A 144,179-nucleotide genomic window follows, 5' to 3' on the forward strand; every position below is an offset into this window, starting at 1 on the left:
TCCAAGTCATGAGTAGTGTAGTTTTTCTCATGAACTTTTAACTGTCGAGACGCATAGGCTATGACCTTTTTATTTTGCATTAACACGCACCCTAACCCTTTACGGGATGCGTCACAATATACAACAAATCCATCGTCTCCGTCGGGGAGACTTAAGATTGGCGCTTGGCACAATCTTTGTTTTAGCGTTTGAAACGCCGTTTCCTGCTCTTCACCCCATTCATATTTCCGATCCTTTTGAGTCAGGAGGGTTAAAGGTTGGGCGATGCTGGAAAAGTTCTCTATAAATCGACGATAGTATCCAGCTAAGCCTAAGAATTGGCGGATTTCTTTCGGAGATTTAGGCGCTTGCCAATTCTTAATAGCTTCAACCTTACTCGGATCAACGTGTATTCCTTGGTGGTTTATAACATGACCGAGAAATTGCACCTCTTGTAACCAGAAGTTACACTTGGAGAATTTTGCATATAACTTCTCCTGATCCAGGAGCTCTAAAACTAACTTTAAGTGTTGCTCGTGCTCCTCTTTACTCTTCGAGTATATCAAAATATCGTCAATAAATACAATGACGAACTTGTCGAGATAGGGTTTACAGACTCAGTTCATGAGATCCATGAACACCGCTGGCGCATTTGTTAGCCCAAAAGGCATAACTAAAAATTCGTAGTGGCCGTAGCGAGTCCGAAACGCGGTTTTTGGGATATCCTCCTCTTGAATTCTAACTTGGTGGTATCCCGATCTAAGATCAATTTTTGAGAAATAGCTCGCACCTTGCAGTTGGTCGAACAAATCATCGATTCGGGGAAGAGGATATCTATTTTTGATGGTTAATTTGTTCAATTCCCTGTAGTCAATGCACATTCGAAGGCTTCCGTCCTTCTTTTTCACAAATAGTACAGGTGCACCCCACGGGGAATAACTGGGACGTATAAATCCCTTATCCAACAATTCCTGCAACTGGTTGGATAGTTCTTGCATCTCGGACGGTGCAAGTCTGTAAGGGGCCTTAGCAACAGGGCCGGCTTGAGGTAATAAGTCGATTCTGAATTCGACTTGTCGGGTTGGCGGTAATCCAGGAAGTTCCTCTGGAAAAACTTGTGGAAATTCGCGTACCACGGGAATATCGTCCACCCGTTTTTCCTCAGAATCAGCGGCCGTCAGGCTCGCTAGATACGCCACACATCCCTGACGTATATATTTCAACACCTTGAGGTGGGATATAAATGGTATCATGGTGCCGGATTTTTCTCCCTGCACTAATACCTCCTCGTCATCCGACACCCGGATCTTGACGGTTTTCTTTTCACAGTTTATTTCTACCCTATTACGAGCCAACCAATCCATTCCCACTATCACGTCAAAACTACCCAATTCTACCGGTAGTAAGTCAATCAGGAAGGATTGTTCGCTTAGAATAAAAGGGCAATTCCGAACAATCCGATTAACTATCATGGTTTTACCGTTAGCGACCTCTACGGTGTAGGGTTCTATGGTTTCACCAGTAGGAAGGTTTGCTATCGAAAGGAATCTAACGGAGACAAAACTTCTATCGGCGCCTGTATCAAATAATACAGAAGCGTAATGATCAGAGACGAGGAAGGTACCTGTCACTACGCTGGGGTCCTGGCGCGCCTCGTTCGCTCCCATCACAAATGCCCGGCCTCGCGCCGGATTGGACGACGATGGCTGACCCGCGAGTTGTCTCCCGTTTCCTCCCTGATTCAGTTTCGGGCAGTTCCTTTTGAAGTGATCCGTGCTGCCGCATTCGTAGCAAGCACGGCTAGTGGTCACCATCTGGTTTCCTTGTGGGTTCTGCTGTCGGGCTGGTTGAGTTCTAAATGGTTGCGCCCTAATAGGTTGTGGTTGACGGTTCAGGTTGTTCAGATTTGTCTTACAATTTGGTGCGTAGTGTCCAACCCTGCCACACCGGTGGCACACCACCTCCTTGCACACACCACTATGGTGGTAACCACATTTCCCGCATTTAGGAAACGTTCCCCTCTGCGGTTCTTGCCTTCCGCCCGAACTAGTCATGGCATAGCTCTGGGCAGCGGGCCTAGCTCGTTTGTTTTGTTGCTTCTCTCGGATCCTATTGTCATACGTACCTCGCTTTCCCCCAGCCGACTCTCCCGTCGCCTTTATCGATCCGCTCCTCAAGAAATCATACGTGACAATACCAGCCTGTGTCACTGCACCCTCATACGTCTGGTGCCCTCCCGCGTTAACTATGCTCCTCACTACTGGAGTAAGTCCCCAAATATAACGTTCCACCCTTTTTGACTCTGGGGTGACCAACCACGGCACTAATCGTGACAGTTCATTAAACCGGTTGGTATATCCCAAGTGGTCCGCCCCATGCATCTCTAGGTTCCACAACTCATGTTCCAGTTTCTGCAATTCATTCTTTGGGCAGAAATGTTTCAAAACAAGATCCTTAAGCTCTGCCCAGGTCATGCGGTTTGTCGCCGCCTGACCTCGAGTCTGTACTATGGTGTTCCACCATGTCAAGGCATGGTCTGTGAACGTACAGGTGGCGTACTTAACGACACAATCCTCGGGACAGTTGCTGATATTTACCACTGATTCTATTTTCTCTAACCATTTCACTAACCCATTCGGTCCTTCCGACCCGTTAAATTCTAAAGGCTTGCATAACATGAAATCCTTGATTGAACAACCCCTGGATGGTCCAGTGCGGTTGGTCTCTACAGTAGGGATAGGGCCATTACTGTCGGTAGCGACCACCGTAGGCGGTGCGTCAGTACTCGGCATAGTGTTATCGGTAGGTGGAGGATTAGCATTATGTTCCCCGCCATTATTTATGGGCGTTTGATTGCTCGGAGGGGTTGGATTAGACGAATTATTAATGCTGGCGGCGATGCGCGATACTATATCCGGTATCGCCGCCTCCAACTGTTGAGCAATCAAACGGCTCACATCTACTTCCGATACTTTCGTTGATCGTTTCGGTGCCATTCTACACAATCATCAAAGAAATATATATAATCAATACCATCTCAAAATATAAAACACAATACATACTTCATTCATTAGTAAACATTGATTCATATTACACAAACATCAATTTACATACTTCCAGTCAACATTACATAACTACGTTTTAATACAAAGGGCCTATGTTGGTATCATCCTCGACATAACCCGCAATGGGTCAGTGCTTGAATGATACCCAAAAGTATCGATAATGATATGCCCTACAAGAGACCCCCTATGGGCCAGTGGTTGTACTATAACTAAACAAGATTCACTCCGTGTTAGTATCACCACTAACTACTTACACGGAGTATCAAAAAGTGGTTCAAGATTCTACCATCCAACACGTCTACACATGGTGGTAAACCAACCCCACCAATACCGCCACCAGCACCACCAATACCGCCATCATAACCCGCATTCGGGTTTCCATCTGATCGATCAACCAGTGGGAGTATGAGCACTCCCTTTTTAACTGGTTAATAGCATACTGGTGGTCCAGTATGCTGTCCCCGAGGTACGCCCGCCTCTGTACCCCCACGACCAGGGCGGCAGAGTGCTCGTTCACCTGCTCGGTGAGAACACGTAGCCAAGCCGCCAAGTCCCGCTCCTGCCTTGGCAGACCCCACACAGGTAGGGTTGCAGGCTCGGGTTGGGGGCGGGAAGACTCGCCCCGGTGGTATGTGGATCTGGGTGGGGTAACAGTGGGCGGAACATACGGGGCACTGATCCGCGCCGTGAGGCGGGGACCGTGTCTGGGGGGAATCGGGGTGGTCTGTGGTGCGGGCGGGGTAGAAGACCTGGTAACCCTAGCAGGGAAGGGTACACTAGCACTCCTAGCTGGGGTGGTCTGTCTAGAAGTACTATGACTAGCCTCCGAAGGCTCGGAGCTGGGTGCTACACTTGGGCTTCCAGAGGCCCCGGAACTAGCCTCTTCCGGGTCCTCTTCCGTCGACACACTAGGTGTTCTTGCCATTATACCTGCACACAAGTTAACAAACATATAGTCCTTTTCGTAGTGTAATTCATAATTAAATTAACACATACTGATTTATACAACTTTACCACATAATAATATTATCATATATTTACACATATGTTGCCAATTTTACCTATTTAAGTCCCCCGTGACTTCCCCTGAATTTCCTCGTGCAGACAAGTCTGTTATTATGTTCCGGACCATACTAACCCACTTGTCCATCCAAGTTCATCCCGATCTCGTCACAATATATTATTAGTTGATATTCAGATCCTATAATACTTGAGCTACTGGTTATATTTTAGGTATCTTTTTCAGACATCCTAATTCTTTATAACCAATGGCTCTGATACCAAGTTCTGTAACACCCCGTAACCGCAGCGGAAACGTACACGGGATGCAACAGACACATCTGATATCAACAGCATTGCTTATAAAGAAAATATCACTACATTAATTTATAACATATTACATTGTTGCGAGTTTCATTACTGTCTAGGTGTTACACACATATTTTACCGATAAGACATTAATAAATTCATTACAAAACAAAGAGCAGCAAGCTTCCAACAGGTAGCACAGATAGTTAAGCAAACATCAATCAATCCAACTTGGGCATACCTAGAAAACATGTAAAGAAAACGGGTCAACTACGAATAGTTGGTGAGTTTCACTAATTTAAATAAACACTGACAAATCATTTTAATAATCCTTTATTAACAATATAATCATGCTGGGAACTTTGTTACCCCAGAACATTTCCAATAACTTTCTGGGAACTATGTTACCCCAGAACAATAAATACCCCTGGGAACTATGTTACCCCAGAACAATAATAACCCCTGGGAACTATGTTACCCCAGAATAATAATAACCCCTGGGAACTATGTTACCCCAGAACAACAATAACCCCTGGGAACTATGTTACCCCAGAACAATAATACCCCTGGGAACTATGTTACCCCAGAATAATAATAACCCCTGGGAACTATGTTACCCCAGAACAATAAATACCCCTGGGAACTATGTTACCCCAGAACAACAATAACCCCTGGGAACTATGTTACCCCAGAACAATAATACCCCTGGGAACTATGTTACCCCAGAATAATAATAACCCCTGGAACTATGTTACCCCAGAACAATAAAAAAAACCCCTGGGAACTATGTTACCCCAGAACAATAATAACCCCTGGGAGCTATGTTACCCCAGAATAATAATAACCCCTGGGAACTATGTTACCCCAGAACAACAATAACCCCTGGGAACTATGTTACCCCAGAACAATAATAACCCCTGGGAACTATGTTACCCCAGAACAATAACACATTATAAACATTCTATATATTCTATGCATCAGCCCATATATATATAAATGTACAAGTATTTCCATACGATCGGTATGTACTTAAATACTTTAAATAAGACATGTTTTCCGCCCCGGGAAAATATAATTAAAACATTTCATTAAAAGGGGCTCGTGAAAACTCACCTTGTTGTGAGTTGGTGAGTAATATAAGGAACAGCTACGTGCCTGGATCTGTAATATAATATCTAGTCGTTACTATATAATTCCCATAACTTAAATACATATCAATCGGTACATCTGGGAACATTGTTAACCCAGTACTGTACTCGATTCGGGGACAATGTTAACCCCGTGACACTTCTAAGGACTCAGATTGACATTGCTTAGAGGTTGACAGTCAATTTAGTTAAGGTGATGAAATTATAGCTCGGTTTGACACCCCGTTTGGCCGTGGGGCCCATTTCCGGTATTTCGGTGCCGAAAACGGTAAAATCGGGTAAAATTACCCAAATCATCCGAATTATTTTCGGATGATTTATTTTTACTTAATTTACTTAGATTTATGAAATAGTCTATTTTTAGAGTTTTCATGTACCAGTCAGCTCGCTTATGCGAACTTTGCCGGTTTACACGTTTTAAGCTTTAAAAACTTGTTTTTATGTTCTTTTTAGCACAAATAATTACCCGATTAGTCTCGGGTCTTGAAATTTTGCACAAAACTTAATTTGACAGAAAGGAATTTTGTAAAAATTTTCCAGATTTATTTTCTTATATTTATATTTATTTATCTATTTTTAAATCTTATTAAAATACTAAATATATCAAAAATACCAAAACACTTTAGAAAAATCCCAAGTTTTTCTGGGATGATCTTTATCATCCTCATAACTTTCTGGAATTTTCCCAGATTTATTTTCCTACATTTACATTTATTTATCTATTTTTAAATCTTGTTAAAACACTAAATATATCAAAAATACCAAAACACTTTATAAAAATCCCAAATTTTTCTGGGATGATCTTTATCATCCTCATAACTTTCTGGAATTTTCCCAGATTTATTTTCCTACATTTACGTTTATTTATCTATTTTTAAATCTTGTTAAAACACTAAATATATCAAAAATACCAAAACACTTTAGAAAAATCCCAAATTTTTCTGGGATGATCTTTATCATCCTCATAACTTTCTGGAATTTTCCCAGATTTATTTTCCTACATTTACCTTTATTTATATATTTTTAAATCTTGTTAAAACACTAAATATATCAAAAATACCAAAACACTTTAGAAAAATCCCAAATTTTTCTGGGATGATCTTTATCATCCTCCTAACTCCCTGGAATTTTTCCAGAATTTAAAACTTATTTTTCAAGCCATTTTCACCCAAAACCGAGCTAGAAAGCCCTAGAACTCGTTTCACCGAAAAGCCTACTTAGACTTTTCCAAATGAGCTCAAATTTTGTGGGTGACTTTTATATGTTATAAAAAGCTTATCTTAAATTTTCCGGAATTTTTCATCATGTTTTGCTATTTTTCACTATTTTTGGCCAAAACCGAGCATTAAATTCACCAAATATTCATCTTTTATCCAAAAATTACCAAAAATTCACAGATCTCATATTTTCATGTGTAGATCATCTCTGTGAAATTTCGTGACCCGACTCTAAGCACACGTAAATCTGTCCATTTTTTCATAACACACGAAAACCGAACTATCTTGTGTTTTCTAGCTTTAGATCGCAAGGATCTCGGTTTCTAGCCTTTGCTAGCCGCTAGATACAACACTTACAAGCACAATATCACTATACCAAGCAAACTATACCAACAATCAAACCATTTCTTTCATAGTGTCGGTTTTTAAGTAAAAACAAAGGTTTTAACCGTAAAAATCCGTTCTCGACTCTTTTTACTCATTTCTTGGACCAAGATCCTTTGTATAACTTGTATACATCCCTTGATCATACGAGAACCGGTTCCATCTCGGGTTTTTACCCATATTTCACTTGGAACCTCTTGTTCTTGCAAAACAACTCAAAGTAAAGAAACCAACACCAAAGATCATGTATTATAACATGTTTATACCTTGTGTTCTTGATTAGAAGAGGTGGATTTGATGAACACTTGAAAGTGTGAAAGGATTTGAGAGAGTTTTGGGAGTGAAGTGTGGTAAAAAAAAAGAAAATGAAATCAATAATAAGGGGATAGGGCCGATCGGCCTCCCTTAAGGGGTGGGGTGGGTCCCACACATCCATTCTAAGCCACATATTCGGATTACGCAATCCGGATAATGTTGTGGATAATCTGGCTCAGTTCGTTTCTCGTTTAAACTCGTAATTCGGCTTAAAACGAGCATAAAATGGTCGTTTTTCGGGTTAAAATAAAATTTACATACAATCGACTTAAAAACTTTAAAAACTTAACCCATGACATTAAAACATCATATTATCGGTATTTGTGCATCTTTTTCGGTTTGATTGATCGTCTCTTGCTTGGTTTGGTGTTAAAGGTTTCGTTTAGCGTACCGACGTACCATTAAATCGAAATCCTTTTTCTGTGCTATAATTTACTTATCCCGAAGCATTAATACTTCGTAAATATCACTAAACATTATATACTTCGTCTATGATGAAACTCCCGATCCGTTCGGGTCTCAATAACCGATTATTGATTAATTGTAATTCCAATACGATTCACTATATAATTGAGTATGATTCATACTGTGAACCATATAAATTCGTATCAACGTGCTATAACTCATATAATCAATATTAAATAACACGTAAATAGTATATTCCGGCTACGGTATACCTGGATTTGTCGGAATCGTTACATACTAGTAATCCAAATTCAGAACATCCATCCTCAGATGAGCCAAAGATAGATGCAACTAATGTATAAACTGAAGAGGGTGATGAAACTGATGATTCTGATGAGAACAATGATGATCAAGGGAAAGGAGGTGAAGCTGTTAATGTTGAGTCCCCACATGTTGACATGACTGATGAACAGAGGGCTTACATTGAACAGAGTCTACTTAAAGCCAAACTGAAAAACCCTTTGATTGAAAAATTAAAGGCAATTGGTGTGAAATTTGAAAGCATTGCACAATTGAATGATGATGAGTTGGAGAAGAGGCTTGAAGAAGAAAATAACAAGATCAAAAGAGCCATGCAACAAAACAATAGAGATGATCAAAAGTACGGAGAATATCTGAGAAAGCATGGATACTCAAAAAAAGATCTAACACACTACACATTTGACAAGCTTCAAGAACTCTACAACAGTGAAAGAGAGAAAGTAAAAGAAAAATTTGTCAAAGAAAATGTTGAGATTGAAAAGATTGAAGCCCTGAAGAAAAAGTTTGGAGGTATGTGTGGATACCTGTTAGAGAAGGGGGTGAAGCCGGCAGTAGTTGAGAACCTATCTAAAGAGTCAGTGTTGGATCAATACAACAAACTGAAAAGAAAAGAAAAACTCAAAAGATCACAACCTGAACCCTCAACTAAGCAGTCTGAACCATTTGATGAACCTCATGCAAAGAAAAGAAGAATTCAAACTTTGAGGGAGAAACAAAAGAAGCAAGTTGAAAAAGAGAAATCAAAAGAAGTACATGCTGATGAAATACCTATCCCAGATGAATCAAACTTTAAACAAGAAGATGAACGAATAATTCCTTGGGAAAATGCAAAAATGATCAATATATTGAAGGGTATAATGTTGAATCAAAGAGGTATGGATGAAGCTTCTTTTAATGCTTTAGAAAAGGAAGATTTGAAAGAATTATTCTATATTCAAAAGGCAGCGTGGGAAAAGGCTCTAAGGGAGGGTGAAAACCCTAGAAGTTTTGTAGATGGAAAGTTTGTGCCTGCAGGATTGTCAAACAATCCTGGGTTAGAAAGGATGATGATTCTTCTCAAAGAACTAGCAAGACAGGATGCTGTTGAGTTGGCCAACCTCCCACCTGAAATGGTAACTTCAATATACATCAAAACCTTTAATTTGGGGCCTAGCAAACCAAAGAAGTCCATTCCATTCAGGCCTCCAATCTCATGAAGACATCCACAAGGTGGAAGAGGTGAATCAAGTAGATCTGCACAACAATGAACAATAAGACCACAATCTGATGTGGATCTTCCAAGAGAAATCTACTATGATTCTGTCACTGAATCTCTGAAGGTAATTATGGAAAGCAGATTACTGAGAGACATAATTGTGAGGAGTGATTTTTATGAATACACTCAAGATCAACTAGAAAGAATGGCCAGACTCAATTTATATGACTACCGAAACAGAAGTAGAATGGTTGGAAGACAAATGAATGATCTGTCAAAATTTTTAAGAGATGAAGCTGCAAAGGGATTCACATTCCTAAGTCAAAAGAGAATTTGGAAAATGATTCAACTCCACAGATCAAAGAGAAGAGAAAAATTGAGAAGAATGGACATTGCTGAAAGGAATTATGAAATGAATGTCAGAGACAGAAATCCAGTGTCAAATATGAACACATGCATAAGCCTAGAAAGAAGAATGATACGCCCTAACTACACGGTACAAAAGAATGGAATTATAGCTGAGATTGAGCATAAAGAAAATGCTGGTCATTATGTACTAAGAAACTCTGATGGAAAAATACTGGGGATAATCAAGGGAGATGATGACTAGGAATTATGGATGCATACATAATTACCAAAGTCCTCGCATGGAAATCATGATCCGAACAGTTGTGTGTCATAATATAGTACCGTAAATAGTTGAGATAACGGTACGAATGCAAAGATGATAAGGACAAGGTGGATACGCCGCTGGTACATCCTATATATAAGTTCCCTTATCGAATTTTCATTTGGAGCGTTACTTCAACTATCTAAAGTTCCGTGTTATGTATTTTTTATTTTGTTGCAATAGTAACCCTTAATTTCGGGACGAAATTCCCTAAAGTATGGGGAGTTTGTAATAACCCGGTTTTTCTTTGTTTTTTGATATTCGGATTATAACCCGGCCCATTTTAATATTCGGATTATTTTAACCAATAACGTTAAGTGTCTTTTATTAGTTAATCGTTATTTATTTAAATAAACGTATCATATATGAAAATCAGTTATATTATTATCCATCTTATTCATCTAACTTGTTTATACTTGGATCCAAACCCAACCCGAACCCGAATTGATTAATTATAAAACCCTAACTTGTTCTTAAGCCCAAATCCATCAACCAAAGTTTAATTAGGTGCTCCTAAATCCTAAATCGCGTCTTGCCGACCCTAATCCCTCATTCAATTACGTTTAGAAGGATCCAGAACTTGGGTCGTAGCTTATTACTCACCCACGGAACCCTAATATCATTTTTTATATAAACGATCTCATAAACGCAATTAAATTGGCACCAACCTTCTCCCAGTCGTCGCCAACAATAGCCCTATACTTAATTATATTAACTTTCACGTTTACTTGCTCATTCCTAAGCTCTTTTAGCACCGGCTCTGTTACATCCAATTAACCCGCTTCCAGTCATCGATCAAGGTATGTAATTGGTGGGTTTTGATCGCGAGTCTATGTAGATCAAAAGCCCTAAGGTTGTTTCGATTAATTATACTCGGATTGGATCAATTTAATTTCTTGGGTTTGTTCAAATCTGAGTTGTTTCTGTTATTGTTTATAATTATGTGAAACGAGTTTTGAATGCACACGTTGTTTAGTCCAGCAGGTTAGTCACAAGAGTTACGGGGGCAGGTCACAGGTTCGACCCCCTGCACCCTCGGGTTTTTAGATATATTTTTTATGTAATTCTTTTAAATCATTAAGTAATTATATTAATAATAATATCTACATAAAACCATTTTTATGAAAACTAACTTTATAATACTCATTTAACCCGCGTTTTCATTCGTGTATATACGTATATTAGCATATATGTATATATATAAATATATATTAACTTAAAATCTAATATTAACATATAAAAATCAAGTAAAGTATCTATATATATTGATATTTATAAGAATAAAAGTAATATTTTTCAAGATGTGTTTAGTTAAGATAACTAATCATTTTATTTTATAAATCTTTACCTTTACTTATTAATGATTATCTAGTTGTTGTAATCAATCCTAAATATTTACTTAAGCGTATCCGTTACTCTCATTTCTCTTAGTCTTTAACGATCGCGTGTGACTTTTCCCATTTTCTCGTTATCTTAATCATATTTTTTCATCTTCGAGGTGAGTACCACATTCCCCTATTTTACCGCTTTCAATGTTTTGGGGACATATGGGTAAATAATATTTCTTATACATACTTATACTTAAAACTGCAACTTTGTCTTATGTGTTAACAACTTATACCTTACTTGTTTATATGCTTATTTGCTTTGTATGCTTCCGCATTCGGAGAGGTCCAACAAAATCTCAGTCTAGTATGATCATACGCCAGTCGTTATAGCTTTGTGCTTCTCGACATCTTATTTATACTTTCTCATTTTGTTTATTTTGTTATTCTCATATGACTTGTTGCAAATACATAATTTTTATTTATACTTTGAACTGGTGTGTTGCTCACTCAACCTTGTGTTGACAAAACCATTCTATTTTCAACGCATATGCAGGTATTCGTTTGATGTGAAGTACAAGATCACTTAAAGATTTTATGCTAGAAGAAAATTAACGAGAAAATATTATTTATGACCTTTGATTGTTGATGTACTTTCGTTTTGTTTGGATATTGTATGAATATTTTTTTTTATTTGAATTTATTTAATAGATATCGAAACTTTTAATATTGCATATAGTAACCTTTGAAAAGTTGTGAGCAACCATTTCGCCCCGGAATTTCCGCCGTAGGTTGGGGTGTGACAGGGAGAAACGAGACCAAACAAGGGTTGATTCTTGATAAATATTCAATATACAAGATAGATACAAGATTTAAGATTCATAACCAAGATAACCGAGACCAAACGAACACGTAAAGGTATGTTCTTGATCTTAAAGTTTATGTTTTAATAAACGGTTAGTCTTGTAACTTAAAACTAGAATAGATCGGGTATAAATGAACCGTAAAGTAGTGAACTTGATGTTAAAATGGACTTATCGAACTTAAAGAAACGAACGGCTCATTTAAGAAACCTTAGATCTAGTTTTAAACATTTCTATCCTTAAAGATTCAAACTTTATGGTTACCCGGGTTACGTTTTGGCCGAAAATGATTAAGGAAACGTCTACAAGTTTTTACCGAACTATGGTCGGGTGTAAGGTCAGGAAACGAAATAAAAATGGTGACAAGTGGACCAAACCATAGCCAGACCACACATAAAAACCCTTCAGCTGTTCGCTTACTAATAACAAGGTCGATTACAATGTTGCCCGCTTACAAACATTAAACTCGATTACATTCATGTCCACTTACAATGATACTCACATACATTGTACTCTATTATATTGCACTATAGCCGATTACACTTGGAGTCGCATACAATGAGCATTCATTTACAATGGGAAACCCGCTTACATGGCCTATGGTCGCTTACTTGGCCAACTCGATTACAATGGATATCGCTTATATGTATACTCGCATACAACTTGTGCACCCGCTTACAGTCATATACTCGTTTGCAAGGACGGTCGCTCACATTAAAGTCGCTCACAATGAAAATCGCTTACAAAGGACTTGAACAAATTATATGACTCGCTTACCTTATAGATCCTATTAAAAAAAGGAACTCCCTTACTGTATAGACTCGATTACATTTAAATTCGCTTACAATGATGCAAATCGATTAAAATATGTTAGTTCGCTTACAAAACCCTAAGCCGCATACAATACAAGTCGATTACATTGAGCTTGATCACCCCTATCACTACTTTGGCATTCGATTACAATGATGACTCAATTACATCCCATACTCGAGCACAATAGGAACCCAATTACAATCCAAGACTCGATCACTTCATATCGCTTACATTATTATGTGAATACCATGCATAATTCAATCTCCTTGTGACTCATATGCATGTAACCCGCATGAAATGTGCATGTTAGCCTGCATGAGCTAATTCAGATCTAATGTACATAAGGAATATATGGATAATCTGTATACAATGCTAGTCGATCACCTTGAAATTCACTCACACTAGACAAGACCCAAACCCATTGCCTTGCTTGAATACACCTTAGACTCGATAAAAATCGTAGCTTTTGCTTACTTTATAATTAACCAAATACACCAAAGACTCTAATATGAGCTTAACATTCAATTACATTATATGCTTCGCATACAATGTCATAACACGATTATGTAAATGTATTTTACTGGAATATAAAGAATGAAAGATTTAACCAAGGCTAGGGTTTAAAAATGAAAAGAAAGAAAAAGAATGTTAAATTATTTAAAAGTCTTATACATTAGGGTTTGGAGTAAAATAATCTACGTATATAGTAACCTAAAACAAGGCCAATATATTACACCAGACTAAGCCATTTTGGCTGAAATACAAATTGGACGAGTTTTGATACGTGTAACTTATATACAATTAGCAGAGCTCAACTAAAGAAAGGATTAACTATTAACGGAGAAAGAAACATGATCCAGGTGAGTTTCTAGCCGCATTCCTTGCTATGTTTTCGGGGCTCTATGCATACTCGATGTGATTTGTTAATACACTTATCCTAAGTGATAAGTATAGGCCATATGTGATATATGTGAAAGGTATGACTGATTGCTTGTCGGTACGTGAACGATCTTCGGATATTGCATGTATTGAAAAGTTATAATTATGTATATGAATGTTGTGTATAATGTATGAATGATATGTATGTATGATATGAATGAATGCAAGAGATGGCTAGGTACAGAAGAAAGGGACTGAGCTCTATTAATACTCAAGGCAGAAAAGGGACTGAGCCCTAATAATACTCGAGGCGGAAAGGGACTGAGCCCTAATTACACTCAACGTAGAAAGGGACCGGACCCTAATAATATCCGAGGAAGAAAAGGGATCGGACCCTAATCATATCCGAGGCCGAATAGAATAATGTAAAGTATAGTTTAGAACAAAGTATGAAGGTAAGTATGTAAAGTATGTAGCTATGAATGTGTTGTACGTTGTATGATTAACTAGAACTCACTCAGCGTAGCTGACTTTTAGTATGCACTCAGGTGAGTAGACTGAGACAATTGGTTTGAGTGTGGGACACATGGCATAAGAATAAAAGACTGGCATCTGAAGACTCAAGACGTTTTATAACTTATGTTTTTGATTTGAAAAAACAAAATGTTTGATAAGACAAAGTTATGGATTAATATGTAATGTTTTATGAATGTCTTAATATTTCGAGAATGTTTTTATTAACTCTGATGGTTAGAACTATGTTAATGAGTAAATCCAACGACCAAATGCCAGTTCAAGAATAGCATGTGTCACTCAAGCAAGCTCAGTAAAGGTAAGGTGTATGGTTAATGAATGTTAATATTATCTTGATTGTTAAATAAGAGATATGTGAATATTAGGGATAGGATTAAATGATTTCTTGATTTGATTGACTATTTGAAAGTAGTACAAGCACAAATAGACTCGTAAAGTAACGTGATCAGCTAATCACAGCTGGCCGATGTTATTACCTGTTAGCCTTACTATCCTTGTACTAAATAGTTCCTTGAGTGAGGGATGACATTTATGTTTTCCCTTTTAGAATACGATGGCTGGAGCCGGAGAAGTTGTGAGGGTAGGAGGTCACACGGGACGTCGTGGTAGGCCACCACCTGTCCGACCACCTTCTGTAGAGACAACCTCCAACATGGGAGATGAGGGAAGCACTACTGGACGAAACCCAAGCAACAAGGAAGGGGTTCAACTGGATCCAACAATTCAGGCAGCTATTGTTCAAGCTATAGCTACTGCTGTGAAGAACTTGACTCCTGAAGGGTATGTTAGAAACCGTGAAAGAACTGCTGAAGGGGCTGGTAGAGATGGCAAGAAAAATGATGAAAGGGAGAGGGAGGCTTCGAGTGTAGTTAAGTCTGTGTAGGTTTATGATAGGAGGAGGGGCCGAGATAGGTGCAACTACAAGTCATTGAAGGGTTGTGTCCCGCCGAAGCTGACTGGTTTGGGAGATGCAATTGCTACTCTCCAATGGATAACCACTATGGACAAGGTTATCCGCATTTGCGAGTGCCGTTCCGAACAAGCTGTCGGTTATGCCACCCAATCGTTTGATGATGATGAGGCGATGTATTGGTGGGAATCAATTGAACAGAGGAAGAATCAAGAGGAGATTAAGGGTATGAAGTGGGAAGATCTGAAAGAGTTGGTGATGAAGAGGTTTTGTGCTGACGCCGAAGTTGAGAGAGCGGAGATGAAGTTTCTAAACTTGAAGGCTGGAACGATGACACATCGTGAGTATACCACGGAGTTCAACCAAATGTCTAGGTTGGTACTCGATATGGTTAACACTGAGGATAAAAGAATCAAGTGCTATGTAAGGGGAATGCCACAAAACGTCCTCATGCTAGTCAAGGCAAATAAACCTGCTACTTTTGACTCTGCTGTCGAACTCGCTGAGATGGTTTATGAGGACCGGGCTATGGATGATGTTATGGTGGGGGGAAGAGAAGAAAGATAAGAAGTGGCCGCTCATGTTACACGACCCAGTACTCAGTTATGAAACTCCTGGAACAAGAAGCAAAAGGTATGGGAGAAGAAGTCGTGCAAGACTTGTGGCAAGGCACACGGTGGTGAGTGCAGGTGGAGTAAGGGTTCAGATGTTTTTTACAAGTGTGGTAAGTGTCACGCCGGTGAGTCAAGTTCAGTACGAATGCTTGTTACAAGTGTGGGAAGGTGGGGCATTATGCTCCAGGTTGTACTGCAAAATCCGCATGTTATTAATGCGGTAAGACGGGCCACTTTGCTAGGGAATGAACTGAGGGTGAAGCTGGGGGAGGCGGAAAGAAGGATGTTGAACCATCAAGGCCATAGACAAGAGCCTACTTGCTGACTCAAGAACATGCCAAGCAGATCCCGGATGTCGTTACAGGTACGTTCCTAGTAAACGGTGTTTCCGCTTCTTTATTATTTGATTCAAGTGTGAACAAAATTTTTGTAGCCACGCCATTTAGTAAATTAGATCAGATGAAATGTTGCCGAGTGTCTGAATTTTTATAGTAGAAACTGCTAGTGACACTTCGGTTAGAATAATGAAAATGGTAAAGTACTGTAAGATTGTGTTAGAGGGACATGAGTTCCCTGTTACTTTTTATGTTATGACCTTAGGAGGGTTCGATGTGGTTTTGGTTATGGATTGGTTGTCTGAGTATAAGGCTCAGATAGTGTGTAAGAGTAGGATAATAAGGTTAAAGTCTTGGATGGTAGTGCGGTGACGGTTTATGGTGATAAGGAAAGTTCAAGGCTTAATGTCATTTCGATGATAAAAGCCGAGGGTTTGTTAAGGCGAGGGTGCGGTGCTTACCTGGCGTATGTTGTCAACGCTACGGCCAAGGCAAAAGAAATGAACGATGTTTCTATGGTGCGCGACTACCCAGAAGTATTCGCTGAGGATCTTCCGGGGTTGCCACCAGAGCGAGAGATAGAATTTCAGATAGATTTAGTACCAGGAGCCCAACCCGTCGCGTAAGTGCCCTACCGTCTAGCACCATCCGAGATGAAGGAATTGATCCAGCTGCAAGAACTCCTCGACAAGGGTTTTATTAGACCAAGTGATTCCCTATGGGGCACACCGGTGTTGTTCGTGAAGAAGAAGGATGGAAGCATGAGAATGTGCATCGACTATCGCGAGTTGAATAAGCTTACGATAAAGAATAGATACATTTGCCAAGGATTGATGATCTGTTTGACCAACTGCAAGATCAAGTTGGTTCTCACAGGTAGATCTCTGATCTGGCTATCAGCAACTGAAGGTGAAAGAGGCAGAAATCAATAAAATAGCGTTTCGGACGTGGTATGGACACTACGAGTTCCTCGTGATGTCATTCGGTCTAACGAATGCTCCCGCAGCATTTATGGACATGATGAATACGGTGTGTCGGTCGATGGTGGATAAGTCGGTAATCGTCTTCATTGATGATAAATTGATTTATTCAAAGAACGAGTCTGATCATGCTAAACATTTGAGAGAGGTATTGGAGACTCTGAAGAAAGAGAAATTGTATGCTACGTTTTCGAAATGTGCGTTCTGGTTAAGAGAAGTGCAATTTCTAGGTCACGTGATAAATCCTGAAGAGATTACCGTTGACCTAGCTAAGATTGAGGCGATAACAAATTGGAAGAATCCACAGAATCCGACTGACATACGAAGCTTTTTAGAGTTAGCTGACTACTATAGGAGATTCATCGAAGGTTTCTCCAAGATAGCCGCACCGTTGAGCGGTATGACCCGAAAGTCGGTAGTATTCAGTTGGGGAAAGTTCTAAGAAGAAGCTTTTGATGAATTAAAGAAGAGACTCACGCAAGCTCCAATCCTTGCTTTACCCGATGGTGACGAGGATTTGGTTGTTTGTACTGATGCTTCGTATCGCGGGTTAGGTTGCATGTTGATGCCACGAGGTAAAGTAATAGCTTACGCGTGTAGAGAGTTGAAATTCCATGAGAGTACTTATCCGACGCATGATTTAGAGCTAGCAGCAGTAGTGCATGATCTCAAGATATGGAGGCATTATCTGTATGGTACTAAGTGTACCATTTACACATATCATAAGAGTTTAAAGTACTTCTTCGAGTAGAAGCTATTGAACATGAGATAGAGGAGATGGTTGGAGTTGATCAAGGATTACGACTGCGACATTAAATACTATCCTGGTAAAGCTAATGTGGTTGCCGACGCACTAGGTCGCAAGAATGAGGAAGTCATTGCAACAGTGAAGTCATACCAACTGATTATGAATTCAAGTATTTTTGAAGAAATCATCAAAGTGCAGTCAGAGGTGTTAGTAGATGAAGGGTTAGTGAACAAAGAAAGAATTTACGGCCAGCAAAATGAGTTGTTGGAAAACACTCATGGTGTGAAGACTAGGTTTGACAGTATGTGGATTCAACATCATGGAGATCTTAGAGGTCGAATCTTAGATGAGGGTTAAAAGTCAAGATACTCAATTCATCCAGGAACTACAAAGATGTACCAAGATTTGAAAAGAGATTACCGGTGGCCATGAATGAAAAATGATGTGGTGGATTATGTTAGTTAGTGCTTAACTTGTATATAAGTCAAAGCCGAACATAAGAAATCTTATGCGAAAATGCAATTGCTTGAGATACCTGTTAGAACACGTTAGACCAATACACAGATCTCAGATCTGATATATATATATATATATATATATATATATATATATATATATATATATATATATATATATATATATATTAACCCTTAATAAGGATCTAGTTCATAATTACGCTTGATTGTATGTTATGCGTTATATTAATAGTATGTGTGTATATTAGTATTGAAGCTTGAGAGAGTAATTTGGCAGAGTTAAGTTTGGTTACTGTGAACTCAAGACTTAAATTAAACAGTGGCCGAACCCACTAAGATAAACTTAACGAATCACCTCCTGATTCGTTAAACATCCTTAACGAATCAGGAGGGAACTTAACTTAAGTTTAGTTTGTTAAACATCCTTAACGAACTAGATGCTAATTTAACGAATTACAATAACAACTTAATATTTATTTCATAATTAAAACGACAAATACATTAACGATAGATACCAAGACTCGAGATGCAAAACCGTGTACTAACAGACACCCCCTCGTCTAGAGCTCTTTGTATTTTACTTGAACGCTTGGTCTGCCACTCTCTGCAACTATGAAACCCGTTCTCATAACATACACGCACGACGCGTTGGAACAGCATAGCGAGATCATAGTCTTCATTACGCTCGAACAATATCTTATTCTTGTGTAGCACGTCGTTGTCGGTCTCAGTTAAATTAACAAGCCACATTGGATCGATGATCTTGATCAGCTCTGTCTTTAAACCTTTACCCAAGACAATGACGGCATCGCCTTTTCGATTATCGTAATACCAGCGGTTGTAAAATGTAGCCATGTGTTGGTTTAATGTCTTCACTGGCACACGCTTCATGGTCTTTGGCGGCTTTACTTTAAGGATCAACTTTCTCCAACCCGTACTTGGATCAATTTCATCTATACGTTTTCGGGTTGGGACTTGAGGCTTTAGAAACTTGAAACCAGAGTTTACTTCGAACAACAATTGTTGATGAAACTAATATGCTATTCGGTCACCCCCTCGGTTGATAAATGTACGACACGCGAGGGTTCGAACTTCCCAACGCGGTATAGTGAGAACATCCATTATCTTCTCATAGTATTGAATCCCTTTTTCCCATTTAACAATACATACTTTTAAATCAGAATCAAATAACCAGGAGATAATGTCACCTTGAACCTTTGACACTGTCTTGAATGAAGTCATTTGATTTTCTTTAGCACGAGCAGCAGCTTCATCCATCTGTTTCTGATCCGCATACCTATAAGCCTCAATAATTTTATGGGTTTTCTTGCTTCGATACCCAAACCACCATTCAATATCAGCATTGGTTGGGTTTTCAATCGAATTGAATCTTGTATCAACCACACTTTTACCCTTTGATAACTTATCCAAATTATCTTCAGCTACTTTAACTGTTTTTTCATTAAATACTTGAGCACCCTGATCAACATTAGTGTGTTGAAACAAATCAGGATACTCCTCATCTGTAGCATCTTCAACCTCAACCTCCTCATCTTCATAAATAAAATCCTTATTCATCTGAATGGTCGGATCATTTAAGATCTCTTCACCGTTCTCAACCTCAACATCAGGCTCAGCTTCTAACACGGTCAATTAATCATCATTTAATCCAAGCAGTAGTGAAATCTGCTCTCATGTTAGGGACTTTTCCACAAACTGCCCCTCTTCGATCTCATCCCGATTCACCACACTCCTGACCACCCCCGATCCATCAACAAAGATTACAGTGTCAGCTTCGATCATCTGAATAGGTTTAGCTGCTGTGTAATCTTGATAAATAATAATCTGCTTGTCCGAGTCACCAACTCCACAAGTACCAGCACCAGAGGATGAGCCATGAGATTTTTTAGGCTCACCTCCTGCACCAGACTTATCCGGATCTTCTTCATCATTCTTGATCTTTTTAAGTGCATCATCCTTGCATGTTAACGGCAATATGAGATCCTCCTGTGCATCATCCTTTGATTTTCATATAAATGAAGTAGACTCAGAACTATATTCATTTGTTGATCATGTGTCATAGCAAGAAACGAAGCTGGAATAGGTTGAACAGGTCCTTGAGGTCGGTTAAGCCTCAAGAAGGAAAAGTCCATTGGTTGTGGAGACAACGTAGTCGATGTAGGAGAAACCACCGAAGTAGCAGTTGTAGGTCTTGGTATAGGAGATAAAACAGTTTGAAGAATCATACCAAACCTAGGATCAGACGTAAGCGCGGTCGTTAATGTAAGCTCCAGAGTGCTAGTAGTAAGCGGCACCGCCGGGCGTTGAGACATGGATAACCGTGGAGTTTTAACTCCAAACGAATCACCAGCACCAGCCGACACACGTCGCTTAGCTGATCCCTCAGTCACCAACTCTTTACCCTTTCTCTTTTTTTGAGCTGCAATTGTAGCAGCTAAAGCCGCTTCAACCGCAGCTTGTTGTTTAAGAATAGCTGCATCTCCATCACCACCATTACCACCATCACCACCATCATCACAATCATTACCGCCATCATTTCCACCTGGTCCCTCCTCAGGCTCGGAATCCGAATCGTCATGGATCCAACGATCATTGTCAGGACATACAAATTCGGGATTCACCAAATGACCAATCAACCTTTTGGTCGGAGGAGGATCCTTCCTGTAGACTTTCATCCGCCGAATAGTATCAGCTGTCATATGCTCAAGCGGCATCACGTCATTTAGAATAGTTTTATCAATCTCCAGATTAGGAATCAAGTCTTCAATAATTAATTGGAGGAAAGGTGGATACATTAGAAACTTCTTCTTTTGAACCGTTTGAAGACATTGTTCATTAAGATGATAGAAAATCATCTCTGAAAAGTTGAACGATTTGTTGAGAATCAATGCAATGAATGCTGACTGTAACATGATTCGACATTCATCATAACCACCCTTACGACCTCCCAAACAATGGATCAATACATGTAATAAATACTTGTAGGTCGGGCATAAACCATTCTTGTTTTTCATAGTCTCTTCAATCTTTCCACCATAGAATACCCGACGAAATAGACCCTTGATCACCTTTTTATCAAACTCACATGGATGATCAACCGTATCTCCAAACCGAAGCATATGTCGGATTACATCAATATCAACCGTGATCAGAGTGTGGTTGATTGTTGCTTCAATATGATTCTCCACTTCAATGTACTTTGCCGTATTCCAAAATTGATGAACTGTACTGAAAGGAACACCAGGATTTGTTGTGATTGCATAGTGAATACACGAGCGTCGTAGGAACTCTAATAAACCTCTAAAGATGTTCTCATCAGCAAAATTTGTACCAACAAAGGCACAAATATTATGTTTCTTATCATAAGGAAGCAAAGGCATATTTTGCTATTGTTATCGTTGTTGTTGTTGTTGTTGTTGTTGATCAGCAACTGGTGGATCTTGGTCCATGTTATCAGCCATAATACTAAATAAATAACATCGAGAATCAATAAAATTCAAAAATTATATAAATATCACTTTGTAAAATTTTGAAAGTTATCAATTAAAAATAATAAAGGAATTAATTTAACATGTCATTCGTTAGAAACAGACTGATTCGTTACATTATTATAACGAGTCACCTGTTTCGCTATCAAGTAAATAAATAACGAATTGAGAATTAGCGAATTACTATGAAAAGGTAACGAACTAACCATCTAGTTCATCATAGTTAACAAATACCAATCTAATTCGTTAGAAAAGTTGATTCGCTTGTTCTAATTCGTTTGAATTGCTTAGCGAATTGGAAACGAATTAGTTCCAATTCGCTAAGCATAACGAATGGCCAAAAAATAGCTTAATCTTTGACTCAAAATAGTCAAGGTCAAAATTAACCAAGAACTCTCAAAAGTCAAGTATGCAATCGGACACCTGATACACCAATAATCATTAACACGAAGCAAGATCAAAGACCGTTATAGATCTCGGAAACCAAATCCGATTACGATGGTGTCAAAATGATGGTACTTAACATGGTATAAATCACTCAAATTAAGGTTTATATAAACCACAAAAATACGGTAAACAAAATAAACCAATTAGCCCATCAAACAGGAATCAAATGTGACAAAAATCATCACGTCATGATCTTTTATACCTTAGGAATACGAATATATAATCAAAACATGATATAACGATGATCGGAAATTTCTGAAAAATTTGGCCAGAGTAATAGTAGGGTATGGGAAGAAGAAAGTGAACATAATGGAACGAATCGTCTTCTCAGATCCCTATATAGTCTGACACAACACATCTCCCAATGTAACAAATCAGATTATTAGTTTGAATTTTGAATTAACGAAACAGGTGATTCGTTAGATTACAGTTAACACGTGTCACAACGAATTAAACATAAGATTAACGAATTAGCTTTAATTCGTGATTTAATTCGTTAAATATGCATAACGGATTGAGGGTCATTCGTTATAGGGTGGCGGAAGCGAATTAGGGTAAAGAATAAGAATGTAATTCGTTAACATAATGACCTAATTCGTTATTCATAATTAACATATTATTTTTATTTAAATTTAAAATAAATTATTTAAATAAATGAATTAAATATTTATATAGAACAATCTTAACTTAAAATAATTACCGAGGTCCCATATCTCGATAATCGAATACCTTAAAGAGTTTCACGTTTTGAAACACATAACTTAAAATGAATAATTTTAAAAATAGTAAAAGATAGTGCACGGTTTTGTTGACCGTATAAATCGAATAAGTTAAAAGTACTTTGTTTATTAAAATGAAAACTATTTATAAAAAGAAATATCCGAAAATGAAGGACATAGAATAGAAAACATTTTTTTTATTGTATGGTTTTAATAAAAACAACACATTTTTTTGGGTTTTTGTTGAGTTTGAGCAGAGAATCATATTGACTGAATTGTCCTTCCATCACAGTTTTATATTTCAGCGATATTATTACTGACGTTAAGTCGATCATTGATATTGTTGTCCACTTAAACCTTATAACAAGCCTTCAAGCATTTTTGTGATATAATTAATGGTTCAATTATCGCACAGAATATAAGAAACTATTAGCCTCTAATCCCAGTTCAAGCTTAATTTGATTCTTGCCAAATCACCCCAACTTGACTTAAACCATTATAGTGTTGATAAAAATTTTTGAAGATTTTAGAACTTTTAAGCGACGCATCAAGTTTCCTTTACTGTGAGTGAGTATGCACGAGTCCATCTGTCGGCTTACATACATTGTATCCCCTGGGGTCCGTTTCTTTATGGTATTGAGACGCGTGCAAGGGAGAAACAAATGTATAACTAACAGCGGATTTTGATCAAGTCACTAATTTAGAATGTACGAAGTACAGCAGTGATCAAGTTTAATGAATTTGGGTTTGCTCTTAAAGCGAGTGAAATATTCATACTTATGATACCCAGATGATTAAGCCTGTTAGGACTTATGTTTTAGACCGACGCATCGAATTAATTTGTGGGTGAAAATTATATTATTTGGTCTCAACCAAGGGTGGATGGCTTGAAGACCAAGTCATGCTAGACTAGTATAAATAGATGTTTTTATTCATTTTCTAGTATGAGTTTGTGTATTATGTATGTGTGAGATTTAGGGTTTTATCCCTTTGAGAGAGTCTCCGCCTCTAGGATGAGCTCTCCTGGTGGCGACTGATATTTCTTAATCGATTGTATGTATGAATGTATGTAGGTATGAGTGGTTCATCTTTATGAGAATCATTCGACTAATATTTCATACTGCCAGTTCAATCTTGTTTGTATTTTGATTACAATTGTTCATCCTATTATTGATTGTTAATCAAATCATGCTCTCTACCAATATATCTCATCCATCCAAACATTTTCAAGAGGGAATACGAGTTAGATTCGATCCTAACCCTTGATCCGAGCTCCACCGATAATACCGATTATTCACGCTTCCGCACCGGGGCTCGGTTCTTTCAATTGGTATCAGAGCTGGGTTACCGAATCGTTCAGACTAATCGCTGAACTGATTCATTTCACTCTTGAATCCACCATGGTCGTTAAACAATGAAGTTCGTTGAAATTATTTTTGGGGGTTTTGAATATATTTGATGTTTTGGAGAAAAGTATGTGGATTGATGTTTGGGTTGACGACTCGTTCAGAGATCCAACATCAATTTCATGTTTTATTTGGTCAGAACGGTCCAGATCTGATGAAACAATGTTATTTGGCTCGTTTTGGGGCAACACTATTCATTTGATGATTTCCAGATCTGAAAAGGTTGATTGATTACATGAAGATAGGTTTCTTTGATTTTGAGATGACTTGGATGGTGCTGCAATGATATATTTCAGATTGCGAAACTTGTTTTTGGATAGAAAAAATTAGGGTTTATGTGTACTCGTTATTGACTCCCATGAGTGTGTTGCACAAACAATAGATGTTTGTTGAAAAATTATTGCCGATGGTACAAACTAATAAGGAGAATGTACAAGTCAAGAATGAACATGTACTAAAGGCAATTTCATCATTGTTTGTTGCAGCAGATGCAAAGTGAATATTCAAGCAGGTTCTGCAAGGGCAAATTCGAGCACACTTTGTGAAACCCAGAGCATATCCTTTTTCTCAAGAAAACTATCTTTTTAAGGCTACAAAGCACAATTAGTGCTAGTGAAGGCTCCAGATCACACTTAGTGCTAGTGAAGGCTCCGGAGCACACTTAGTGCTAGTGAAGGATCCCGAGCACACTTAGTGCTAGAGAAGAAATTAAAAATCACAAGTTGTAGTGCTACCGAGCACACTTTGTGCTAGGAATGAAAACCTAGCACACTTTGTGCTAGGAATGAAAACCGAGCACACTTTGTGCTCGAGAAAAAATTGAAAAATAACAAGTATTTTGTTTTTGAGCACACTTTTGCTCCCGAGCATGCTCGGTGTAAAAAAAATGAAAAATCACAAGTGATTTGCTCCCAAGCACACTCTGTGCTAGGAAACATAAAGTTTGTTCTTGTGAAACATTTCAAGTTTTTGAAGAAACTTTTGAGATTTTTGGTGACCATTTGACCAAGCTGTTCTCTACGGAAGATATATACTCAGGGGTATTTTTGTAATTTTTCTCCAATCATCAACAAACTTATGGAATTCAAACCTCATCCAATTTCAAGGCTTCATCAAAAGCTTTACAAGAACAAGTGTTGACCAAGCTTAAGGATTTAATCACTTTTACTGTCAACCAACATATGAATATGTTATTTTCAGATTTTTACAATCTTGATGAGGATGGTCAAGATTGTTTCACCCACACTTGATTTGAAGACAATTTCTTTAAAGTCAGTTGCAACGAAATTGGGGGAGTAAAAGTCTTTGAATTTCATTGCAAGTGGTTAGCTTCATATCAAGTAAAAGACTCAAGTTAAGGAAAAGTTGGTCAAGATCAATAATCCAAGGTTTTTCAAAGATGTTTCATTGTTTCTAAGTTTTCAGATTTCCTAGTACGGATGAGAGGATAGAGTCATCTCGAGCAACAATTTTGAAAGGATGATCAGTAGAGTCTAACCTCCTGTGAAATAGTCACATGAACAGTCAAGAACAGGTTATGGTTGAATTGAATGCTATCTTAATTCAGGGAATGGTTTGAAGATGATTTCCAGGGTAAGAGACAAATTTGAAGAATTGAAGATTATTTGATGATCACAATGAGTTTATTTGTTTTTGTGATAACCTTGTTACTTGAAGTTGATCTTTGAAGTACAAAGACTCGTTCATATGCCCATACAACTATATCCAAAAGTGGTATAAGAGTGATAATTCGAAATGAACAATGGGAGAAGCTTAACGTGAGGGGGGGGGGGAATTTCAATGAAAGACAACGAGTTATGAGGTGATCATGGAAGAAATTCGATGGCATCGGTCTAAGGGGGAGATTGTTGGGACTTACATTTTAGACCGACGCATCGAATTAATCTTTGGGTGAAAGATATATTATTTGGTCTCAACCAAGGGTGGATGGCATGAAGACCAAGTCATGCTAGACTAGTATAAATAGATGTTTTTATTCATTTGTCTAGTATGAGTGACTGTATTGTGTATGTGTGATATTTAGGGTTTTATCCCTTTGAGAGAGTCTCCGCCTCCAGGATGAGCTCTCCTGGTGGCGGCTGATATTTCTTAATCGATTATATGTATGAATGTATGTATGTATGAGTGGTTCATCTTTAATGAATCATTCGGCTAATATTTCATACTGCCAGTTCTATCTTTTGTGTTTTGATTACAATTGTTCACCCTTGGTTGAGACCAAATAATATATTTTTCACCCACATATTAATTCGATGCGTCGGTCTAAAATATATGTTCTAACAATCTCCCCCTTAGAACAATGCCATCGAATTTCTTCCATGATCACCTTATAACTCCTTGTCTTTCGTTGAAATTCTCCCCCTCACGTTAAGCTTATCCCATTGTTCATTTCGAATTATCACTCTTATACCACTTTTGGATATAGTTTTATGGGCATATGAACGAGGCTTTGAACTTCAAGGATCAACTTCAAGTAACAAGGTCATCACAAAATGAAATATACTCAATGTGATCATCAAATAATCTTCCATTCTTCAAATCTGTTTCTTCCCTTGTAAATCATCTTCAAACCATTCCCTGAATTAAGATAGCATTCAAATCAACCATAACCCGTTCTTGACTGTTCAAGTGACTATTTCATAGGAGGTTAGACTCTACTGATCATCCTTTCAACATTGTCGCACGTGATGACTCCATCTTCTCATCCGTACTAGGAAATCTGAAAACTTACAAATGATGAAATGTCTTTGAAAAACCTTGATTATTGATCTTGATCAACTTTTCCTTAACTTGAGTCTTTTACTTGATTTGAAGCTAGCCATTAGCAACGAAATTTAAAGATTTTTACTCCCCCAATTTCGTTGCAATTATCTTTAATGAATGTACCTTCAAATCAAGAGTGTGTGAAACAATCTTGCTCATCCTTATCAAGATTGTAAAAATCTGAAAAAAAAAACATATTCATATGTAGGTTGACACTAAAGGTGATTAAATCCTTAAGCTTGTTCAACACTTGTTCTTGTAAAGCTTTTGATGAAGTCGTGAAATTGGATGAGGTTTGAATTCCATAAGCTTGTTGATGATTGGAGAAAAAAAATTACCAGAATACACCTGGCATATATCTTCCGTAGAGAACAGCTTGGTAAAACGGTCAACGGCAACAAAAATCTCAAAATTTTCTTCAAAACCTTGAAATGTTTCACAAACTCTATTTCCTAGCACACAGTGTGCTTGGGAGCAATTTACTAGCAACGCAGTGTGCTTGGGAGCCCTTTCCTAGCATAAAGTGTGCTTGGGAGCACTTTCCTAGTACAAAGTATGCTTGGGAGCACTTACCTAGCACAAAGTGTGCCCGGAAAGCAAAACACTTGTGATTTTTTTTCATTTTTTCACTAGCGCAAAGTGTGTCCGGAAGCACTTACCTAGCACAAAGTGTGCTCGGAAAGTAAAACACTTGTAATTTTTTTCATTTTTTCACTAGCACAAAGTGTGCTCGGAAAGCTAAAAACTTGTGATTTTTTTCATTTTTTCACTAGCACAAAGTGTGCCCGGAAGCACTTCACTAGCACAAAGTGTGCTTGGGACTTAAAGATAGTTTTCTTGAGAAGACCAAGGATATGCAAGGGGTTATTCGACACCAGAACTTGATGTGCCCGAGATACGATGTGCCCGAGATAAAGTGTGCCCGAAACAAAAATTTGTGCTAGGGAAAAACACAAACTGTGCCCGAAGCAACACTTAACCATTATCATTACTCGTGAACAATCTTAAATGTTCATTGTATGCCCGGTACATCAAAAATACATTTCTGCATCATCAATCACTGATTTGCCCTTGCAGAACCTGCTTGAATATTTACTTTGGCTTTTCTACAATAAACAATGATAATATTACCTTTAGTACCTGTTTATTCTTGACTTGTACCTTCTACATATCAGTTTGTACCAACGGCAACGTTTTCCAACATACCATATCCTGTTTGTGCAGCACACTTATCAAAGTCAATATCGAGCAAACAAAATCCTAATTCTTTCAGATCGAAAAAGTAGTTCCGAAATCTGAAAAGAATCGATGAGCAATATCCAGGTCATCTCGAACTAAATAATAGAAATCTATCTTCAATCTTATCCACGTCCTTTTCAGATCTGGAAATCATCAAATGAACAGAGTTGCCCCAAAACGAGCCAAATAACAAGAAACTGATGTTGGATCTCCAAACGAGTCATCAACCCAAACATCAATCCATATACTTTTCTCCAAATCATCAAATAATTTCAAAACCCCCAAAAATAATTTCAACGAACTTCATCATTTAACGTCCATGGTGGATTCAAGAGAGAAATGAATCAGGTCAGCGGTTAGTCTAAATGATTCGGTAACCCCGGATTTGATACCAATTGTAAGACCCGAGCCCCGGTGCGGAAGCGTGGATAATCGGAATTAACGGTGGAGCTCGGATCTAGGGTTAGGATCGAATCTCACTCGTATTCACTACTGAAAGATGTTTGGACGGATGAGGTGTATTGGGAGAGAGCCGGATTTGATTAACAATCAATAATAGGATGAACAATTTTAATCAAAAAACAAAAGATAGAACTGGCAGTATGAAATATTAGCCGAATGATTCATTAAAGATGAACCACTCATACATACATACATTCATACATACAATCGATTAAGAAATATTAGCCGCTACTAGGAGAGCTCATCCTGGAGGCGGAGAGTCTCTCAAAGGGATAAAACCCTAAATCTCACACATACACAATTCACTCATTCATGCTAGCAAATGAATAAAAACATCTATATATACTAGTGTAGCATGACTTGGTCTTCAAGTCATCCACCCTTGGTTGAGACCATATAATATATTTTTCACCCACATATTAATTCGATGCGTCGGTCTAAAATATATGTTTCAACATTGGGGTACCATAACCCGGTGTCAGGATTGCCCCTCAGTTATTGAAGAATACGCTTAACCGCTGCCAGGTGAGTCACTCGGGGACTAGCTTGATACCTAACACATAAACAAATAGCAAATATTATGTTGGGTCGAGAAGCAGTAAGATACATCAAAGAACCAATCATAGCTCGATAATGGGTAGGATCGACATTATCCTCCAATTCATTCGGCGATAAATTGTGACCCACGGGGAGAGGGGTAGAAGGGGTTTTTCCGGCAGTAATCTTGAATCGGATCAAAATGTCGCTTACATACTTTGTCTAGTGAATGAAGATTCCTTTCTCAGATTGATGAACCTGCAACCCTAAAAATAAGTTTATCTCTCCCATCGAACTCATCTCGAACTTGGTTTGCATTGATTTGTCGAATTTCTTACACAAATCGTTGTTTGTTGACCCAAAGATTATGTCTTCTAAATAAATCTGAACAAGGAGAAGATCATCACCAATATTTTTATAAAACAAAGTGCAGTCAACAGTCCCACGTTTGAAACCATTATCCGTCAGATGGTCGGGGAGTGTGCCATACCAAGCTCTCGGGGCTTGATGGAGACCATATAATTCCTTGTTTAAACGATAAACTCGGTCAGAATAATTAGGGTCTTCAAAACCCAGAGGCTGTAAAACAAACTCTTCCTCGTGAAGTTCACCATTGAGAAAAGCACTTTTGACATCCATTTGATAGACTTTTATGTTCTTGTAAGCTGCATAGGCCAGAAAGATTCGTATAGACTCCAATCTTGAAACCGGAGCATATAACTTCAGTGTACTCAATGCCCTCTTGCTGATGAAAACCTTGCACCACTAATCGTGCCTTGTTTCTCACGATCACCACACGATCGTCTTTCTTACACTTGTATAACCACTTAGTCGGGATCGCCTTCTTGACTCTAGCAGGTTTTTCGATAAGATCCCAAACACCCAAAGGTGCAAATTGCTATAATTCTTCTTGCATGGCTTCTACCCAAGAAGGATCTTGAAGTGCCATACGAGGAGTCGTTGGCTCAACTTGGGATAGAAAGAATGTGAATTTAGCTAAATTTATAACTCCAGACAAACGTAAATCTGCATACGCACATAATACATTATTTTCATTTGATGAAGCAACTTGATGACGTGTTTGAACTCCCACATCAATTTCTCCAATAATGTTTTCTTTCGGATGATAATTATGAATCCTAAGAGTGGGATTCTCAGGAACATAAACATTTTCAAATAAATTAGTGTAATGTTCACCCAGCTCGTGATATAAAACATCACTATCAAGTTCAATAACTTGATCAACAACTGGAGTGTCATCAGATGAAGTAGATGCATTATCAAAGATAACCGGAGAATCATTATCTGGATCTTCAATTGGAGCATCGGTTGGAACTTCAACATCATTAGAACTTGAAAATATTGGAATTACCAGTTGTTCTTCAAAATAAGCACAACCTAAATCTTCATCTGCTTGATAAGTTATTGGAGTATATGAATTAAATAAGCCATCATAGTTAAACATCCAGTCGGGACCTTTCCCTTGAGAAGGAGTAGTGTACTTTTGACAGTCCACATGATACCATTCCTCAACACAACCAGACGTGAAGTTCAATACTCGTTACTTAGGAGAAGCATAACCCAAGAAATACCCTTCAGTGGCTTTTTCATCAAACTTTCCCACATCCTTTTTCAACATCGTACAAGGACACCCAAACGGTTCTATGTACTTTAAATTTGGTTTTCGATTATTCAACAACTCATAGCTTGTCTTCTTGAGTATTTTAACAGTTAGAACTCGATTGAGTGTATAACAAGCAGTATACATCGCCTCATTACAAAACTGGACAGGAAGCTTTGAATCAGCAAGCATAGTTCTAGCAGCTTCAATCAACGTTCTGTTCTTTCTTTCAGCTACACCGTTCTGTTGCGGTACATATGGGGCACTGTATTCTCGATGAATTCCCTTTTGTAAAAAAAATAAATTCAATACAGTATTTTTAAATTCAGTACCATTGTCACTACGAATTCTCCTCACTTTCTATTTGTATAGTGATTCGATCTTAGTGATTAAATTTTGAACAAGAACAGGTGTTTGATCTTTCGAACTCATAAATAAGACCCATGAGTATATTGAATAATCATCAGTAACTACCAGGCAATACCAATCTCCAGAAATACTCGCACGATTCACTGGGCCAAAAAGATCCATATGAAGTCGCTCAAGGAGAGTATCAATGGAATTGAATAACTTAGAAGGATGCGAATTTTTCTTCTGTTTGCCCTTTTTGCAAGCAATACAGTGGTCGGATAACTTAAAATTCTTCAAAGACACACCTTCAGTTAGATCATTTGCCATTAGATAGTTCATCTTACGAACATGAATGTGACGCATTCTACGATGCAATAAAATTGAGTCTTTCTCGGTTGCTTTCGAGACAAAACATGTTTCGATAGATGTTGATACTTTAGAACTCATATTTAAGACATAAATATCATTTGATCGAGGTGATCTCATGACAACCATGTCCTCGGGAATCTCATATCCCGGTTTCAGAATCAGACATTCTTTATCAGTAAATACAGTAGTGAACTTTTTGTCACAGATCTGAGAAACGCTCAATAAGTTATGATCTACCTTATCACAGTAGTTGACCTTCTCAAAAGTAATATGCCCGTTCGAAACATCACCTTATGTGTGATCATACCCCCAGAATTCCCAGCAAACGCCACATAACCCCCTTGAATATTTCTCACATTTGTTAAGAGGTCGAGGTTTCCAGTAATATGACGAGAACATCCACTATCCATAATCCAGTTTTCACAAGAAATGGTCTTGGATGTACCCTACACACAAAAGACAAAAAATTAGTTCAAAAAGGCATCCCAGGCCTCAGTCCTGGGAACCTTTTGGTTTTCTTGAGAAAAGTTAAACTTAGTTGAACTCAACTGTTTTTCAGCAACTTGAGTATAAGTTACAGGCTTCTTAGACTTTCTTCTTAGATAAGCAGCTTGAACTACATTTGAGTTCACATTTTTGCATAACGGTTCAATTAGAACAAACTTTGGTTTAGCATGACCATGAGTTTCATTCACATGAACAACCTTACGAGGATTCACGTTTGAGAACATGATTTGAGTATCATCATCATACGACACAGGTCGTTTCAGAATCTCAGTTTTCAAAGGAACTGGTTTTGATTGATCTTTGACAAATGGGTGAAGATTCTGAGAACTCTTTTGACCACAGTTTCTCACCATACGACCTTGTTGACCGCAAAGGAAACAGCTTCGCATGTCCACATGATTGTTTTGAGATTTAGCAGTAATATATGACACAAAAGGTTGATGAGGACTCACGTTCTTGGTAAAACTCTTAGCTAAATCATTAGATTATTCAGATTTCTTTTTCAAATAAAAGTCTAAGTTAGAACAATTTGAGAAACTTTTCAAAGTATCGGTTCCAGTAGACTTTACAAAGTGAACTTTCTTAGCATGTCTTAGAACCTTCTTAGCTTTTGTCAAGGGATTAGCTGAAACTGATGTTTTAGCTTGAGCATACAAACGTTCAAGATCTTGAATCTTGGAAGTTTCATTGTGAAAAACACTCTCAATCAGTTCTGGTTTAATGATACTTATTGGAATGTCTCTCTCAATGAACATCGTGTCTATCCCCTTTAGTTTAAACGCACGACCAGTAGATGGCTTGGAAACATTTGGATTTATGAAATGCAACAAATCCTCATCAGAAATTTTGGGTTTACTGGTTTCTTAGCTCTCACTGGTTTGATATTAACCTGATTATCTTGTTTCACCTGAGTTGTGTGCGAACCATACACAGCTTCCTCAAATTCATGAGGTTCACACAGTATGTGATTAGAACTTATAATGTTCTTGTTCTTGTGTATAAATTCAGGTTTGAACACATCCTTAATGATGATTTTGTCAACATTTTCAACAAAGACTTTGTTTCTTTGAACATGAGGTTTCTGGGGTGTAGTTTGAATTTTAACAGTTTCAGGTTTAACTCGTTTTGCTTTTTCAGAAAACACCGATTCTTTTACAATCACATCCTCTTCTTTTCTAGCAAAAGGATTTTTCTTGTAATCATTTTGAAAAGGTGGTGGAATTTCAACAAAACCTATTCCATTCTTTTAATCTCTTTGCTTACCAGATACTTCGATTATTTCGTTTAGTAGAAAGGAAGAGATTTTGAATTTTCCCAATTTGTTCTTTAACTCAAGAACCTCATTTTCAAGCTTGTTCGATCTATGTTTAAAAATTTCTTGAAACTTTTAATTATTGATAGTCATTTTAACTGATAACTCAGTTTTAAGATCATGATTACTTATAGTTAAAGCCTCAATTTTCTCTCTTGAATTCATTTGAGAGGTTAAGGATTGCTTATAAGTGTCCTTTAAAGAAACAATTTCTTTTAGCAAATTATCATTTTGAAGTTTTAAAGAGTCTATTTTAGGCTTGTTGAGTTCACAATCAGCACACGTAACATTAACAGAAAATCTAGAAGTTGAAGTACTGACCTCATTTTGCTTAGCCATGTAAGCAGATGTGGTTGAATCACTTATTTTAGCCATATAGGAGAAAGTGGTTGGAAGCTTTTCATTTGAATCATCTGAATCAGATTTAGTATCAGCATCAGAAGATAGTTCAGTTCCACTTGCATCTTGAAAATTTTCAGGAAATCCAAACATTGCCAGATTTGCTTGATTGTTATTGCACATCAACCTTTGTGACCAGTCATCCCCATCCAAGTTAGACAACGTTGCTTGTGATCCAGAAGACGAAGGTTTAGCTCCAGAATATTTTACCGCATCACTACCACTTTTACCACCCGTAGTCTGATCTTGCTTTCTAGGACCAGTGTACTCCTTCTTTGGCTTATCACACTCTTTAGCCAAATGCCCAAACTCTTGACAGTTATAGCATTTGACCTTTAATTTATCAAATCCCAATTTCTTGTTCAAAGATGGAAGATCTTTACCCGTTCTTTGCATATACTTTTTCACTTTCCTGACTATCATAGCCATATTCCACTTCAAGACCAACAGTTCCAAATCATCAGGATCAATTTGGTCATAATCTTCATCAGTCAAATCGCTTGTTGCAATTTTACTACTAACCAGATTCTCATATGAAGTCATGAAGGCAGATAAGAAATCAAAATTTTGTTCGACCTCCTTCATGTTTACACTTGGTTGTGATGAGAATTGATTTGAAGGTGATGAATTACCAGATCCTCCAGATGAACCAGAAATACCAGATGATCTAGTATTTCCAGCTGTGCAGAAACAAGTACGTGGATCACAATAGATAGTTGTTGCATTATCGCTTGCATTTTGTGTTAGAAATACGAGGATAGGAGAAATGGTTGAACTTAATGGCATACTTCCACTATACAGTGCAGGATCTTGACTATCTTTGGAAGACTTTTGACATTTAAGATCGTATTCTCGTGCCTCGATTTTTTGCATAAATTTCGATGCCGTCAAATCTTCATTGTTGAAATAATTATTTTCTTTAAGAACCATCAAGAAAGTTGAGTAAGAACTCGGTAATGCACTTTTAATGGTGTCAATCTTGTCAAACTCAGAAGTTTCCAATCTCATCTTATCCATCTCAGCTATCAAATGATTAAATCTTGTTATCATCTCTTCAACAGTCTCACCCTTAAGTAGGTTAAAATTTCTAAATTGAAACTTGAGCATTACCTTTTTGCTTTCAGCAGTGTTACCCATACTCCTCATACGAATGTGTTGGAATAATGAGGCATAGATCTTTATGCTACTTACTTGGTGAAAAATGTTTTCAGGTAAAGCCATAGTAAGAGTAGAATATGCTTTTGTCTCAATTTCTAAAGCTTTCTTCTCTTCAACCGAATATTGTGAGATAGCTTTAGGTGTAAAATCAATGGTCTCATCCCCAATCATTGGAACGGTGTAAACCTCATCTAAACAATACGAACAATGAGGGTGAACTGACCCAAGAAGAGCATGGAAACGGGGTTCCCATTTAGCAAAATCGAGGACATTTCGAATGTTAACCAATCTCGGTATCCAGTTGCAACATTTATTGCATTAACATATTTTGGGAAGCAAATGCATACATACCTGCCTTGTTTGCTAAATGACAATTTTCTCAAATTACAAGGGTTAAAATTGAAAATTATAATAACAGACTGTAAACAGTGGTTAACGAATCACAACTTAACGAAGTTAAGATTGTTCAGGAACGAATCAGAAATGATTTTAACGAGTCTGAAATAGTAACTTTTAACGAATCTGAAATAGATTATAACAAATTGGTCCACGAAACAGATGGTTTCCTTTAACGAATCACTAAGTGTAATCTTAGCGACTTAAGTAGCGAATTTGCTACAGTTGATGACGAACGAATCAACTGATAGAGAATCAGGTTGTTACAACGGTTGTAACAAACCTCTAACAACAAATTCCACATGGCAAAAGTTGTTATAATAACAGTTAACGAGGTGAGACACGTGTCACATGAAGTAGTTGACATGAATCAGAAAGTATAACGAATTGCGTCACAAATAAGCTAATCAATATAACGAATCAGCTTAAAAATATGAACGAATTAGTCAGAAATTTAACGAATTACTTGAATCTTCAAATCTTCAAACCTTCAAACATAAATTACCAGATTTCTGGAAACTAATGAACAACTAACCCAGAAACCAAATTTGTAATACTCACTCGAAACACCACCAAATTGTTCCATCAAACTACAAAAATACTCGGAAATACAACACGAATCCAACTCGCACCATCTCGTAAATCAATTTACTCAATAACACAATCAATTTGACCAAAACACAAACCCTGTTTTCGGCCAAATCCATGACCAAACCAATTCAATCCAAACCAGTCCAAATTCTAATTCCTTATAACCAAATTTTATCAATATCTTACCAATCTCAAATCCAATTCACTCAATCCATATCCAATTCCAAATCACACTCAGTTTGATCTTAATTCAACACGGAGATAAACTTAACACAAAACTACCAATTAACAATCTAATAATACCAATTATCACCCAAATCAAGAGTAAACGAGCACAGAAAGCTTTGATACCACTTGTTAGAACACGTTAATCAAATACACATATCTCAGATTTGATATATATATAATTAAACCTTAATAAGGATCTAGTTCATAATAACGCTTCATTGTATGTTATGCGTTATATTAATAGTATGCGTATATATTAGTATTGAAGCTTGAGAGAGTAATTCAGCAGAGTATGGTTACTGTTAACTCAAGACTTAAATTAAACAGTGGCCGAACCCACTATATACAGAAGATGAGTCTAGTTTGTTACACATTCTGTAACGAACTAGCCACTCACTTCGTTACATACATTAAATAAGATAAACTTAACAAATAACCTCCTGATTCGTTAAACATCCTTAATGAATCAGGAGGGAACTTAACTTATGTCTAGTTTGTTAAACATCCTTAACGAACTAGATGCTAATCTTAACGAATTACAATAATAACTTGATATTTATTTCATAATTAAAATGACAATACATTAACGATAGATACAAAGACTCGAAACGCAAAACCGTGTACTAACAATACCTGAATGGAAATGAGTACACATCACCATGGGTTTCCTAACTAAGCTACCTCATACAGCTAAGCATCATAATACCATCTGGGTGATTGTGAACCGTTTGACCAAGAGTGCTCACTTTTTTCCTATACGAGAGGCCATCTCGTCAGAAATGTTAGCAAGCTTGTTCGTAAAAAAGGTTTTGACTAAGCATGTAGTACCGTTATCAATTGTGTCTGATAGAGATACTCGGTTTACTTAGAGATTTTGGAAGAAGTTCCATGAAGCTATGGGAACGAGATTGAACTTCAGTAAGGCGTATCATTCTCAAACATATGGATAATCTGAAAGGACGATCCAAACCCTTGAGGATATGCTACGCGCTTGTGTTTTAGATTTTGGTGGAACTTGGGATGATCATCTGCATCTGGCAGAGTTCTCCTACAACAACAGTTACCATTCAAGCATTGGTAGGCCACCGTTTGAAATGCTTTATGGTAGATGACGTAGAACCCCAGTGTGTTAGGGAGAGATTAGTCAGAAAGAAATGGGAAGCCTAGAAGTTGTTCAAGAAACATCTTCAAAGTTTGATCAGGTTAAAGCAAGAATGAAATATGCTCAAGACAGACAGAAGTCGTATGCTGATAAGCTGCGACGGCCGATTGAGTTCAACATTGGCGACAATGTGATCCTCAAGGTCTCGCCTTGGAAAGGAATCATTCGTTTCAAAAAGAGGGGAAAGTTGAGTTCAAGGTACATTGGACCGTTTAAGATTATGGATCGTGGGGGTGAAGTAGCTTATAAGCTGGATTTCCCCGATGAGTTAGAAGGAATTCATTCAACCTTCCATGTTTCACATCTGAGGAAATGTCTAGCTGATAACACATATTACGTGCCATTGATGGACATTGAGGTTGATGAACACCTGAACTACATTGAGCAACCGATAGAGATTGTTGATCGCAAGGAGAAGCAACTTCGTCACAAGGTTGTACCTTGTAACATCCTAAATTTATAATAATTAATAAAAGAAAGTCTATGATTTCGAAACGTGTGTTAATATTTAATTAGAATAAATAAAAGAAAAGGATATGGAATTGGAATAATTAAGATGGATTAAGGGATGGGATGAACCATATGTCCATGGGCTTTAAGGAGTATAAATACTCCCTTAAACCTCCCTAAAACCCTAATTCCTCATTTCCATCAATCCTATTCTCTACACACTCAAAACACACACACATCCTTACTATTTGTGGCCGAGAGAGAGAAAGGGAGAAACGAGACCAAACAAGTGTTGATTCTTGATAAATATTCAATATATAAGATAGATACACGATTTAAGATTCATAACCAATATAACTGGGACCAAACGAACACGTAAAGGTATGTTCTTGATCTTAAAGTTTATGTTTTAACGAACGGTTAGTCTTGAAACTTAAAACTAGAATAGATCGGGTATAAACGAACCGTAAAGTAGTGATCATGATGTTAAAATGGACTTAACGAACATAAACACACGAACGGCTCGTTTAAGAAACCTTAGATCAAGTTTTAAACATATCTAGCCATAAAGATTCAAACTTTCTGGTTACCCGGGTTACATTTTAGTCGAAAACGATTAAGGAAACGTCTACGTGTTTTTACTGTACTATGGTCGGGTGTAAGATCGGGAAACGAAATAAAAATGTTGACAAGTGGACCAACCCGTAGCCAAACCACACAAAAAGACCTTCACCTTATTCCCTTACTAATCCCAAGGTCGATTACAATGTTAACCCCTTACAAACATTAAACTCGATTACATTCATGTCCACTTACAATGATACTCGCATACACCGTAATCGATTATATTGAACTATAACCAATTACACTTGGAGTCGCATACAATGACCATTCGTCTACAATGGGAAACCCGCTTACAAGGCCTATGGTCTCTTACTTGGCCAACTCGATTATAATGGATATCACATACATTTATACTCGCATACAACTCGTGCACCCGCTTACAAGCTTATACTCGTTTGCATTGGTAAAAGTATGGAGTCGCTTACTTTCTTAAGTCACTAAGAACTTGCTTACATTCCAAGTCGATTACAAGGAGGGTCGCTCACATTAAAGTCGCTCACAACGAAAATCGCTTACAAAAGACTTGAACAAATTATATGACTCGCTTACCTTATGATTCGATTAAAAAGAGGAACTCGCTTACTGTATAGACTAGATTACATCTATATGCGCTTACAAAGATGCAAATCGATTACAATGTGTTAGTTCGCTTACAAAACCCTAAGCCGCATACAATAGAAGTCGATTACATTGAGCTTGATCACCCCTATCGCTTACTTTTGCATTCGATTACAATGATGACTAAATTACATCCCATAGTCGAGCACAATAGGAACCCGATTACAATCCCAGACTCGATCACTTCATATCGCTTACATTATGCTGTGAATACCATGCATACTTCAATCTCTTTGTGACTCATACACATGTAACCCGCATGCAATGCGCATGTTAGCCTGCGTGAGCGAATTCAGATCTACTGTACATAAGGAACATATGGATAATCCGCATACAATGCTAGTCGATCACCTTGAAATTCACTCACACTATAAAAGGCCCGAACCCATTGCCTTACTTAAATACACCTTAGACTAGATTACAATCCTAGCTTTTTCTTACTTTATACTTAACAAAATACACCAAAGACTCTAATACGAGCTTAACATTCAATTACATTATAAGCTTTGCACACAATGTAGTAACTCGATTATATAAATGTATTCTACTGGAATATAAAGAATGAAAGATTTAACCAAGGCTAGGGTTTAAAAATGAAAAGAAAGAAAAAGAATGTTAAATTATTTAAAAGTCTTATACATTAGGGTTTGGAATAAAATAATATAAGTATAAAGTAAACTAAAACAAGGCCAATATATTACACCAGACTAAGCCATTTTGGCTGAAATACAATTTGGACGAGTTTTAATACGTGTAACTTATATAGAGTTAGAAGAGCTCAACAAAAGAAAGGATTAACTATTAACGGAGAAATAAACAAGATCCAGGTGAGTTTCTAGCCCCATTCCATGTTATGTTTTCGGGGTTGTGTGCATAATCGATGTGATTTGTTAATACACTTATCCTAAGTGATAAGTGTATGCGATATGTGATATATGTGAAAGGTATGAATGATTGCTTGTCGGTACGTGAACGGTATTCGAATATTGCATGTACTGACAAGTTATAATTATGGATATGAATGTTGTGTAAAATGTATGAATGATATGTATGTATAATATGAATGAATGCAAGAGATGGCTAGGTACAGAAGAAAGGGACTGAGCTCTGTTAATACTCAAGGCAGAAAAGGGAACGAGCGCTAATAATTCTCGAGGAAGAAAGGGACTGAGCCCTAATAACACTCAAGGTAGAAAGGGACCGAACCCTAATAATATCTGAGGCAGAAAAGGGACCGGACTCTAATAATATCTGAGGCAGAATAGAATAATGTAGAGTAGAGCTTAGAATAAAGTATGAAGGTAAGTATATATAGTATGTAGTATGTATGAAAGTATGTAGCTATGAATGTGTTGTACGTTGTATGATTAACTAGTACTAACTCAGCTTAGCTGACTTTTAGTATGCACGCAGGTGAGTAGAATGAGACAGTTGGCTTGAGCGGGGTACATGTGGCAGAAGAATAAGAGACTAGCATCTGAAGACTCAAGACGTTTTATAACTTATGTTTTTTATTTGAAAGACAAAATGTTTGATAAGACAAAGTTATGGATTAATATGTAACGTTTTATGAATGTCTTAATATTCCAAGAATGTTTTTATTAACTCTGATATTTAGAACTATCTTAATGAGTAAATCCAACGACCAAATGTAGGGCACCGATAATGGGGCCTTAGAATAAACTACTGACGATTGTGCATTCGTTAATCTGTTACATTCGCTTCCGCTATGCATAACGAACGAGGGGTCATTATTTTTTTGGATAACGAATGAGTAATGAATTCTTGGTTATTCATTAAAAGTTTAACGAATGAAGAGTTATTTGTTTAATCCTTAACGGATGAAGTGTCATTCATTAAGTTCATTTAAACGAATGAAACATTCGTTTGTCTTTGGGAATGTGTAAACATGTACATCATATATAAACCGTAATCAACGAATTGAAGTTCATTCGTTTACTATTGTTTACCTCGAAAACCTCTCGACATAGCCAGACTCTTGTCAAAATTTTCCAGAAAACTTGTGGTTCATAATCGTCTTATTTGATGGGTAAGCTTGTTCCCATCCAACTGATATTTTTGGGTTTTGATATTTGGATTGAAATACTTTGTAAAAGGTTTTTTTACAATTTATTTGTTCAAGTATTATTATCTAAATGATAATTGAATGATAATTGATATTAGGAATATTAACTCATTATGATTGCTTGCTAGTTACTTTATACTTGAATAATAATTAATATTAGGAATATTAACTCATTATTGTAGTTTGTGAATATAAAGAAACATGTCTTGATGTGAAGGATGTGGTGGAGGCCGTTGTGAAGGAAACATCAAACTGAGCCTGATGGAATTGGCAGCTTTAATTAGCGAGTAGGACACGACAACAATGGTTGCGGCCCAAGCCTAAGGGTAAAAGCTCATATATGTTGATCAAAATCAAGTGATTGCTTTCCTAAGTTATTTTTTCCCGATACAGATACTTAAGTGTAGCTATGAAACTAATCCAGGTCCAGCAGTTTGCACATTTAAAAACTAGATGGATTGCAAACCACAATCTTTCAGCGGTCTAGAAGGAGCGGTTGGATTGCTTTGTTAGAAAAAAATTTGACTACGCATTTGCAATGTATTACTGTCCCACTGATAGTCAAGTGAAGTTTGCTATTGGAACACTCGAAAGACCATCTCTTACTTGGTGGAAGTCCCAGGTGTAGATGACGAGACTTAATGTAACCAATCCTCTAACATGGGCATAGTTTATTGATCTGCTGAAGATAAAGTATAGTCTGAGAGATAAAGTACAGAAACTAGAACACGATTTCTAGAATTTACGCATAAATGATTCAGATAATGAAGCTTACACAAACCGATCACACGAGTTAGCAGTTTTGTGTTACAAATGGTGAACCCAACATATAAGCGAATTGAAAAGTACATTGATGGGTTCGCCCTAGATTTGATACCATCTATAACAGCCCAGCTATCACCGTACCATAATAATGTCCGTTTGGCCGGGAAGTACCAACATCGCCTCACGGATTTGCTTTTGTTTGCCCAGGTGGAGACTTCCTAGGAGGTCACCCATCCTAGTGTTACTTCCACCTGATAACGCTGAACTACAGAGTTTTATCACTAGTTAATTTCCCTAGTATTCGTGATGCAATAGTGTTGTACTAATTAATTATCGGTTTGTACTATCGGTTAACTAGCAGGGTGATATTAAGTAGTACTACAGGTTTGTACTATAGTTAAACAATATTTTATCACTAGTTAATTACCCTATTAGTCATGATGCAATAGTGTAGGTTCCATTGCGAGCGAAGCTGACATGTCTTGTGTGCCTCCCACCAAGTCTTACCATAATTTGACAATGTTTAGGTCCATGTTACACCCGTTCGACCTCTAGTCAAGTTTTAGCGCCTATGGTGTTTGTCGAACCCTGTAGTGCTACTTAATATCAACCTGCAAGTTAACCTTAGTTAACAGTCCAATGTGTGTGAGGGCTTTCAATTGGTAAATACACTAAGTATACATGCGATAAAAACAATCTTACAAGATCCAAAAAGTTTTGTGCATCATTTTTCCCCCAAAAGGAGTAAGTAAAAGATAGGGGTACTGAAAACTTACCTTGAATACAAGCTAAAAATAAAGTCAATTGCAAAAGCAATAGTCTCGTGCAAGTACCCTTGATGTGGAGCGTGTGGTGCTAGTAATATAATAAATGATTGGGGTTTTAGCTTTGCACAAGATCGTGTTTTAAATTTATAAAAGTCATTACTACTAAAACTAAACACACAGAAAATAGGCAAGTCTACCTATCGTATATGTAGGATAGTATTGGTAAGAACCAAGTATCGATCCGTGGACACAAATTTTTCTAATAATGAATCTTCCTCTTACTTTAATCGGAGGGTTTAATCATTTTTTAGATTGATTTTTAAACTTTTTATAAAATAGAAATACTTATATATAATATATAGGTGACAAGAAAAGAAATTCTAAGTGAGTAATTCAATTATATGAAGGTTTACCATCTAAGATTAAGAATCCACTCCATTATTCCTTGATGATTATTAAATAAACATGTGATAAACTTGTCCTAATAATATATGATAGAATAGTCCCTCATTTATATGTGAACATATTCTATGGCATAAAAGAAAGTAGCATACGCATTTTAAAGTCCATCCTTTCCTAATGTCATGCTACCAAGAGAATGTCAATTTAAGTAGACAAGCAGTTTGGCATAGTAGAATGATTAGGATTTACTTCGATTTCTCAAATACCATTCCTAACAACTTCGAGTGGTTGTAGGTAACTCACAAAACTTCCCATTGGTTGATTTAATTAGATTATAATTACATACTCCATTAACATATAAGTTCTTTAACTAGCATGATAACCTAAGCAATCATGTTAGTAATGTTATTTTAGAATTATCAAAACTAAAGAAATAGATCATAGCTTATGTCTCATCATTTATAAGTACAACATAAGGAGCCATGTTTTATCTTGAATAAGTTATCAAAGTATTCTCTTTACCATTTCTAGTTTCCAAGAACATGAGTTAACATGAATGATTATTAATCATCAACTTTGATGTATTATGTTAAAGTGATACAACATTTCTTCATCAATGGATAATTGCAAAATAATCTTGTACTATACAAAACTAAACCACATGTTTCACATAATCATCAAGTAAAACAAAGCTTCTTCATAGATTATAGATGGTAAATGGAGTTTAGCTCATAATGAGCATTGTTATGAATATAAAAAGAGATGATGATAACAAACACATGATTAAACTAGAACAATCTAACCAAATGTGGATGAATCTCCCTTCTTAATGATGATGGATTATAGTGATGTTGATGAATCTCCCTTCACTACCACTTTTACCACCCGTAGTCTGATCTTGCTTTCTGGGACCAGTGTACTCCTTCTTTGGCTTATCACATTCTTTAGCAAAATGCCCAAATTCTTGACAGTTATAGCATTTGACCTTTAATTTATCAAATCCCAATTTCTTATTCAAAGATTGAAGATCTTTACCCATTCTTTGCATATACTTTTTAACTTTCCTGACTATCATAGCCATATTCCACTTCAAGTCCATCAGTTCCAAATCATCAGGATCAATTTGGTCATAATCTTCATCAGTCAAATCGCTTGTTGCAATTTTACTACTAACCAGATTCTCATATGAAGTCATGAAGGCAGATAAGAAAGAAAAATTTTGTTCGACCTCACTCATGTTTACACTTGGTTGTGATGAAAATTGATTTGAAGGTGATGAATTACCAGATCCTCCAGATGAACCAGAAATACCAGATGATCCAGTATTTCTAGCTGTGCAAAAACAAGTACGTGGATCACAATAGTTAGTTGTTGCATTATCGCTTGCATTTTGTGTTAGAAATACGAGGATAGGAGAAATGGTTGAACTTAATGGCATACTTCCACTATACAGTGCAGGATCTTGACTATCTTTGGAAGACTTTTGACATTTAAGATCGTATTCTCGTGCCTCGATTTTTTGCATAAATTTCGATGCCGTCAAATCTTCATTGTTGAAATAATTATTTTCTTTAAGAACCATCAAGAAAGTTGAGTAAGAACTCGGTAATGCACTTTTAATGGTGTCAATCTTGTCAAACTCAGAAGTTTCCAATCTCATCTTATCCATCTCAGCTATCAAATGATTAAATCTTGTTATCAACTCTTCAACAGTCTCACCCTTAAGTAGGTTAAAATTTCTAAATTGAAACTTGAGCATTACCTTTTTGCTTTCAGCAGTGTTACCCATACTCCTCATACGAATGTGTCAGAATAATGAGGCATAGATCATCATGCTACCTACTTGGTGAAAGATGTTTTCAGGTAAAGCCATAGTAAGAGTAGAATATGCTTTTGTCTCAATTTCTAAAGCTTTCTTCTCTTCAACCGAATATTGTGAGATAGCTTTAGGTGTAAAATCAATGGTCTCATCCCCAATCATTGGAACGGTGTAAACCTCATCTAAACAATACGAACAATGAGGGTGAACTGACCCAAGATGAGCACGGAAACGGGGTTCCCATTTAGCAAAATCGCTAAATTTCATTAACCGAGGACATTACGAATGTGAACCAATCTCGGTATCCAGTTGCAACATTTATTGCATTAACATATTTTGGGAAGCAAATGCATACATACCAGCCATGTTTGCTAAATGACAATTTTCTCAAATTACAAGGGTTAAAATTGAAAATTATAATAACGAACTGTGAACAGTGGTTAACGAATCACAATTTAACGAAGTTAAGATTGTTCAGGTAACGAATCAGGAATGATTTTAACGAGTCTGAAATAGTAACTTTTAACTAAACTGAAATAGATAATAACGAATTGGTCCACGAAACAGATGGTTTCCTTTAACGAATCACTATGTAATCTTAGCGACTTAAGTAGCGAATTTTCTTTAGTTGATGACGAACGAATCAACTGATAGCGAATCAGGATGTTACAACGGTTGTAACAAACCTCTAACAACAAATGCCACGTGGCAAAAGTTGTTATAATTACAGTTAACGAGGTGTGACACGTGTCACACGAAGTAGTTGACATGAATCAGAAAGTATAACGAATTGAGTCACAAATAAGCTAATCAAAAAAACTAATCAGCTTAAAAATATGAACGAATTAGTCAGAAATTTAACGAATTACTTGAATCTTCAAACCTTCAAACCTTCAAACACAAATTACCAGATTTCTGGAAACTAATGAACAACTAACCCAGAAACCAAATTTGTAATACTCATTCGAAACACCACCAAATCGTTGAATCAAACTACCAAAATACTCGGAAATACAACACGAATCCAACTCGCACCATCTCGTAAATCAATTTACTCAATAACACAATCAATTTGACCAAAACACATACCCTGTTTTCGGCCAAATCCAAGACCAAACCAATTCAATCCAAACCAGTCCAAATTCCAATTCCTTATAACCAAATCTTATCAATATCTTACCAATCTCAAATCCAATTCACTCAATCCATATCCAATTCCAAATCACACTCAGTTTGATCTTAATATAACACGGAGATAAACTTAACACAAAACTACCAATTAACAATCTAATAATACCAATTAACACCCAAATCAAGAGTAAACGAGCACCGAAAGCTTTGATACCACTTTTTAGAACATGTTAATCAAATACACAGATCTCATATTTGATATATATATATATATATATATATATATATATATATATATAATTAACCCTTAATAAAGATGTAGTTCATAATTACTGTCGGACCGGTGCGGGACACGGTTTCCCAACGATTCACGGGGCAACGTGTTAGAGTGCGGAATCCTCTAACACGGCGATTCGGTGGTGATCAACAACGCGCGGTAACGATTCCTAAGACGGTTTGACACCTAGGGACGGAGGAAAGGACCGACACGTGAAGAACGGGCAGAGAGTATTTCAGCAGAGTGGTGGTTCGTGACTGTGTGTAGAATGTGTGCTCCTTGTGCAAGACATCTAACTTTCTCAGTCCCTGTAGTTTTGACGTTATAGGACTTGAGTTCTGACATTAGATGGTAAAATCTCGACAGTAACGACTCAATATCTTCTCCCGACTCTGGACTAAACAGATCAAATTCACGCTTGAGCTCCCGTGCGTGAATTTCTCTAAGGGAATCAGATCCTTCACATCGGTCAACCAGTGCGTTCCAAAGAGTTGACGCTGTAGTAAACTGGTTAAACTGATGAAAAAGATCAGTGGAGAGTGCTTGTGATAGTAAGGAGAAGGCTTTCTTCTCAGCATCGAAGGCTATCTTTTGTTCTTCAGATAGCCTAAAGTAACTCAACGACTCACCATCATCATTCGTTGGATGCACCCAACTTGTCTGGACAGCTTCCCAAAGTCCAGGATTTACACCTGTAAGATGAATCTGGAATCGTGTCTTCCAGGTAGTAAAGTCGTTTAATGTCATCAGCTTTGGTGGCTTGTTGTAGCTTCCCGATTCAGAATCGCTTTCGAGAATCGATTGGATCCTCTTGTTGGTACTCGAACTTGAAGCCATTTTTGATCCTTTGGTTAACTTTGAACTGTTGATCGAATGAGTCTGGTTCGATCGGACGAGTGCCTTATTCGATCGAATATGTTCTGATTCGATCGAATGTCTCTCTGGAAAACCGAACTGATCTTCTGAAAGTTATTCGATCGAATGTGTAACTGGTTCGATCGAATGGGTTAACAGATTCGATCGATTGAGTGTATGGTTTGATCGAACGGGTTCTGACAGTCGAATAAGACAGTGATCGAATGGACGGATCGAATGTGTGACTTATTCGATCAACTGGAGACTGGTTCGATCGAATGAACGAATCTGGTTCGATCGAATGAACTTGGAGTATTTCTAGGCGGGAAAAACTGATTCGGTCCAAGTTCAAACTGGTTCGATCGAATAGGAGGGCTATTCGATCGAATGAGTTCCAAAAATAGACTGGTTCGATCGGAAAATCTGGAAATTCCAAAATTAGGAGATTTTGACGGATTTTCGAATTTTGAACCACAAACACGAATCTTAGAAGATCAAGGAGCAAAGTAAGATCAAAATGAGACTTTTAACACAAAAACAGATGAACACCAACCAAAAAACGGATCAAACACACCAAAAACACGAAGAACACGAAGAACGCGAAGAACGTTCTTGACGAAACTCGAACTTTTAACACACTTTTCCAAGATCAAAACACCAAAATATGACAATTTTAACAGTTTTTGACAAGAACACGACGAACACCAAGATCAAAAACACCAAAAATTCGGAATTTTCCGGCAAAAATAACGATTTTCGCGAGAAAAACACGAATTTCACCACGAATCTAACGTGAATCAAGAACCAAAGGCTCTGATACCACTTTGTCGGCAAATATCAGTGAAAATTTCACTGTCACCAAACTTTTTCTGGATAGTAATCAACTTGTATAGGATGTCCAGAAAAATCTTCATCACTGACCCGAAAATTAACCGAAAATTTCCCGGAAATTTTGTCGAAAAAATTTTATTTTTGCCAAACTTTTTCAGAAGACTTCCCGACTGATAAAAATGGCTTGGGCAAATTTTCGTGTAAGCAGGCGTTCCAGACAATCTGATCCAGATAAAAAAAATTTTATTTTTGCCAAACTTTTATTTTTTTTTTTTTTTTTTTTTTTTTTTTTTTTTTTTTTTTTTTTTTGGTCTGGAACACGTTCGATCGAATGAGAACTGGTTCGGTCGAATGAAGCACAGATTCGATCGGATGAAGAACTGGTTCGATCAGCTATTTGAATTTGACACTTTGAGCGGGAAAACCAGTTCGATCGAATACAATCTGATTCGATCGAATGAAGTCAATCGAATGGGCGGGAAAACTTGCGTTTGAATTTGACACTTTTGAGCGGGAAGACTGATTCGATCGAATCAGTCAATCGAATAGGCCTATTCGATCGAATGGGGAACTCGTTCGATCGAATGTACTGATTCGACTCCTTCAACGCCAGCCCAGAAAACGCGAAGAACACGAAGAACACACCAACAGTTTAACGTCCAGAACGCAGAAAATCAAGAGCTCGGCTTGCTAGATCGGTTGTTAGACCTTTCTAGCGGTAACCGTTGCTCTGATACCAATTGTTGGCTCAGCCCGGGACCGAGACGATCCGAGCGCGTTCGAGACGGAAGGTTTGATAACCAAAGACGGACAGAAACAAACACGAAACAAACGATTTCATTGATAAAAACGAAAGATTACATGCTTGTTTAAACACTGAAATCACGATCTATGGCAGGGGGAGGTCGAGCATGGCCTCCCCCCTCATCCGGACAGCACCTGGGCTCCGGGCACGCAAAAACCTCAAAACTCTTAAGGAGTTTCCACGTAAAATCGAGTAGATTTAGTTTGTATCACATCTACTTTTACGCACCATAAAAAGCTACCATGACACACAATGACCGTTCTAAAGCCTTTTAAGCCTAATAACTTCACTAGTTAAGCACACAGAATCAGTGTATCTATCATTTTCCAAGGTTGGATCAATTTCTCATTTTCTGAATATATATGAATGTCTTTTAAAACATATAACGTTTAAATTATTTCGCCCCGATCAAGTCAAAGTCTTCAGGTAAACGGCTATCCTGAAGATCCAATGGATCAACTGGACCGACCACATACGAGTATGTGTCCTTCTAACTAAGTATAACCGACTATTTTTCAGCGAAAGAATAAAGACCCATCAAAACCCGCCCCGATCACTTTCAGTCATCTGGTTAATGGCTATCCTCATAATCTACTAGTAGAAGTAAGGACCAACACACATCCGAAAATGTGTCCATCAAACTGAGGTAACCGACATAATTTTAAGCGATAGTGATGTATAAAAATTTAATATTTGAAAAATGAAAATAAGCTGTACAGACATAACAAATCTTTTTGATGTCTCAGTATGATAGCGTCTGTGTACTATCACCTTTCTTGAACAAGATCAACTTCTCAAAATTTTGAAATTTTTTAATGTTTTTGGGTTTTTGTATTTTATATTGTTTTTGGTTTTTCTTGAAACCTTTCTCCCCCTAGAATTTATAAAAAACAAAATCTTTTTGGACTTTTTCAAATTTTTAAGAAAAGAAAAAATGAAAACAATTTAAATGATATCTTCAGGAACATCATCTGATATACGTTTAACGCCGTTGATCTCTAGTAAATATAAAAACCGTGGTTTATCAAATGCTTTAGTGAAGAGATCAGCGCGTTGTTCCTGAGTGGGGATTTTTATCACATCGATTAACTTCTTTTCGTAGCAATCACGAAGGAAGTGATATCGAATTTCGATGTGCTTCGTTTTGCTAAAATGGACCGGATTTTTGGTAATTGAAATTGCAGCAGAATTATCAATATATATGGGAGATTTGACTGAAGATTGCAAGAGGTGTCTACAGCAATTCGCAAGCAACGTCCAAGGGGGAATTTGTTGGTGCACATTTTGTGGCCGTCGCTTGGCGAATAGTTTAGAATGTTTATGTTGTATGCTGTACACCTAGGTAGTGGTTCACGCTGAAAGTGATCCATTTGAAAGAGCATTTTCAAATGGATACTCATTCGATCGAACCAGTTTCTGATTCGATCGAATGAGTCTGCCATTCGATCGAATAGGACTCATTCGATCGAATGAGTCTGCCATTCGATCGAATAGGACTCATTCGATCGAATGAGTCCTGACCGAATGGCAGCGGGTATAAATACCAGCTTTCAGTCGTGAACAGGTAAGGTTTTTCGAGGTTTTTGCAAGAGGTGTCTACAGCAATTCGCAAGCAACGTCCAAGGGGGAATTTGTTGGTGCACATTTTGTGGCCGTCGCTTGGCGAATAGTTTAGAATGTTTATGTTGTATGCTGTACACCTAGGTAGTGGTTCACGCTGAAAGTGATCCATTTGAAAGAGCATTTTCAAATGGATACTCATTCGATCGAACCAGTTTCTGATTCGATCGAATGAGTCTGCCATTCGATCGAATAGGACTCATTCGATCGAATGAGTCTGCCATTCGATCGAATAGGACTCATTCGATCGAATGAGTCCTGACCGAATGGCAGCGGGTATAAATACCAGCTTTCAGTCGTGAACAGGTAAGGTTTTTCGAGGTTTTTGCGTGCCCGGAGCCCAGGTGCTGTCCGGATGAGGGGGGAGGCCATGCTCGACCTCCCCCTGCCATAGATCGTGATTTCTCTGTTTAAACAAGCATGTAACCGTTCGCGTTTATCAATAAAGTGTTTGTTTTTATCTTTGATCTGTGGTTGAAACCTTCCGTCCCGAACCTGCTCGGATCGTTACCGGTCCTACAATTGGTATCAGAGCCACGGTTACCGCTAGAAAGGTCTAACAACCGATCTAGCAAGCCGAGCTCTTGATTTTATGTGTTCTGGACGTTAAAAAGTTGGTGTGTTCTTCGTGTTCTTCGCGTTTTCTGGGCTGGCGTTGAAGGAGTCGAATCTGCCATTCGATCGAACGAGTTCCCCATTCCAGAAAACGCGAAGAACACGAAGAACACACCAACTTTTTAACGTCCAGAACGCAGAAAATCAAGAGCTCGGCTTGCTAGATCGGTTGTTAGACCTTTCTAGCGGTAACCGTTGCTCTGATACCAATTGTTGGCTCAGCCCGGGACCGAGACGATCCGAGCGCGTTCGAGACGGAAGGTTTGATAACCAAAGACGGACAGAAACAAACACGAAACAAACGATTTCATTGATAAAAACGAAAGATTACATGCTTGTTTAAACACTGAAATCACGGTCTATGGCAGGGGGAGGTCGAGCATGGCCTCCCCCCTCATCCGGACAGCACCTGGGCTCCGGGCACGCAAAAACCTCAAAACTCTTACCTGTTCACAGCCTGAAAGCTGGTATTTATACCCGCTGCCATTCGGTCAGGACTCATTCGATCGAATGAGTCCTATTCGATCGAATGGCAGACTCATTCGATCGAATCAGAAACTCATTCGATCGAATGAGTATCCATTTGAAAATGCTCTTTCAAATGGATCACTTTCAGCGTGAACCACTACCTAGGTGTACAGCATACAACATAAACATTCTAAACTATTCGCCAAGCGACGGCCACAAAACATGCACCAACATATTCCCCCTTGGACGTTGCTTGCGAATTGCTGTAGACACCTCTTGCAATCTTCAGTCAAATCTTCTGCTATATCTTGATAATCACGTTGAAGAATACCATCATTGCAGCAAGATTCCCCCTTAGACTGAACTCTCGGTTAATGATGCAAAGTGTTCTCCATTGCTGACATCTTCAGACAAAACAATCTGTTTAAAAACAACCAACTATAGAAATTCCCCCTCAGACGTTGGCGTGTATCCCAATATATAGACGTGTAAGCTCATATCGTCTTCCGCTGACTTAATAATGTATTGGGCAATCTTTGATGAGGCTTCCGATCGTTACCGGTCCTACAATTGGTATCAGAGCCACGGTTACCGCTAGAAAGGTCTAACAACCGATCTAGCAAGCCGAGCTCTTGATTTTATGTGTTCTGGACGTTAAAAAGTTGGTGTGTTCTTCGTGTTCTTCGCGTTTTCTGGGCTGGCGTTGAAGGAGTCGAATCTGCCATTCGATCGAACGAGTTCCCCATTCGATCGAATAGGCCTATTCGATTGACTGATTCGATCGAATCAGTCTTCCCGCTCAAAGTGTCAAATTCAAATAGCTGATCGAACCAGTTCTTCATTCGATCGAATCAGATTGTATTCGATCGAACTGGTTTTCCCGCTCAAAGTGTCAAATTCAAATAGCTGATCGAACCAGTTCTTCATCCGATCGAATCTGTTCTTCATCCGATCGAATCTGTGCTTCATTCGATCGAACATGTTCCAGACCAAAAAAAAAAAAAAAAAAAAAAAAAAAAAAAAAAAAAAAAGAGTCTGGAACGCCCGCTTACACGAAAACTTGCCCAAGCCATTCTTATCAGTCGGGAAGTCTTCTGAAAAAGTTTGGCAAAAATAAAATTTTTTCGACAAAATTTCCGGGAAATTTTCGGTTAATTTTCGGGTCAGTGATGAAGATTTTTCTGGACATCCTTTACAAGTTGATTACATTCCAGAAAAAGTTTGGTGACAGTGAAATTTTCACTGATATTTGCCGGCAAAGTCAGAGCGTTTAAATGTTTAATGGTTAAAGCGGCAAATTGGGGCAATGAACAAAGCACAATCACCTGAAGGAATTATCGTTTACAAGTTTAATGGATAACCCCTTGTTCATTGAGCTTCTACAGTGGTGATTGTTATAAGAACACAGAAGAACAGAGAAAAGTGTTTACTGATGAGTTATTGTGGGGTAGTCAGGAGCATCTGACTATTTATGGGCCAATCAGCGTCAAATATTTATTTTCCGCATGTGAGAATTCCGCTTTGTGGAGGGAATTCTGTTGAAGAATGGTGATTCGCAATCACGAAGTTAATGATGTGTCTTTGTCTCCGATGATGAATCTGCATACAAACTAATCTGTTTAGGGGGAGTAGCTGTGGATCGGAAGCCTCATCAAAGATTGCCCAATACATTATTAAGTCAGCGGAAGACGATATGAGCTTACACGTCTATATATTGGGATACACGCCAACGTCTGAGGGGGAATTTCTATAGTTGGTTGTTTTTAAACAGATTGTTTTGTCTGAAGATGTCAGCAATGGAGAACACTTTGCATCATTAACCGAGAGTTCAGTCTAAGGGGGAATCTTGCTGCAATGATGGTATTCTTCAACGTGATTATCAAGATATAGCAGAAGATTTGACTGAAGATTGCAAGAGGTGTCTACAGCAATTCGCAAGCAACGTCCAAGGGGGAATATGTTGGTGCATGTTTTGTGGCCGTCGCTTGGCGAATAGTTTAGAATGTTTATGTTGTATGCTGTACACCTAGGTAGTGGTTCACGCTGAAAGTGATCCATTTGAAAGAGCATTTTCAAATGGATACTCATTCGATCGAATGAGTTTCTGATTCGATCGAATGAGTCTGCCATTCGATCGAATAGGACTCATTCGATCGAATGAGTCCTGACCGAATGGCAGCGGGTATAAATACCAGCTTTCAGGCGTGAACAGGTAAGAGTTTTGAGGTTTTTGCGTGCCCGGAGCCCAGGTGCTGTCCGGATGAGGGGGGAGGCCATGCTCGACCTCCCCCTGCCATAGACCGTGATTTCAGTGTTTAAACAAGCATGTAATCTTTCGTTTTTATCAATGAAATCGTTTGTTTCGTGTTTGTTTCTGTCCGTCTTTGGTTATCAAACCTTCCGTCTCGAACGCGCTCGGATCGTCTCGGTCCCGGCTGAGCCAACAATTACGCTTCATTGTATGTTATGCGTTATATTAATAGTATGCGTATATATTAGTATTGAAGCTTGAGAGAGTAATTCAGCAGAGTATGGTTACTGTTAACTCCAGACTTAAATTAAACAGTGGCCGAACCCACCATATATAGAAGATAAGTCTAGTTCGTTACACATTCCGTAACGAACTAGCCACTCACTTCGTTACATACAATAAATAAGATAAACTTAACGAATCACCTCCTGATTCGTTAAACATCCTTAACGAATCAGGAGGGAACTTAACTTATGTCTAGTTTGTTAAACATCCTTAACGAACTAGATGCTAATCTTAACGAATTACAATAATAACTTAATATTTATTTCATAATTAAAATGACAAATACGTTAACGATAGATACAAAGACTCGAAACGCAAAACCGTGTACTAACAATACCTGAATGGAAATGAGTACACATCACCATGGGTTTCCTAACTAAGCTACCTCATACAGCTAAGCATCATAATACCATCTGGGTGATTGTGAACCGTTTGACCAAGAGTGCTCACTTTCTGCCTATACGAGAGGCAATCTCGTCGGAAATGTTAGCAAGCTTGTTCGTAAAAAAGGTTGTGACTAAGCATGTAGTACCGTTATCGATTGTGTCTGATAGAGATACTCGGTTTACTTAGAGACTTTGGAAGAAGTTCCATGAAGCTATGGGAACGAGATTGAACTTCAGTAAGGCGTATCATACTCAAACATATGGATAATCTGAAAGGACGATCCAAACCCTTGAGGATATGCTACGCGCTTGTGTTTTAGATTTTGTGGAAGTTGGGATGATCATCTGCATTTGGCATAGTTCTCCTACAACAACAGTTACCATTCAAGCATTGGTATGCCACCGTTTGAAATGCTTTATGATAGACGACATAAAACCCCAGTGTGTTAGGGAGAGATTAGTCAGAAAGAAATGGGAAGCCTAGAAGTTTTTCAAGAAATGTCTTCAAAGTTCGATCAGGTTAAAGCAAGAATGAAATATGCTCAAGACAGACAGAAGTCGTATGCTGATAAGCTGCGACAGCCGATTGAGTTCAACATTGGCTGCAATGTGATCCTCAAGGTCTCGCCTTGAAAAGGAATCATTCGTTTCAGAAAGAGGGGAAAGTTGAGTTCAAGGTACATTGGACCGTTTAAGATTATGGATCGTGGGGGTGAAGTAGCTTATAAGCTGGATTTACCCGATGAGTTAGAAGGAATTCATTCAACCTTCCATGTTTCACATATGAGGAAATGTCTAGCTGATAACACGTCTCACGTGCCATTTATGGACATTGAGGTTGATGAGCACCTGAACTACATTGATCAACCGATAGAGATTGTTGATCGCAAGGAGAAGCAACTTCGTCACAAGGTTGTACCTTTAGTGAAAGAGAGAAACGAGACCAAACAAGTGTTGATTCTTAATAATATTCAATATATAAGATAGATACAAGATTTAAGATTCATAACCAAGATAACTATTACTAAACGAACACGTAAAGGTATGTTCTTGATCTTAACGTTTATGTTTTAACGAACGTTAGTCTTGAAACTTAAAACTATAATAGATCGGGTATAAACGAACCGTAAAGTAGTGAACATGATGTTAAAATGGACTTAACGAACTTAAATACACAAACGGATCGTTTAAGAAACCTTAGATCTAGTTTTAAACATTTCTAGCCATAAAGATTCAAACTTTCCGGTTACTCGGGTTACATTTTAGTCGAAAACGATTAAGGAAACGTCTACGTGTTTTTACTGAACTATGGTCGGGTGTAAGATCGGGAAACGAAAAAAAATGGTGACAAGTGGACCAAACCGTAGCCAAACCACACAAAAAGACCTTCACCTTGTTCGCTTACTAATCCCATGGTCGATTACAATGTTAACCGCTTACAAACATTAAACTCGATTACATTCATGTCCACTTACAATGATACTCGCATACACTGTACTCGATTATATTGAACTATAACCAATTACACTTGGAGTCGCATACAATGACCATTCGTTTACAATGGGAAACCCGCTTACAAGGCCTATGGTGTAACGCCCTGAAATTCGATTGGTAAACTAGGATCGTGAAATCATCGGAAACTATAGACTTTGGGATTTTGGACGATAAGTTCGGAACCCATATCATTGGAAAAATCTGCTTTTATCATTTAAAATGTTTATTTTATAAAACGACATTTACGCCTGAAAAATATTAATTTTTATGCTTTCGAAAAATTAAATGTTCTTATTTAAAAAGATTTCAAATAATTATTCGGAAAATGGTTTTATAAAAGTTTTGCTGAAAAAGTTTTAGTTTGTTTAAAAACTTATGAACTCGACTAGTCTTGACCCGTCGGTAGCCTAAACCCGAACCCGAGTCACCCGAGTATTTAAGCGGAAAATCAAGTATTCTTACACCATCTCTTTCATTTCCACCAACACTTCCCACCCAAACACTCTCATTCTAGAGAGAGAAACTAGAGAGAGAAAGTCTTCAAACTTCAAATCCGAGTCCACAAATCTGTTTGTTGTTATTCTTGGTAAGATCTTCTTGAAAATCATCCATTTTCATAACCATTTTCGGCCTCAAATCGAGCAAAAACACCCACTTTCGTTTCTAGAGTTTTCGGGTCAAAAACCGTCTTGTTTTGGTGTCAAAATGCAGGCTTTTGTGTTTAAAATCACTAGGAATCGATAGCCCTTTCAATCCCGAGCATTTCCATGTCAAAAACTTCGATTTTGGGTCAAAAATCTGGAAAATCTGAAAAACCCGTAGGTTTCTCCGTCGCCCAGCTTGAAGGAGTCGAATCAGACTCATTCGATCGAACCAGTCGATCGAATCAGTCCAGTCGATCGAATCAGTTCAGTCGATCGAATAGGAAAGCAACCGAATGGTCTCCAACTCATTCGACCGAATGAGTTTCGTATTCGATCGAACGAGTGTCTATTCGATCGAACAAGTTCCATGTTCGACCGAACGAGTTTTTCCAACTGGTTCGACCAAATGTGTTTCTAGTTCGATCGAGTGTGCCACAGATTCGATCGAATGTGTGTCTATTCGATCGAACGTGTTCCTATTCGATCGAATCAAGCCAGAACCAAGCTGTTTCGTCTTTAAAACCCAGTTTTTTGCTCGAGGCCGCGTAAGCTCGTTTTCTTAGACTTATAGCACGTTGTTAACCTTATATTTATGTTCAACTCTAGGCTAAGGAGATCTATTGTAGCACCATCCTAACCCGAGATCAAGGTGAGTTCATAGCCCCTATTTAAGCTTTTCAAAACTATGGGGTGGAAACATGGTAACTTTACACGTTTGGATAAAAATCATTTATGCAAACACTCTTTAAACTATAAACTTTTGGATTTCTACACACGTGCGGAAATCCACAAGCTTTTTAAGAATCTATAAACTTTGGAAATCTATGAACATGGGGAAAACCCATCAACTTATGGAGATCTAAGAACATTGGAAATCAATGAGTATGGGAAATTCTATGAACATTGACATCATGGGAAATGGGAATCATATTCATATCATCATAGTCATTGTGTCAGCATGGAAATCTAGAGATCAAAGCATCATGAGTTGAATTGGACGCGAGAGTTTATTCTACTCTCGGTAGAACTCGCGACCATGAGTGGCATTCTATTCTCGGTGGCACTCGTAACTCATGGGATTTCATACTAGTCTCGGTGAAATCCATAACTCTTGAGGACCTATACTAGTCTCGGTAGGGACCAAGGGAACCCAGGATTCTTTGGGGAGTCTATCCTACTCTCGGTAGAACCTAGCTGAGTCCTGGATGACAAGAACGAGGTAGTCTTGGTTTAAGTCTTGCGTGGGATCAATCAAGTCTTGTGTGATCATTGAGTTTCATCTTCATTCATCATCATCATCATTTATTCACCATCATCTTGGATACTAGTAAACTGTGGGATCTTGGTGTTGGTTTATCTAGTAAACTTAGCATGCTCAAATCTATATGTCCTTATTTATGCTTAACTGCTATGTGCTACATGTATCGTTGGGAGACCACAAATCTTTGAGTAATCTTATCACAAACGACTCTAATGGGAGAATAATAAGCCCGCTGAGAGTCCAGGAGAACATTTCATGTTTTACTTACTACAAAAACCTCTTTGGGAAAACCAAGAGCCCTTTTCTTACAAACCATCTTAAAACCGGGTATTATATCCAAACATAGTAGTATAAGTTGTAGGAGTGGTGGGTTAGCCGCAGGTACACCCTATATATAAACCCCTACAACCTATACTAGTATGTTTGTGTATAAACTCTTTTTCTTTAAACCTATGAATTCACTCATCTACTTTATGTAGTTGACAGTTTGTTACATGTTTTCAGGAAATAATGCAGCAAGAAATCCCTAGCAAGTTTAGAGGCCTTAGAGAGATGAAGGCTAGTCTAGGAGTTGTTTGGAAACTTGATATTTTGTATTAAAACAGTTTGTTTCATGTTACCTGGATGGTGTAATATTTGACATTTTGGTTATGTTTATGCATTTAGACTTTTATACTATTGTGCTCAACAATCACGACTTAGTCGCCGCGCCTCGATTATTCCGCCATCACGATCGGGGTGTGACAGATTGGTATCAGAGCCAGTGGTTATAGGGAATTAGGAAACCGACCTAGACTATAACCTAGGATCCTTGACTCTAGATAGCTCATGCATCACAATCACATGTCTACACTTATATACGTGCTGCGTGCTTATGTGTTGTATATTAACTGTTAATCTCTTGAGCCATGTCATTCTGTGTTCTTGGTATAATCTATGTCCTCTATTCTTAATCTTTGGCGTGTCATCGATTCTATCTAACGCTCGTTTTTTTTTCGTTTTGTCAAGAATGCCTCCCAGACGTGCACCCGCCCCCTTGGACTCCGCTGATCTAGCCAACCTTATAGCCCAGCAGATCGCGGCTGTGTTACCAGGCATGGTAACAGCCATCAGCCAGGGGCTGAGGCAAGAAGGAACCTCTGGGGCCAACCAAATTCCAGCTCAGAACGCAAATGAACCAGCAAATAAGCCATACAAGGACTTCATGGCTACCAAACCCACCAGCTTCAGCGGTTCAGAAGGCGCCGTTGGTCTCCTCCAGTGGATCGAAAAGATGGAGGCTGCCTTTGTTATTAGCTCGTGCCCTGAGACACTGAAGGTCACGCACGCGGCAAGCATGTTGTCTAAACGCGCGCTGACCTGGTGGAACAACGAGATAAGAACCCGCGGGCGTGAGGCTGCCTTGGCCATGACCTGGTCGGAATTCGTAGCTTTGGTTACCCGCGAGTTCGTACCTCGCAGTGAGGTGCAGAAACTTGAAGCTGAGTTTTGGGTGCACAGAATGACGGGCGCTGATCACCAAGGGTACACGGAGCGTTTTCACGAGCTCTCCCTTCTCGTACCACACTTGGTCACCCCTCCCTCCCGGGCTATTGAGCTTTACATCAATGGCCTACCTGACACTGTCCGTGGAATCGTTATCGGGGCTGACCCATCAACCCTACAAGCGGCCATTGAACTAGCTGCCCGACTGACCCAGGACCAGGTTAAGACTGGGGTCCTAGCCAAAGGTACGGGCAAGGCCGCCGAGGGCTCATCCAAAAAGATCAACCGCATCAAAAAGCGTAAGGCTAGCAGTTACGCGATGGTTACTCCCGCAACCCCAATCAGCTCTGTCGCACCTGCTCCCACCCCTTCTGGAAGGCCAAAGAGGGAGTACACTGGGGTTCACCCCATGTGCGGCACTTGCCAATTTCATCACCCTGCCGGAACCCCGTGCTGGAAATGCACGAACTGTGGGCGTTTGGGGCACCTAGCGGAACGCTGCAGATTTCAAGGTAATCAACTGGCAATACAGAGCAGCAGTTCCCAACCCAGCAACACTCGAGGCTGTTTCGAGTGTGGAGCCACGGACCACTTCAAGAGCAGGTGTCCTCGTCTTGCAAATCTTCCTCCGGCCCGAGGCCGAGCCTTTACTATTGGCGCTGCTGAAGCTCGCCAAAATCCTGACGTCATTACTGGTACGTTCATTCTCAACAATCTCTGGGTTTCTATTCTATTTGATACGGGTGCAGATAGAAGTTTTATTTCTAGCGCATTGGTCCCATTGCTTAATCTAGGAACCTCTGTCTTAGACCCCGCTTTCTCTGTCGAATTGGCAAACGGAGAGTCTACCCAAGTGAACGAAATCGTTCGCAATTGCACGCTTACGTTTGATCAGACGCCTCTTAGCATTGACCTCATCCCTATGCAATTAGGAAGTTTCGATGTAATTGTTGGGATGGATTGGTTGTCCATCAACCACGCGGAAGTGGTGTGTGCTGAGAAGCTCATTCGCGTTCCTTGTTCTTCTGGCGAGTCCATAATTATTCAAGGAGAAAGATCAGGTAGATGTCTGAAATTAATCTCCTGCTTTAAAGCTCGGCGATGCCTTCGAAAGAAGTGTCTCGCCTTCCTAGCTCATGTCTCCATCAAGAAATCTTTGGGGAAGAAGCTCTCTGATGTCCCCGTCGTGCGTGAATTTCCAGACGTTTTTCCTAAAGACTTACCCGGACTACCTCCTAGCCGACAAGTCGAATTCCGCATCGAATTAGTTCCCGGTGCAACCCCCGTGGCAAAATCTCCGTATCGTTTGGCTCCGTCAGAAATGCAGGAATTATCGAGCCAGCTACAGGAACTACTAGACAAGGGTTTTATTCGCCCTAGTTCATCTCCATGGGGAGCTCCAGTCCTCTTCGTCAAGAAGAAGGACGGATCTTTCCGGATGTGCATAGACTATCGTGAGCTTAACAAACTCACGGTCAAGAATCGGTATCCATTACCAAGGATTGACGATCTTTTCGACCAGCTGCAAGGAGCCACTTACTTTTCCAAGATCGACCTACGCTCAGGTTATCACCAAGTACGCGTCATGGAGGACGACATCGCGAAAACCGCTTTCAGAACTCGTTATGGACACTACGAGTTCCTAGTCATGCCTTTTGGTTTGACGAATGCCCCTGCGGTGTTCATGGATCTCATGAATCGCGTTTGTCGTCCATACCTGGACCAGTTTGTTATCGTCTTCATTGACGATATTCTCGTTTATTCCCGCTCTAAAGCCGACCATGAGCTTCATCTCAGGCTTACCTTGGATCTGCTGAGGAAAGAGCAACTCTACGCCAAATTCTCCAAATGCGAATTCTGGCTAAGGGAAGTTCAATTCTTAGGTCACATCATTAACAAGGAAGGCATTCATGTCGACCCTGCCAAGATTGAAGCCATCAAAAATTGGGGAGCGCCTACAACGCCAACCGAAATTCGTTCATTTCTTGGTTTAGCTGGGTACTACCGTCGATTCATCTCGAACTTTTCAAAGATCGTATTGCCTCTCACAATGTTAACTCAAAAAGGGGAACCGTTCATTTGGAGCCAAGAGCAGGAAGAGGCTTTCCAAACATTGAAACATAAACTCTGTCATGCACCAATCCTGTCACTTCCTGAGGGTAACGATGATTTTGTTGTTTATTGCGACGCCTCGAGCCAAGGTCTAGGCTGCGTCTTAATGCAACGCGGTAAGGTCATCGCTTACGCCTCGCGTCAACTCAAGAGTCATGAGAGGAATTATGTCACTCATGACTTGGAATTGGGTGCTGTGGTCTTTGCCTTAAAAATATGGAGACACTACCTATACGGTACGAAATGTGTCATCTTCACCGACCACAAGAGCCTACAACACATCCTCAATCAAAGGGAGCTAAACATGCGACAACGTCGATGGGTTGAACTCCTAAGTGACTATGACTGCGAAATCCGCTACCACCCTGGAAAGGCTAACGTAGTGGCTGACGCGTTAAGTCGCAAGGAAAGGACCCAGTTGCATGCGATCCGTATTCAGTCCAATCTTCCCTCCATGGTTCTTGAAGCTCAAAAGCAAGCGATTGCTGGTGGTGATCTCAAAAATATGCTATCTTGCGGTGCCGAACGGAAGTTTGAAACCAAGTCTGATGGTATACTTTACTACTTAAATCGCATGTGGATTCCAAACTCTGAACCACTTCGAGAACTCATCCTGAACGAAGCGCACAAATCCAGATACTCTATTCACCCAGGCAGTGATAAAATGTATCAGAATCTCAAGTCTCACTTCTGGTGGCCGGGTATGAAGAAAGTCATAGCTTTGTACGTCGGTAGATGTCTAACATGCTCGCGGATCAAGACTGAACATCAGAGACCATCTGGCCTGCTACAGCAACCGATCATACCGCAGTGGAAGTGGGACGAAGTCGCTATGGACTTCATTACCAAACTCCCGCGGACACCCAGCGGTTATGACACGATTTGGGTTATCGTGGATTACTTGACCAAGTCTGCCCATTTTCTCCCTGTCCGCGAGGACTACACTACGGAGAAGCTGGCGCGGATTTACATTCGTGAGATCGTAACCCGTCACGGTGTGCCTAAGGGCATCACGTCTGACCTTGACCCCTCTTTTGCGTCAAGGTTCTGGAAGTCATTTCAGAAAGCCTTTGGGACAAGTGTGAAACTTAGCTCTGCCTATCATCCTGAAACGGACGGTCAGAGCGAAAGGACCATACAAACCCTGGAGGATATGCTCAGAGCCTGTATCCTTGAATTCGGTAGTAGCTGGGAGACTCACCTTCCTCTTGCAGAGTTCTCATACAATAACAGCTATCATGCTACCATCAAATGCGCACCATTCGAGGCACTCTATGGCAGGAAATGTCGTTCTCCACTGTGTTGGTCCGAGACCGGAGATTCTCAAATCCTCGGCCCGGAACTGATACAGGAAACCACTGACAGTATCGCCATCATCCAGCAAAGACTTAAGGACGCCCGCTGTCGACACAAGTATTACGCTGACAAACGCCGCAAACCTCTGGAGTTCCAAATAGGCGATCGCGTAATGCTCAAAGTTTCCCCCTGGAAGGGCATTGTTCGCTTCGGGAAAAAGGGAAAGTTTGCTCCAAGGTACGTAGGACCTTTCAAGATCATCGAAAAGGTCGGACCCGTAGCCTATCGCTTGGAATTGCCTCCAGAACTCAGCCGTGTTCACAACGTTTTTCATGTGTCGCAACTCAAAAAGTGCCTCGTTGACGAGACCGCTCAAATCCCGATCGACACGGTTCGCATCGACGACAAACTACACTTTGTTGAGGAACCTGTCGAGATCCTAGATCGAGAAGTCAAAAGGACTAAGCGAAGCCGGATACCCATAGTCAAGGTACGTTGGAACAACCATCGTGGACCCGAGTTCACATGGGAGCGAGAGGTTAAGATGAAGGAGGAATACCCTCATCTGTTCGCATAGTCATCATCTTTGTAATTCTAGAAATCTTGGAGTCTATGTAATCGTAATCATGTAATCAGGGACCAATATCAATCAATGAAGTATCATGTTGTTCCTATTTGCTTATAAATATTCTCTTATTTGCATAACACCAAGTTTGGCTACCCATGACTCGTGCTGGAAAACACAAGTTGTGCATACTTAATCATGTAAACATTGGGGTAAACTATGTATCATTGAGCCAAAATTTGTCATCATTCTAGCATTCATGAAGCATGGTTGTGGGTGTGTGTGTGGTGTCGTGTCGATTTTTCTAGCCGCACACAATGGAGTTTATACATTGATACAAGGTGAACTCGTAATTATAGTCCGGAATGTAATTACATCAAGTTCACAGGTGTATACGTGTATAAACAATATGCTATTGTGTAACTATGAGTCATGAACTCAAGCTTCGTGTAGGGAATTAATCAATGAATGTTGAAGGAGTGGTGGGTTAGCCGCTGGTACACCCTATACATAAACCCCTTCGGCACAAGTTGATTATGTCTGAAGCGAGACTTGGAATTAGGGACTCATAGTTAGCGTGGCAGCTGTGAGGCGTTAAATTCAAGAGTTATTGAGGGAATTATTCATTGGAGATTGAAGGAGTGGTGGGTTAGCCGCTGGTACACCCTATATATAAACCCCTTCAATCCGAAATGAATATGTCTGATGTAAAGCTTGAAGGTGATGCCTTGTAGTGGAAAATAGTGTGTCGTCCTGTGTGTCATTGAACTAATAGGAGTCGAAAGAAACACCCAAGTGGAGTTGAGGGAGTGGTGGGTTAGCCGCTGGTACACCCTATATATAAACCCCTTCAACTTGATTTGGGTGGTATCCAAGACGAAAATTAGGGGTAGTGGCGCATAGTGGTCATCATGGGATCATTTGATCTAAAACATCATTGCATCAACTATACTAAGTTCTAAATTTCGGGACGAAATTCCTCTAAATTGGGGAGAATGTAACGCCCTGAAATTCGATTGGTAAACTAGGATCGTGAAATCATCGGAAACTATAGACTTTGGGATTTTGGACGATAAGTTCGGAACCCATATCATTGGAAAAATCTGCTTTTATCATTTAAAATGTTTATTTTATAAAACGACATTTACGCCTGAAAAATATTAATTTTTATGCTTTCGAAAAATTAAATGTTCTTATTTAAAAAGATTTCAAATAATTATTCGGAAAATGGTTTTATAAAAGTTTTGCTGAAAAAGTTTTAGTTTGTTTAAAAACTTATGAACTCGACTAGTCTTGACCCGTCGGTAGCCTAAACCCGAACCCGAGTCACCCGAGTATTTAAGCGGAAAATCAAGTATTCTTACACCATCTCTTTCATTTCCACCAACACTTCCCACCCAAACACTCTCATTCTAGAGAGAGAAACTAGAGAGAGAAAGTCTTCAAACTTCAAATCCGAGTCCACAAATCTGTTTGTTGTTATTCTTGGTAAGATCTTCTTGAAAATCATCCATTTTCATAACCATTTTCGGCCTCAAATCGAGCAAAAACACCCACTTTCGTTTCTAGAGTTTTCGGGTCAAAAACCGTCTTGTTTTGGTGTCAAAATGCAGGCTTTTGTGTTTAAAATCACTAGGAATCGATAGCCCTTTCAATCCCGAGCATTTCCATGTCAAAAACTTCGATTTTGGGTCAAAAATCTGGAAAATCTGAAAAACCCGTAGGTTTCTCCGTCGCCCAGCTTGAAGGAGTCGAATCAGACTCATTCGATCGAACCAGTCGATCGAATCAGTCCAGTCGATCGAATCAGTTCAGTCGATCGAATAGGAAAGCAACCGAATGGTCTCCAACTCATTCGACCGAATGAGTTTCGTATTCGATCGAACGAGTGTCTATTCGATCGAACAAGTTCCATGTTCGATCCGAACGAGTTTTTCCAACTGGTTCGACCAAATGTGTTTCTAGTTCGATCGAGTGTGCCACAGATTCGATCGAATGTGTGTCTATTCGATCGAACGTGTTCCTATTCGATCGAATCAAGCCAGAACCAAGCTGTTTCGTCTTTAAAACCCAGTTTTTTGCTCGAGGCCGCGTAAGCTCGTTTTCTTAGACTTATAGCACGTTGTTAACCTTATATTTATGTTCAACTCTAGGCTAAGGAGATCTATTGTAGCACCATCCTAACCCGAGATCAAGGTGAGTTCATAGCCCCTATTTAAGCTTTTCAAAACTATGGGGTGGAAACATGGTAACTTTACACGTTTGGATAAAAATCATTTATGCAAACACTCTTTAAACTATAAACTTTTGGATTTCTACACACGTGCGGAAATCCACAAGCTTTTTAAGAATCTATAAACTTTGGAAATCTATGAACATGGGGAAAACCCATCAACTTATGGAGATCTAAGAACATTGGAAATCAATGAGTATGGGAAATTCTATGAACATTGACATCATGGGAAATGGGAATCATATTCATATCATCATAGTCATTGTGTCAGCATGGAAATCTAGAGATCAAAGCATCATGAGTTGAATTGGACGCGAGAGTTTATTCTACTCTCGGTAGAACTCGCGACCATGAGTGGCATTCTATTCTCGGTGGCACTCGTAACTCATGGGATTTCATACTAGTCTCGGTGAAATCCATAACTCTTGAGGACCTATACTAGTCTCGGTAGGGACCAAGGGAACCCAGGATTCTTTGGGGAGTCTATCCTACTCTCGGTAGAACCTAGCTGAGTCCTGGATGACAAGAACGAGGTAGTCTTGGTTTAAGTCTTGCGTGGGATCAATCAAGTCTTGTGTGATCATTGAGTTTCATCTTCATTCATCATCATCATCATTTATTCACCATCATCTTGGATACTAGTAAACTGTGGGATCTTGGTGTTGGTTTATCTAGTAAACTTAGCATGCTCAAATCTATATGTCCTTATTTATGCTTAACTGCTATGTGCTACATGTATCGTTGGGAGACCACAAATCTTTGAGTAATCTTATCACAAACGACTCTAATGGGAGAATAATAAGCCCGCTGAGAGTCCAGGAGAACATTTCATGTTTTACTTACTACAAAAACCTCTTTGGGAAAACCAAGAGCCCTTTTCTTACAAACCATCTTAAAACCGGGTATTATATCCAAACATAGTAGTATAAGTTGTAGGAGTGGTGGGTTAGCCGCAGGTACACCCTATATATAAACCCCTACAACCTATACTAGTATGTTTGTGTATAAACTCTTTTTCTTTAAACCTATGAATTCACTCATCTACTTTATGTAGTTGACAGTTTGTTACATGTTTTCAGGAAATAATGCAGCAAGAAATCCCTAGCAAGTTTAGAGGCCTTAGAGAGATGAAGGCTAGTCTAGGAGTTGTTTGGAAACTTGATATTTTGTATTAAAACAGTTTGTTTCATGTTACCTGGATGGTGTAATATTTGACATTTTGGTTATGTTTATGCATTTAGACTTTTATACTATTGTGCTCAACAATCACGACTTAGTCGCCGCGCCTCGATTATTCCGCCATCACGATCGGGGTGTGACATATGGTCTCTTACTTGGCCAACTCGATTACAATGGATATCGCATACATGTATACTCGCATACAACTCGTGCACCTGCTTACAAGCTTATACTCGTTTTCATTGGTAAAAGTATGGACTCGCTTACATTCTTAAGTTAATAAGAATTTTCTTACATTCCAAGTCGATTACAAGGAGGGTCGCACACAACGAAAATCGCTTACAAAGGACTTGAACAAATTATATGACTCGCTTACCTTATGATCCGATTAAAAAGAGGAACTTGCTTACTGTATAGACTCGATTACATGTATATTCGCGTACAAAGATGCAAATCGACTACAAGGTGTGATTTTTCTTACAAAACCCTAAGCCGCATACAATAGAAGTCGATTACATTGAGCTTGATCACCCCTATCGCTTACTTTGGTATTCGATTACAATGATGACTAAATTACATCCCATAGTCGAGCACAATAGGAACCCGATTACAATCCCAGACTCGATCACTTCATATCGCTTACATTATGATGTGAATACCATGCATAGTTCAATCTCTTTGTGACTCATACACATGTAACCCGCATGCAATGCGTATGTTAGCCTACGTGGTAGAATTCAGATCTACTGTACATAAGGAATATATGGATAATCTGCATACAATGCTAGTCGATCACCTTGAAATTCACTCACACAAGAAAAGGCCCGAACCCATTGCCTTACTTGAATACACCTTAGAATAGATTACAATCCTAGCTTTTTCTTACTTTATACTTAACCAAATACACCAAAGACTCTAATACGAGCTTAACATTCAATTACATTATGTCGTAACTCGATTATATAAATGTATTCTACTGGAATATAAAGAATGAAAGATTTAACGAAGGCTAGGGTTTAAAAATGAAAGGAAAGAAAAAGAATGTTAAATTATTTAAAAGTCTTACATTAGGGTTTGGAATAAAATAATCTAAGTATAAAGTAACCTAAAACAAGGCCAATATATTACACCAAACTAAGCCATGTTGGCTGAAATACAAATTGGACGAGTTTTAATACGTGTAACCTATATACAGTTAGCAGAGCTCAACTAAAGAAAGGATTAACTATTAACGGAGAAAGAAACAGGATCCAGGTGAGGTTCTAGCCCCATTCCATGTTATGTTTTCGGGGTTGTGTGCATAATCGATGTGATTTGTTAATACACTTATCCTAAGTGATAAGTGTATGCGATATGTGATATATGTGAGAGGTATGAATGATTACTTGTCGGTACGTGAACGTTATTCGGATATTGCATGTACTGACAAGTTATAATTATGGATATGAATATTATGTATAATGTATGAATGATATGTATGTATGATATGAATGAATGCAAGATATGGCTAGGTATAGAAGAAATGGACTAAGCCCTAATGATACTCAAGGCAGAAAAGGGACCGAGCGCTAATAATTCTCGAGGAAGAAAAGGACTGAGCCCTAATAACACTCAAGGTAGAAAGGGACCGAACCCTAATAATATCCGAGGCAGAAAAGGGACCGGACTCTAATAATATCATAGGAAGAATAGAATAATGTAGAGTAGAGCTTAGAATAAAGTATGAAGGTAAGTATATATAGTATGTAGTATGTATGAAAGTATGTAGCTATGAATGTGTTGTACGTTGTATGATTAACTAGTACTAACTCAGCTTAGCTGACTTTTAGTATGCACGCAGGTGAGTAGAATGAGACAGTTGGCTTGAGCGGGGTACATGTGGCAGAAGAATAAGAGACTAGCATCTGAAGACTCAAGACGTTTTATAAATTATGTTTTTTATTTGAAAGACAAAATGTTTGATAAGACAAAGTTATGGATTAATATGTAACGTTTTATGAATGTCTTAATATTCCAAGAATGTTTTTATTAACTCTGATGTTTAGAACTATCTTAATGAGTAAATCCAACGACCAAATGTAGGGCACCGGTAACGGGGCCTTAGAATAAACTACTGACGAATGTGCTTCATTCGTTAATCTGTTACATTCGCTTCCGCTATGCATAACGAACGAGGGGTCATTATTTTTTTGGATAACGAATGAGTAATGAATGCTTGGTTATTCATTAAAAGTTTAACGAATGAAGAGTTATTTTTTTAATCCTTAACGGATGAAGTGTCATTCATTAAGTTCATTTAAACGAATGAAACATTCGTTTGTCTTTGGGAATGTGCAAACATGTACATCATATATAAACCGTAATCAACGAATGGAAGTTCATTCGTTTACCATTGTTTACCTCGAAAACCTCTCGACATAGCCAGACTCTTGTCAAAAATTTCCGGAAAACATGTGGTTCATAATCGTCTTATTTCATGGGTAAGGTTGTTCCCATCCAACTGATATTTTTGGGTTTTGATGTTTGGATTGAAATACTTTGTAAAAGGTTTTTTTACAATTTATTTGTTCAAGTATTATTATCTAAATGATAATTGAATGATAATTGATATTAGGAATATTAACTCATTATGATTGCTTGCTAATTACTTTATACTTGAATAATAATTAATATTAGGAATATTAACTCATTATTGTAGTTTGTGAATATAAAGAAACATGTCTTGATTTGAAGGATGTGGTGGAGGCCGTTGTGAAGGAAACATCAAACTGAGCCTGATGGAATTGGCAGCTTTAATTAGCGAGTAGGTCACGACAACAATGGTTGCGGCCCAAGCCTAAGGGTAAAATCTCATATATGTTGATCAAAATCAGGTGATTGCTTTCCTAAGTTATTTTTTCCCGATACAGATACTTAAGTGTAGCTATGAAACTAATCCAGGTCCAGCAGTTTGCACATTTAAAAACAAGATGGATTGCAAACCGCAATCTTTCAGCGGTCTAGAAGGAGCGGTTGGATTGCTTTGTTAGAAAGAAAAATTTGACTCCGCATTTGCAATGTGTAACTGTCTCACTGATAGTCAAGTGAAGTTTGCTATTGGAACACTCGAAAGACCATCTCTTACTTGGTGGAAGTCCCAGGTGTAGATGACGAGACTTAATGTAGCCTATCCTCTAACATGGGCATAGTTTATTGATCTACTGAAGATAAAGTATAGTCTGAGAGATAAAGTACAGAAACTAGAACACGATTTCTAGAATTTACGCATAAATGATTCAGATAATGAAGCTTACACAAACCGATCACACGAGTTAGCAGTTTTGTGTTACAAATGGTGAACCAAACATATAAGAAAATTAAAAAGTATATTGATGGGTTCTCCCTAGCTTTGATACCATCTATAACGGCCCAGCTATCACCGTACCATAATAATGTCTGTTTGGCCGGGAAGTACCAACATCACCTCACGGATTTGCTTTTGTTTGACCAGGTGGAGACTTCCTAGGAGGTCACCCATCCTAGTGTTACTTCCACCTGAGAACGCTAAACTGCAGAGTCTTATCATTAGTTAATTACCCTAGTATTCGTGATGCAATAGTGTTGTACTAATTAATTACAGGTTTGTACTATCGGTTAACTAGCAGGGTGATATTAAGTAGTACTACAGGTTTGTACTATAGTTAAACAATATTTTATCACTAGTTAATTACCCTATTAGTCATGATGCAATAGTGTAGGTTCCATTGCGAGCGAAGCTGACATGTCGTGTGTGCCTCCCACCAAGTCTTACCATAATTTGACAATGTTTAGGTCCATGTTACACCAATTCGACCTCTAGTCAAGTTTTAGCGCATATGGGGTTTGTCAAACCCTGTAGTGCTACTTAATATCAACCTGCCAGTTAACCTTAGTTAACAGTCCAATGTGTGTGAGGGCTTTCAGTTGGTGAATACACTAAGTATATATGCGATAAAAACAATCTTACAAGATCCAAAGAGTTTTGTGCATCATATCTTCACCAAAAGGAGTAAGTAAAAGATAGGGGTAGTGAAAACTTACCTTGAATACAAGCTAAAAATAATGTCAATTGCAAAAGCAATAGTCCCATGCAAGTACCCTTGATGTGGAGAGTGTGGTGCTAGTAATATAATAACTGATTGGGGTTTTAGCTTTGCACAAGATCGTGTTTTAAATTTATAAAGTCATTTCTACTAAAACTAAACACACAGAAATTAGGCAAGTCTACCTATCGTATATGTAGGATAGTATTGGTAAGAACCAAGTATCGATCCGTGGACACAAATTTTTCTAATAATGAATCTTCGTCTTACTTTAATCGGAGGATTTAATCATTTTTTAGATTGATTTTTAAACTTTTTATAAAATAGAAATACTTATATATAATATATAGGTGACAAGAAAAGAAATTTTAAGTGAGTAATTCAATTATATGAAGGTTTACCATCTAAGATTAAGAATCCACTCCATTATTCCTTGATGATTATTAAATAAACATGTGATAAACTTGTTCTAATAATATATGATAGAATAGTCCCTCATTTCTAAGTGAGCATATTCTATGGCATAAAAGAAAGTAGCATGCGCATTTTAAAGTCCATCCTTTCCTAATGTCATGCTACCAAGAGAATGTCAATTTAAGTAGACAAGCAGTTTGGCATAGTAGAAAGATTAGGATTGACTTCGATTTCTCAAATACCATTCCTAACAACTTCGAGTGGTTGTAGTTAACTCACACAACCTCCCCTTGGTTGATTTAATTAGATTATAATTACATACTCCATTAACATATGAGTTCTTTAACTAGCATGATAACCTAAGCAATCATGTTAATAATGTTATTTTAGAATTATCAAAACTAAAGAAATAGATCATAGCTTATATCTCATCATTTATAAGTACAACATAAGGAGCCATGTTTTATCTTGAATAAGTTATCAAAGTATTCTCTTTACCATTTCTAGTTTCCAAGAACATGAGTTAACATGAATGATTATTAATCATCAACTTTGATGTATTATGTTAAAGTGATAAAACATTTCTTCATCAATGGATAATTGCAAAATAATCATGTACTATACCAAACTAAACCACATGTTTCACATAATCATCAAGTAAAACAAATCTTCTTCATAGATTATAGATGGTAAATGGAGTTTAGCTCATAATGAGCATTGCTATGAACATAAAAAGAGATGATGATAACAAACACATGATTAAACTAGAACAATCTATCCAAATGTGGATGAATCTCCCTTCTTAATGATGATGGATTATAATGATGTTGATGATGATGGAAACCTCCAAGGCTTCAAACTCCTCACAAGATCTTTAATATGAGTGTAATGTGGATTTTTGTATAAGAGAAACCCGATTAGAGATCTTCTTCAAGCACACCAAATGAGTGCAACATGATCCACTATTTATAGGTTGTCTGGAGTGAGACGCACGGCCCCGTGCTTCATGTGGCAGGGCCCCGTGTCTCGGTGTCCATTTGCATGATGTCAGATCGTACATGATGACTCACCATGGGGGCGTTCTTCCTGAGGAACGACCCCGTGCTTTTTAATGACATGTGCTCATTTCTTTTTGTCTTATCAAAAGGTGACCACGGCCCCATGGTTGACTGGGCACGGGCTTGTGCTTTTGTGTCCAGTATTTGTCTTTTTTTTGTAGATTTTTGTCTTTTCTTGTGTTCAGAAGCATGGGGGCATGGTTCTAGGAACACGGGGTCGTGGTTGAGGTTTTTCATGGGTTTTCTTTCGTTTTTCTTCGTCTTTTCACTTGTTTCTTCGTTAAGGCTTGGGTTTACCTGAAATTGCATTTTAGTGTGATAAGTAGCCTTCTGAGATAGTATATTTGATAGAAGTTGCAATTTTAGAGATTATTTGATGTTAAAAAGATGTATAATTTAATGTACATCAAACATCCCCACACTTGAACCTTGCTTGTCCTCAAGCAAGCTACTTATAAATATTCTCTAAAAATAGCAAGTTAGGACCATAGCCTCAAATATCCCCAAAAGACTTCTACGAAAATGGGAACAAAATAACCAACCTTAAACCATAGGAATATATGTAATGATGTATATAAAGATGATTTGTTTCTATGAGCCTCTGTTTATGCCAAACGTAACGTTCTCACAATGTTCACTCACACTCGGTTTATATATCTGATCATACTTGTGATGTATGTTTGTGAACACTCTTAGTCAGAATGTGACCTGTCAAAAATAATCTTGTTATAGGTTCAAATCTCCACCTTTTTGAAGGGTTGCATAGATCATAAGGTAATACGGGTTGGTCTTGTCTTAATAGGGATTGGGTATTTTGTGGTGGTTCAAGTGTTTAGGTTAATGAGGACGGTAAATACAACTTCTGCTGATTGTCGGGAATCTTAAGATGTCTTCAATGGTCAGCTTATTTTCTCCTGTTTGTAAATTTTTTTTAAAACAAACCTAGTGACTCTTTTAAGGTCAGATCGTCAAGACCATTTTTATCGAGTATGTGAATCAGTTCATCCTCCATATTGCTCTGAACATAACTCCCAGCTCTAATGGATCATTCGGCTTTGAGCCTAATAGCCCCTACCCTCATTAGTTTGGTATATTCATGTTGAGACTGAGTTTGACTTTTTCTACATCTTCCTTCGTGAGACCAGTTTTCGCATCCTAAGCATTGTTCATATCTTTTTTCTCTTCTTTTCATTGCACTTTTGGAAACTCCACAAAATGGTGGCCTGTATTCGTTTTGGCGCCACTTTTTCCTTAAGTTCTGGAAGCAATCTAGGTTTTGTGATGTATACAGCAAAGGAAATTGAAATCGACATAATGCTTTTCCAGTTCTTTAGGGTCAACCGGTATAAGACCGGTGTTGTATTTTACCGATTTGTGAGGAATAAAGTGGTAAGGTTTTGGTTTAGGGTTTTGTAATTTGGAGAAATGGTTTGAGCGATTTGTAGTGATATTAACTACTTCTAGTTCACACGAAACATATGAATCACTCAATGCTTATTAAAAAAATATTTATATGGCATTAAGTTTATCTCACAATAACGGAGGAATTGGTTATAAACGCCATATTTTGCATAAATTTATTCCCAATATTACAAAACTTCTTTTTACTTTTTCACTTTTTTTGGTTATGATCGATTTTTAGTTGTTATTTGCAAAAACTTTTCCTAGACTTTCTTTTGGTTTGATTATGAAAAATAGTCTTTGTTTGCCACAAAAATTTTAGTTTAATAGAGAATTATATAATTAGTTAAGCAAGCAGTTGGTTAAGTAATTTCCCTCCCCACACTTGAATCTCACATTATCCTCAGTGTGAAAAGATTCATAAGACGATTAAAATTCTAATTAAGTATGGTGGGTAAAGTGGAAAGGTACTTCCCTACGGGTTAACGAAATTTCGATAAAGCGTCCCATGTTTTTCGTCTGTTTTTCTGTTTTGTACCTGGATAATATAAAACTGCAAACAACCATAAATAACCAAGCATAATTCTACTGAAAATTGGGTACGGAATCATCCATACCCTGCCCACACGGGCTAAATAAGTACCTACTAAAATGTCTTGGCAACCACGGCCCTAAAAGTATCCAACCAAACAAACAAACAGGTGATAGAATGTAAATTTTTCAAACAAGCATGATCATAATGTTATAAAAGTACTACAACCCTAACCCATACCCATACCAGACCTACCAGTGCCCCTGCTCGTAAGTTACCCGTGTCCGGATCGAACGGTAACCATTGCATGTCCATGCGATCACTCAATTGGTTGATCTATCGCCACATCTCTGCATAATTTGCGGCTCTCTGTGCGTCTGAGTCCACAATCTGTCCTGATAACCTGTCAAATGAGGCGGTAGCGGTAGCCTGGAACTAGTAAATGAGCCCGTATACGCCCTAAAATGAGTACTGGCTCTGGTATGATGAGCTAGGGCCGCCTCCTGATGATGATGGGCTTCCTTGCTGGTGCTAAGTGCGGCGGAGGGTCTCTCGGGGTGGTGATCATCCTCTCCTCTAGGGTGCGTGTCTTGGATCATCATCTCAAATTGGTCCTCAGGATCCCAAATCTGGTTCCGGGTGTTAGGAAACCTCCATATATCAGGGTTTATGTTCACCTACAGGACCATTTGCATGCTGATGTAATAACTTAGGTCAAGAGCAATCGGGCCAGGGATTTGGGTTCCTTTTCAGTCTTCATGATAGGCTTTGTAAAAGCTTATAGATCCATGCACCGCTAAAAATCGGGGTATTTGAGGTTTTTTCATTTGCATCTGTTCTGAATAGATGGCAGAACAGATAAGTGATGTTGCAAGCCATGTCCTTCTTGATGCAATACAGGGCCCATAATTCCCCCAGATTCACCACTACTTCACTCCGACCGCATGTTGTTGTTGTGTGGCTCAATAGTGGGTGAATGTAACTCATGAGTGGGTCGCGTAAGGCGGTGTTCTTTGAGCTGCTGGCATAGTAGGCTTCATCCACGTAACTCAGTAGTTCCCATGCTTCCTTTCCGGTATCACCCGCTTCTGCTGACTCGTCTGCATCCTCATCCGAAAATGTAATCATGGATTCGAACCAGATGGGACTGTCAGTTTCCTCACTTGTTATATCCCCAAATCCATACCTAACTAGGTCATTGATGTTGTATACCATACTCCCCCACACATAAACTCTACATCTTCCTCATCCCACAAACTCAAATTCCTCGTCTTGAAAGAGAACGAGGCTAAAAACTCCTTGGTCAATTCCGGTCACTTCCTTACCCTTTTGATTCAACACACGCAACCATGGTCCTTTCACGAACTGTTTATACCGCTCCCATTGAGTTACTAGCTTTAGTGTGTCCTTGAAAGCATAGGAATGTGCTTCTAGGCGGCGGTTATTAAGATAGCCCGGTCTTTGTCGGGCCCGTCTATCTATGTTGCTTTGTTCGGGGAAGAACATAAAAGCGTGTTCATTGTCACCGTATTCAGTCATCTGCAATTTATACTCATAGTAGTCGATTTCTTATCAAAAATTAGCTAAAAACTTGGAACAGCATGTCAACAACGGTGCCATAATTCTTGAAACACGGCCCCATGCTGCGGGTCCTTGTCAGTGTAACCTAATTTCTTATTTTGACTTTTTGTTGGCCCGAGGGTGACCACGGATCGTGTATTGTAAATCACAGCCCGTGTTTTTAATCCTAATTCTATCATAATCAAGACTCGAACTTGCGATTCCAACCGGTTTTATCAATTCATTCGGGTTCAAATTTTTAAACAAATCATCCAAGATATGAACCCAAATGGTTTTTCTTAACAAAACATATGTGTAAATCTATCTAACAACTCACTACCCTAGATCTAAGCATTAACCCATCTAATTTCCGGGTTTGTACCCGAATTCATCAATTGGTGAGATTTGGGGTTTAATTTAGACCTAAAATGATGAATTCGAACATTAGATTTGTTAAATTAACATACCTTTGGTTGGGAATCGAAGAATTGAGGCAAATATTTGAGAAATTGGTGAAAGGGCATTGGATTTTGGTGTGAGAACGAAGTGGTTTTAGGGTTAAGTGGTTGGGAAATGTTATTTTATTAGAAATAATACGTAACTGTACTGTTAACTTGGGCACGGCCCAGTGCTTTTGAGAGCACGGTACCGTGCTGCACGTAGCAGCAGGTATTTCTTTGTTTGTTGTTTATTTGTCAAGCCAGTTCGTATCTTAACTGATTTTCTTTAAGGGTTATAAATTAAGACAGAAATTAAAAGTCCTAATCTTCATTAAACATAAAATATAATTAAACATAATAGAAAAGCAAGATAACAATTCCGAATCACTAAAACATAAAACTAACAAGAGTAACTCATAGCAAGACAAAGTCCGAACTTCTAACGACCACCATTCCCGAACAAGTCTTGAATGTGTGGCGTGGCTCGTTTAGCTTCCAAGAGCTCGAAAAGCTTTTTATCGAGCTTTGCGATCTCTCGGTTAAGATAATTGATCTTGAAATCCATATCTTTGTTGTGGCTATCCACAACATGGAAATTCTCAAACCGGAGTAGTTCGGCTTTGTTGATCAGCTCGATTAGGCGAGCCTCAGTTTGGATCTTACTCTCGACTTGGTCTCTCACAATGCATTGGAGCCTCGTGATTTCTTCCTCATGGTTTGAGGAAGTATCACCATGCTTGCCCCTTCTCATTGGTTTACATTCCATTTTCTTACTTTCCATTTCAGTAATCTTGTGTTTGGTATGAATGGAATAGTGAGTTTTGCATGCACTATATAGAGACTGTAACGTCGGGCACAACCCCGTGATTCTTAGAGCATGGCCTCGTGTTGCTAGGGGAATAAATGTTTCTGATTCAGATAATTGTACGGAGTCAGCGCGTATCAAGCTGAAGATTCTAAGGTGACCACGTCCCCGTGCTTCAAGAAGCATGGCCCCATGCTTTTTGTCACTGAAATTTTCTTTGAATTTTTCAGCCAAACGCGAGAGCCGGAATTTTTTTTAGAATGATGTTTAGCATGTTAATTTTAGCAGTTTGATCATCCTAAACATTACTTTTCATTAAATTAAAAAGTCCTAAAACAATTATGGGATAAGCCCAGTTTTCCTAAAAACGTAAATTTAATCGGGTTAAGCCCCAGGGTCCTAACACATTGTGCCTAGTGCATTTGTCTACACATGAAAACAGAAAACTAAAGTCCCTAAATCCCACCGAAGGGTTCTCCTCCGTCGAATGATCTGGGCGGGGGAAAGTACGTAAAGCGGAGAACTTGAAACTGGAGTTGTTGATGTCTTGAACCTCCATTTTCATACTCTCTACAGATTCGATGAGTTGAATGAGACGCATCTCTGCAAGGAGATTCATTTCGGTGAGTTCCTTGATGAGTTCTTGAAGTTTCATCAATATCTCGGTTTTGGAAATGCGTCGGCTTTCGTTCCTCGATTGGCGAGGGATGAAGATTGCTTCTCTCATCTCACTAGGCATGTTGTGATCTCAAGGGAGAGTGTTTGTGTTTGGGTTGGTGCAAGAAATGCATTGGCAAAGGGTGCCTTTTATATAGGTATGGCAATGAAACCCGAACCCAATGGGAATACCCGAAACCTGACATAAATGGGAAGGGTAGAACCCGTTTCATTAGGGTTTGGGACGGGTTTGGGTTTAGTTTTAAAATTTTTCATGGGTTTGGGACAGGTTTGGGATTCCTAAAATACCCGGTTACCTGACCCGTTTACCCGATAACATCAAACCATTTACCCGATTATATACCTGACATAACTTATTATTATTATTAATATTATTATTATTATTATTATTATTATTATTATTATTATTATTATTATTATTATTATTATTATTATTATTATTATTATTATTATTATTATTATGTATTGTTGCTAATTGGATACATCATTAGCAAAAAAGAAAATTAAACAACATACATAAATTTATATGAAACTTGTTTAGTAGTTATTTGAGAGATTTTCAGTAAATATCATTTTTCATTTGTTATAATCAATTAGTTTTGATTTGTCAAAATCAGATAGATACCCGATGGATTTTTGGTTGGGCATACCCGACGGGTACCCGAAACCTGACAGGTTTGCCCAATACCTGACGGGTAATTACCCGAAAAAACCCGACGGGTTTGAGATAGGTTTTACTAATCGGGTATGGGTTTTGGATTGCCTAAACCCGTCCCAAACCTGACCTATTGCCATCCCTACTTTTATAGCCAACCAGTTTTCAGGCATGGCCTCGTGCTTGTAGAAGCATGGCCCCATGTTTTTGGTCTGACAATTCTGGTACAAACCAGTCCGACTGAGATTTTTGTAGCGAGGATTCTGGCCCGCACTTTGAGGCATGGGACCGTGCTTCTAGGAGCACACCCCCGTGTTTTAGAGACACTTTTTAATTTATTTCTTTGGGGGGGGCAACAGAACATATTTACAAGGCCTAGTTTAACGAAGGTCTTGGCCAGACCCTTTTCTGGTATTTTTCATTGGTTTGGGAAGAGGATTAGTACCTTCGAAACTTCTTCGAATGGGCCATCGATGTATGGTTTTAAACGATGTCCATTGACTCTGAACTTGTGGCCATTAGAATTTGAGATCTCAACTGTCCCATAGTCAAAAACTTATTCGACTACGTATGGACCTGTCCAACAAGATTTCAGTTTTCCGGGGAAAAGATGTAGACGCGTTATGTATAACAGCACTCGATCGCCAATTTGGAACTTTTTGTTTCCTTTCAAATGTGCATCGTGTAAACGTTTACTCTTTTCTTTGTAAGCCCAGGAGTTTTCATAGGCCATTGTCCTTAGTTCCTCTGACTCGTGAACCTGATCTTCTCGGTTTTTACTGGCGGATTTTAGACCAAAATTCACTGCTCTGAGAGCCCAATAAGCTTTGTGTTTTAGTTCTACAGGTAGATGACATGATTCCCCATAAACGAGTTTGAAAGGAGTTGTTCCTATGGGGGTTTTATAAGCTGTCCTAAGGGCGCGCAAAGCATCATCTTACTTTCCTGCTCAATTTTTGCGATTCATTCCTATAGTTCTTTCAAGGATCCTTTTAATCCCCGATCGAGACTTCTGCTTGCCCACTAGTCTAAGGGTGATATGGTGTTGCCATTCGGTGGTAAACTCTATAACTTGCTAAGACTTTGTCCATTAGTGTGTTACAGAAGTGAGTACCTATGTCACTAATTAGGGCTTCCGGAGTACTGAAGCATGAAAATAAATTTTTCAGAAAACGTACAACTACTCGAGCATCATTCGTGGGAAGATCTTGTGCTTCTACCATTTAGACACGTAGTCGACTGCTACAATAATATACTTATTCTCGAATGAGTTAGGAAATGGGCCCATGAAATCTATTCCCTATACATCAAAGACTTCACATATTTGAATGCCCTTTTGAGCCATCTTATTTTTGGCTGAGATGTTTTCGGCTCTTTGACAAGCATCGCATGCTTGGATCAAAGCATGTGTGTCTTTATATATGGTAGGCCAGAAAAATCCTGCATCAAAACTTTCCAAACCGTGGTGGCGGTACTGTGGTGTCCACACCTACGAACAACCTGGTTGGCACTTATCCTAAACAAGTATGGATCTTCCCAGAAATAGAACTTAAGGTCGGAGAAGAATTTCTTCCGCTGTAGATGAGTTAGCCCTTTTATTAAGATTCTACAAGCCAAATAGTTTGCGAAATTGGCAAACCAAGGACTTTCATCCTCCTCTTTCAGGACTGCTTGGATATGCATGAGAACTTCATGTAGAAAATTATCATTGATAATTTCCTCATGATGTTCTTCTGAACCTGGGCATTCTAAGCGTGAAAGGTGGCTACATTTTCTGCTCCTTTCTTGTCCTTGACTTCTATGTCGAACTCTTGTAGTAAGAGAATCCATCGGATGAGTCAAGGTTTTGCATCCTGCTTGTTGAAGAGGTATCGTATGGCGGCATGGTCGGGGTAAACTATGGTTTTGGAAAGAACTAGGTAAGATCTAAATTTTTCAAAGGCAAAAACTACTGCTAATAATTATTTTTCTGTTGGGTTGTGTAATTTTCTTATGCATCATTAAGAGTTTTACCAGCATAGTAAATTGGGTGAAAATTTTTCTCTTTGCATTATCCGAGTATGGATCCAACTGCAAAGTCACTTGCATCGCACATGATTTCGAATGAAAGGGTCCAATCGGGTGTAGTCATGATTGGTGCATTGACAAGTTTGTCTTTTAATGTGTTGAATGATTCAACAAATTCTTTAGAGAAGACGAATGGTATGTCCTTTTCCAAAAGTTTGGTTATAGGTTGAAATTTTGGAGAAGTCTTTTATGAAACGACGATAGAATCCTGCATGACCTAAAAGACTTCTATTGGCCTTGACAGAAGTTGGTGGTGGAAGTTTAGAGATGGTTTCTATTTTTGCCCTATCAACTTCTAGTCCTTCTTGAGATATCTTATGACCGAGAATGATTCCTTCTTTAATAATAAAGTAGCATTTTTCCCGGTTAAGTACTAAATTTACTTCTTCACACCTAACTAACATTTTGTCTAGGTTTTTCAGACAATGATCGAAGGAGTCTCCAAGACTGAGAAGTCGACCATGAAAACTTCCATACAGTGTTCGATCATTTCATGAAAGATGGCCACCATGCAACGTTGGAAGGTGGTTGGAGCAATACATAGTCTAAATGGCATTCTTTGGTAGGCGAATGTTCCATACGAACATGTAAAGGTGGTTTTCTCCTAATCTTTAGGAGCAATTGGAATCTGAAAATATCCGGGGAATCCATCAAGAAAACAGTAAAACATTTTTTCCAGATAAGCGTTCAAGCATTTGATCGATAAAAGGAAGTGGAAAATGATATTTTCTTGTGGCTTCATTAAGCTTCCGGTAATCAACGCAAACTCGCCAGCTTGTGATGGTACTCGTTGGTATTAGCTCGTCCTTCTTGTTCATTAAAAATAGTCATTCCTCCCTTCTTGGTTACTACCTGAACTGGACTAACCCAAGGTGAATCCGAGATTGGCTAGATTAATCTGGCATCAAGGAGTTTGATTACTTCCTTCTTCACCACATCTTGCATGTTGGGATTAAGACGTCTTTGATGTTGGACCACGAGCTTGTATTCTTCCTCCATGAGGATTTTGTGAGTACAAAAGGAAGGACTAATGCCTTTGACATCCATGATCTTTCATGCGATGGCCTTCTTATAGTTTTTGAGAACCTTAAGAAGTTCGCCTTTCTCTCCTTTATAAAGGTGAGATGAAATAATTAGTGGGAGTTGAGAGTCTTTTTCTATAAAGGCGTATTCGAGATGGTTCAGTAGTTCTTTTAACTCTAAGGCTGGTGGTTCTTCGATTGATGTTTTTGATCTTTATCTCTAAATATAAGATGTCCTAACCATCCAGCCGCTATTCCATCCGCGTTATCGATTGAACCCACCCTAAATAATCCCCCTTTTGCCGGATTATTTCCGATGTAATCATAAAAGGCTAATTTTTCAGGAATTTTAGCCCAATCTTCTTATAAAGTTTGATTTTCGGCTAATCCAACACTGACACTTCTATTTATTTCTTGTTGGAAGTATCCCTGATCTCATTGATAACGAGTAGGCCCGAATAATTTGATGGAGTAGTCGCTGAACCATACCACATAGTTCCGGCAACAACAAAAGCTGCAAAAAAGACAGCAACGATAATACTGGAAAGGACAGTTTCAATATGGACCATACGCAATCCTTTGTATAGACGTTGGGGCGGGTGGACGCTAAGATGGAATAGACCTGCTAATATGCCTAAAGTCCTTGTTGTTGATAGTATTGAGATTATCGTTTTCTGAAATGGGTTTGGTAGTAGTGTCAGATAAGATTTGTGTTTCTAATGAGGTATTAAGGGAAGATTTCCGCACATAGCAACTCACGATATAATCGATGATGTCTACACAGTAAATGTGTCATCGTGATGTTGCATAAATTATCCTATGTTAAAAGTGATAGCTTCGTCATTGACCCTGAGAGTGAGTTTGCCGATGCAAACATCAATAATAGCCTTTACAGTGGCTAGAAAGGGTCTTCCTAAAATCAGAGTACACTTTTGTCTTCTTCCATATCTAGAACTACAAAATCTATTGGGAAAACAAATTTTTCAATTTTAACAAGCATGTTTTCAACAATTTCCAGAGGATATTTAATGGATCGGTCAGCTAACTGAATGCTCATGCGGGTGTGCTTTGGTTCTCCTATCCTAGTTTTGCAAAAACCGCATATGGCATTAAGTTAATACTAGCTCCTCGTTCTGTCAGGGTATCGCTAACAGACAAATTTCCTATGATACAAGGGATAGTAAAGCTCCTTGGATCAGTCATTTTCGGTGGCATCTTGTTTTGGAGGACTGCTGAACATTTTTCACTCAGAGTAACATGTGATAGCTCTTCCAGCTTCCTCTTGGTTGTTAGCACTTCCTTGAGAAACTTAGCATATTTTGGCATTTGAGCAATGGCTTCGATGAAAGGGATGTTGATGTGGAGTTGTTTAAAGAGTTCTAAAAATTTCCCATATTGAGATTCCAATCTCTCTTACTTCAGCCGTCCAGGGTATGGAATAGGTGGAACATAGGTTCGGACTGATTCCTTTGGTTGTACGGTGCCTGTTGGAATCAGTATATCATGTGTTTTGTCAGGGGCTTCTATCTCCATAACTGGTTCTGAAGTTGGTGTGGCAATAGTGGTCGTTTCGCTTATGAGAGTAACATCATTAGCTGTTGCATTTGGATTGGTGATTGTGTTGCTTGGAAGAGTGCCAGGTGGTCTTTCGGATAATTGTTGGGCAATTTGTCAGATTTGAGTTTCTAGATTCTGTAATGATGCTTGTTGACTTTTAATGTCAGCTTCATGTTTCAACAATACTCCGTTGATATCAACAGCTCTTCAGTCGGCCTTCTTTCCTGCTAAATTTGTTTTGGTTATGATTTGGATCAAAATTTCTTCGATTTTTGAGTAGCTCGGATTCTGATGGCTACTGGAACTTTGGTCTTGGAATTGTGGTTTAGGGTGGAAGGATTGGTTCATCGGTCTCTTTTCGAATCCGGGTAGGGTTTGAATGTTACCTCCATCTTTCCAACTGGAATTCGGGTGGTTTCTCCAACCTGGATTGCAGTTGTTGTTTAAAGCTTTGTTCTGACGGGCGATGAAGTCAACTTCTTCCATAGTCATAATGACTTGTTAGCAATCACTTGTCTTATGAGTTCCTCCATAGGTGTCACAAGTGATCTTGGTTTCTGATAGTTCGGCTTAAAGTTGTTCGAATTTTTTAGAAAGGGCTTCAAGCTGTGCGGTGACAAGAGTGTTGGAATCCGCGTGGTGAAATCCCTCATGTGTTGGTGTAGATTTTGGTGGGTTATAAGTGAAACTCTTCTTTTCTGCCTTCTCCATGACTTGGTCGATGGCCCGGTTGTTTTGACTGGATTGTGCGTCAAAGAAAGTTTGTACTTGTAATCATACGCTTAGTCCATGGTGTGGGCATCTTCTTAGAAGTCTTTTGTATCTCTCCCATGCTGTGTGTAATGACTCATCATCATCGGTCTGGAATCCGGTAACGCTGGCTCGGTGTTTGACAGTTTTATCAGGTGGAAAGTATTTGAGGAGAAACTATTCAACCATGTGGGCCCAAGTAGTGATGAAACCAAAAGGAAAGGATTCTATCTATTCTAAGGCTTGACCCCATTGAGAGAAAGGAAAGAGTTTGAGTTTGATCTGATCTCTTCTGAATAGTTTTGAATTTTAAAGGTTCTGCAGATTCGTAAGAATCGAGATATATGAGAAAGAGGGTCTTCGTCTAGGAGACCATGAAATTGAACTGAATTTTCCACCATATGAATGGTGCTTGATTTGATTTCGAAATGTTCGGTGATATCGGGTGGAGCCACTCCAGTGTCATAGCCTTAGAGAGTTGGCTTAGCATGCTGGCTCATGTTTGGTTCATTGTTTTATGCTTCCATCATTTCTTTGGTTTGGTTTTCTCCTGATTTGTGGCACGTACTGACTCGTCTTTAATTGTTTAGATGGTTTCTGCAGTCTGTTTACGTGCTCGTCAACGAAAGAGTCTTTCTGGTTTAGAAATAGGAGAAACAAGCTCAAGTCTGAATGTAGAGGACATACATGGGGTTAATTCAAATTTAAACTATTCAAATTAAAACAAAGGTTAGGCTAAAGTTAAGCTAAAAGTTAGGCTAAGTTATTTTAAAACTAAACTTAGGTATAAGTTAGTTAAGCTAAAGTAAAGGTTAGGCTAGCCTTAAAAATTATTACTTTTAATATAGTAATAAGTAAAAGAAAATGAAATAAAATAAAAGTTAAAAATTTGTATAATTATAAACACTGATTAAATTAAAACTTGGATCGTTCTTAGAAACGTACAGTGTCCCCGGAAATAGCGCCAAAAACTTGATGTGTTTTGCTGTGTTGGTAAAATGATAACTGATTGGGGTTTTAGCTTTGCATAAGATCGTGTTTTAAATTTATAAAAGTGATTTCTACTAAACTAAACACACAGAAAATAGGCAAGTGTACCTATCGTATATGTAGGATAGTATTGGTAAGAATCAAGTATCGATCCGTGGACACAAATGTTTCTAATAATGAATCTTCGTCTTACTTTAATCGGAGGGTTTAATCATTTTTTAGATTGATTTTTAAACTTTTTATAAAATAGAAATACATATATAATATATAGGTAACAAGAAAAGAAATTCAAAGTGAGTAATTCAATTATATGAAGGTTTACCATCTAATATCAAGAATCCACTACATTATTCATTGATGATTATTAAATAAACATGTGATAAACTTGTCCTAATAATATATGATAGAATAGTCCCTCATTTCTAATTAAACATATTCTATGACATAAAAGAAAGTAGCATGCGCATTTTAAAGTCCATCATTTCCAAATGTCATGCTACCAAGAGAATGTCAATTTAAGTAGACAAGCAGTTTGGTATAGTAGAACGATTATGATTGACTTCAATTTCCCAAATACCAATCCTAACAACTTCGAGTGGTTGTAGTTAACTCACACAACCTCCCCTTGGTTGATTTAATTAGATTATAATTACACACTCCATTAACATATGATTTATTTAACTAGCATGATAACCTAAGAAATCGTGTTAACAATGTTATTTAGAATTATCAAAACTAGAGAAATAGATCATAGCTTATATCTCATCATTTTTAAGTACAACATAAGGATCCATGTTTTATCTTGAATAAGTTATCAAAGTATTCTCTTTACCATTTCTAGTTTCAAGAACATGAGTTAACATGAATGATTATTAATCATCAACTATGATGTATTGTGTTAAAGTGATAAAACATTTATTCATCAATGGATAATTGCAAAATAACCATGTACTATACCAAACTAAACCACATGTTTTATATAATCATCAAGTAAAACAAAGCTTCTTCATAGATTATAGATGGTAAATAGAGTTTAGCTCATAATGAGCATTGTCATGAACATAGAAAGAGATGATGATAACAAACAAATGATTAAACTAGAACAATCTAACCAAATGTGGATGAATCTCCCTTCTTAATGATGATGGATTATGATGATGTTGATGATGATGAATGATGATGGTAACCTCCAAGCCTTCAAACTCCTCACAAGATCTTCAATATGAGTGTAATGTGAGTGTTTTTATAAGAGAAACCCGTTTAGAGTTCTTCAAGCACACCAAATGAGTGCAACATGGTCCACTATTTATAGGATGTCTTGAGTGAGAGGCACGGCCCCGAACTTCATGTGGCACGCTCCATGTCCAGTTGCATGCTGTCAGATCGTACATGATGACTCACCACGGGGGCGTGCTTCCTGAGGCAAAACCTCGTGCCTTTTAATGACATGTTGACGCAGCGTGACGATAAATTTGGAAGTCAAACACGTTGATTCTGCAAATACCCGTGTGATTCTTCCCCGAACATCCAGAAAAGACGTAGATCATAAATAAAATAAATAATTGAACCTGTTGATTCACACGAATACCAGGATCAATTCTTACAACTATCGTTGATTCACAAAGAATACCGATAATTAGGTCCTTCACACACTAACACGCACTGTGATAGAGAGGAAATGATTTTTCTTATATATTCCCAACCTTTTTCTTTTACATTACAAAATCTCAAGTATTTAAAAGAAATAGAAAACCACTGGAAGCCAAAAGACATAAAATATTAATTTTAAACTCTTATAATTCTATAACTTATGTTGTCATTATTTGGTAAATGGTTGATCTCCCCACATCATTGTCTCCACCTTTGAAAAAACTCGCCCTCCAGTTTTTGTATTTGAACCGTAGCCACCTGGGTCAAAGGGACCATCCATCGGATTCCAATTTATACATATGATGACATGCTCAAATAGTTCAACTTTACTAATCATCTTGTCCGACCTTAGGCTTGTACCACATGGGTAAAAGGGAGCATCGATAAGCTTTCTTTTTTACAAGTTTTGTGATCTTGATAATATTTCTTTGCTTGCATATTTAATAATTAGCCCCATTATATCTTGTGCATTTTTAAGATATAATTGATTGACTTCTAACCTTAGAGTGATGTCTGTGAAACTTGCATACAAATCTTCATAAATGACATTGCTAACCATACTAATACTATGAAGATTTGTATGCAATGTCATTTATGAAGATTTGTATGCAAGTTTCACAGACAACACTCTAAGGTTAGAAGTCAATAATTATATCTTAAAAATGCACAAGATATAATGGGGCCAATTATTAAATATGCAAGCAAAGAAATATTATCAAGATCACATGAACTTGTAGAAAAAAGAAAGCGTATTGATGCTCCCTTTTACCCATGTGGTACAAGCCTAGAGTCGGAAAAGATGATTAGTAAAGTTGAACTATTTGAGCAGATCTTCATATCTATAAATTGGAATCGGATGGATGGTCCCTTTGACCCAGGTGGCTACGGTTCAAAGACAAAAACTGGAGGGCGAGTTTTTTCAAAGGTGGAGAGAATGATGTGGGGAGATCAAACGTTACCGAATAATGACAACATGAGTTATAAAATCTCAAGTATTTAAAAGAAATAGAAAACCATTGGGCTTCCAATGGTTAAAGCCAAAAGACATAAAATATTAATTTTAAACTCTTGTAATTCCATAACTCATGTTGTCATTATTTGGTAAACGTTTGATCTCCCCACATCACATGTGCTCATTTCTTTTTGTCTTATCTGAAGGTGACCATGGCCTCGTGGTTGATTGGGCACGACCCCATGCTTTTGTGTTTGATGACCGTCGTTTAAGACATTCAAAAACCCAATTAAACTAAATAGTTAGTGTAAGTAGGGTATCGCATCTGCGAGGAGAATGTGGTCAGTATTACAAAGTTTGTTTGACTATCTTAATCTAAAATTATAACTAAAGTGGACAAACGATGTCAAGCGAAAATTAGAAGATTGATTTTAAAAAAAACTTAAAGAAAATGCAACCTCCTCTAGGTTTCAGGTTCTAGATTTCACACAAAACTCGTCTCATTAATTTGGGCACCACATAGAAATGGTGTTGGAAAGCCGGTTAATTTAGGTGTTAATCAAAAACAGATATTTGTCATCAGATCTTTTATAATTCATTTACTCTATTTATTAGTGTGAATCGACATACTCTATAACACCCAACAAGCTACTAGGTTTTGTCATCAACCGAACAAGTTGTAAAGCAAGGATTACTAACACATGCAAATAGTTTAAATAAACTAACACATCAATATGTTCATACAATGTTGTCAATGTCAAGAACAAATCCAAACATGAATAAACTTGAGAAAGGGTTAAACCTAAACGAACCGTTCACCCGGAGAAAGTTACAAGTGAGATTAGCCGCTCAGCATAGTTATTGCTTCTTGATTACACAGCCCTAGGTTGCGCCCTTTCTATTTTTTCCTGTTCCGTGCTTCTCTCAAAACAGCCATCCTCCCAATGTTAAAAACCCCATTTTCTTTTAATTCTTCTCATGGACCCTATTGCTTGTGCTAGCCCATTTGTTCCATCTTCTCGTAACCAGCCCAATTCAACTCTAAGGTCTTGTATCCGGAATAAACCAAATAAATATACATGCCACTTACATTCAATGATAACTTTATAATTAAATAATTACAACTTGATGCAAGCATTTGTAACGTTTACATTATTATTATCAACCACCACCACCACCACCACCACCACCACCACCACCACCACTACCACCACCACCACCACCACCACCACTACTACTACTACTACTGCTGCTGATGCTGCTGCTACTACAACTACCACTACTACTACTACTCAATGACCTGAAATATAAAATCGCGTTTGAAGTACGATAGTTCAAACAATAAACTAAATAAAAACTATAAATTGACATATATTAATACATAATTCACACCCAACCATCAATGTTCAGTATTTGTATTTTCTTGTAGATTTTTGTGTTTTCTCGTGTTAAGAAGCATGGGGGCGTGGTTCTAGGAACACGGGGACGTGGTTAAGGTTTTTCTAGGGTTTTCTTTCGTTTTTCTTCGTATTTTCACTTGTTTCTTCGTTTAAGGCTTGGGTTTACCTGAAATTGTGTTTTAGTGTGATAAGTAGCCTTTTGAGCTAGTTTATTTGATAGAAGTTGCAGATTTTAGAGATTATTTAATGCTAAAAAGATGTATAATTTTATGTAGATCAACCCTAAAGTATACAACTACTTAAGTAATGATTTGTAACTTCCCGTTTCTAGTTTCGGTAAATAAATGAAAAAACGAGTTATTATGAGTCGGGCTAGTGTTGCGTTAAATGGATATGGGTTATGGACTTGGGTTATAAGGGAAAGAAGGAAAGACCATGGGCTTAAGCCCATGATCCATAATTATATAAGCTTTAATTATCCATTTAATCATTCATTTCTCATATATTCCATACACCACCAAAACACACACTTAAGATCTCTCTCTAGTTCTCTCTTTGCCTAAGCCAAGACCAAGAAGGAAACCGATTACTGACCCGAGGTAATGATAGTTTAATATTGTATGAACTTAACCCGTTAGATATAGTCACGAAACGACTACCCGGCACCGTTAAACCGTTTAAGTCACGAGATCCGGGTGGAGTTGGGTATAAACTGAACCTATGATGAGCTTAGGGGTCACCTTAGCTCAGATCTGGATCGAACGGGACGAAAAACGATGTAAAATGGGGTAAATCGCATTTTTCCGGCCACCGCCCGGTTTTCCGGCACAGCGGCGCCAGAAAGACGGCGCCGGAGAGGCGGCGCATGTATTTAAGGATGTCAGGCAATGTTCCTGACATTCTCTGACAAACCCTAACCCTAATTTGTTAACAAATTAGGGGCGATTCGTTAAGGGAAAAGATAACGAATCACCCTTGATTCGTTATAGTCATTCGTTAAAAGAGATGACGAATTGGAAGGTCCAATTCGTTACATGAACTGATTCGCTACATGAACTGATTCGTCAAGGACCAGTTCGTTATAAGGTCCAGTTCGCTTAATAACCAGTTCGTTAAAGGGTTGAATTCGTCATAAGGACCAGTTTGTTATAATGCTTGATTCGTTACAAAGCCAGATTCGTTATAATAGTTAATTCGCTATGAACTCCGATTCGTTAAGCACTGAGTATCGAATTAGAACTTTGAAAGAATGACAGAACAGTCCCTAGACTTAGAAAAAGAATGAATTAATTACAATTAAGCCCTTGAACTTTTAAGTAGCAAATTAATTAATGATTCGAAATGCTAATGGAAAATGTGTTACGACAGTTAATGGAAATAAAATTTTTCCAAGCTCGACCCCAGCCAGGGGCTCTGCCTTTTGGACCCTGCTAGGGGCTGCCACCCGTAGACCCCGCTGCCAGGGGCACTGCCCCCGGACCCCCGTTCGTTGTGGGTTATGAATAAAATAGAAACGCGATATAGATAGTGATAGTTAATTGATACGTGTAATTGTTATACAGTTAGTCGTGCACAACTCAAGAAAGGAATAACTATAAACGGTGAACGTAACCGCATTCAGGTGAGTTTCTAGCCCCATTCCTTGTTATATTTTCGGGGCTGTGTACATACTTGATGTGATTAGTTAATACACTTATCCTATGTGATAAGTGTATGCCATATATGTATTATGTGAAATGTATGAATGATTTCTTGTCGATACATGAACGATCTTCAGAATTGCATGTACTGCCAAGAAACGGTTGATGTTATATGTATGTTTTAAGATGAAGAATGAATGATGCATGTATGTGCGAAAATTACTATTATGTATATAGAAAGTATGTTAAGGAGGTATGGAAGGAAGGGTACCAGACCTTAATAATATCCAAGGATGGAGGGTACCGGACCCTAATAATATCCGAGGATGGAGGGTACGAGACCCTAATAATATCCAAGGATGTAGGGTACCAGACCCTAATAATATCCGATGATGAAGGGTGAACGGACCCTAATAATATCCGAGGATGGAGGGTACCGGACCCTAATAATATCCGAGGTATGTAGGGCGAGTGCTCTTTATAACGTAAGACTAGTTATGAATGTATATGAAAGAACGATGGACAGGTTAAGTATGTAATGCGTACCTACGGGCACATATATGTGTATGTAAAGTAAGTTATGTGATTAACTAGAACTCACTCAGGCTAGCTGACTTTTAGTATGCACGCAGGCAAATAGGTTGAGGCAGCTCGCGTGATTGAAGACACATGGCATGGAATTGAAGATACTGGCATCTCGAAGAAATTTTGTGATGTTTTAAAGACTATGTTTTATTTTAAATAACTATGAATGTTTTATAAGACAAGATTTGGAGGTTATGTAAGATAATATGGTCGAAGTTTTATATTCCGCGTAAAATTTTAATTAACTCTGATTTGTAGAACTGTGTTTATGAGTAAATCCAACATCAAAGTAGGGCTACCGGTAACGGGGCCTTACATGTGTAGAGGTTCCTAGAACCCCTAGTATCCAAACAATCCCAATGTTTATTTGTGTTTGACCAAAGTTAGACTTTTGTTGACTTTGACCAAAGTTTGACTTGTTGACTTTGACCAAAAATGTTGACCTTTGACCAAAGTTTGACTTGTTGACTTTGACCAAAAACTTATATTTGAGAAGTGTCATTTCTATTTACACGCTTACCAATTTTACATGGCTTAAACACCCATTCACTTTTCATGCGAATATCATGATCCAAACAAGTGTTTACCACAATCTAATACATTAAGCAAGACTAGCCACTTAGTACAAGTAATTTCTAATTGCCAAATCATGTTCTAAATTGACTTGGGATGAGATAATTAGACATGACTTGACATTGAGATGAAATCGACAATAGCGCCAGTTAGAGTAGTGGAAACCTTCATTGTGGAAGGAAAGAGTAGTAGAGGCAGGCCTAAATTGACTTGGGATGAGAGAATTAGACATGACTTGACGGATTTGCACCTCTCCGAGGACATGGTTTAGTATAGAGATTCGTGGAGACGTAGGATTATGGTTAGTGTGACATTCGTCAAATTCAGGTTCGATTTGTATTCGTTTTGTAACCGTTTATTATGTAAACCGACCCGTTTTGTAAACCGCAACTTATGATATAATCAAAATGATGGATTTTATGTTACAATATTGTTTTATACTTGTTGGGTCTCAAAAACATCATTTTCGGTCCTTAAAACACGTTAAAAACACTTAAAACGAACTTCAGGGGCCAAATTGTCATTTGTTAAACTTTTGAAAATCACCAGCCACCCACCCCATCGCGCCACGCGATGGGGGAGCTCACCTTGGTCGTGTAGCGCGGCCCTGACCAGACCAGACCTGCAGATTTTGTTCCCTTGTTTGTTATGTTATCCAAAAATCCGGGTTTTTACCCTCTAAATTACTTGTTTAACCGATTTAAGCTTACCCTATAAATACATGGCCCTCTCCCACATTAATTCTTGCTCATAAACCATTTCCTCACTCAAATTCAAGGATCTTAAAGGTTTTTTTTCTTTGTTTTTGATAAGTTTGACTTTCAAAGTTAAACTGACCAAGTCTTGCATTTTTATTTAGTTTACTTAGTCTTAATTAATACTTGAAGCATATGGCACAACATATATATAATATACACCCCTTGTTACCTTTGGTTGTCACTTTTCCGGTCTCGGTCGGTTGAGCTTCGGGCGTCGTAAGGCAAGGCTACATGGAGGACTTTCGTAATCCTTGATATATATATATATATATATATATATATATATATATATATGTATGTATATACTTATATAACTTGTTTATACATATTAACCATGCTTAACTTCTGCTCATTTTAGTTTGTACATCATATTTATGAAGTTCTATGGTTATGGGTTTGAAGAGACTAGCCTCGGTTTAACCGTAAATAGCTCAAAACCGTAAACCGAACTTGTTTACTAGTTTTGTTAAATAATTGTTTAAACATGATTTATGTTAGATTTAAGTTTCTAAAATAATTTTTATAAGTTCTACGGTTATGGGTTTGAAGAATCTAACATCGGTCTTAACCCGAAATAATTGTTTAAAACTGAACTTTCGTTTAAATAATTTATTGTTAACTTTTTGGTTGTAAAACTTATCTTCATTTATAAATTATTATACAAGTTCTTTGATATTTCGGCATGTGGCAACCATCTATGAACTTATTGTGAGATGGAAACCGAACTAAACCGACTTTCACTCGCTTAAGGCACACAAATGTGTTTTTAGCTATCAAGACTTGAATAAATCTTTAAAAACACCTTATAAACTGATTTTAATTATTTTCTTAAGTACTTGGAAATGTTAGATCCAACTTGATCTTATAACAATGTTTGAACCGACAAAACCGAACACTCGCTTAGCGTGCGTTGTTCGTTCTAAAACAACAGAACTACATGCTTCGTTAAGTCTTACTTGATTTTTATGAGTTATCTTATAACAATTAATATTTTGAAAAGTTGACTTTGGGTTTGACCAATTATCAAGACCCGAACCAACAACCCGAACACTCGTTAAAACCCATTTTAGTATCTATATTATAAAGGGACTTGCATTCTTGCATTTTTACCCGCCTTATTACTTAACATAGATTGAGTAAATATTAAGGCTAGATACTTTAACCCGGTTTCGAGCAAACTTACATTTTTAAAGGACTAGGATTACATTTTCTTAAATATTTACATTTTAAACCTTAAACTTTAATTTTTTACATTTATTAAACATTTATTTTCAATTAAGGATTTCCAAGACAACTTTTCTAATTCAAGACTTTCTTTTATTTAGGCTTTGCTCGTTAAACATCATCGTTCCGGTTAATCTTTAAATCATCAATCTTTTAAGTTTATTACTTGAATGTGAGTACTTTCATACCCCGTTTTCCATCTTTTGTTTTGGAGGTGATATTGCATACTTATTTCAAACTAAATGATTTATACTTGAGTCTTTAACCACAAAATTTATTGTATATTTACTTAAATAAATGCCTGATTTGGTGTTCTATGCTTACATGCTTATATGCTAATGTGTTTACTGCTTTTGGATGGTTGATTCATAAAAATCCAAATCTATTTGGTATTCTCTTATAGACGATGTCATTAATGTATTTTTATTAACAATCTCATATGAAATCCGAATCTATTTGGTATTCTCTTATAGACGGTGTCGTTAATGTATTCTTAACGATCTCACACGAAATCCGAATCTATTTGGAATTCTTTATAGACTGTGTCGCTAATGTTTACTTATTAGCGATCTCATTTATCCATATTATTGCTATTATTTATTGTTTCATATACAAGTTGTGAAATTTCCTATTATATACATAATTGTTCAAAACTATGAATTGCTCACCAACCTTTGTGTTGATAAACTTTATTTTATGCAATGTTAAACATTTGACTTTTGGTTGACTCGAGGCTCGGAGAAAACGCTATCAAAGACCTTTAGGATATTAGCAAAATGAACAATATATTTATTTGCTATTTTTTGTTATGATTATTGTATGAACAAGTATGTTATGTGACTTCATGATTTTGTGGAATTAAATGAGTTGATTAAATATTGACACTTTAATAGTGTCTTGTGTATTTGGGAAATCCGTTGCACCCCGGCATGTTCCGCCGCCTTTGGTTGGGATGTGACAGATTGATATCAAAGCCACAAGACTATAAGATAGGTGGTTAGATGTAACGACCTAGTATGGTTTTTGCTCTAGGGTCCTTATACATGTTTACTTTATTTGTTTGTTCATTACACATGTTTATTTATAAACTTATTTAATTCAACAAAAGATCATAAATGTTCACATACACACACTTTCATAGTATGCTCAAGGTATCCTTACCTTAAAACGCAAAAACATGGATTTTTTATTGTGTTTTATGGATTACAATCCTAACTTGGATCCCATTGTTTAAAATCACTTAAAGGTTGCATTTATATCGGGTTTGTAGCCGTTATAGAAAGCGAGACACTATGAAACGACCATTTGACAAAAAGATTCCAATAATCGAAGTGATTTACTTACCTGGGATGGTTGAATTGTAGTGGTCGTTTTCTAGGCCAACGAACAGTGTTATACGTGTCAATACTTTAAGTAGTCGAATGCGAGCGTTCCGGTCGCCATCCTAATTTTCGGTGTTGAAACAATAGAACCACGGTGGTTCGTGGACTAGTGTTTTGACATGACGTTGTATTCCGATTTATTATTTTTGTTACAATCGTTATTTGGGTCGAAAACATGAAAAAGACGTGGTGGTACGTGCACATGGTTAGACTCCAATATGGTGTTCTATAAAAATATTTTTAGTGTCGGAATAACAAATCATGGTGGTTCATGTACGACTTTCCGACTCTTCAAATCTCAAAATCTCAAAATTTTAAAGCTTCGACCTTTCAAAATCATTTACGTTTTGTTTACGAATTGTTATTTATATACAAAGTTTTATATTTTTTTTAACACTAACATCTCCTCCTCACTAACTCTAGGAATTCATAATCAAACTTAAACTTTTATTTTATTTTTATACACCCTCATATTCATTCTTATTTACCTCAAAATTATTCTATTTCTTTATAATTTTTAGCATGCCTCTGGTAATTTGCTACCCGCGCAAGAACTCCAACCGACGCATGGCTGCTTTCGTCATCAAACAAATGGCCGCGGTGATTCCCGAACTTATAACCCAAATCCAAGCTACCCAACCTCCTCCACCCGTTGTCGCACTCGTCGAACCTAAACGCGCATCCTACTTGTATAAGCAATTCACTAGTGCTAACCCAACCGAGTTCTTTGGAACAAACTGTGAGACTACTTTGTTGCAATGGTTTGAATCGAGGGAAAGTGTTTTTCGACACAGCGAGTGCCCCGATGCGAAAAAGACAAATTTTGCTTCAATCATCTTTAAGAAAACGGCGCTTACATGGTGGGGTAGTGTTATGCACCTTCAAGGATCGGAAATGGCTATGGCTCTTCCATGGTCCGATCTCAAGGCACTCATGAATGAAATTATGTCTTAAACACGAGCTCCAAAAGCTCGAGGAGGAATTTTGGAACCTAAAGCAAGAAAGTGGTGATAACGCCGCCTACGCACACCGTTTCCATAAGTTGAGCATCCTCGTCCCTCATTTGGTTACCATGGCTGAACGTGAACTTGATAAATATAGTGGGGGTTTACCTATGCAAATCTTGGACTCATTAATGAGTAGAAAACCGGTGAACCTTGAGGACGCCATTACGTTAGCTGGTGCGCTATCGGAAAACCATGTGAAGACGGGTACCCTAACCCTCAAGAAACCAAGTAAGAAAAGCAAGACTGAACCTGCACCTCAAGCCAAAGTTGAACCACCACCTCAAGCCATTAACTACTCAAACTCTTCCCTCCATAGCAACAACAACAACAAAAACCCAAAACAAATCACCAAAACTTTGCCGTTACACAACCCTAACCACAACAACAAACCCAAGCTCCTTCACAAACCCGGAAACCCTATACCGGTACTTTCCCACTATGCAACAATTGTCAACGTCACCACCCATCACATTTGCCTTGTCACCATTGTACTCTTTGCAACCGTCTTGGTCATCTCAACACCACATGCCGATCCGCACAACGAACCCAACCTAACCAACCAAGAACCACTACCCAAAATCCCCAAACCGTTATGCACCATACCCGCAAAATCCTCCCTAACAACCCCGAGCTTGCTTCAATTGTGGCGATCCTAACCATTTCCGCAACAATTGCCCTCGCCTAGCCTATGCTAACCAAGCCCAAACCATGACCGTACCCTACTACCAAACCCAGTCCTACCAAGTCCAAACCTACCAACCCCAACTTCCCCAACTCAATGCACCACTCATCCAACCCGTGCAAGCCATCCAACCCATCCAAGCCATTCAAGCACCACCTTCTCCTCCCCCCCCCCCTCAAGTACCTCAAATAAACCCCGGTAATCAAGGACGAGCTTTTATAATAAATTCAAATCAAGCTCAAGCGGCAAACGATGTTGTGAACGGTATGTTTTTAGTGAATCATCGTTTGGCTTCTATTTTATTCGATACGGGTGCTGATAGAAGTTTTATTTCTTTGAAATTTGAGTCTAAAATTGTTGTGCCTTGAACCAAGCTTTCCCGACCGTTTTCTATTGAAGTCGCCAATGGAAATTCCATTACCATCAACTCTGTTGTCCGCGATTGTACTATCATTCTTTCTAATCATAAATTCTCCATTGAACTCATCCCAATGCAAATGGGAAGTTTCAGTTTCATAGTAGGCATGGATTGGTTATCTTTGCACCGTGCCGAAGTCGTTTGCTTCGATAATTCATTCGCATTCCGCTTGTAAACGGTAAAATTCTTAAAGTCTTCGGCAAAGCAACTTCTAGAAGGCTTAATCTCATGTCCTGCTCTCAATCGCAAAATACTTACGCCAAAAGTATGTTTTGTTCCTAACTCTCGCGGTGGTAAAAGACAAAAAGGAAAAGAAGATCCAAGGTATTTCTATTGTTCGTGATTTCCTCGACGTCTTTCCCGATGATGTCTCCGGTCTTCCACTTGTTCGTCCGATGGAATTCCGAATCGATTTTGTGCCCAACGTAATTCTCGTTTCCAAGGCTCCTTATCGTTTAGCCCCGTCAGAAATGCAAGAATTGTCGAACCAACTCGAAGAACTTTCCGATAAAGGTTTCATCCTTCCAAGCTCTTCTCCTTGGGGCACTCCCGTTCTCTTCGTCAAAAAGAAGGATGGTTCATTTTGTATGTGCATAGATTATCGAGAGCTTAACAAACTATTAAAAATCGTTATCCGTTGCCACGATTCGACGATCTCTTCGACCAACTTCAAGGCGCAACTTGTTTCTCAAAAATCGATATTCGATTGGGTTATCATCAGTTGCGTGTTCGCGAAGAAGACATTTCAAAAACCGCTTTCCATACTCGATATGGACATTTCAAATTTTTGGTCATGCCCTTCGGTTTAACCAATGCACCCACGGTATTTATGGATCTCATGAACCGCGTATGCAAACCATTCCCTGATAAATTTGTTATTGTCTTTATTGATGACATCCTTATCTTTTCCAAGACCAAAGCCGAACATGAGCGTCATTTGCGTTCCATTCTTGAGCTCCTTAGAAACGAACGACTCTACGCCAAATTCTCCAAATGTGATTTTTTTGCTAGAGGAAGTTCAATTTTTGGGACATATCGGAAACGACAAAGGTATTCATGTTGATCCCGCTAAAATTGAGTCCGTAAAGGATTGGAAACTCCAACGACTCCCACGGAAATACGATCCTTCCTCGGTTTGGCCGGATATTATCGGCGTCTCATTCGAAACTTTTTCAAAATCTCTTTGCCTCTCACCTCCCTCATTCATAAAGGAAAACCATTCGTTTGGGGTTCAAAAAAAGAGGAAGCCTTTCTTACTCTCAAGGACATGCTTTGAAATACTTCCGTTCTAACCCTTCACGATGGAAACGACGATTTTGTTGTGTTTTGCGATGCATCTCATCAAGTTCTTGGTTGTGTTCTCATGCAACGAGGTCAAGTCATCGCTTACGCATCAAGGAAACTTAAGGTCAACGAGAAGAATTATACGACTCGTGATCTCGAGCTTGGTGACGTCGTTTTCGCTCTCAAAATCAGGAGACATTACCTTTACGGTACAAAATTCGGAAAGCTCGAAGAAAAGCTTTCCGAGCTCTTGGAAGCTAAGAGAGCCCCACCACACATTCAAGATCTGTTCGGGAATGGTGTTCGTTAGTAGTGTCAAGTAGGATAACCCTTGTCTTATTTCCTTAGGAGTTGTTCTCGTTTAAGTTAGTTTTATGCTTCTCGGTTCATGTGGTTTTATTTTCGGTGTAATGTTTAGAAGTTAATGAAATTTCTTAGGACTTTATGTTTTTACCCTTAATCTTCAAAGAAAAAATCTATTAAAAACAAAACTGCTCGTTAAACAAACAATTAAAACAAAAGAACCTGATTGTTACATGCAGCACGAGGCTGTGCCCCAACCTACAGTGCAGTTACGGATTTTTTAAATAAAATACCAACTTCCTCATAACATAACCCTAAAAACCTATTCCGCCTCTATCCGAAAACCTGCGAACCAACACCAATAATTCCAAACTTGGCCTCAAACCTTCTTTTACAAACAAAAGATATGTCAATTTGATGATTCTATAGTTCTAATTCATCATTTTACGTCTTAATCGGACCCCAAATCCGAAATTCATACCGATAGTTGATGAATCGAGTCAAAACCCGGAAAGTAAGATGATTAATTATTAAAATCTAGGGTTTTGAATTGTTAAATAGGTTTGACCCAATTAGAACTTAGGGTTGAAAGAATTTTTTGAGAATAATCATTCGGGTTCGGGTCTGGGACGACCCATACCATAAAATCAAACCCGGATGATATTTCCTAAGAACCGAGTTGAATTGCAAGTTCGAATCTTAACATTTTCAAAAATCAGATAAAAAACACGGGCCGTGTTTCTGCAAAACACGCCCCATGGTCAACAACAAGTCAACCAAAAGTCAAAATTGAACACAATGGTCAAAACTGTCAAACCAGAGAAGCATGGGGCCGTGCCTCATGGGGCACGGGGCCGTGCTTTGCTCTCTGTTCCACATTTTCAGTTAAATTTTGCGATTACTTGCCTAATCTTGTTCTAAAACTGTAGATGGCTGAAAATGGGGACGAGGAACATGCTTTCTTAGTTTTCCCAAAGAACATAGCACGAGATAGGATGGCCCAACAAAGATTAACCTACTTGAACAACTGATTCCCCGAGCCAAACTTTTACACGTGTGCCGATTCTTTGAAAAAGGTAAACCAATGGAGAAGGTACAAAGGGTTCGTTAAAGATCCATGGGCACGTGTTCTCAACCAGAAAGGCAAAGCAGTGGCTGAATTAACTAAGGAATTCTTGGCCTTGTTTTCAATAAAAATGAAGGACTTATCTTTGTGGGACGAAAAAGCTATTGAGTTTAGGGTCGGAGGAGAATGGTATAAAACTTCGGTCACACAGCTCGAGGTCGATTTGGGCATTTACACGACCAATGAAATCGAGTCTCCCATATGGTATGAGGCAGTCTCCCAGATGGTATGAGGCCGGGACAACTTTTACAGTTGAGGATGGTGATGAATCAAGTGAACCAGGGAACACCAGGTTACAAGCATGGGAACAATTGAGTTATGGAGATGAGCCTTATTGTTCAAGCAGCACCAAGAGCACCGCCTTATGTGACCCTCTAATGAGGTACATTCACCGTCTGTTGAGCCATACGATCACTCAGCATGGCCACAGCGAAGGGGTTGTAGGATTGAGAGATTTGTGGGCTCTTTATTGCATTAAGAACGAGGTACCATGTAATATCACGTACCTATTATGTTAACTGTTTAAAATAAATGCAAATTCAAGGAGCCCAAATACCCCGATCTTTGGTGGTGCATGGATATATAAGCTCTACAAAGCTTATTCTGCAGACAGAGAAGGGACACTTAGCCCAAGCCCAATCCCACTCGATCTCAACTTCTGTATCAGTATGCAAATGGTCTAGCAGGTATAAAGAATCCCACAAAAGTGGAGGTTTCGGGATTCCCTCAGCCAAGTTTGGGATCCTGAGGACCCCGCTGAGATGACCATCCATGACATACCCGAGAGAAGGACCGGATCACCGCCACGTCAGACCAGCCGCCGCACGTACTTTCGGCAAGGCAGCCCATCATAATCAGGAGCCAGCCCAGCTCGTCATATCATAGCCAATACTCTTTCGAGGGTTTATATGAGCTCATTGACCGGTTCCAGGCTCACACCACCGTTTCTTTTGACAGGTTATCAGGGCAGATAGCTGAATCTGACGCACAACATGCCATAGAGTATGTAGAGACGAGGCGGGAGATTTATCAGTTGGGTGAGCGCATGGATAAGCAGTGGGGACCCTTTGACCCAGAGCACCCGGGTAACTGACGAGCAACGGCAATGGTGGGTCTGGTATGGTCATGGGCATGGGTGGTAGTACTTATTGCTTTATTATTATTATTATTATTATTATTATTATTATTATTATTATTATTATTATTATTATTATTATTATTATTATTATTATTATTATTATTATTATCATTATGTGTGACATTCGCGACAAAACGAGGTACACTATATTCATTACGTAACAAGTAAACGATAAATCGGTTAATTCGTAGTGCTTAAACGAGTAACCGACCGATACTAATTATGACCCGTATACATACTGAGGGGTCATATACGAGTTATATATATGTTATAGAGGCTAACATATTGATATTTAGGCCCCAGTACGTTTAAAACTCTTTAAACGAAAAAGGTTTCGTTTATCGATACGCTATAAGCTTAAACGCAATCGTTAATATCAAAACGAGCATTGTAGCATCCGTTAAGCCGAAAAAGATTTATAAAACACTTATATGACATGTTCTAAGCAATCCGTGAAAATATTTTGGAATTTTACAACGAGTCAGTACGTTTTTCTTATTTTACAAAAATAAGCTGAAAAACACTCGTTTTCGCGCTGGTTTTCGCACTCGAACTAGTTTTCTTGCGAAAAACCGAACCCGAACTAAATTTTGGACCGACTTTTACGTGTGGCACGAAAACCGAGGCACCATTGGGCCAAAAAGAGGCCCAATGGGCCCCTAGAAGCTTGTGGCCGCCATACACTCTTACCCACCAAAGATATTTATTTACAAGCTTCTTGAATAAGCTACATAATTTTATGCAATAAACTTAAAGACCAGACTTCCCTTCAGCTGTTCTTCCAAACCCTTGCCCTAAACCCACATGTAAGTTTCATTTCCATGAACTTTTAACCATCTTTTAACTAAGTTATAATCTTATAAAAGTGTTTTGATTAGTATTAAACATGTTTAACCATCCAAAAACCCTAAAAATCAAGTAAAACCATGTTTTGATGTTAAACATGTTTACAAACCAGGAACATATACTTTTTTGGTCAAAAACGTGGATTAGAACATGAATACAACGTTTTTACGGTTAGAAAGTTCGGTTTGAACCCAAAACCGAAACCCTAATTATCAAGGCTTTTACATGGATGATTTATGCTTGGTTTGATGTTATATGATATGTAGATATACTGAGTTTGCAACCCGAGACCCGGAGAGTCGTTTAAGCTAGCAAAATTCATCGAAAACCGACAAGGTAAACCCGTAACACTCGTTTAGGGGCTGTTTAGTATTAGGTTGTGACGTGCTTGTTGTTAGCTTGTGAAAACTTGCAGGAACATTAGAGATCATATAAATGAGTCCCTGTTCAAATTTGGTAATTTTTCGATAAACGGAGAATATTTGGTGAATTTATTTCCGTTTATGAGCGTTTATTTGGGAAAAATAGCTAAACATATTGAAAAATTATGAAACTTGGTTTTGGAGCTTAATATGTGATGGTAAGATCACTGGTAAAGTTTGGGGATCATTGGAAATGCCTAAGTATGGTTTGTGCAATCATGGTTTAACCGAATTTTAACAGCCGAAAAACGCACAAAAAGGCATTTTGTCAAAAGAGTTAGGTTCTGGAAATTTTGCAGGGGCTATGTAATAACATTGAGGCCATTTGTAAAAATTATCGGATTTTTTGGAGGTCGTTTGATATAAACGGGCCATTTATTACACGATTATAACCTATTAAATGAATTTTTATAAATAAATAATTAATCATAAAATTTCTGATAATATTTTTATAAAATTCTCCATGTCTTAATGTATTTTTACAAAAATTTACATAATTTATATATAAGTAAATATTTAGTTTTGATTAATCAAATATTTAAATTATAATTGTTTTAACGAAACCGGCAGTTTTGTGTTTAACGGACTGACTGGTATGTCAAAATGTCAAAAGTGGTCAAATATCATATTTTTGAATGATATTGATAAAAACGAACTTTTTACGAAAATTCCGGACAAATCGGGTGGATTGTGCGCGTTTTGTATAATCAAACCCGTGTGAAAACGGAAACGAATCTTGCGATCAAACCAGACACCGAAACCTTAAAATTCTTTCATAAATCAAATCATTTTATCAATCAATATATTTACTTAAGTTTATGTGATCTTACCTAATCCCGAAACGTATAAACAATCAACTGGGCTAGGCTCGGGAAACGGTGAAACTGAGCCAAATCCAGTTTTAAACATTTCATAGTATACAACGTCACAATCTAAGACTATGGTCATGTTCTGGGCCTAACAGCTATACCCAGATTATCTATACAACCCGACTTAGCTTGAACACTGTACTAGTATTAACGATACGATACCGTTTATAGGAATCAGGCTATAAACGAGGCATCTGACTTATTGATACGTAATTTCCGTGCGAACTACGATAAGGTGAGTTTCACGACCCCCACTTTCTAAACTGTTTTACGAACTTTTGGGGTGAAAAGCATGTTTACATATACTGATATACTTGAAAACGTGTGATGATGTGGATTATCTAAGTACTAACACTTGACAAGTCCCCACAAACACAAGTGATTAACTTCGTGCCGGTGACGTGTGGATAGTACTATCGGTTTGACAAACCCAACTGACAGAGCCGGAGGGGTATGCCGGAACATATGTAAACCCAGTTGCACATTGTCATTATATTTTTACATACTGCTATGTGGTGTTAGAGATAGTACATACTTGGGGCAAGGTGGCTGTTAAATGCCAACGGGAGTGCATGGGCAGTGGAGGCCATGTGTTTTAGCTCGTTTCGGTTTCACTTGTGGCTTAGTATAATACATCATACACATACATATATACATACACACTGTAAACTTTACGAACTCGTGTACTAATTTCATTGACACTCGTGAAACTTGAAACTCACCAACTAGACGTAGTTGACCCGTTTTAACATGCTTTTCAGGTAAAGCAAAAGTGGAATGATTTGCTTACATGCTTGGTGTTAGAAGGAAAGTTGAATAGCTGTGAATAGACGCTGATATAATACTGAATAAGAAGCTCGTAAACCGGTTATGTGTTTTTCACCTAGTTTGTAAACATAGTACCTACCAATGTAATATGATGTAATTTAGCTGTTGAATTTCTTTATAAACAATGTGGTTGATACCAGTGTTATCTGTTACATTCCCGTATTACGCTTCCGCAACTACCTAGTCGGGGTGTGACAGAAGTTGGTATCAGAGCCATTGGTTATAAAGAATTAGGATGTCCCTTAGGATACCCTAAGATAACCGTAGGCTCGATTAACTCTGGGAATAAAATAATATTAAATAATATACACGAATGATTCTCGTGATGAACGCGAATACACAAGTGGGTTATTATGGTCCGGAACGTAATAACAGACTTGTTTGTACGAGGAAATTCGAGAAGAAGTCGATAAACAATCGAATAGGTAAAAACAGCAACATATGTGTATAAAATATAATAATAGATAAATTTTTGTGCTTATGTGTATAAATACCTGCATGTATTTTACTATGATTAATATAGAAGGATATTATTCTTATTACTAACCATTGTGCAGGAATATGTCAAGATCTACTGATCGTTTACCTAATACCCTACCAACAGGGCCTGAGGAGGAGGAAGAGGATCCGGAAGAGGAAACTGGGAGGAATCAGAGGAAATGGAAGAAGGTGCAGATGCGGTAATTCCTCACGAGGTACCCTCAGATCAACCCGACTTATCGGGTTACCGTTGTGACACCTATCCCCCAAGGGAATCCCCTAGGAATGTTGCAGGACAGGGAGCTACTAGTGCTTATCATTCACCTGTTAGAGCACCCAGATCCCCTACTCCACCTGTACAGCATACACCAGTACCCCCACCCACTATTAGAAACCGTCAGACCGCTCGCATTTCAGTGCGTCCACCTGAGCACACCTCTCCCCCACCTCGATCTACATACCATAGGGGAGAAACATCACGTGTCCAGGTCACTGAGATACCTATTCCTACTTGGGGTTTACCCGCCCCGGTACCCGAGCCACCTCGTCATTCTGATTCAACATGGTTTGGTTTAGCGACTGATCAGCTTTTAGAACAATCACATTCTATAAATAACCTAAACCAGCATAGACATGATATGCAAGATCACATGCGGTACATGCAGCAAGAAATCAGAATTGTGCAAAGATCCAGTGCTCACAGCCACGGGCGTCAGGATCGAGCAATGATACTACTGGGGGTATGCTTAGCGGTTAATGCGGCCCTAGTGGCTGCTGTTGTTTGGTTGTGGCTTCATGTTACAAAGAATGGATAGGACATAGTAGTCTAGCCGTATGTATATAGTCTTTTGATATCCCAGGCAGCATTTTGTTACAGCGTGTTGGGCTGACTTGGGAGTTGTTTGTGGTTTAGTACTATTTCAAGCACTGGCCCTTATCGGGTTAAGTCTACATGTCACTTAGTGACAAATTTTGATACGCATATACAAGCGCTGACCTATACCAGGTTAAGCCTATGCGCTAATTTTGGATGCATATGTACAGTAATGATTATAATTAATACAAACGTGTTTTCTTTGGCATAGTTATGTGTTGTGAAATTGTAATATTGTAAAGTTGTGTTGATCATAGTGAAACGATATTGATTATTATATAATTGATTATTTTATAGAATGGCCCCGAAGAAAGCAAACCCTTTGTCTGAGGCGGAAGTGGCCGCAATGATTGCTCGTCAACTACAAGCAGTGATACCAACAATTGTAACACAAGTCACTGCAGGCATACGTGCTAACAATACTGTTAATCAACCTACGAGCACCACCACGGCCACTGTTAATACACCTCCGCCGGACACTAATGTAGCCCCGGGTGTTACTACCCCGGTGAATACTGATAATGTCATAAATAATAATAACACTCTCCCAACTATGAATGTCACTGGGAACCCAGAACCTGTTGTGCACCCTGATAATAACCGAGAACCCCCGCGTCAGGAGTACTCATACAAACAATTTACATCATGTAAACCGATTGATTTTAAGGGTATTGAAGGACCTAGCGGGCTGGTCAAATGGATAGAAAAGACCGAATCAGTAATTAATATCAGTGAGTGTCCACCGAACCGCGTGGTCAAATTTGCTACCAGTATGTTTCTAGACCAAGCGCTGATGTGGTGGAACACGGTAGTCCAAATAAGGGGACAAGATGCTATTAATTGTATGTCATGGACTGAATTAAAAACCCTCATGCTAGAGCATTTTTGTCCTAAAAGTGAGATTCAGAGGTTGGAACACGAGTTATGGAATCTGGAAATGAAAGGAGCGGACCATGTGGGATACACGAATCATTTTAACGAACTGTCCCGCTTAGTTCCATGGTTAGTTACACCGGAAGCGAAGCGAATTGAACGTTATATCTGGGGACTGACCCCTGCTGTGAGAAGTATAGTGAATTCAGTTGCCCACCCGACATTAGAAAGTGCTGTATCTCAAACGGGTGTCGTTACTTTTGATCTGATGAGAAGTGGAGTGATAAGGATGCCAGGTGAAACAACAAGTTTAAAACGAACTGATTATGGGACAAGAATGCAAGGAAACCCTCAAAACAAGCGGGCTCGTCCGAATACCCGAAGTTATGCCATGACCAGTTCTAATGTAAAACAAGAGACCTATAAAGGGACGTTACCGAAGTGCAGAAGATGTAACTTCCATCATGTGGGTGATTGCAAACCGATCATTTGTCAAAAGTGTGGAAGAACGGGACACTATGCCCCCAACTGTAGAACCCCCACCAACACTGTTAACCGTCCACCGCAATCAACTCAACTCCCTCGACCTCAACCAACCCGCCCACAACTCAACCAACAAACCCCACCTACCACGAACCTCCGTGCCTGCTATGAATGTGGCAGTACGGAACACTTTCGGAGATACTGTCCCAATTTGAACCCGGGTACAGTGAGAAGGCAGAACCAAGCACAAGCATCAACCTCCAACGCAGCTAGGGGACGCGCGTTTGTATTAGGACCGGGTGAAGCGCGTCATGATCCGAATGTGGTGACAGGTACATTCTTAGTTTCGGGTCAGTATGCTTCAGTTTTGTTTGATACGGGCGCCGATAGAAGTTTCGTATCTGTTAATTTCTTACCTTTAGAAAATATGCCGGTTAGTGAACTAACAAAACCATATACTATAGAACTCGCTAACGGTAAGTCTATACTTGTTAACCGAATAGTCCGAGACTGTTCCCTTATCCTAAACGACCACCCATTCCTTATTGATTTACTTCCAGTGGAATTGGGAAGTTTCGATGTTATAGTCGGTATGGACTCGCTATCTAAGTATAAAGCTGAAATTGTCTGTAAGGATAAGACCGTTAGAATACCTCTTTCGAATGATGAAGCTATGATTGTTCAAGGTGAGAAATCTGGTACGGTACTGCCTCTCATATCTCAACTTAAGGCATTGAGATATTTACGCCAAGGTTGTACTTTATACTTGGCGAGTGTAACAGTTAAGGAACCCGAGGAAAAACGAATGGAAGACATCCCAGTGGTACACGAGTATTCAGATGTATTCCCCGATGAGTTGCCTGGTTTACCACCGACCCGACAAGTTGAATTCCGTATTGACTTGATACCGGGAGCAGCACCCATTGCTAAGGCACCTTATCGACTTGCACCTTCTGAAATGCAAGAACTGTCCAACCAGTTACAAGAATTACTGGACAGGGGTTTTATTCGCCCTAGTTACTCACCGTGGGGAGCACCAGTGTTATTTGTAAAGAAGAAAGATGGGAGTTTTCGAATGTGTATTGATTACCGGGAATTGAATAAAGTGACTATAAAGAATAGATACCCCTTACCTCGAATTGATGACTTGTTTGATCAGCTCCAAGGTGCGAAGTATTTTTCAAAAACTGATCTTAGATCTGGTTATCATCAAGTAAGAATTCAGGAAGAAGACGTACCAAAAACAGCTTTTCGAACTCGGTATGGTCACTATGAATTTTTGGTTATGCCGTTTGGGTTGACAAATGCACCTGCAGTGTTTATGGACCTCATGAACCGAGTTTGCAAACCTTACCTTGACAAGTTTGTGATAGTGTTTATCGATGACATTTTGATATATTCGAGAAGTAAGGAGGAACACGAACAACATTTGCGGGAAATCTTAAAATTATTGAGGCAAGAGAAGTTATACGCAAAGTTGTCCAAATGTGAGTTTTGGCTACAAGAAGTACAGTTTTTGGGACACATTGTGAACCATCAAGGGATCCAAGTAGACCCAAGTAAAATTGAGGCCATTAAGAATTGGCAAGTGCCTAAGTCACCAAGAGAAATTCGTCAATTCTTAGGACTAGCCGGGTATTATAGAAGATTCATTGAAAACTTTTCAAGTATTGCACAACCTCTAACCCTCCTAACTCAAAAAGATCGAGCATATGAATGGGGAGGAGAACAAGAAATGGCCTTCCAAACGTTAAAACAGAAGTTATGTGAGGCTCCAATATTAAGCCTTCCAGATGGAACTGATGAATTGATGGTATATTGTGACGCATCTCGTAAAGGTTTAGGATGCGTACTGATGCAAAGAAAGAAAGTAATAGCATATGCTTCCCGACAATTAAAAGTACATGAAAAGAATTATACGACCCATGATTTGGAATTGGGAGCAGTTATCTTTGCATTGAAGATTTGGAGACATTACTTGTATGGCACTAAATGTACCATCTATACTGATCACAAAAGCCTACAACACATATTCGATCAGAAAGAGCTAAACATGAGACAAAGGAGATAGGTAGAACTGTTAAATGATTATGATTGTGAGATTAAATACCATCCGGGTAAGGCCAAAGTAGTAGCCGATGCTTTAAGCCGAAAAGACAGAATCAAACCATTAAGGGTACGAGCACTCGGAATGATTGTTCAAAGTAGCCTAACCGAACAAGTTCGCGTTGCACAAGATGAGGCCTTGAAGGCAGATCAGCTAGAAAAAGAAGAACTACATGGAAATGAAAGGAATTTTGAGAAGAAAATTGATGAAGTATATTATTACAAAAACCGGGTCTGGATTCCAACACTTCATAAACTCCGAAAGCTGATACTTGATGAAGCACACAAATCCAAATATTCTATTCATCCAGGTACTGATAAGATGTATAAGGATTTTAAAGAATTTTACTGGTGGCCTGGTATGAAAAAGGATATAGCCGTGTATGTAAGTAAATGTGCAACATGTGCAAGGGTAAAGGCGGAATATCAAAAACCTTCGGGAATGTTACAACAACCCGAAATCCCACAGTGGAAATGGGACAAATTACCATGGACTTTGTGACACACCTTCCTAAAACCTCACGAGGACACAACGCAATTTGGGTAATTGTGGACCGATTAACCAAATCCGCACACTTTATTCCCATCCGTAACAACTACACCACCGAAAAACTCGCTCAAATTTACATCGATGAAATAGTATCTCGACACGGAGTACCTCTTTCGATTATTTCCGATCGAGACAGTCACTTTACTTCACATTTCTGGCAAGCAGTACAAGAAGCCTTGGGAACCCGAATCGACCTAAGTACGGCTTACCATCCCCAAACCGATGGTCAATCTGAACGAACCATCCAAACCTTAGAAGATTTACTTCGTGCTTGTGTACTGGACTTCAAAGGGAATTGGGATCAACACCTCCCGCTCATTGAATTCTCTTACAATAACAGTTATCACGGTAGTATACAAGCAGCACCTTATGAAGCTTTATACGGGCGAAAATGTAGATCACCACTATGTTGGACAGAAGTGGGTGATACTCAAATTTCAAGATCCGATTTAATTCAGGAAACCACCGATAAAATTCACCAGATTAAGCAAAAATTGAAAGCTGCCCGTGACCGACAAAAGAGTTATGCCGATGTTCGCAGAAAACCGTTATCTTTTGAAATAGGTGAGAAGGTATTTTTAAAAGTATCGCCATGGAATGGTGTTATAAGATTTGGAAAGACTGGTAAACTAGCCCCGAGATACATCGGACCTTTTGAGATTATCGCAAAAATTGGTCCCGTAGCTTACCGATTAAAACTACCCTTAGAACTGAGCACTATTCATGACGTGTTTCATGTATCGAATCTGAAAAAGTGTTTGACTGATGAAACGACAATAGTACCACTGGAAGATGTTCAGATCAACGAAAAGCTCAACTTCGTAGAGGAACCAGTAGAAATTATAGACGGGAAAACCAAACAGTTACGACACAACAAAATTTCATTGGTAAAAGTTCGGTGGAATTCAAAACAAGGACCCGAATATACTTGGGAACGAAAGAACGAATTCCGAAAGAAATACCCACACCTGTTCCCTAAAAAGAAAACCGATGACACATTAAATTTCGAGGACGAAATTTCTTAACGGGGGGAGAATGTGACATTCGCGACAAAACGAGGTACACTATATTCATTACGTAACAAGTAAACGATAAATCGGTTAATTCGTAGTGCTTAAACGAGTAACCGACCGATACTAATTATGACCCGTATACATACTGAGGGGTCATATACGAGTTATATATATGTTATAGAGGCTAACATATTGATATTTAGGCCCCAGTACGTTTAAAACTCTTTAAACGAAAAAGGTTTCGTTTATCGATACGCTATAAGCTTAAACGCAATCGTTAATATCAAAACGAGCATTGTAGCATCCGTTAAGCCGAAAAAGATTTATAAAACACTTATATGACATGTTCTAAGCAATCCGTGAAAATATTTTGGAATTTTACAACGAGTCAGTACGTTTTTCTTATTTTACAAAAATAAGCTGAAAAACACTCGTTTTCGCGCTGGTTTTCGCACTCGAACTAGTTTTCTTGCGAAAAACCGAACCCGAACTAAATTTTGGACCGACTTTTACGTGTGGCACGAAAACCGAGGCACCATTGGGCCAAAAAGAGGCCCAATGGGCCCCTAGAAGCTTGCGGCCGCCATACACTCTTACCCACCAAAGATATTTATTTACAAGCTTCTTGAATAAGCTACATAATTTTATGCAATAAACTTAAAGATCAGACTTCCCTTCAGCTGTTCTTCCAAACCCTTGCCCTAAACCCACATGTAAGTTTCATTTCCATGAACTTTTAACCATCTTTTAACTAAGTTATAATCTTATAAAAGTGTTTTGATTAGTATTAAACATGTTTAACCATCCAAAAACCCTAAAAATCAAGTAAAACCATGTTTTGATGTTAAACATATTTACAAACCAGGAACATATACTTTTTTGGTCAAAAACGCGGATTAGAACATGAATACAACGTTTTTACGGTTAGAAAGTTCGGTTTGAACCCAAAACCGAAACCCTAATTATCAAGGCTGTTACATGGATGATTTATGCTTGGTTTGATGTTATATGATATGTAGATATACTGAGTTTGCAACCCGAGACCCGGAGAGTCGTTTAAGCTAGCAAAATTCATCGAAAACCGACAAGGTAAACCCGTAACACTCGTTTAGGGGCTGTTTAGTATTAGGTTGTGACGTGCTTGTTGTTAGCTTGTGAAAACTTGCAGGAACATTAGAGATCATATAAATGAGTCCCTGTTCAAATTTGGTAATTTTTCGATAAACGGAGAATATTTGGTGAATTTATTTCCGTTTATGAGCGTTTATTTGGGAAAAATAGCTAAACATATTGAAAAATTATGAAACTTGGTTTTGGAGCTTAATATGTGATGGTAAGATCACTGGTAAAGTTTGGGGATCATTGGAAATGCCTAAGTATGGTTTGTGCAATCATGGTTTAACCGAATTTTAACAGCCGAAAAACGCACAAAAAGGCATTTTGTCAAAAGAGTTAGGTTCTGGAAATTTTGCAGGGGCTATGTAATAACATTGAGGCCATTTGTAAAAATTATCGGATTTTTTGGAGGTCGTTTGATATAAACGGGCCATTTATTACACGATTATAACCTATTAAATGAATTTTTATAAATAAATAATTAATCATAAAATTTCTGATAATATTTTTATAAAATTCTCCATGTCTTAATGTATTTTTACAAAAATTTACATAATTTATATATAAGTAAATATTTAGTTTTGATTAATCAAATATTTAAATTATAATTGTTTTAACGAAACCGGCAGTTTTGTGTTTAACGGACTGACTGGTATGTCAAAATGTCAAAAGTGGTCAAATATCATATTTTTGAATGATATTGATAAAAACGAACTTTTTACGAAAATTCCGGACAAATCGGGTGGATTGTGCGCGTTTTGTATAATCAAACCCGTGTGAAAACGGAAACGAATCTTGCGATCAAACCAGACACCGAAACCTTAAAATTCTTTCATAAATCAAATCATTTTATCAATCAATATATTTACTTAAGTTTATGTGATCTTACCTAATCCCGAAACGTATAAACAATCAACTGGGCTAGGCTCGGGAAACGGTGAAACTGAGCCAAATCCAGTTTTAAACATTTCATAGTATACAACGTCACAATCTAAGACTATGGTCATGTTCTGGGCCTAACAGCTATACCCAGATTATCTATACAACCCGACTTAGCTTGAACACTGTACTAGTATTAACGATACGATACCGTTTATAGGAATCAGGCTATAAACGAGGCATCTGACTTATTGATACGTAATTTCCGTGCGAACTACGATAAGGTGAGTTTCACGACCCCCACTTTCTAAACTGTTTTACGAACTTTTGGGGTGAAAAGCATGTTTACATATACTGATATACTTGAAAACGTGTGATGATGTGGATTATCTAAGTACTAACACTTGACAAGTCCCCACAAACACAAGTGATTAACTTCGTGCCGGTGACGTGTGGATAGTACTATCGGTTTGACAAACCCAACTGACAGAGCCGGAGGGGTATGCCGGAACATATGTAAACCCAGTTGCACATTGTCATTATATTTTTACATACTGCTATGTGGTGTTAGACATAGTACATACTTGGGGCAAGGTGGCTGTTAAATGCCAACGGGAGTGCATGGGCAGTGGAGGCCATGTGTTTTAGCTCGTTTCGGTTTCACTTGTGGCTTAGTATAATACATCATACACATACATATATACATACACACTGTAAACTTTACGAACTCGTGTACTAATTTCATTGACACTCGTGAAACTTGAAACTCACCAACTAGACGTAGTTGACCCGTTTTAACATGCTTTTCAGGTAAAGCAAAAGTGGAATGATTTGCTTACATGCTTGGTGTTAGAAGGAAAGTTGAATAGCTGTGAATAGACGCTGATATAATACTGAATAAGAAGCTCGTAAACCGGTTATGTGTTTTTCACCTAGTTTGTAAACATAGTACCTACCAATGTAATATGATGTAATTTAGCTGTTGAATTTCTTTATAAACAATGTGGTTGATACCAGTGTTATCTGTTACATTCCCGTATTACGCTTCCGCAACTACCTAGTCGGGGTGTGACAGAAGTTGGTATCAGAGCCATTGGTTATAAAGAATTAGGATGTCCCTTAGGATACCCTAAGATAACCGTAGGCTCGATTAACTCTGGGAATAAAATAATATTAAATAATATACACGAATGATTCTCGTGATGAACGCGAATAGACAAGTGGGTTATTATGGTCCGGAACGTAATAACAGACTTGTTTGTACGAGGAAATTCGAGAAGAAGTCGATAAACAATCGAATAGGTAAAAACAGCAACAGATGTGTATAAAATATAATAATAGATAAATATTTGTGCTTATGTGTATAAATACCTGCATGTATTTTACTATGATTAATATAGAAGGATATTATTCTTATTACTAACCATTGTGCAGGAATATGTCAAGATCTACTGATCGTTTACCTAATACCCTACCAACAGGGCCTGAGGAGGAGGAAGAGGATCCGGAAGAGGAAACTGGGGAGGAATCAGAGGAAATGGAAGAAGGTGTAGATGCGGTAATTCCTCACGAGGTACCCTCAGATCAACCCGACTTATCGGGTTACCGTTGTGACACCTATCCCCCAAGGGAATCCCCTAGGAATGTTGCAGGACAGGGAGCTACTAGTGCTTATCATTCACCTGTTAGAGCACCCAGATCCCCTACTCCACCTGTACAGCATACACCAGTACCCCCACCCACTATTAGAAACCGTCAGACCGCTCGCATTTCAGTGCGTCCACCTGAGCACACCTCTCCCCCACCTCGATCTACATACCATAGGGGAGAAACATCACGTGTCCAGGTCACTGAGATACCTATTCCTACTTGGGGTTTACCCGCCCCGGTACCCGAGCCACCTCGTCATTCTGATTCAACATGGTTTGGTTTAGCGACTGATCAGCTTTTAGAACAATCACATTCTATAAATAACCTAAACCAGCATAGACATGATATGCAAGATCACATGCGGTACATGCAGCAAGAAATCAGAATTGTGCAAAGATACAGTGCTCACAGCCACGGGCGTCAGGATCGAGCAATGATACTACTGGGGGTATGCTTAGCGGTTAATGCGGCCCTAGTGGCTGCTGTTGTTTGGTTGTGGCTTCATGTTACAAAGAATGGATAGGACATAGTAGTCTAGCCGTATGTATATAGTCTTTTGATATCCCAGGCAGCATTTTGTTACAGCGTGTTGGGCTGACTTGGGAGTTGTTTGTGGTTTAGTACTATTTCAAGCACTGGCCCTTATCGGGTTAAGTCTACATGTCACTTAGTGACAAATTTTGATACGCATATACAAGCGCTGACCTATACCAGGTTAAGCCTATGCGCTAATTTTGGATGCATATGTACAGTAATGATTATAATTAATACAAACGTGTTTTCTTTGGCATAGTTATGTGTTGTGAAATTGTAATATTGTAAAGTTGTGTTGATCATAGTGAAACGATATTGATTATTATATAATTGATTATTTTATAGAATGGCCCCGAAGAAAGCAAACCCTTTGTCTGAGGCGGAAGTGGCCGCAATGATTGCTCGTCAACTACAAGCAGTGATACCAACAATTGTAACACAAGTCACTGCAGGCATACGTGCTAACAATACTGTTAATCAACCTACGAGCACCACCACGGCCACTGTTAATACACCTCCGCCGGACACTAATGTAGCCCCGGGTGTTACTACCCCGGTGAATACTGATAATGTCATAAATAATAATAACACTCTCCCAACTATGAATGTCACTGGGAACCCAGAACCTGTTGTGCACCCTGATAATAACCGAGAACCCCCGCGTCAGGAGTACTCATACAAACAATTTACATCATGTAAACCGATTGATTTTAAGGGTATTGAAGGACCTAGCGGGCTGGTCAAATGGATAGAAAAGACCGAATCAGTAATTAATATCAGTGAGTGTCCACCGAACCGCGTGGTCAAATTTGCTACCAGTATGTTTCTAGACCAAGCGCTGATGTGGTGGAACACGGTAGTCCAAATAAGGGGACAAGATGCTATTAATTGTATGTCATGGACTGAATTAAAAACCCTCATGCTAGAGCATTTTTGTCCTAAAAGTGAGATTCAGAGGTTGGAACACGAGTTATGGAATCTGGAAATGAAAGGAGCGGACCATGTGGGATACACGAATCATTTTAACGAACTGTCCCGCTTAGTTCCATGGTTAGTTACACCGGAAGCGAAGCGAATTGAACGTTATATCTGGGGACTGACCCCTGCTGTGAGAAGTATAGTGAATTCAGTTGCCCACCCGACATTAGAAAGTGCTGTATCTCAAACGGGTGTCGTTACTTTTGATCTGATGAGAAGTGGAGTGATAAGGATGCCAGGTGAAACAACAAGTTTAAAACGAACTGATTATGGGACAAGAATGCAAGGAAACCCTCAAAACAAGCGGGCTCGTCCGAATACCCGAAGTTATGCCATGACCAGTTCTAATGTAAAACAAGAGACCTATAAAGGGACGTTACCGAAGTGCAGAAGATGTAACTTCCATCATGTGGGTGATTGCAAACCGATCATTTGTCAAAAGTGTGGAAGAACGGGACACTATGCCCCCAACTGTAGAACCCCCACCAACACTGTTAACCGTCCACCGCAATCAACTCAACTCCCTCGACCTCAACCAACCCGCCCACAACTCAACCAACAAACCCCACCTACCACGAACCTCCGTGCCTGCTATGAATGTGGCAGTACGGAACACTTTCGGAGATACTGTCCCAATTTGAACCCGGGTACAGTGAGAAGGCAGAACCAAGCACAAGCATCAACCTCCAACGCAGCTAGGGGACGCGCGTTTGTATTAGGACCGGGTGAAGCGCGTCATGATCCGAATGTGGTGACAGGTACATTCTTAGTTTCGGGTCAGTATGCTTCAGTTTTGTTTGATACGGGCGCCGATAGAAGTTTCGTATCTGTTAATTTCTTACCTTTAGAAAATATGCCGGTTAGTGAACTAACAAAACCATATACTATAGAACTCGCTAACGGTAAGTCTATACTTGTTAACCGAATAGTCCGAGACTGTTCCCTTATCCTAAACGACCACCCATTCCTTATTGATTTACTTCCAGTGGAATTGGGAAGTTTCGATGTTATAGTCGGTATGGACTCGCTATCTAAGTATAAAGCTGAAATTGTCTGTAAGGATAAGACCGTTAGAATACCTCTTTCGAATGATGAAGCTATGATTGTTCAAGGTGAGAAATCTGGTACGGTACTGCCTCTCATATCTCAACTTAAGGCATTGAGATATTTACGCCAAGGTTGTACTTTATACTTGGCGAGTGTAACAGTTAAGGAACCCGAGGAAAAACGAATGGAAGACATCCCAGTGGTACACGAGTATTCAGATGTATTCCCCGATGAGTTGCCTGGTTTACCACCGACCCGACAAGTTGAATTCCGTATTGACTTGATACCGGGAGCAGCACCCATTGCTAAGGCACCTTATCGACTTGCACCTTCTGAAATGCAAGAACTGTCCAACCAGTTACAAGAATTACTGGACAGGGGTTTTATTCGCCCTAGTTACTCACCGTGGGGAGCACCAGTGTTATTTGTAAAGAAGAAAGATGGGAGTTTTCGAATGTGTATTGATTACCGGGAATTGAATAAAGTGACTATAAAGAATAGATACCCCTTACCTCGAATTGATGACTTGTTTGATCAGCTCCAAGGTGCGAAGTATTTTTCAAAAACTGATCTTAGATCTGGTTATCATCAAGTAAGAATTCAGGAAGAAGACGTACCAAAAACAGCTTTTCGAACTCGGTATGGTCACTATGAATTTTTGGTTATGCCGTTTGGGTTGACAAATGCACCTGCAGTGTTTATGGACCTCATGAACCGAGTTTGCAAACCTTACCTTGACAAGTTTGTGATAGTGTTTATCAATGACATTTTGATATATTCGAGAAGTAAGGAGGAACACGAACAACATTTGCGGGAAATCTTAAAATTATTGAGGCAAGAGAAGTTATACGCAAAGTTGTCCAAATGTGAGTTTTGGCTACAAGAAGTACAGTTTTTGGGACACATTGTGAACCATCAAGGGATCCAAGTAGACCCAAGTAAAATTGAGGCCATTAAGAATTGGCAAGTGCCTAAGTCACCAAGAGAAATTCGTCAATTCTTAGGACTAGCCGGGTATTATAGAAGATTCATTGAAAACTTTTCAAGTATTGCACAACCTCTAACCCTCCTAACTCAAAAAGATCGAGCATATGAATGGGGAGGAGAACAAGAAATGGCCTTCCAAACGTTAAAACAGAAGTTATGTGAGGCTCCAATATTAAGCCTTCCAGATGGAACTGATGAATTGATGGTATATTGTGACGCATCTCGTAAAGGTTTAGGATGCGTACTGATGCAAAGAAAGAAAGTAATAGCATATGCTTCCCGACAATTAAAAGTACATGAAAAGAATTATACGACCCATGATTTGGAATTGGGAGCAGTTATCTTTGCATTGAAGATTTGGAGACATTACTTGTATGGCACTAAATGTACCATCTATACTGATCACAAAAGCCTACAACACATATTCGATCAGAAAGAGCTAAACATGAGACAAAGGAGATAGGTAGAACTGTTAAATGATTATGATTGTGAGATTAAATACCATCCGGGTAAGGCCAAAGTAGTAGCCGATGCTTTAAGCCGAAAAGACAGAATCAAACCATTAAGGGTACGAGCACTCGGAATGATTGTTCAAAGTAGCCTAACCGAACAAGTTCGCGTTGCACAAGATGAGGCCTTGAAGGCAGATCAGCTAGAAAAAGAAGAACTACATGGAAATGAAAGGAATTTTGAGAAGAAAATTGATGAAGTATATTATTACAAAAACCGGGTCTGGATTCCAACACTTCATAAACTCCGAAAGCTGATACTTGATGAAGCACACAAATCCAAATATTCTATTCATCCAGGTACTGATAAGATGTATAAGGATTTTAAAGAATTTTACTGGTGGCCTGGTATGAAAAAGGATATAGCCGTGTATGTAAGTAAATGTGCAACATGTGCAAGGGTAAAGGCGGAATATCAAAAACCTTCGGGAATGTTACAACAACCCGAAATCCCACAGTGGAAATGGGACAAATTACCATGGACTTTGTGACACACCTTCCTAAAACCTCACGAGGACACAACGCAATTTGGGTAATTGTGGACCGATTAACCAAATCCGCACACTTTATTCCCATCCGTAACAACTACACCACCGAAAAACTCGCTCAAATTTACATCGATGAAATAGTATCTCGACACGGAGTACCTCTTTCGATTATTTCCGATCGAGACAGTCACTTTACTTCACATTTCTGGCAAGCAGTACAAGAAGCCTTGGGAACCCGAATCGACCTAAGTACGGCTTACCATCCCCAAACCGATGGTCAATCTGAACGAACCATCCAAACCTTAGAAGATTTACTTCGTGCTTGTGTACTGGACTTCAAAGGGAATTGGGATCAACACCTCCCGCTCATTGAATTCTCTTACAATAACAGTTATCACGGTAGTATACAAGCAGCACCTTATGAAGCTTTATACGGGCGAAAATGTAGATCACCACTATGTTGGACAGAAGTGGGTGATACTCAAATTTCAAGATCCGATTTAATTCAGGAAACCACCGATAAAATTCACCAGATTAAGCAAAAATTGAAAGCTGCCCGTGACCGACAAAAGAGTTATGCCGATGTTCGCAGAAAACCGTTATCTTTTGAAATAGGTGAGAAGGTATTTTTAAAAGTATCGCCATGGAATGGTGTTATAAGATTTGGAAAGACTGGTAAACTAGCCCCGAGATACATCGGACCTTTTGAGATTATCGCAAAAATTGGTCCCGTAGCTTACCGATTAAAACTACCCTTAGAACTGAGCACTATTCATGACGTGTTTCATGTATCGAATCTGAAAAAGTGTTTGACTGATGAAACGACAATAGTACCACTGGAAGATGTTCAGATCAACGAAAAGCTCAACTTCGTAGAGGAACCAGTAGAAATTATAGACGGGAAAACCAAACAGTTACGACACAACAAAATTTCATTGGTAAAAGTTCGGTGGAATTCAAAACAAGGACCCGAATATACTTGGGAACGAAAGAACGAATTCCGAAAGAAATACCCACACCTGTTCCCTAAAAAGAAAACCGATGACACATTAAATTTCGAGGACGAAATTTCTTAACGGGGGGAGAATGTGACATTCGCGACAAAACGAGGTACACTATATTCATTACGTAACAAGTAAACGATAAATCGGTTAATTCGTAGTGCTTAAACGAGTAACCGACCGATACTAATTATGACCCGTATACATACTGAGGGGTCATATACGAGTTATATATATGTTATAGAGGCTAACATATTGATATTTAGGCCCCAGTACGTTTAAAACTCTTTAAACGAAAAAGGTTTCGTTTATCGATACGCTATAAGCTTAAACGCAATCGTTAATATCAAAACGAGCATTGTAGCATCCGTTAAGCCGAAAAAGATTTATAAAACACTTATATGACATGTTCTAAGCAATCCGTGAAAATATTTTGGAATTTTACAACGAGTCAGTACGTTTTTCTTATTTTACAAAAATAAGCTGAAAAACACTCGTTTTCGCGCTGGTTTTCGCACTCGAACTAGTTTTCTTGCGAAAAACCGAACCCGAACTAAATTTTGGACCGACTTTTACGTGTGGCACGAAAACCGAGGCACCATTGGGCCAAAAAGAGGCCCAATGGGCCCCTAGAAGCTTGCGGCCGCCATACACTCTTACCCACCAAAGATATTTATTTACAAGCTTCTTGAATAAGCTACATAATTTTATGCAATAAACTTAAAGATCAGACTTCCCTTCAGCTGTTCTTCCAAACCCTTGCCCTAAACCCACATGTAAGTTTCATTTCCATGAACTTTTAACCATCTTTTAACTAAGTTATAATCTTATAAAAGTGTTTTGATTAGTATTAAACATGTTTAACCATCCAAAAACCCTAAAAATCAAGTAAAACCATGTTTTGATGTTAAACATATTTACAAACCAGGAACATATACTTTTTTGGTCAAAAACGCGGATTAGAACATGAATACAACGTTTTTACGGTTAGAAAGTTCGGTTTGAACCCAAAACCGAAACCCTAATTATCAAGGCTGTTACATGGATGATTTATGCTTGGTTTGATGTTATATGATATGTAGATATACTGAGTTTGCAACCCGAGACCCGGAGAGTCGTTTAAGCTAGCAAAATTCATCGAAAACCGACAAGGTAAACCCGTAACACTCGTTTAGGGGCTGTTTAGTATTAGGTTGTGACGTGATTGTTGTTAGCTTGTGAAAACTTGCAGGAACATTAGAGATCATATAAATGAGTCCCTGTTCAAATTTGGTAATTTTTCGATAAACGGAGAATATTTGGTGAATTTATTTCCGTTTATGAGCGTTTATTTGGGAAAAATAGCTAAACATATTGAAAAATTATGAAACTTGGTTTTGGAGCTTAATATGTGATGGTAAGATCACTGGTAAAGTTTGGGGATCATTGGAAATGCCTAAGTATGGTTTGTGCAATCATGGTTTAACCGAATTTTAACAGCCGAAAAACGCACAAAAAGGCATTTTGTCAAAAGAGTTAGGTTCTGGAAATTTTGCAGGGGCTATGTAATAACATTGAGGCCATTTGTAAAAATTATCGGATTTTTTGGAGGTCGTTTGATATAAACGGGCCATTTATTACACGATTATAACCTATTAAATGAATTTTTATAAATAAATAATTAATCATAAAATTTCTGATAATATTTTTATAAAATTCTCCATGTCTTAATGTATTTTTACAAAAATTTACATAATTTATATATAAGTAAATATTTAGTTTTGATTAATCAAATATTTAAATTATAATTGTTTTAACGAAACCGGCAGTTTTGTGTTTAACGGACTGACTGGTATGTCAAAATGTCAAAAGTGGTCAAATATCATATTTTTGAATGATATTGATAAAAACGAACTTTTTACGAAAATTCCGGACAAATCGGGTGGATTGTGCGCGTTTTGTATAATCAAACCCGTGTGAAAACGGAAACGAATCTTGCGATCAAACCAGACACCGAAACCTTAAAATTCTTTCATAAATCAAATCATTTTATCAATCAATATATTTACTTAAGTTTATGTGATCTTACCTAATCCCGAAACGTATAAACAATCAACTGGGCTAGGCTCGGGAAACGGTGAAACTGAGCCAAATCCAGTTTTAAACATTTCATAGTATACAACGTCACAATCTAAGACTATGGTCATGTTCTGGGCCTAACAGCTATACCCAGATTATCTATACAACCCGACTTAGCTTGAACACTGTACTAGTATTAACGATACGATACCGTTTATAGGAATCAGGCTATAAACGAGGCATCTGACTTATTGATACGTAATTTCCGTGCGAACTACGATAAGGTGAGTTTCACGACCCCCACTTTCTAAACTGTTTTACGAACTTTTGGGGTGAAAAGCATGTTTACATATACTGATATACTTGAAAACGTGTGATGATGTGGATTATCTAAGTACTAACACTTGACAAGTCCCCACAAACACAAGTGATTAACTTCGTGCCGGTGACGTGTGGATAGTACTATCGGTTTGACAAACCCAACTGACAGAGCCGGAGGGGTATGCCGGAACATATGTAAACCCAGTTGCACATTGTCATTATATTTTTACATACTGCTATGTGGTGTTAGACATAGTACATACTTGGGGCAAGGTGGCTGTTAAATGCCAACGGGAGTGCATGGGCAGTGGAGGCCATGTGTTTTAGCTCGTTTCGGTTTCACTTGTGGCTTAGTATAATACATCATACACATACATATATACATACACACTGTAAACTTTACGAACTCGTGTACTAATTTCATTGACACTCGTGAAACTTGAAACTCACCAACTAGACGTAGTTGACCCGTTTTAACATGCTTTTCAGGTAAAGCAAAAGTGGAATGATTTGCTTACATGCTTGGTGTTAGAAGGAAAGTTGAATAGCTGTGAATAGACGCTGATATAATACTGAATAAGAAGCTCGTAAACCGGTTATGTGTTTTTCACCTAGTTTGTAAACATAGTACCTACCAATGTAATATGATGTAATTTAGCTGTTGAATTTCTTTATAAACAATGTGGTTGATACCAGTGTTATCTGTTACATTCCCGTATTACGCTTCCGCAACTACCTAGTCGGGGTGTGACAGAAGTTGGTATCAGAGCCATTGGTTATAAAGAATTAGGATGTCCCTTAGGATACCCTAAGATAACCGTAGGCTCGATTAACTCTGGGAATAAAATAATATTAAATAATATACACGAATGATTCTCGTGATGAACGCGAATAGACAAGTGGGTTATTATGGTCCGGAACGTAATAACAGACTTGTTTGTACGAGGAAATTCGAGAAGAAGTCGATAAACAATCGAATAGGTAAAAACAGCAACATATGTGTATAAAATATAATAATAGATAAATATTTGTGCTTATGTGTATAAATACCTGCATGTATTTTACTATGATTAATATAGAAGGATATTATTCTTATTACTAACCATTGTGCAGGAATATGTCAAGATCTACTGATCGTTTACCTAATACCCTACCAACAGGGCCTGAGGAGGAGGAAGAGGATCCGGAAGAGGAAACTGGGGAGGAATCAGAGGAAATGGAAGAAGGTGCAGATGCGGTAATTCCTCACGAGGTACCCTCAGATCAACCCGACTTATCGGGTTACCGTTGTGACACCTATCCCCCAAGGGAATCCCCTAGGAATGTTGCAGGACAGGGAGCTACTAGTGCTTATCATTCACCTGTTAGAGCACCCAGATCCCCTACTCCACCTGTACAGCATACACCAGTACCCCCACCCACTATTAGAAACCGTCAGACCGCTCGCATTTCAGTGCGTCCACCTGAGCACACCTCTCCCCCACCTCGATCTACATACCATAGGGGAGAAACATCACGTGTCCAGGTCACTGAGATACCTATTCCTACTTGGGGTTTACCCGCCCCGGTACCCGAGCCACCTCGTCATTCTGATTCAACATGGTTTGGTTTAGCGACTGATCAGCTTTTAGAACAATCACATTCTATAAATAACCTAAACCAGCATAGACATGATATGCAAGATCACATGCGGTACATGCAGCAAGAAATCAGAATTGTGCAAAGATACAGTGCTCACAGCCACGGGCGTCAGGATCGAGCAATGATACTACTGGGGGTATGCTTAGCGGTTAATGCGGCCCTAGTGGCTGCTGTTGTTTGGTTGTGGCTTCATGTTACAAAGAATGGATAGGACATAGTAGTCTAGCCGTATGTATATAGTCTTTTGATATCCCAGGCAGCATTTTGTTACAGCGTGTTGGGCTGACTTGGGAGTTGTTTGTGGTTTAGTACTATTTCAAGCACTGGCCCTTATCGGGTTAAGTCTACATGTCACTTAGTGACAAATTTTGATACGCATATACAAGCGCTGGCCTATACCAGGTTAAGCCTATGCGCTAATTTTGGATGCATATGTACAGTAATGATTATAATTAATACAAACGTGTTTTCTTTGGCATAGTTATGTGTTGTGAAATTGTAATATTGTAAAGTTGTGTTGATCATAGTGAAACGATATTGATTATTATATAATTGATTATTTTATAGAATGGCCCCGAAGAAAGCAAACCCTTTGTCTGAGGCGGAAGTGGCCGCAATGATTGCTCGTCAACTACAAGCAGTGATACCAACAATTGTAACACAAGTCACTGCAGGCATACGTGCTAACAATACTGTTAATCAACCTACGAGCACCACCACGGCCACTGTTAATACACCTCCGCCGGACACTAATGTAGCCCCGGGTGTTACTACCCCGGTGAATACTGATAATGTCATAAATAATAATAACACTCTCCCAACTATGAATGTCACTGGGAACCCAGAACCTGTTGTGCACCCTGATAATAACCGAGAACCCCCGCGTCAGGAGTACTCATACAAACAATTTACATCATGTAAACCGATTGATTTTAAGGGTATTGAAGGACCTAGCGGGCTGGTCAAATGGATAGAAAAGACCGAATCAGTATTTAATATCAGTGAGTGTCCACCGAACCGCGTGGTCAAATTTGCTACCAGTATGTTTCTAGACCAAGCGCTGATGTGGTGGAACACGGTAGTCCAAATAAGGGGACAAGATGCTATTAATTGTATGTCATGGACTGAATTAAAAACCCTCATGCTAGAGCATTTTTGTCCTAAAAGTGAGATTCAGAGGTTGGAACACGAGTTATGGAATCTGGAAATGAAAGGAGCGGACCATGTGGGATACACGAATCATTTTAACGAACTGTCCCGCTTAGTTCCATGGTTAGTTACACCGGAAGCGAAGCGAATTGAACGTTATATCTGGGGACTGACCCCTGCTGTGAGAAGTATAGTGAATTCAGTTGCCCACCCGACATTAGAAAGTGCTGTATCTCAAACGGGTGTCGTTACTTTTGATCTGATGAGAAGTGGAGTGATAAGGATGCCAGGTGAAACAACAAGTTTAAAACGAACTGATTATGGGACAAGAATGCAAGGAAACCCTCAAAACAAGCGGGCTCGTCCGAATACCCGAAGTTATGCCATGACCAGTTCTAATGTAAAACAAGAGACCTATAAAGGGACGTTACCGAAGTGCAGAAGATGTAACTTCCATCATGTGGGTGATTGCAAACCGATCATTTGTCAAAAGTGTGGAAGAACGGGACACTATGCCCCCAACTGTAGAACCCCCACCAACACTGTTAACCGTCCACCGCAATCAACTCAACTCCCTCGACCTCAACCAACCCGCCCACAACTCAACCAACAAACCCCACCTACCACGAACCTCCGTGCCTGCTATGAATGTGGCAGTACGGAACACTTTCGGAGATACTGTCCCAATTTGAACCCGGGTACAGTGAGAAGGCAGAACCAAGCACAAGCATCAACCTCCAACGCAGCTAGGGGACGCGCGTTTGTATTAGGACCGGGTGAAGCGCGTCATGATCCGAATGTGGTGACAGGTACATTCTTAGTTTCGGGTCAGTATGCTTCAGTTTTGTTTGATACGGGCGCCGATAGAAGTTTCGTATCTGTTAATTTCTTACCTTTAGAAAATATGCCGGTTAGTGAACTAACAAAACCATATACTATAGAACTCGCTAACGGTAAGTCTATACTTGTTAACCGAATAGTCCGAGACTGTTCCCTTATCCTAAACGACCACCCATTCCTTATTGATTTACTTCCAGTGGAATTGGGAAGTTTCGATGTTATAGTCGGTATGGACTCGCTATCTAAGTATAAAGCTGAAATTGTCTGTAAGGATAAGACCGTTAGAATACCTCTTTCGAATGATGAAGCTATGATTGTTCAAGGTGAGAAATCTGGTACGGTACTGCCTCTCATATCTCAACTTAAGGCATTGAGATATTTACGCCAAGGTTGTACTTTATACTTGGCGAGTGTAACAGTTAAGGAACCCGAGGAAAAACGAATGGAAGACATCCCAGTGGTACACGAGTATTCAGATGTATTCCCCGATGAGTTGCCTGGTTTACCACCGACCCGACAAGTTGAATTCCGTATTGACTTCATACCGGGAGCAGCACCCATTGCTAAGGCACCTTATCGACTTGCACCTTCTGAAATGCAAGAACTGTCCAACCAGTTACAAGAATTACTGGACAGGGGTTTTATTCGCCCTAGTTACTCACCGTGGGGAGCACCAGTGTTATTTGTAAAGAAGAAAGATGGGAGTTTTCGAATGTGTATTGATTACCGGGAATTGAATAAAGTGACTATAAAGAATAGATACCCCTTACCTCGAATTGATGACTTGTTTGATCAGCTCCAAGGTGCGAAGTATTTTTCAAAAACTGATCTTAGATCTGGTTATCATCAAGTAAGAATTCAGGAAGAAGACGTACCAAAAACAGCTTTTCGAACTCGGTATGGTCACTATGAATTTTTGGTTATGCCGTTTGGGTTGACAAATGCACCTGCAGTGTTTATGGACCTCATGAACCGAGTTTGCAAACCTTACCTTGACAAGTTTGTGATAGTGTTTATCGATGACATTTTGATATATTCGAGAAGTAAGGAGGAACACGAACAACATTTGCGGGAAATCTTAAAATTATTGAGGCAAGAGAAGTTATACGCAAAGTTGTCCAAATGTGAGTTTTGGCTACAAGAAGTACAGTTTTTGGGACACATTGTGAACCATCAAGGGATCCAAGTAGACCCAAGTAAAATTGAGGCCATTAAGAATTGGCAAGTGCCTAAGTCACCAAGAGAAATTCGTCAATTCTTAGGACTAGCCGGGTATTATAGAAGATTCATTGAAAACTTTTCAAGTATTGCACAACCTCTAACCCTCCTAACTCAAAAAGATCGAGCATATGAATGGGGAGGAGAACAAGAAATGGCCTTCCAAACGTTAAAACAGAAGTTATGTGAGGCTCCAATATTAAGCCTTCCAGATGGAACTGATGAATTGATGGTATATTGTGACGCATCTCGTAAAGGTTTAGGATGCGTACTGATGCAAAGAAAGAAAGTAATAGCATATGCTTCCCGACAATTAAAAGTACATGAAAAGAATTATACGACCCATGATTTGGAATTGGGAGCAGTTATCTTTGCATTGAAGATTTGGAGACATTACTTGTATGGCACTAAATGTACCATCTATACTGATCACAAAAGCCTACAACACATATTCGATCAGAAAGAGCTAAACATGAGACAAAGGAGATAGGTAGAACTGTTAAATGATTATGATTGTGAGATTAAATACCATCCGGGTAAGGCCAAAGTAGTAGCCGATGCTTTAAGCCGAAAAGACAGAATCAAACCATTAAGGGTACGAGCACTCGGAATGATTGTTCAAAGTAGCCTAACCGAACAAGTTCGCGTTGCACAAGATGAGGCCTTGAAGGCAGATCAGCTAGAAAAAGAAGAACTACATGGAAATGAAAGGAATTTTGAGAAGAAAATTGATGAAGTATATTATTACAAAAACCGGGTCTGGATTCCAACACTTCATAAACTCCGAAAGCTGATACTTGATGAAGCACACAAATCCAAATATTCTATTCATCCAGGTACTGATAAGATGTATAAGGATTTTAAAGAATTTTACTGGTGGCCTGGTATGAAAAAGGATATAGCCGTGTATGTAAGTAAATGTGCAACATGTGCAAGGGTAAAGGCGGAATATCAAAAACCTTCGGGAATGTTACAACAACCCGAAATCCCACAGTGGAAATGGGACAAATTACCATGGACTTTGTGACACACCTTCCTAAAACCTCACGAGGACACAACGCAATTTGGGTAATTGTGGACCGATTAACCAAATCCGCACACTTTATTCCCATCCGTAACAACTACACCACCGAAAAACTCGCTCAAATTTACATCGATGAAATAGTATCTCGACACGGAGTACCTCTTTCGATTATTTCCGATCGAGACAGTCACTTTACTTCACATTTCTGGCAAGCAGTACAAGAAGCCTTGGGAACCCGAATCGACCTAAGTACGGCTTACCATCCCCAAACCGATGGTCAATCTGAACGAACCATCCAAACCTTAGAAGATTTACTTCGTGCTTGTGTACTGGACTTCAAAGGGAATTGGGATCAACACCTCCCGCTCATTGAATTCTCTTACAATAACAGTTATCACGGTAGTATACAAGCAGCACCTTATGAAGCTTTATACGGGCGAAAATGTAGATCACCACTATGTTGGACAGAAGTGGGTGATACTCAAATTTCAAGATCCGATTTAATTCAGGAAACCACCGATAAAATTCACCAGATTAAGCAAAAATTGAAAGCTGCCCGTGACCGACAAAAGAGTTATGCCGATGTTCGCAGAAAACCGTTATCTTTTGAAATAGGTGAGAAGGTATTTTTAAAAGTATCGCCATGGAATGGTGTTATAAGATTTGGAAAGACTGGTAAACTAGCCCCGAGATACATCGGACCTTTTGAGATTATCGCAAAAATTGGTCCCGTAGCTTACCGATTAAAACTACCCTTAGAACTGAGCACTATTCATGACGTGTTTCATGTATCGAATCTGAAAAAGTGTTTGACTGATGAAACGACAATAGTACCACTGGAAGATGTTCAGATCAACGAAAAGCTCAACTTCGTAGAGGAACCAGTAGAAATTATAGACGGGAAAACCAAACAGTTACGACACAACAAAATTTCATTGGTAAAAGTTCGGTGGAATTCAAAACAAGGACCCGAATATACTTGGGAACGAAAGAACGAATTCCGAAAGAAATACCCACACCTGTTCCCTAAAAAGAAAACCGATGACACATTAAATTTCGAGGACGAAATTTCTTAACGGGAGGAGAATGTGACATTCGCGACAAAACGAGGTACACTATATTCATTACGTAACAAGTAAACGATAAATCGGTTAATTCGTAGTGCTTAAACGAGTAACCGACCGATACTAATTATGACCCGTATACATACTGAGGGGTCATATACGAGTTATATATATGTTATAGAGGCTAACATATTGATATTTAGGCCCCAGTACGTTTAAAACTCTTTAAACGAAAAAGGTTTCGTTTATCGATACGCTATAAGCTTAAACGCAATCGTTAATATCAAAACGAGCATTGTAGCATCCGTTAAGCCGAAAAAGATTTATAAAACACTTATATGACATGTTCTAAGCAATCCGTGAAAATATTTTGGAATTTTACAACGAGTCAGTACGTTTTTCTTATTTTACAAAAATAAGCTGAAAAACACTCGTTTTCGCGCTGGTTTTCGCACTCGAACTAGTTTTCTTGCGAAAAACCGAACCCGAACTAAATTTTGGACCGACTTTTACGTGTGGCACGAAAACCGAGGCACCATTGGGCCAAAAAGAGGCCCAATGGGCCCCTAGAAGCTTGCGGCCGCCATACACTCTTACCCACCAAAGATATTTATTTACAAGCTTCTTGAATAAGCTACATAATTTTATGCAATAAACTTAAAGATCAGACTTCCCTTCAGCTGTTCTTCCAAACCCTTGCCCTAAACCCACATGTAAGTTTCATTTCCATGAACTTTTAACCATCTTTTAACTAAGTTATAATCTTATAAAAGTGTTTTGATTAGTATTAAACATGTTTAACCATCCAAAAACCCTAAAAATCAAGTAAAACCATGTTTTGATGTTAAACATATTTACAAACCAGGAACATATACTTTTTTGGTCAAAAACGCGGATTAGAACATGAATACAACGTTTTTACGGTTAGAAAGTTCGGTTTGAACCCAAAACCGAAACCCTAATTATCAAGGCTGTTACATGGATGATTTATGCTTGGTTTGATGTTATATGATATGTAGATATACTGAGTTTGCAACCCGAGACCCGGAGAGTCGTTTAAGCTAGCAAAATTCATCGAAAACCGACAAGGTAAACCCGTAACACTCGTTTAGGGGCTGTTTAGTATTAGGTTGTGACGTGATTGTTGTTAGCTTGTGAAAACTTGCAGGAACATTAGAGATCATATAAATGAGTCCCTGTTCAAATTTGGTAATTTTTCGATAAACGGAGAATATTTGGTGAATTTATTTCCGTTTATGAGCGTTTATTTGGGAAAAATAGCTAAACATATTGAAAAATTATGAAACTTGGTTTTGGAGCTTAATATGTGATGGTAAGATCACTGGTAAAGTTTGGGGATCATTGGAAATGCCTAAGTATGGTTTGTGCAATCATGGTTTAACCGAATTTTAACAGCCGAAAAACGCATAAAAAGGCATTTTGTCAAAAGAGTTAGGTTCTGGAAATTTTGCAGGGGCTATGTAATAACATTGAGGCCATTTGTAAAAATTATCGGATTTTTTGGAGGTCGTTTGATATAAACGGGCCATTTATTACACGATTATAACCTATTAAATGAATTTTTATAAATAAATAATTAATCATAAAATTTCTGATAATATTTTTATAAAATTCTCCATGTCTTAATGTATTTTTACAAAAATTTACATAATTTATATATAAGTAAATATTTAGTTTTGATTAATCAAATATTTAAATTATAATTGTTTTAACGAAACCGGCAGTTTTGTGTTTAACGGACTGACTGGTATGTCAAAATGTCAAAAGTGGTCAAATATCATATTTTTGAATGATATTGATAAAAACGAACTTTTTACGAAAATTCCGGACAAATCGGGTGGATTGTGCGCGTTTTGTATAATCAAACCCGTGTGAAAACGGAAACGAATCTTGCGATCAAACCAGACACCGAAACCTTAAAATTCTTTCATAAATCAAATCATTTTATCAATCAATATATTTACTTAAGTTTATGTGATCTTACCTAATCCCGAAACGTATAAACAATCAACTGGGCTAGGCTCGGGAAACGGTGAAACTGAGCCAAATCCAGTTTTAAACATTTCATAGTATACAACGTCACAATCTAAGACTATGGTCATGTTCTGGGCCTAACAGCTATACCCAGATTATCTATACAACCCGACTTAGCTTGAACACTGTACTAGTATTAACGATACGATACCGTTTATAGGAATCAGGCTATAAACGAGGCATCTGACTTATTGATACGTAATTTCCGTGCGAACTACGATAAGGTGAGTTTCACGACCCCCACTTTCTAAACTGTTTTACGAACTTTTGGGGTGAAAAGCATGTTTACATATACTGATATACTTGAAAACGTGTGATGATGTGGATTATCTAAGTACTAACACTTGACAAGTCCCCACAAACACAAGTGATTAACTTCGTGCCGGTGACGTGTGGATAGTACTATCGGTTTGACAAACCCAACTGACAGAGCCGGAGGGGTATGCCGGAACATATGTAAACCCAGTTGCACATTGTCATTATATTTTTACATACTGCTATGTGGTGTTAGACATAGTACATACTTGGGGCAAGGTGGCTGTTAAATGCCAACGGGAGTGCATGGGCAGTGGAGGCCATGTGTTTTAGCTCGTTTCGGTTTCACTTGTGGCTTAGTATAATACATCATACACATACATATATACATACACACTGTAAACTTTACGAACTCGTGTACTAATTTCATTGACACTCGTGAAACTTGAAACTCACCAACTAGACGTAGTTGACCCGTTTTAACATGCTTTTCAGGTAAAGCAAAAGTGGAATGATTTGCTTACATGCTTGGTGTTAGAAGGAAAGTTGAATAGCTGTGAATAGACGCTGATATAATACTGAATAAGAAGCTCGTAAACCGGTTATGTGTTTTTCACCTAGTTTGTAAACATAGTACCTACCAATGTAATATGATGTAATTTAGCTGTTGAATTTCTTTATAAACAATGTGGTTGATACCAGTGTTATCTGTTACATTCCCGTATTACGCTTCCGCAACTACCTAGTCGGGGTGTGACATTATGTTTGAGACAATTTCTATGTGGTTGTTTGTTTTTTGGCTACTTATTATGGTCGGGGGTGCCGACGCATTTTACTATGGACTTATTTAGCCCGTGTGGGCAGGGTATGGATGATTTCATACCCAATTTTCAGTAGTATTATGCTTTGGTTGTTTGTTGGTTGTATGTAGTCTTTATTATTTAGGTACACTATAAGAAAACAGACGAAAAACACTAGACGTTGTGTCGAAATTTCGTTTGCCCGTAGGGAAGTTCCTTTCCATTTTACCCACCATACTTTATGTGTTGTATTTACCGACCATGAAATCCTTCAAGATATTTTTGACCAAAAAGATCTCAACATGATACAACGACGATGGGCCGAATTACTTAGTGACTACGATTGCGAAATTCGCTACCATCCAGGTAAAGAGAATTTTTTCGCCGACGCCCTAAGTCGAAAGGTTAATCTTAAATCTGTGGTGCTTTTAAGCGTTGTTGTTCAAACCGATCTCCAAATTCGTATCTTTCAAGCACAGCGTACCTCCGTTGAAGAAGGTAACATGTACGAAGAAATGTCATATGGAGCCGAACTTCAACTCGAAACTAAACCCGATGATCTTTTGTACTTTCTCAATCGTTTGTGGGTTCCTGATCGCGATGACCTTTGTACTTGTATACTCGACGAAGCTCACAATTCGCGGTATTCCGTTCATCCCGGTGCGGATAAGATGTATTTCGATCTTCGTGCTACCTTTTGGTGGCCGGATATGAAAAAGAACGTAGCGTTGTTTGTATCTAAATACCTTACTTTCTCAAAAGTCAAAGCCGAACATCAAAGACCTTTTGGTCTACTCGAGCAACCATCGATTCCCGTTTGGAAATGGGAAGACATTGCTATGGACTTTAACACAAAGCTACTCAACACCCAAAAAGGAAACGATAGTATTTGGGTGATCATTGATCATTTAACCAAGTCTGCTCATTTCATTCCGATTCGCGTGAAGTATTCTGTCGAGCAGATTGCTCAAATCTATGTTCAGGAAATTGTGTGCCGACATGGTTTACCATTTTCTATCATCTCCAATCGCGATGCTTGTTTTACTTCTCATTTTTTGGCGATCACTTCAAGAAATCATGGGAACACGTCTCGATCTTAGCACCGCTTATCATCCTCAAACGGACTGTCAATTCGAACGTACGATTCAAACAATCGAGGATATGCTACGAGCGTGTGTTCTTGATTTTGTTGGGAATTGGGATTCTCACATTCCATTCATTGAGTTATCGTATAATAACAGTTATCATTCTAGCATTGTGATGACTCCTTTTGAAGCTCTTTACGGTCGTAAATGTCGTTCCCAGATTAGTTGGAACGAAATCGGTGAAGCTCAAATCATGGGACCTGAAATGGTCAAAGAAGCCACCGACGTGATTGATTAAATCCGTAAAAACCTCCTAGCCTCTAGAAGTCGTCAAAAGAGTGATGATGTGGTGTAAAATATACATAATATTATATAAATATTTCCTATACTTTCAAGTATTTTAAGCTAGGTTTTTAATAAATACTACTCTAAAGTTGTTCATATTTGAACGAGCTAAAAAACTTGTACAACAACTCCATAATACTAACTACTGATCAGTTTATTTTATTTACTCATACTTGATCGGTACATTTTACATGATCATTTAATTTACATTCTAATACATATAATAGGTATTATGTATAATGAGTTTCTAAAGAAACAAAAGTATGAGCTAAGTAAGAAAATGACTAAATATAAAAGCGTGGATTTAAATTGAATTCTGATGATATATTAAATTATTATGTGGCTATCTAATTATAATATATTTTGAAATCAGCCACCACCAGGACATCAGTGGACTTTAGCCACGAAGATTATTTTGCTAGACAAAAATGATACTCTGCTCTATTGGGCTGGACCGAAGATAAAGAATGCAAATGTTAAAAGAAATTTTGGCTTATAAAAAGGAAGGTTGACGTGAGGCAGAAGGGGACGCCAATCAAAAAGGGTGGTTGCCCATGTATCGACCAACAAAATATCAGGGGGAGAGGAGACGTAAGGAGAAAAAGTAAAGGTGCAAGCGCGTGTTCATCCAACGAAAGAACGCCCGGTTCAATAACTATTCATCCAAACTTTGTTGCTCGGTTTGATTTTATTAAATTAGTTATGAATTCAGACTTTGAACTTATTTCTTTTGATTTGTTATTGAACATGATTGTTGGCTAAACCCTTAAACTACCTAGGTTTTGATGATTATTGACATTGTTTGACGGTGTACTTGGTTTTAATTGATCACATGACGTATTATTACTGAAAGGGTTTATATAATTCGATCTTTGGTGTGTTAAAATATTATTTTTATATAATTATTGCTTGTGATTCCGCGTATTACTTTGATTGATTGATTGTGTGTCGTTCGGTTAGGGTTCTACGTTTAGGTCATAGACTTGGTGTTTTTGATTTTGTCATGGTTAGTACTACCATAGGAATCTTGAGTGCGGTTAATTATTAAAATTCAATAGATTCACCTAGCTTCCTTGCGACCGAGAGGTAATAGGGAGTGGGTTTGTCTCGCGACTTTATTCGGTTAGGTTAGAATTGCGCGAGAGTGAGTTTTGGTTTTGTCTGGAATAGTTTTGCATGCAAATATGTGTCTTAGATCGGGTTAGATATTGTTACCCCTTTATCCCTGTAATTTCTAGTACCAATTTTAAGCGGGTATTGTGTCGTTGAGTCCGAGAGGACATGCGTCATTAGGGTACCTTAGTAATCTTTTATCCCGGTGCATTTATTCAATCTTCTTAGATTAGTGAGGGTTAGTTGGTGAGATCGAGAGGTGATCTAGCGAACTTTAATGAGCCTTAGTGGATTATTTTAAGATCCAAGTGTCGTGTGATTAGTTAATTCCGTTAGCCGTTGAACAGTCAATAGGATTCTTGCCTAGGTAGTCGTTTCTCCATATTTGTTAAAACCTTGTTAAGTTTCATTAAGTTTTCCAGTTAGTTCCGTTAAGTTAAGTAAGTTAGTTTAAATTAATTAAAATAAAATAAAATCAATTAAATAGTATTAGGTAGGACTTGAATTAGGGTTTATAATCTGAGTCGTTCTCACGTGTTTTCGAGTTCGATATCCGGACTTCCATTAGATTGTGTTGCTACGCATCGGTACACTTGCCATTTGTGGAAAGTTTAGTTAGGATAGTTTGGTTTTTTAAATTTAAGACTTCGTGTTGAATTGTGAGAATTAGTTATTAATATTTATATATAGCTTTTCGCACATCAAGTTTTTGGCACCGTTGTCAGGGACACGGTTTGAGGTGATTAGAGAACGAACCAAGTTTGGGGACTTGCCTTTTGTAGCTTTGTATATATATTTAGATTAATATAGTTTAGTTTAGTTTTCTTTTAAATAGTTTAGTTTAGTTTAATTTTATTTCTAATCAAATTACTACTATCTGGTGCCCGTGATCCATTTATGTTTAAGTGTGCAGTAATGGAGAATTACAGAAATGGATTCAAGGAACAAAAATGTTACACCATTTGGCAGATGGAGATAAAGAGGATTCTGGATTGCAAAGAGAGAAATCGAGTTAAACCCCGGTTACGTTTGATGTTTGATTTAAGAAGGAATCTTCTGGGTTATGAAAACTCATCCGGTGAATTCATTAAGCAAATATCATATCCGGATGAGGTACTGTTTAATTGGTTACGTATCCATCATGATACAAATCCAAATGCCCCATTTCCAACCCAACAAGCTAGATGGAATTCGGATAGGTTTAATCAGTCAGTCACAACTTAATGAGCCAATTATCGAATTTGAAGATGCAGGGATGGAAAAGCAGTCAGAGGAATGTGTTCCCTCGTGGGATGACGAGTTTAGGGGTGAGTTGGGTGACGAGTTAATGGATTTTACAGTGATGGTTATGGCGAGTTTGACCCACTTGGTGATCTAAAGCTGCTTGAAGATTTAATATTTAACGAGCCAAGTGTGGGGATCGAGAAGGAGCTTTGTAAGGAGAGCCATGAGGTAGTTAGTGATTCGGTCCTTCCGACACTTCACCTCGATTGTGAAAAACCGAAACACGAACCATACTCAATCTCCATTCGGGATGTGTTGAGGTTTAAAAATTTGGCTAAAAGAATTAGAATGAGGATTTTTGAGCGAAGAAATCGTAGTGTGATGAAGAGATTGGCTTCCCCGTTTCACTTCATTGAACCATTTTTGGGAGAATTCAAGAGTTGGTGGGCCGAGTTTAATTAATATGGCCGGGCCCATGAGAGTTGTGCAATTGGTTTCTTCCTGACCAATTGTAAAAGGAGGGTGTTGAGGAGCATCGATGGGAAGAGGATAAAGGAGAAGCCTCCTGATTGAGGTTTCGGGAGCGAGTCCGGCTGAAGACTATTCAATAAACTTAGCGCTTCCCAGGAGGCAACCCGGTAATCTCTTTCCTTATTATTTTATCTTCATTTTTATTTTTATTTCCGAGTTTTGCCGAGTTGCTTCTTCTCTTACTTGCAGGTTAGTCCTTGGTTGGTTGATGACGGTTGATGAGCTAGAGTTAAACAAGTGTGGGGATGCAATATTCTTAAGGATTGCCACTTTCGTTCGTTAATGATAGCTTGATAAAGAGCACTGGAGTTTTAAGCTTGCGTTCGAATTGGATGGCATGGAACACGGCTCACTATGCATATCGTCAAATTTACCAAGGGAGTATGTTCCACTTTACTTATATATGAATGCGCTTAAATTTTTGTATTTTTCCTGTCTCATTGAGGACAATGTGACATTTAAGTGTGGGGATGGAAAACTGACGTCTTTTATTAATATATATATATATATATATATATATATACTATATAGAATACACCAAACAATGGCAAATTAAGACACCCATATTTAAGTAATTTACAACACTTAAAGCATGAGGTACATGTGTTAGTAAGGGTAAATTTGTCTTTTAAACACAATTCATTCAACTTACAAGTTTGGTCCCTCATCTTTAACCGTATTATGTTTTTAATTTAAGTTGTAAACTAACTTCTCACCCATGTTTTTTAAACGACTATAGCCTTTTCAAACATTAATATTTTTATAAACAAATTAAACCATAAAAACGAGCATTTTATTCTCTTTAATTTGGATATTAAATTGTTATAATATTTTTCATTTTAAATAAATTAATATGTTACGCATGGGTGTTCAGTGTCGGTTTTAATGGTATTTAAGTTAAACTTGTGAGTACAACCGTTAATACTGATTTTTTTGTCGTCCAAAACCAAACTTAACCATTGAAAGTTGAAACCAAATCCAGACAAAGGGCCTGGTTCCAGTTTGGTTTCACAGTTTAAACTTTAATAATAAATTTAGTTTAAAATAATTATTAATTTAAATATACCATCAATGTTAACTAAACACCAACATAATATGATACTTGAGATGATCATAAATAAAAAATGCTAATTTTAGCCACGTAAATGGTAAATATTAATAGAAGATCTATGACGTGAAATAATAACAACAAAGATCACAAAATGAATCATATCGCAATTAGGTTAATTTGAAATTGTATAGCCAAGTTATTTGTAATAAAAAGATTATGTTTAATTCAATTTTAACTATATCTAATATATATTACAAAACATATCTAATAATTAATAATAAAAAACATTAAAGTGCATTCAACATTTACAATCTGGTCTTGTTATTTATGGCTGGTTGCCAATATAAACCGCGAACCAACCGTTCACTACGTTTTGAAAATTTTGAAACCGACCAACAAACCGAAAGTAAAAAAAAAGAAAGCAAAAAGAAGTCAAAACAATGACCGGTTTAAACGATTTCAAGGTTTTAACCGAACCATAAACACTTATATTTGTAACATGATTAACAGGTTCAAACACCCGCTGCATCGCGCGGGCACCCGTCTAGTGTGTGTGTATATATATATATATATAGGGGTGGGATCTAGAGAAAACTTCTCTTAAAGAGAGAACTAGTAAAGAATTATTTTTAACTATTTTAAAAAAAATATTTTGTGATTTTTTTTTCTTTCCTCCTTCTAATAAGATGATATTGATACTAAAAAAAATAAAAATAAAAAATAAAAAATAAAAAATAACTTGTCGGTGTAGTACTGTAGTGCATATGTGCACTAATGCCTATTGCATATATACAATAGTGTTTTATGCTTATGCATATAATACAACACAATTGCATTATCCAATACATACTATTGAATATATGCAAATGCGACACTAATAATTGTATACAAAACACATTATCGCATATATGTAATACAACACTAATGCACATGTGCACTATATCGATATTTTTTAATTATTGTATATAATATAACACTATTGTAAATAAATAATACAAACAACTATATATATGCTATTCAACACTATTTCAAATATCAAAATGCACACTATTGCACATAAGAATTATAAAAAAAGTCGGTGTATTGCATACATGCATTACTTGTTAATTTTTTTTTATTCTTTATTTATTTTTATTTTTTTTTTGTGGTGAAGAATAACAACATATATAAGAAGGATGAAAGAAAAAAAATTTAAAAAATATTTTTTTAAATTAAATTAAAAATAATTCATTATTAGTTCTCTAGTTCTCTCCATAAAATGGAGTTCTCTCATGATCCTCTCCCTATATATATATATATATAATTGTCCCTAATTTTTAACGAATTTTTTTTTTTGGCAAATAATGAAAAATGATAGAAAAATTTGAGATTGGTTTATAAAACTACTATTATATATGAGATTAAATAAAAGATAACGCATTAAGCTTGGGATGTGTCGGTAGGCCCAACTAGCTTTGATAGTCCTATTTAGCAAATTTTATGTACCTAATAATTTGAAAAACGGTGAAACCGAATTTCGATCCTTAGAGAGGATTACCATAATCTAAAACTTTGAGATCGTAAGACTTAGATGCACTCAAACCAGCACACCACCACATGTCCATCTTTTACGAGCTTAGAAAATAGTTATTTACTTTAGGGTGATATAAAAAAACAAAAAAAAAAAAAATTTGTCGATACTGTACTCCGAAAAGTTGTTCCAAAAAGCAAATGATTGTGAGAAAGTTATGTATTGTAAAATGCCAAAGAAGCATTCTCAAAGTTAGTAAAATAGGCCAAAGATGCACATACTAAACGGGACTGAGAGTTTACATGTTACCAAGGGGATAGTGACTTTGAGGATACACTATTGGGGCTCGAAAGTTCTTAGTCAATAAATATCAAATTAGGAATTTATAGGACAAAGTCCAATAATATTTAGGAATAGCTCGTACGACCTCCACAGGACCATTCATCCATCAATTTCACCGAGTGCATATAATTAATACCATCAACAAGTCCTTGTCTTATGGGTATTTGTCAAGCCAGTTTGCTTCGACTCTAGTTTTTCTAGCTCTCTTTGTCTGAGATGGGGTAGGTGTAGCCTTGATTTTTGGATTAAAATGCTTAATGCAATTGGGGGCTTGATAGGCTGGTGGTTGGGTTTAAGTGGACAACAATATCGTCAATTGCGATTTTTGCGTTTCTCTGTACTTAAAAGATAACCTATATGTTTTAAAAATCAGTTTCGAATTCTGATTCCATTTCAAAGTACTTTTTAAGGGACAAAAAAGGTTTAAGTGTAGGAATATTTGATGTGGTCTAAAATATATAATATTATATAAATATTTCCTATACTTTCAAGTATTTTGAGCTAGGTTTTTAATAAATACTACTCTAAAGTTGTTCATATTTGAACGAGCTATAAAACTTGTATAACAACTCCATAATACTAACTACTGATCAGTTTATTTTATTTACTCATACTTGATCGGTACATTTTACATGACCGTTTAATGTACTTTCTAATATATATAATAGGTATTATGTATAATGAGTTTCTATAAAAACAAAAGTATGAGCTAAGTAAAAAATGACTAAATATAAAAGCGTGGATTTCAATTGAATTCTAATGATATATTAAATTATTATGTGGCTATCATTATAATATATTTGAAATTAGCCACCAGGACATCAGTAGACTTTTGCCACGAAGATTATTTTGCTGGACAAAGATGATACCCTGCTCTATTAGGCTGGATAGAAGATAAAGAATGCAAATGTTAAAAGAAATTTTGGCTTATAAAAAGGAGGGTTGACGTAAGGCAGAAGGGGACGCCAATCAAAAAGGGGGTATGCCCCTGTATCGACCAGCAAAATATCAGGGGGAGAGGAGACGTAAGGAGAAAAAAGTAAAGGTGCAATCGCGTGTTCATCCAACGAAAGAACGCCCGGTTCATTAACTATTCATCCAAACTTTGTTGCTCGGTTTGATTTTATTATATTAGTTATGAATTCAGACTTTGAACGTATTTATTTTGATTTGTTATTGAACACGATTGTTGGCTAAACCCTTAAACTACTTAGGTTTTGATGATTATTTACATTGTTCGACGGTGTACTTGGTTTTAATTGATATTATGACGTATTATTATTGAAAAGCTTTATATAATTCGATCTTTGGTGTTTTAAAATATTGATTTTATATAATTGTTTCTAGTGATTCCGCGTATTACTTTGATTGATTGATTGATTGTGTGTCGTTCGGTTAGGGTTCTACGTTTAGGTCAAAGACTTGGTGTTTTTGATCTTGTCATGGTTAGTACTACCATAGGAATCTTGAGTGCGATTAATTATTAAAATTCAATAGGTTCACCTTCCTTGCGACCGAGAGGTAATAAGGAGTCGGTTTGTCTCGCGACTTTATTCGGTTAGGTTAGAATTGCGCGAGAGTGAGTTTTGGTCTTGTCCGGTTTAGTTTTGCTGCAAATATGTGTTTTAGATCGGGTTTGATATTGTTACCCATTTACCCCTATAATTGCTAGTACCAATTTTATGCGGGTTTAGTGTCGTTGAGTCTGAGAGGAGATGCTTCATTAGGGTACCTTAGTAATCTTTTATCCCGGTGCATTTATTCAATCTTCTTAGATTTGTGAGCGTTAGTTGGTGAGACCGAGAGGTGATCTAGCGAACTTTAATGAGCCTTAGTTGAATTTTTTAAGATTTCGGTGTCGTGTGATTAGTTAATTCCGTTAGCCGTTGAACTGTTAATAGGATTCTTGCCTAGGTAGTCGTTCTCCATATTCGTTAAAAACTCGTTAAGTTTCATTAACTATTCCAGTTAGTTCCGTTAAGTTAAGTAAGTTAGTTTAAATTAATTAAAATAAAAAAAATCAATTAAATAGTATTAGATAGGACTTGAATTAGGTTATATAATATGAGTCTTTCTCACGTTTATTTTAGTTCGATATCCGGACCTCCATTTGACTGTGCTGCTACGCGATCGGTACACTTACCGTTTGTGGAAAGTTTAGTTAGGATTGTTGGTTTTATAAATTTAAGACTTAGTGTTGAATTGCGAGAATTAGTTATTAGTATTTATTAATATTTATTGAGTTCAATAGACAGTTTCATTAATGTATTTTTATTAACGATCTCATATGAAATCCAAATCTATTTGGTATTCTCTTATAGACGGTGTCGTTAATGTATTCTTATTAACGATCTCACACGAAATCCGAATCTATTTGGTATTCTCTTATAGACGGTGTCGCTAATGTATTCTTATTAGCGATCTCATTTATCCAAATTATTGCTATTATTTATTTTTTCATATACAAGTTGTGGAGTTTCCTATTATATACATATTTTTTCAAAACTATGAATTGCTCACCAACCTTTGTGTTGATAAACTTTATTTTATGCAATGTTACAAATTTGACTTTTGGTTGACTCGAGACTTTTGGCATGATTATTGTATGAACAAGTATGTTATATGACTTCATGATTTTGTGGAATTAAATGAGTTGATTAAATATTGACACTTTAATAGTGTCTTGTGTATTTGGGCAATCCGTTGCACCCCGACGTGTTCCGCCGCCATTGGTCGGGGTGTGATAGTTAGCGACTTCTAAGGGAAGGTACCTAGTTAACTTAGCTTTGTATTTAGTTTCTAGTTGGCTAGCATGGCTCCTTGTTGTTTATGTATGTATTTCGTTTGATGCTGCTTTTTGCTTCTTATGCCCTATTCTTAGTAGGTTATAGATTCCTTGCTATTTGGTAGTTTGCTATCAATATATTGCTAGGTGACTTTGCTTGTAGGATGTGTGTTTACTCTGTTTACCTGTACGTAGCTTTATGAGTCGGGGGTGTCTCTGGAAGCAGCCTCTCTATTCTCACGGATAGATGAAAGGCTTGCCTACATCCCACCCTCCCAGACCCTACCTATAGCGTGCTATACGGTGGGATATACAGGGCTTGATTGATTAATTGATTGACAAATCAGGTTCAAACCATCAACAAAGTCACTTACTGCACAAATAATCATAAAGCTCATCATATTGAATGCATAACAATTCTGAACTCACAAGGCATATTTTAACCTTGAAAACCTATTTTTCTACCCCCATCAAACCACCGAATTAAATTGTGAAATTTTTACCACAGTAAACTACACGTCTTAGGTATACCAAAAATTTTGATGTAATTTTCCAATATACAAAAAATCATTAAAATTCATACAAGACAGTAATGTACGTGTAGCTATTACAACGCACAACGTAAAGTATTAATTTGGTTAAAATTCTATACTGAACCAAATCATACAAGGCCAATTGGGTTAGAATCTAACACAATTTATGATCTTCGAGAAGTGGAACCCAATTGCCTTTGTCAAACTCAAGATATGTAGTTGGGATTCTTGACCAGAATACAAATTCCCACAACAACCTAGACACTAAAGTTTGTAAAATCCTAAAAACTATCAAGTTTAAGTCCAAAATTATAATTTTTAGTTTTCTGGAAACTAAATTCAAATTACTAAATCATAGAATCAAGAATCACTCAAAAATACCAAATTAACATCAATTTACAACACCAACGACAAACATGAATGAATCTGCCAGCAAGCAAACTGATTTGATTTACAACACATGTAATCCATATTTCTAACATGTGTATAGTTAGCTAATTCACCATATAATCTTCATCCATCATCAAAAATAATATATAACCATCACATTATAGAATTCCATTAAACCATTTAGGATTTTATATCAAACCACAAATCAAAACAACAACAATGATTAACATAATTCAATCTTCAATCTTTCAATTTTAAGTTGTGGTTCAATTGATTAATCAATATTTGGACCCTAAATCCCATATTCCCCATTTATAAAGTATGTGAACATAATAATAAAAAAATAATTACTCACTTGGATGATCGCAAACTAGTCTGGCCACAATAACCTTCTAGCACTTGATTCAAGAACAAAAATTATCCAAGTTTGTTAGTGTGTGTGATGCTTTAGAGAAAACAAAATAATATATGTGTGTTGAGATGGCCAGCCACAAGGAGGGAGAGAGAGAGAGGTGGGTGGGGGGGGGGGGGGGGGTGGAAGTGTTCTTCAACCAAAAGTCTTGTAACTTCTATTCCAATATGCAAAAATGATATAACATAACCCTCATTAAAATACTAATCACTTTAAACTTATGATAGCTAGTTATAGTTAAAATGTGACATGTTACTTTCCTTATAATGTATTTTCTCTAAGCATAACGCATAACATAAGGTATAACACATAACATAAGGTGGTGATCATATAACGCATAATATGTAGCGTGTGTAACATGTAGCATATAACTAAGAAGGTTCATATTTAAGATGCAATACTGACATATTTAAATGCATTTAATTTTTATTATTCATGATTTATTTTCATGGTATACCATCAACTTACGCGAACAGAATCATGTGTGTATGATCATGTGACACGTGACATGCATGTGCATTTTCTTACGGAGTTAACAAATTTAACCGAGTTTAGTTAGTGGAGTTACCCTGAAAATTAGCCGTTGTCACAATCTTGGATATTTCTTGGCTATGGAAACTATGATGGAACAAGGATATTAAAATGTGACACCCTTAGACAACTTAGTGGATTCCTGGTCATTCTCCGGGTGTAACCTAAAAGGAAACCTTAAGGGGTGTGTAAATACCGCTTGGTCGGGTTACTTTTCAGTCTCTCCAACAATGTTAAAGTACCATAAAACAC

This window comes from Bidens hawaiensis, unplaced genomic scaffold, assembly GCF_021521415.1.
Source record: "Bidens hawaiensis isolate Kalapana, Puna unplaced genomic scaffold, B.hawaiensis_p1.1 tig00006270_1, whole genome shotgun sequence".
Taxonomy (NCBI): domain Eukaryota; kingdom Viridiplantae; phylum Streptophyta; class Magnoliopsida; order Asterales; family Asteraceae; genus Bidens; species Bidens hawaiensis.